The sequence below is a fragment of the Humulus lupulus genome, chromosome 7, assembly GCF_963169125.1.
Source record: "Humulus lupulus chromosome 7, drHumLupu1.1, whole genome shotgun sequence".
Taxonomy (NCBI): domain Eukaryota; kingdom Viridiplantae; phylum Streptophyta; class Magnoliopsida; order Rosales; family Cannabaceae; genus Humulus; species Humulus lupulus.
In genome coordinates, this window is record NC_084799.1 from 3,666,053 (window position 1) to 3,810,231 (window position 144,179).

Consider the following 144,179-nt stretch of genomic DNA (forward strand, 5'->3'; position numbering starts at 1 on the left):
TTAATGAAATGTACCCTTTCCTTTTTACTGGTTTTTCACCTTAACCTGATATTAACACTTAGATCACGTTTTTAACCAAAGGACTCGGGTAGCGGGTCAAATTTCCAGTTCACTGTTCACCGTAACTGTTCTGGGGTAACCAGGACGTTACAGTTTTAGCATGTTTAATGCCAACCAACAAAGATTAGATCTAATCGACATCTGCATTGAATGACTCAAATGAGCATTAATGCCGGACCGACCTCAAGTTCGATGAATATTAATAAGCACTTGTCTAGCCAAAGGCTAGTCATTTAGAGCCAGAGCCGGAAAGGCTAAGGTGACCCATAGGTCACATGGCTAGGAGGGTATGGGACCTCCAGAGCGTGGCTCATTAGTCACCTATCCTGAGCGTGGCTCATTAGTCACCTAGCCAGTGCGTGACTCATTAGTCACCTGTCCAAAGTGTGACTCATTAGTCACCTGTTCATTTGATGGCTAGAGACTTATCCAACAGTCACTCATCAGTTTAGAGCTATAAAGCTCTGTGTAATGTAATTACAGCATCTGATATTGTTCACATGCAATATTGTGTTTTCTTGCTGGGCTTTGGCTCATGGGTGCTATGTGGTGCAGGTAAAGGGAAAGAAAAGCTCACCCAGCCTTGAGTGGAGAGTTGAGGCGACGCTGTGTACATATGCGACCGCTTGACCACCACGGCCAAGGAGTTCTCAGAGGAACTAGGGGGTTTACCCTAATTTTTGCCGCTTAGGTCGACGGGTTGTAAATTTTAAATAGTAATGGCCATTTTGAGATGTAAATAACTTGTAAATGTTCTAGTGGGCCCATGAACAGTTTTTAATAAAATATATCATTTCCTTTTTATTGATTTTCACCTTAACCTATTAATGACACTAGAAACACGTTTTTTAACCAAAGGACTCAGGCAACGAGTCAAATTTCCGGTTCACCGATCTCCGTCGCGTGTCCCGGGGCAGCCGGGGCGTGACAGGTAGTACCCATCTGTAACGCCCTACTTCCTTAGAGCCGTTACTAAGTGAGTTTTAAAACGAAAAAGGTGCAATGAACTCGCTAACCGAGGTTTTTAAAACAAAAGTGTGGCTAAGCAAAAGTTAAGGCTGTAATCTTTGAAAATGTGTTGTTTCATTAAAAACTTCTAGTATTAAACATTTGGGATCCCAAAATAAGGTTTGAAAACCATTTACAACTTAAAATAAGTTTACAGTTGGTCCGTTATTAAAGTCACAGGTTATTATAGCCATTTCTCGAAAATACCCCCAACCAAAGCAGTCGGGCAGGCCAAACATGTATGCGTCGCTTCACGCTCTCCGTACTCATGGCTGGTTGACTTAATCTTTGCCCTTACCTGTAACACAGAGCACCCGTGATCCGAAGCCCAGCAAGAAAACTCATACAGTACATAACATATGCGATTTATACAGTTAACATATCAGATAATCCACAGATAACCAAGTATTCCATTAGACTAAACAAATACGGCCATGCCGTCCCAGAGGCCTTACCAAAGCCTGGGGTCTCGGTCTCCACCGAAAGGATATCACATGTATCCATGGGGTCCCACCCTGACTACAAGCACTTCATGTGCTAAGTGTTACTTCCGGCCCCACTGCCGTTCTCGGCCCTTGCCGTTCATTCTACTATAAATGCAAATAGTATAACTCAAGTAGCATTCAAACATATATCAATTCAATTAAGTCTGCACCCTAACATGTAATGCAATATAGGGTCGTGCCCTGCAATCATCTCAGCATGCAATGTAGGGCCGAGCCCTGCAATCACATCATGGGCCCATGCCCTGTCCTACGGGTGCTATAGTTTTCTTACCTATCAATTGATAGCTTTCAACACTTGACTCCTTGAGCACGATCCCACTCGAGCCTTAGCACACACCTAAACACAGCCATAGGTCAAAGTCAACACCGAACCCCAAGTCCAAAAACCTAGTCTCGGGGCCAATCCCGAGCCCCCCGGGAAGTCCTAGATCCACAAAACAAGATGGAGGAATCGAACCCCGAACCCTAGGTCAAAATCCCTAAAAAATAACCCAAAAACCCCTTTCTGGGAACAGGGTAGCGCTACAGCGCTGAAAAGGGGGCGCTATAGCGCTACAAGCAGAATCAGCATCCCCAGAAACAGGGCCTAGCGCTACAGCGCCCAAAGACTAGCGCTGTAGCGCTAGTTGCATGCAGGCAAAACCCAAATTCCTTTTCTGCGATTTCTTTGAGCCAATCTCAACCCAAACTTCCCCAAATCTTTACCAAACTCAAAATCAAGCTTATAAACACTCTCCACTCATCCCAAGCATCCCAAATCCTCAAAACCCAAGCACATTCAACCCAAATCTCAAAATTCACCATGATCAACCCTAAACCCAGAAATTCAGTCAAACAACAAAGTTAAAGGCTTAGAATTCATACCGTTGATGCAATTTCGACCTTGATTCATTTCCTAGAACTCCTTAGCTTGCTCTTCCTCAAAGCTTGCCCAGAAATTCCCTAAAATTCCCATCATCTCAGCCCAAAACACAGCTCAAACCAGCCAAACCCTTAAAACTGAAAACTCTAAGAACTTACCTCAAAAGTTGATGTGTTCTTGCTAATCCTTGCCAAATCTTCAAGTCTAACTCAAGATCCTTGATGCTCAGCCTATCATAGCTATCCACTGAGCTTTGCTCCAAGAAATTTGAAGAGAAATGGTGCTAGAACCCCAAACCGATCCTTTGAAACAAAACCCCTCTGTTTTTCTCTCTTTTCTTTTTCTTCCTTTTTCTTTCTTTTCCACAGCCATTCCCTCTCTCTACCAATCCCACTAAGTATATAAAGCCTCATAAATCAATCTCTAAAAGCCAATTGACCAAAATGCCCTCCCTATTAATTCTAAACCATTTTTGTCCAAGTAGGGCTATTTTAGTCATTTTACCCAATTCCCGCTAATCCTCAAGTGTCTCTAATATTTTCCCGTTGCTTTCCAACACCTGATAAATCACCAAATAAGTATTCCCCATCATCAAAATTAATCTCAATCTATTCTCTAAATTCCTGCTTATACCCCCAGGCTCGCCCTGAGCCGGGTATAAATTCCCACCATGACTTTTCCGCTAACCTGCTCTCTGGGATCGTCTCGAGTCACAAATCACTGATACACCCACATACCACTGTGGTCTCAACAATCATCACATATCAATACAATTATGCCCAAAATGGCCAAAATTACAAATATGCCCTTCTAACACAATCAGGGCCTACATGCATACTAATACACATAGTCATGCATCTCAAATAGTCAAATAGTCATATAACACGCTTTAAATCATAACCATGCATTTAACTCATAAAAATCACACATAAACCCCAACATGCCCTCCTGGCACACTAATCAAGGCCCTTAAGCCTTATTAGCGATTTTGGGTCGTTACACCATCAATCCATTTAAGCTATCTTCAACTGTGTAGTCCCATACCTACATAGTCTTAGAATCATCACACTTGACCTTTCCTAGGCGATGTGGGATTGCACAGCTTTACCCGGTCTTTCCCCTTATGGATCACAGGATTCTGACTGTTGCAGCGTTCATCGCCAGGGTTTGCCCTGGGCCTTGGCTAAGCATACTGAGCCCCTTGTCCAGCCCTTCTGGTGGTCGTGCTCCCTCGGGGACGTCCTCTGGGCCTTCGGGGTGGTGCCTAGACCTCAGTGGCCTGCTTGGTCAATTCTTCATTGCACTTTGTGGCCTCTGCCAATTATTGGCGTAGTTGGTGATTCTCCAGTTCAACAATGGGGATTTACCTCTCAGTATTATAATAGAGGTCCTCGTCAGGCCTGGGCACAGGCGGTCCCTGGGAGTCGGAGGGTCCCCTCATCTGGGTCGTGGTCTGTCATTGGTTGTTTCTAGGTCGCCTTGGGTAATCTTCAGTTCGAGGAGTTTGCTCCTCAGGTATTTGGGGCAATGGTCGCCCACCATTACCTGGGTTGTTTGCGGCGGCCATTGGTAATTTAGGAAGTTTCTGACTAAACAATCCAACGATTTGCTTAATGCTCTCAATGAAAACACCAAACTATTGACGCTATTTTTCGTCAACTTAAATATGAATAGCACTAAACAATAATTTAAGTAAACAAAGAAGAACAGTTGGATTTTTACGTTGTTCAACAGTTAAAATCTGCCTAGTCCACGAGTCAATATTATTGATTTGTGATATTCTCTTAGAGCTTTTACAAAGAAATTTAGCAGAGTGTTCTCCGTACCAAATTGTGCGTGCCCATAAATGAAATTCTCCAGGCTGTTTATAGACCTGGTTAACAAAATATCTTCCCCTTATTTCGGGAAGTTACAATTAAAATTTGAAATAAATATAATTAAATGCATTAATTACATAATATCTCATGATGATTGATATTTAATATCAACTAACAACAAATCCCTAAGGAATAGGGATCTCCTAACAGTTGTCGTGTACAAAGCGCGTTACTGACCTCGAACGCAAGGTTTGCACGTTTTTGAGATCGACCAACACTTCGAGCTCGTTATTATAGCCAGCCTCGTCCTTAGCCAATGATTTCATCAAGCTCAATCTTCGGAGACCAACACCTTCGAGCTCACACTAAGACTCGAATTACACACATGCCTCAGGGAAGATTCGTTCTTTCAAGCTTGATGCTTAAGCTCAAGCCTTCTGACCTTGTGCTCGATCACCAACATGAACAAGTCATGAATCACACACATTTATATAAGTGTTGAACCATTACTTGTCATTTTCGAACTTACGCTTTACGAGCCTACATTTCGAGACTCATTTATGACTGTGTCGAAATTTGGGTGTAACATATATGAGTATTATACATAATATAGGATACCAAATGTAACGCCCTACTACCTCAGAGCCATTACTAAGTGAGTATAAAATGTGCAATTAACTCGCTAAACGAGATTTTTATAACAAGAGTGTGATTTAACAAAAGTCAAGGCTATGATCTTTGAAAATACTCTATTTCATTGAAAATTTCAAGTGTTTTACATTTGGGATCCCAAAATATGGTTTATAGATAATTAACCATCAAAATCACAGTTTAACACAGCCATTTCTCAAAATGCCCCCAACCAAAGCAGTCGGGCAGGCCAAACATGTACGCGTCGCCTCACGCTCTCCATACTCATGGTTGGTTGACTTTTTCTTTGCCCTTACCTGCAACACAGAGCACCCGTGAGCCGAAGCCCAGCAAGAAAACTCAAACAGCACATAACATATGCATATTATATAATTAATGTATCAGATAATCCACAGATAAACAGATAGTCCATCAGACTAAACATATACGACCATGCCGTCCCAGAAACATTACCAAAGTCTAGGATCTCGGTCCTCACCGTAAGGATATCCCATGTATCCATTGGGGTCTCACCCTAACAATATGCACTCCGCGTGCTAAGTGTTACTCTCGGCCCCACTGTCGTTCTCAGCCCTTTGCCGATCTCGGCTCCTTACCGCTCCCGGCTCCTTGCCGTTCTCAACTCCCTTGCCGTTCATTCAACTAAAATCACATATAGCATAACTCAAACAACATTCAAGCATATAACTGTTCAGTCAAGGGCTACACCCTAACATGTAATTCAATCTAGGGTCGTGCCCTACAACAACACTATGGGCCCATGCCTTGCTCTACGGGTACTACAGTTTTCTTACCTGTATCCTGAGCTTCTCAATACACCAAAGTCACGAGCACGGTCCTCTAACTCGAGCCTCTTCGAAAACCTAGTCACAACACATATAAAACACTTTTTAATACTAACCAATCCAAAACCATTTCCTAGGACCAATCCCGTACTCTCGGGACCTCCAATTTCCCAAAGCAAGACAACGTGAACATCCCCCGAGCCCCCGGGGCAAATGCCCAAAAATGCAAAATTTCACTGTCCTGAAAATAGCCTAGCACCGCGGCACTATCCTTTGAGGGCCGCAGCATCCAGAATGGCCTCAACTCCTGATGCAGCCTTGCGCCACGGCACCAAAGAACAGGGTCGTGGCGCCCCTACGCGAACCCAGAATTCTGGGTTTTCCCCTGCATTTTCTCCTACTTAGACCCCAAAATCAATTTAAAACCTTAAATGAACCATCTAACAACCTGTAAACATCAACAACAAGCCCAACACACAATCACACTCAAAATCCACACTTTGGTTTCAGATTTCAGAAGTTTAAACCATAGCTTTTAAAACTTAAACCAAGGCTTGAGAAATTTAAACCATGCTTCCAAATTCTTAAACCACACCAGAAATGAAAATTCAAAGATGCTTAGAACTCTTACTCCAATCAATAATTCAGCTTGAACTCCCTCCAATCCCAGCTTTAAACCAATTCCTCTTGATTACCAAGCTGATTTCCATACAAAACCAGCCATAACTATCTTTAAATTTCCATACTTACTTTCTAGAAATCAAGCTTAAAACTTAAGCAAAACAGGGGATAAACTCTTACCTCTGAACAATCTTGGTTATGATAAACTTTAATTGCCTCAAACCACTTGATTCTCCTCCTAGGTCTCCTAATTTCAGCTCTCTTCTTCTTTTCCTTTCCTTCTAGTTTTTCCTCCAATTTTCAGCATAAACAAGATATGCCTAAGTGTTAACACGTAAATCATCTTTTTCCTCAGTTGAAGGTTTCTATATCCTGCCAAAAGACCATTTTACCCCTCCATATAATTCATTTCCTAACTAAACCTCAAGGGCATTTTTGCCATTTCACCTTTCCTACAATTCTACAATTTTTCTCATCTAAATTTGTTACTCTTAATGGTTACTAATGGTCACTCAAGTTACTCAATTACCACTAACCATTAACCATTAATTCTCAAACTCAATTTTGCAAAATTCCCGAAATACCCCTAGGCTTCTCCCGAGCCGGGTATTTAATCCCGTTGTGACTTTTAAACTAATTAGCTCCCTAGGACCGTCTCGGCACATGCATCACAATAATATCACCACTCACACGTGGTATTAATCATATTACACAACTTTTACATTTATGCCCTCAACGGGCTAAAATTGCCAATTTACCCCTAACAAACAAACGGGGCCCACATGCATATTTATTCCACCTAAACATGCATTCTAATCACATATTCATTTAAATTCATATATTGACATGTTAATTCATTTATTGCCCTCTAGGCACGCTAATCAAGGTCCTAAACCTTATTAGCAAATTGAGGATGTTACACCAAAACTCAATTTTCCAAAACTATAGGGTATCCAACATGTATATTCCCCTAAAAGAAAAGAATATAGTTAGTTAGTAGTGATGCCTACAAGGTGGAGAATTGGCGGGGAGTGCTCCCCCGTCCTCGTCCCTATTTTAATTTTAATCCCTGTCCTCGCCCCATCCCTGCTTATTCCCTGTCGAGGGTGGGTGGGTAATCCCAATGGAGAACCTATATATTTAAAAAATAAATTTTAAAATGAAAATTGTAAATTATTTGTAAATTAAAATATTGCACAATATGATTTAAAATACTAAATATTATCCCAAATAAAATTTAAAATATTAAAAAAATTACTAGTATACTACAATAACATATAAAAAATGATATAAAATACAAATAAATAGTACAAAAATATATAAATATTTACACAGGCCACCGGGGTAAGGAATCCACGCCCCCACTTTATTTAATATTTGAGAATTGAAAATTATCCCCATCCGAGTGCTCTTCCCCATTTAAGCGAGTATTCCCCAACGGTCCTAGTGACCCCGATTGAGAAAATGTGTATCCCTATCAATTGGGTTTATGATCGTGATGATACTTAGATCCAACGGTTTTGCGCGCACACCATGAATGGAGGGTTGAGATTTGATACAAATTTTGGCGGCAAACAAAAATTGGGGAGACTGATAAAGTACTAAATCTGAGCCGTTGGATAATCCATCCTCTTTTCTCTGGGGCGTTAGATTTATAGAAAAAAATAACTTCTTTAATTTCAACTTTTACCAAAAAAAAAATTCTCTAGTCTAATTGACTATCGTTCTCTCTGTAACTAGCCCTAGCTAGCAGCTTGAGCTTGCTCTGTACCTTTTTCTTTCTTCTTCTTCTTCGCATTTTTCTCTGTCGAGATTCGTAATGGAGAGCAGTGAAAGCCCTCCCGAGCCTAAGAAACCCAAATCCAAGACTCCGAAAAAGTCTAAGGAAACCCCCAGCACCCTCAAGCAGAGTTAGTCTCTCTTTCTCATATATAACGATATATATATATACGTATAATTAAGTAAATATGAATTTGTGAATTGTAATTGTTGATTGATTCGTTGTGAAACTCGCAGAATCTCCCGCTGAGTTTTTTGCGGAGAACAAGAACATTGCTGGATTTGATAATGTAATTTTCTTCCTTCTTTATTTGATATTTTACGAAATTCGATGATCTCTTGTTTATTCAGGTTGAGTTTGATTAAGTTTGTTTTATTTTCAGTAAAATTTCTAGAAATGAAGTTAATGAACTACTGATCCCCCAATGTTAGCTGTGTAATTTTGGGAGCTTGATTTTTTTTTTTCCTTTTGTTGAATTCTCAGCATGGGAAATCTCTTGAATTTGACTAAGTTTGATGTATTTTTAGTCAAATTTCTAGAAATGAACAAGTACTGATTACCCAATGTTAGCTGTGATATTTTTAGGAGCTTGATTGTTCCTTTTGTTGAACTCTCAGCCTGGGAAATCTTTTGAATTTGATTAACTTAGATGTATTTTCAGTCAAATTTCTAGAAATGAACAAGTGCTGATTACCCAATGTTAGCTGTGTAATTTTAGGAGCTTGATTTTTGTTCATTTTGTTGAATTCTCAGCCTGGGAAATCTTTGTACACCACTGTGAGGGAGCTTGTTGAAAATTCACTTGATTCTGCTGAGTCCATTTCAGAGCTTCCTGTTGTCGAAATAACCATGTGAGTGGGTTTTCTGATACCAAATTATGAGTAATTTGGAAATGTTTAATATGTAAGATTGGTTACTTATACTTGAACACATCATTTCATAAGATCACTGTGACTTGTAGTTGATACACAGGTCTTGAATTCTACTTCATTTTACCTCTAGCTCTGTATTGCTTGAATTTGGATATGTTTACTGTTGTTTTGATTGATATGTTTGCCTATTGCAGTGAGGAGATTGGTAGAAGCAAGTTTAACTCTATGATTGGTCTTGTTGATCGAGAACGTGTTGATGAGGCACTCTATGATGATTATGAGACAACTAAGGCTCGAGAGGTGTGCTCATTTCTAGTGTTTTTTTATTTTATTTTATTTATTTATGACTATTAAGTACTAGTGCAACTGCGAAGGTTATACGTCTGGCAGCTTAAGAAGTTGTGTGTTGAATTTATTTTATTTCCGCAAGTGGTTAATTTCTGCTGTATTAATCCTCGTGGATAATGTATATTTTCATTAATTTTTGGTGTTTATATTTTGTGGTGCGGAACAAAAAGTTGTAGTTGCACTATAAGTTAATATGTGGAATGTTTGAATTTGAGAGAATCCACCAGAAACAATATCTTTAGTATGAATTTTTGTAGATTTGATTACTTTTTACAAAGAGGACCTTCTTTCAAATTCTTTCTCATGTATTTTGCTTCCTGTATTGCAGAAAAGATTGGCAAAGGAGGCCCGTGCCCAAGAAATGCAAGCAAAGAATGTTTCGCTTGGAAAAAAAGTCAAAGAGTCCCAACCTTCAAAGGGAATGAAGGGTCGAGGTGAAGCTTCATTTTACCGGGTGACATGCAAGGTTGATTCAAATCTTATTTCACAGCCTTCTTCTAATATAACAACACTTATATTTTTTTCCTCATTGCTTTGTGTATTGCCTCATTCAGTGCAGGAGAAAACCTTATCTTTATAATTGGTTTTAAATGCAGGATAATGGAAAAGGAATGCCACATGATGACATACCAAATATGTTTGGACGAGGTTCAGAATTACTCTATTAACCAAGTTTCCATAATAGTTTGGTCCTACTCAAATTTGTCGATCCTTGATTTCTTCCTTATATATCCATGAGCTTATGTAAATGAACAAACCCATGCAGTTCTATCTGGGACAAAATATGGCCTGAAGCAGACACGAGGGAAATTTGGTCTTGGTGCAAAGATGGTAAGATTGGTTGGACATCATATTCCTCTACTCTAATGGGATTTGTTTGTTGAATGTAACTTGATAAGATATGTTAAAAATTTTCAGGCTTTAATTTGGTCCAAGATGAGTACAGGGCTTCCTATAGAGATATCATCATCGATGAAGGGCCAAAATTACAGTACATACTGCAGGCTGGATATAGATATTCATCGGTATGTCAAATTTAATGAAAGATTGATATTTTTTCCTTCTTTGTTTATTGTGCCAAGTTGCAAACCTGACTGTTTTATAGACTGATCTTCGCATATGTGTATGTGTTACTTGTATATGAAGTTTTTGCTTGAGTTGTCCTGGTTTAGATTTTTGTTCATAGTCATAATGGTGCTCTTTCCAAGTTGTCAGGAACATTCCTCATGTACATGCACATGAAAAACGAGATAATAAGGAGCATTGGCATGGAGCTGAAATACAAGTTGTAATTGAAGGAAATTGGACTACCTATCGTGTATGCAATTCATGACTGGCACATCTCTCTCTTATTTTTATTTTCCCCATAATATCTAATCTGAGAAAACTTCTTTCTTGGCACGTGCAGTCCAAGATATTGCACTACATGAGGCAAATGGCTGTTATCACCCCTTATGCCCAATTTTTGTTTAAATTTGTAACAGATTCAACTGAGTATGCTCTCTCTCTCTCTCTCTCTCTCACACACACACACACACACACACACACACTAAGAAACACATGTAATACTTCCTAGCAAATAGTTAAATAATAAGTTTACACTACTTGAATTCTCATTTTTTATGCAGTAAAAATGTAACTATAAGGTTTGCTCGAAGGACTGATGTAATGCCACCAATTCCTCTTGAGACAAAGCACCATCCATCATCAGTTGACTTACTGCTGATCAAACGTCTCATAACAGAAACTTCAAAGCAAAACCTTTTACAATTTCTTCAGCATGAATTTGTAAATATAGGAAAACCTTATGCTGAACGGTTAATAGGTAGGATCACTCGAGAACTGAATGTATCTGCTGGTTATGCAAGTTGAAGTCTTTCATTATCACCAGTATGTATAACCTAGAACAGAGCTCTGTAGCATATGATTTTGGAAGTCCAAGAGTCACAAACTCTGTTTTTCTTAGATTTCTTTTCATAAAAATGGTGTGGAAAATTGAGCACTCTACACTAAAACTGTACATGTAGGTGTACTTTTAAAATTAAATTTCAAGAATTTGGTAAATTGTTGTTATCTTAAGCTAGCGCAATTATTTGCCTCTCTGTCTCTTGTACATTATTAACATTAGAAAGTTGATCCCTAACTTGTTATGTTTTCTTTATTAAGGGGAAATGGGTCCCGACTTCAACCCCAAAACGCTTGTTAAGTCTCTAACTTCTCAGCAAATCGTCCGCATCCATCAGTTATTTCGTCAAGCTAAGTTTGATGATCCTAGTGGTGATGTAAGCTTTCACAGGCTCTTTATATTAATTTTTTATTCTCACTAATTAATATTTCTTAATCATTCTGATAATTACCCAGCTTTAATTACATGTTGTTGTCTATCTGATGTTAATGGGCTCATACTCTGAAACTGTTTCCAGTGTTTAAGTCCTGCAGGGGAATATAATCTTCGGCTTGGTATCATAAAAGAGCTGCATCCAGACATGGTTGCAACTTATTCAGGCAGGTTGTGTTTGAATCTTGTGTTTCTTTCTCCTTGTCACGAGTTTTGGGGAACTAACTTGTGTATCTTTGTGAGAATTTGTCTATTTAAACTTAATTTCAATAATGTACTCTGAGAAAATGTTTCTGAATATGTTTTTCTTGACTACGACAATATACAGTGCTCAAGTTTTTGAAGGCCACCCATTCATTGTGGAAGCTGGAGTCAGCATGGGTGGAAAAGATGTGAAGCAAGTAGGCTACTCCCAATTTTGAATATAAATTAGCTTTTGAGTCCCAAGTTTTTCACAGGCTTTGTTCTGTAACTGCTACAGTTCAGAACAAGCTAATCAAGATATACCTTATGTTCTCTGCAGTTCAACTCAACTAGTAAATGTACAACTAATGAAGCTTGAATGTTTGCTTGTAGGGTCTGAATATTTTCAGATTCGCAAACCGGATACCTCTTCTTTTTGAGCAGGGTGCTGATGTTGTAACCAGAACTGCCCTTAAGAGAATTAAGTAAGAAAGTGGGAAAGGGTCGTGTAGTTTTTTTTTTTTTTTTTAACGAAAAAAGTCTAGTAATGAAGACAAATTAAAGTTTAACCAGACTAACATCTTTTAAAACATAATTTTTCAGCTGGAATAGTTACAAGATCAACCAGACACAAGATAAAATTGGTGTTTTTGTGAGCATTGTAAGCACCAAAATTCCCTTCAAAGGGACTGGAAAGGAGTATATCGGAGATGATATTACCGAAATAGCTACAGCAGTGAAGGTATGAATTGCCCGCTTAAATTTTGGGATTTCCTTTATGAACATTTGTAAATTACAAAACTAACAAAATTTTATGTCTTTCAGTCTGCTATTCAGCAGTGTTGTATCCAGCTTAAATCGAAGATAGTGAAGAAAATACAGGCACGCGAGCAGCAGGAAAGAAAACGGAATCTGAGCAAGTAAATTTAACCAACACAGCTCTCAAACTAAGTTGTTCGAAATCGATCTCTGACATTCTCATTATCAATTGGCAGGTACATTGTGGATGCTACCAGTGCTGTATACGAGGTTTTGAAAGAAATGGCACATTCACATGCATCAAAGAAGAAACGGGTGGCTGATGATGACGATGACTCCGAATTACTCGATAAAGTTTCAGATCGGACGGTTACGAAAGAAACTCTCAGGGAAAAGCTTGCTCAACATGTTGAACACGTGAGTTCAGTTGTATTGCTTTCTAAATTGATAAAGAGTAATGATATGTGCACTTAAATATATACTCAAACATTACACATAGTGATCTGACAGGTTAGCCTAGCCAATCACATTTATTAAAACTGGGACTCACTATTTTAAAAAGCAGTGACACGTCACTATGTATAATGTTAATGTTTGGGTGCACATATTATTAATCATTGATAAAATGGCAATCTAAATTGGTGTGGTTGTTGTGCCTGTTTGCGTTTAATTTATCGAAGGTGGACTATGAGATGGCAATGGAGTACGCAACACAGAGTGGAGTGAGTGAGGAGCCAAGACAATCTATATATTTACAGTCACTTGAAGCTGAGGATAGCTTCATCGATTTACACAACCCCATATTTGTTTTCAGATTGTATAATTAGGAAAAAAGAAAACTAGGATTTATTGCCTATCCTTTAAATTGAAAAGGTGGTCATGTATTATTTTTCATTTGATATTTTTTCTTTTCATTATTCTTGTACTAATAAAAGAAGTGTCTTGTTATTTAATTTGCTTAATCTAATCATATCATACATCTGATTCTAACCATTTCACAAAACTTGGAAGATGTGATTGGTATGTTATAGTTATAGCTTAAAATCATGCTTTGTTAAATAATATGTATAAGTGGAAATAAAATAGCTAACAAACAAAAAAAGTGGATTTTGGTTAAATTAGATTAAGCATGGTGAGTTTTTGAAAATTCGTAAAATCTCTCCTGTATTCTGATTATCATTAAATTCATTATTAACTCAAAGTTTAGTCATAAACAAAACAATAGAAAAACAAAAAATACTAAAAATTTGCTAAATAAATTCACACAAGTTTTTGTATTTTTCATGGTCACTTAAAGTTTCATATTTCACTTCAAATTTGATTCATATAAGTTGTTTAAACTAAAATAAAATAATATTCACAATTTCACATATATGTACATACTATATACAATATTTTGTACTTGTTTGGATGTTTGGAAATAACTGTATAATTACTAATTATATATTATAATAATTACACTATTTTAAATTAAGGTAATAAGTTGTTTAGATGTCAAATTTTAATTATTTGTAAAATACTATTATTATGTTTGTTAAATCAATTAGTAATTACATATAAAAATAATATTATATAATAAATACTATTTAAAATTAAAATTATTTAGTAATTATACATTGAAATTACAACTAATTCTCATCAAAACTATAATAGTTAGAAATTTCTCAATTAGTTCTGATTACATAATTTTTATTTTTGTGTAATTACACAGACAAGACTCCATATAGATTAAATTAATAAAATTTCAATTATAGGTGAATTTCCAAACCACACCTAATTTTGTCAGAATCAAAATAAGCACATAAAGTGTTTTTAGAATAAAAAAATGGTACCCACGAGAGCAATAGTAGAGGGATTCGCCACCATTCTATTCCTAGGCAGCTTCTTCCTCTGTTCGGGCTCTGGTTTTTCAATTCAAATTCCATTAACGAAAAACAGTAAGAAAATTCAAAGGAGAATTGAATATGGCAAAGGCAGTAGTGCCCCAGATCGCCATTCTTGGAGCTGGTATCTTTGTTAGAACCCAGTACATTCCCAGGCTCAGTGAGATCTCCGACCTCGTCTCCCTCAAAGCCATTTGGAGTCGAACTGAGGTAATTACTCCCTCTTCTTTTTATTTTTTAAATACCCCTTTTTTTATTTTTCTTTAATTGACTATGTTCTGGTTCAGGAATCTGCCCGAGGTGCAGTTGAGATTGCTCAGAAATTTTTCCCAGGAGTAGAATGCAAATGGGGAGATAACGGTCTTGATGAGATTGCTCAAGACAATTCAATACTTGGTGTTGCTGTGGTTTTAGCTGGCCAAGCTCAGGTATCAACCGTATCCTATTCATTATAACCAAAAAAAAAAAAATCTTCTTTTTGATATATATATATATACATGCTTGAAGTTGAAAGACATACTTTTTTGTGGTTTTTGTTCATACAATCGGATTGACTAGAACTTCGTCAGTGTAAAATGTCTGTATATTTATGTCTAAAAGTAGAGTAAGTTCAATTGTTGAATCATATCAGGGTGGTAATGGTCAGGACTCGTAGGTAGACTATAGCATTTTATACTATGCAAGGAAGATGACTTTTTGAGCAAAGATGAAGGACGAGAAAAATGGAAAAATAGAAAGGAGGAATTAAAGAACTTGGTTTAGATTGACCACTGCTTGCTTAAGCAGTGTATTTTCCTAATTTTGTTTTCAAATGAATATGTAACATCAAAGTTGGTCCTGCAGAGTATTATAATCTGAGCACACCATTTAGCATAATCCTTTTGCTTAATTCAAAGGCTACATTATGTACCATTCCGTGCAGGTTGATTTCTCACTAAAGATGCTCAAGGCAGGAAAGCATGTCCTTCAGGGTAATCTCTGCTCCACAGAGGATATTAATATCAGAGAATTCTATTTATTACTGTAATTGTTCTTGATATTTCCATTTGTCAATAGTCTTCTCGGGCAATGTACTAAAATTTTCCTTTTGGATTCTGTTGCATGGTTGACTTGGTGGTTCTGAAGAGAAACCTGCAGCAGCTAGTAAGTAGTGTGTAGTTTTGGCTGAAGTAGTATGCATTGTCTTCAATGATTAGTTTTAACTAAAAGTTGCTAACAATTTGGTTTTAATACAGCTACAAGTGAGCTGGAAGCTGCTATTGCAGGCTATAACTCCATTTGTGCCAATATCCCAAGTAAACCCATTTGGGCTGTGGCAGAAAACTATCGATTTGAGCCTGCTTTTGTTGAGGTATGTATTACTATTGTAGTAGGACTAGTGGCATACAGCTACCCTCCTGTTTTTTCTAGCCTGGCAGGCACTCATTTTGGCTTTCACAGTGTAAGAAGCTAGTGGCGGATATTGGAGATATGATGAACGTCCAAGTTATTGTTGAAGGATCTATGAACAGTTCAAATCCTTACTTCTCAAGCTCTTGGAGGCGCGATTTTACTGTACGTGTTCATACATATTCTTGTTCTCTCTTGATCACGAGTCCTATTAGATATATAGCTTGTTGTTCGATGCCTACTTCCCACTTCAGTTGTATGGTCTCTATGAAAGATGCAATGTCTTTGAGGTGTGAATTACTACAATTTTCATTCCTCATAGAAGTGTAAGGGATTTCACTGTTTGCAACTTATTATTGAATATCTAACCAATTTCTTCTCACCTATATAGTATATTGTTTCTTAAGCTAACCAGTTAACATATTTTTTATGGCAGGGGGGTTTTATTCTAGATATGGGGGTGCATTTTATCGCCGGGTTGAGGATGGTAATGTTACCTTTTAAAATTTTATTTTTAGTAAACTATGTCTTGGGGCCATTGTATGAACCTTTTTCCTATCCATTGACACAGCTTGTTGGATCTGAGGTTGTCTCAGTGTCAGCTATAACATCTTATGTGGACAAGACTTTACCTCCACCAGATAACATAAACTCTCTTTTGTAAGTTATTGCTTTGTAAATTCAAAGATTTTTTCCCTCTTTTTCTCTGAAACAACTGAAGCTCTAAAGGTGAATATTTCAATTTCCTTGACTTAGCCAATTGGAGAATGGATGCTCTGGAGTTTTTGTAATGATTGTCTCCTCTAGCTCGCCCAAGGTATATGTCGTAAACCAAAACATTTCTTTTGTGAATGCATACAATTTCTCTGTAGTAATTTTATTTTTCTTGGTAGATTATCTGGAGAGTTGTTGGCTTGAAAGGAACATTACAAGTCGAGCGTGGAAAGCACGATGGTCAACATGGCTACCTGGTAACTTGAAAACCTAACAAAGCTTATGAATTTAAAGTTTTGAGCCCTAGATTATAATATTTTCTGGAATAGGAGTTGCCATTTAGGCTTAAGTTTTATTTTTCATTAAAAAAAAGTGTAGAATTTTTCAGCTTTGATATCTTGGATGCTGTTTCAGGTTACAATTTATAGTGCTGATGGGCAAAGCAAAAACACATTCTACAAATTCAGTGGAGTGACTGACGAGTTCAAAAGTTTTATATATGACATATCCCAAGCCAGCATAAAGGTAGTTTATGTTTCTTCTAATTAAACAAAAGTCATTTTCTGATTAATTTGTTTTCATTAGTCTACTCATGCAAGATTTTAGCATTTTATATCATCTTTCTCTATTGTTTTGACTTTTATGAGATCTTTCTTCTGTCATCGAAGGGAAATGACCACAAAGCTGAGCCTCGTATGTCTTTCGAGGAAGGTGCCAGAGATGTTGCCGTTCTAGAAGCAATGCTGGAATCCGGCGCAAAGCAAGGAGCACCAGTTCAAGTAAAGAAGTTTTGAACTTGATGATAACACTCTTGAAAATATGATTGACATTCTGGTTAAATGTTATCTTGATCCCTTTTTTTCTTTAACATCAAGGATAAGAAATGAAGTAAAAAGAAAGAGATTTGTAGAAGGATATATGTAACTGCTTATTTGAATAAAGCTACTGATTTGTTGTCACTGTCAAAACAACTAATTTAAGCTTAGTATTCACTTATTTATTTCACCTTATGTCTCCAAACCAGACAACATTGAAGACTAATTGAGGTACCAGGTTTTAGCAAATATTCTTGTACCAATAATATCAAAAGGCCATTAACATATACTAACAAAACTTCATGATTGTATAATATAGTATATGTATTTCACTTCCCAATGCTGCCAAAATCAAAAGCTAGTGAAAATGTGTAAAAAACAGATACCAATATTTGTTGAAGAGAAGTAGTTAAAGTGGAGAGCTTTATGGGGGTTTGGTGTCAATATTCTTCAACTTTGAAAATCTTTACCGAAATAATCATAACAAGACATTGCAGGAGATGGGGCCTAATTCTTCACATGTGAGCATTAAACCGTTTGAACTTGAAGGGCAAAATCTCATTCAAGGCAGTGGAGCAGCACCTTCACATGCTGCAACTTGCATATAACATTTAAACTGTTCCAAATCAAAACCTATCTTTTTCTGTAGTACTGTACCGATCACAGTTATGATAAATAGCCTACTCTCTCTCTCTCATTTCCCTTTATTGCAAGGAGAATGACATCATTTTTCACAGCAAGAAATCCATTATCTATTAGGCTAGTTTCATTGTTTTTTATCAATAATCACATCACCGACGGGTGCTGGAAAAGTAACATTCTTTTTATATAGTTACTTTGCATAATAGTCTCTTTTCGATAATTCTTTATAAAATAACATTTTAGTCATACTTGACACCTTGTATGACACTCGACCCTTTGTCGAAAATGCTCGATACCTTATTTGGAAATGTCATTTTGTCAAAAACTATCAAAACAATACCATTTTATAAAGTGGCATTAAAAAAGCTTATTTTTACTAATTACTCTATCAATAAATGGGTAGTATGCTTAGTTTTTCCACTTTGAACACTAGTGAACTTAGATGATTAATGGAGTACTTTAAATCAACAAAAATTGACATGAAATTATTGATTGGTCCTTGAACTATACTAGTTTCTATAGTTTCAATTTAAGCAATTAAATCTTCTAATTTTTTTAACAATCAAATCTTTTATACTACTAAAGTTAAAAAATTTACGGGAAAATATGTTCCCCTCATTAGTTATTATTTGAAAATGTAAAAATAATTATTCTTAATTCATAAAATTGACTTTGGTTGGTAGAAAAGATAATTATTGAGAATATACAAATTCAGAGACTTTATGTTAAAAGTGATTGTAATAAGTAGCATAATTCAAAGACTAATGGGTTCAAAATACCCAAAACTATTTTTATATATATATATTTATATATTACTCTCAAGCTAAACTGTTTACAGCTATGAGTGGATGAAATGAAAAGAAGAAAAAAGCAGGTTTGATTTTTAATTTTTTTGTGTGAGTTTAAATATGAAGCCCATCACACCTAACATCAATATTTTTCTCAACGCTAGGGAAAGCAACATTTGGCCTAAGTTTTTCTTGTAACTTTTCTTACCAAAAACCATGAATGATATATTTGTGAACATAAATATAATAGGGAATTTACTCATTTTTGTACCATTTGTTTTTACAAATTATCTTTTTGGTACCCTCTTTTTTCAATAATATTTATATGGTATCTTGTATTTTAAAATCACATATATTTGGTACCCTAAATTCAGATTTAATAATATAAAATTTTGTGAATATGACCAAAAATGTCATCAGTTATATATAATTAAGTAATTAAGTTTGAATTTAGAACTCATATAATTGAGAGCAATTTGACTAAATTGGTAAAAATTTATTAATTAAATTTGAGTTTATAGTACAAAATATGTACGATTTTAAAATACAGGGTACTAAATATGTACAATTTTAAAATACAGAGTATCAAATGTGCATTATTGTAAACACATGGTACCAAAATGATACTTTAAAAAAATATAAGAGTACAAAATAATTACCTACCCAATATAGTATCAAGTTGTTGTTTTCCATTTTGGCCCCAGGAAAACACCCCTTTTCTTTCATGCATGGAATTTATTTATTTGATTTTTGTGGTATGGGAAAAAGTAAAGTACTTGCTGACAAAAATGAATTCCATCGATTAATTCTAAAAAAAACTTTTACACTAGTCTTTGAGGCAATAATTTTGAAGCCAAATAGTAAGGGAGTAAAACTTATTACTAAGTACTTGTTGTAAGGTAACGTTTGCTTTTTGTTTAAATGTAAAAAATTTGAAACCTAAAAAAGTATATATGTTGAAATATGAAAAGCTAGATCCGACCAATTTAGAAAAATGCCAAAATTATATGGCTGAAAAATAGAAAGACAAATTAAGCAACATAATTACATTTGTTGATGGTTATTGTGTGTAATGATAATGTAACAATATAATCATTATCCATGTGCCTACAATTTTTAATTATACAATCCTATTAGGAATTTAAACACATTATGCTTCGTTTTTATTGCACAATAATGAAAAATTATATTATGATCAATTGAACTTTTTTTTTAAGCTTAAGAACATTGTAAAGTCCCAATTTTTCGAATAAGATTTAGTACCTTGATTAGAGGGTTAAGAATACAATAATTGATTTAATTATGTATTATGTGCATATTTGTGATTATATGCATGATTGTATGAATCATGTGAGTTATATTATAATATGACTATATGGGCATGGTTAGGTGTATTAAGCATGCATGTGGGCCCGTTTCTTATTAGAAGAATATTTTCGTAATTTTGGCCCATTGATGACATATTATATATATATATATATGTGTGCATATTGATTGAGACTACATTATTATGTGGATATATTTGAGTTATTCAGCACGAGACGATCTTAAGGAGGAAGTTAACGGTTTAGTCATGACGTGGTCAAATACTCGACTCAGGGTGAGCCTAAAGGTATTTTAGTAATTTAGTACATTACCGAAATTTATCGGATAATGAGAAATTATTTAGTGATTATTTGAGGACATTGGAGATATCGGGGATTATGAGGCGTTAATTATGATTAGCGGGAAAAGTGGCAAAAGATGAATTTTCTCTTGGGGGCATTAGATGAGTAAGGGTTTAGCAAGGGGTGGGTTAGTCTTTTACCAAGCTTGAGTGACTTAGTCACTTGGAACCTCTCAGAACAAAGAAACAGAACTCTTTCTCTCTCTCACTTACACTTGGGGGAACTTTTGGATTTCTAGGAAAAGAAGCTTGGAAATTGGAGGATTGAAGCTGGGATTGGAGTAGGAAACAGCTAAGGAGTCGTTATTCTTAGTTGAGGGTACCGCTAGGGTTCGGGACAGGATCGTGCTCGAAGGTCGTTGTTAATTAACTCATGCTTGGACTAGAGGTAAGAAAACTGCACCCAATACGTGATGTATGTGATTAGGGTTTGGCCCGGTTGTTAAATATAGACATAATTAAGGCTCGGACCCCTGTGAATGAGCATGATTATGATTATGCTTGTGATTTCTTGATTAAGTATGCTTGAATGCTCTGTATTTGGATAATTGTTAAATGATGCATGTTGTTTGCATTATCTGATTGAAAAACATTGACTTATAAGTCAAGAGCTGCAAGTGCGCACTGAGTGCTGGTCAATATGGTTAGGCCTAATCGGGAGCGTGATATACTGAGCGCTTGTCCGACCCAATGGTCATTGGAAAACTAACGCGCTAGGTATACTGGGCCAGGTTCAAGGCTGGTTATACAGATGATAGGGCAATAGGCCCCAGGGTGACTCATTAGTCTTATATCCTAGGGCACTGGGCCCCGACATGACTCATTAATAATTTATTTAGGGAAACGGGCCCCGGTGTGATGCTGCAATCACTTATCTGAATAGAATGCATGCACGAGTAGGGTTATCACTGCTTGGCATCCTTATTATGATTATATGATATGTTATTAACTGCTTATGAGCATGTTTAAGTTTTCTTGTTGAGCCTCGGCTCACGAGTGCTTTGTGGTGTAGGTAAGGGGAAAGGGAAGCTGGACCAACCATGAGTTGGAGAGCTTCGATGGCGACATGTACATATGCGACTACTCAACCACCACGATCGAGGTTTCTTAGAGGAACTAGGGTCAAACCCTATTTTTCCACTTAGGTCAGCTGGTTATAACTTCTGAGTTGTAATTCCCCTTTTTAAACGTTGTTTTGGCATCCCATGTATGAACGTAAACATTTTAATGAAATGGTTATTCCTTTTGACTAAATTTTTTAACCCTAAATCGTTAATCACATCTGGTTATACGTTTATGGCCAAGAGACTCGCTTAGAGAGTCTAATACTACTTAAAATACACAATGTAACGGTCTTATCTATCCAGAGTGTTACAACCATTGTCATTTTCGAGAGTACAAATGAGTAATTTGGAAATAGAAAGAAATGTTGAGAGTGCATAAAAGAGTAATTTGAAAGTCAACTTAACATAATTTCCTTCTGATTCTAAGTTATAATTAAGATTTGCAATTTTGAATTATTATGCTAATGATCAAAATAAAGTAAGAATATATATATAATAAAAGGTTATGGTTAACCACATAATCATGATTTTATGTCTTGTATTGTTAATTTTATTATAATTTATATGGTACTTTCGAAACTTAAATTGTAATTTTGCTATTTAAAATTGTTATACTCATTTTTTGAGTATCACAAACCATCAACCCAGAACTTACTTATAGCCTAGTTAATTGTAACTTTGTATAATTATTGGGCCAAGCTCAATAGCTTAAGCCCACACTCAAATGTAACCTTAGCTCTTCAATATAAATAAGAGGAAAGTGGAGAGGAAAAAATGGGCGGCAGTTTTTCACAGAGAGAGTTATCTCCATCTTCAATGGAGTCAAATAGCTGGCTAAATACAAATGTAATCTATTGCTGGCAAGATCAATGACAGTGACTAAGTGGATGTAGGCTATTTTTTTGGGGCTGAACCACTATAAAAATCTATCTATCCATTATTTATGGGCACTAGACACATTTCTTATACTTTATTTAGCTCTAAAAAATCTTCTCAATATTATTCTTTGGGTATTAGACGAGTTAACGAAAAAATGAGACAACAAAAACACACGTCAGTATGAGCAAAAGAAAATATAACAAAGTTAATCTACTGAGGCTAGCTCAGGGCGAGTTTGATATAACTTTTAGAAAAGTTATAAGTTGCTTTATGAAAAAATTGTGCAATAAAGGTGTTTGGTAAATAGTCAGAAAGCAACTTAATGAAGAATTTATGAAGAAGTTACAACTAAAAACTAAAGCTGACACAACCAAAATTTTACTATAAATATGTTTTTCATCTAAATATATCTACTTATTTATTATATATTAACTGAAATTAAAATATTTAAAATAAATTAATATGATAATAACATAAACAATATTTGAATCTTATATATTTTTAAACATTTTTTATTTTGTTAATTTTATATTAACAAACCACATTAATATACATATTTTTTTAAATGTTTAATATAGAAATTATTATATATTATAATATTATTTTTAAATTATAATTTATCAGAGACATTAATTTCATATTTTAGCAAAAAAAAAAAAAAAGAGAAATAATTAAAAACATAAAAAGTAAGAGTTTTGCATAACTTAATTTTTATATATTTGTGATTATATCATGATTAGATTATTCCACTGTGATCATTATAATTAGTTTTTTAGCTAGAGTGACTAGTTATAATATATACAATTATACGGGTGTATTAATAACATTTTTGTTGATGATTACTTTATTAGTGTCTTATCAAAAATGTATTTTAATTTTAACATGTTTAAATAGATACAATGTTAATATTAAAATTTATTTTGTATGCGTGAATTTATTTTAATAAAAAAAATATAACATTTATTTCGGTCTTTTAATATTTAACAACACTTCAATCATATAGTTTACCAAACACTCTGTTACAACTTTTCCAACTCACAATACTTTAATATCTATAATTTACCACTTCGTAATTTTTTCTCATAGCATTGACTGACCCTCAATGGTGAGAGAAGGGACCCTCAATGGTGAGAGAAGGGACATGAAAGGTTGAGTTGTCTTAGTTATTTAGATAGTAATAACACCATTTATCTAAAAGTTACAATAATAATAATAATATGATTGGTCATAGTATGTTAAATATAAAAGTTATATTATATATATATATATATATGGAGAAATCTACTTAACAATAATCTTAGCAAACTCTAGTTTTCAAGTGATATATAATTATGGAATTTTATTAGGTAAGGACGTTACTTTTGCTTTTATTATAGTGACATTTTTTTATTTTTGACACTTAGAAAATTATGATAATTTTTTTTTTATTTAATAACGTATATTATAGTTATAAATTATAACAGACTTCTCACTAATTTTTTGAAAATTTTGAATAATTTACAGTACCGAAATCAGAATTTAAATACTTAGTTGCACGTCTGTCTGATTTTTTTTTATACTTGTAAAAAACAGAGTATTTAAACTTTGATTTCGATACTGTAATAAATTATTCAAAATTTTTTAAAAATAAATAAAATATATATTATAACTATCAATAACACTGCTATATAAAAAAATTATTATAATAGCTATCGAAAATAGAAAATATCTATAAAAAGCAAAAGTAGTGTCCATAGCTAAAAAGCTCCCTATGAGTCTAATATAAGCAATAGATGATAGGTATATACGTAGGATTGTGAATAAGGATGATGAGTGGCAAATCTGTAAAATCACACGTTCGAGGAAGTAAGAATTGAATAGTCAAAACCTAAACTCCATGCAAATGGAAGCCTTTATATTATTGTCTTCTTCACTCTTTCTTTGCCACGCACTCTTTTACTTCTTCTTCTTTTTTTTTTTTAATTTAATAAATGAATAATAAATTATCTTAGTCAATGAAATTTATTATATCTCGACAATGTTTGGTCCATTCCAATAAACACAATGGTCCCCATAAAAAAAATTAAATAAATTGAATATTCTAGTAGCATGGAACTGCGAATTATTACTGAGAAATTTAATGTTAGGTATTATTGAGAAATTATTTTCAAGGGGTTTCAACATAAATAGTTCCTCCCCTCTTAAATAAATAAAAGTCCTCTTATAATTATTTATGAATTGGTTATGATTTTTTTTTACTGATATATTTTTAAACTATGTATTTTGTCTTATTATTTGTATGAATCTTATATTTTGTAGAATAAATAATATTTTTGCCTCCCAAATTATGATTACTGTATAATCGTGCCCCCTGAATGATTCGCGATGTTAAAAATTTTCCCCGAACTATGTACGTTACTGAAATATGAGATTTCTGTTAGATTTCGTCTTATATGGCTAACAAATTTATGATGTAGCATTTTATCTATTGATGTAGCAATATCATGGGTAAAATAATTATCAATTTTGCTCCCAAACTTTAACCACTACCAAATAATACCCCTTTTATAAATAAAGTATTTTCTTAAAAATAATAATTAAATCCTTAAATAATTAAAAATTTAATCATCAACAAATAACTCTTTTTTTACTTTTTCTTTTACAATATTAATTAAAATTATTTTGGAATGAACATTTAAAATAAATATTAAAACAAAGCAATATTTTTTAATTAAAAAGGAGAACGAATGACTTAAATAAATAAATAAATAAATAAAACTTTTAATTTAAGAGGAAGATGACAAAGGGGGAAAATTTTGTTTTAGCATTTATTTTTAATTTTTATTTTAAGAAATATTTATTTTATATTGTAAAAGAAAAGAAGTTATTTGCTATTAATTATATTTTTAATTTTTGAGTGTTTGAAATATTTAGTATTGTTTATTTTCTTAATCTTTTAAAATGATTTTTTAAAAAGAAAAAAATTAAAATAGTTTAAATAAAAATGACATAATTTGGTAATGGTCAAAGTTCGGGCGATAAAATTGCTAATTATTCTACACATGACACTGCTACATCAACAAACAAAATGCTACATCATCAATCTGTTAACCACCTAGGAAGAAATCTAACAAAAGTCTCATATTTCAATAACGTGCATAGTTCGGGAGAAATTTTTAACATCGTGAATCATTCAAGAGGCACAATCATACAGTGGTCATAGTTCGGGAGACAAAAATGCTATTTATTATATTTTGTAATATAGTTCAAATATAACCTTAAACTTGATTTTTGTCAAAGTTTGCTGAACTAAAGTCACAAATAATTCACCAAACTAATAATTAAGAATAAAAATAAAATTATTTTGCCTAACAATTGTGTTGTTCTATTCAATTTTTTCTTCATCAAAACTGAGTTTATAAATCTATTTGAACTATTTTATAAACATGGTCAAAATAAGTAATGAAACAAAATAGAGATTCAAAAAATGTATAAACTTTTTTTCTTATTTAAATGACAAATTAACAATCTAGCTACACTCTCAATTAATATTTACAAGTTCACAAAATTAATCCGACACAACCTCTTCTTAATATTTTTTATGATTAATTCAGGTTTACTGCTATTCTAGTAATAAAAACTTCCATAATTCAATATTACAACAATATCATTCTCTAAATAATGATTTATTTCAAATGAAAATATAATTTACTTTTAAAACTACTAAATTAAATGCTATTTGTTGTAACTAATAATGGAAAATTTAATATGTTATAATGACTAATGAAATAATCATTATTGTGTAATGATCTTTCCATTGTTTGAATAATTGAAAACATAAAATAAAAATTCCATTTTAATACTTATTTAAATGTTAATTCTTATGTTGAAACAAATAATCAAATATTATTTTTATTTCTATTATAATTCTATTTTTTTTCCACATAAGTATAAAATTTTGATACAACTCTATTCAATCAAGAAGATGGGTAATAAAACCTGACAAAAAAAGAAGAAGATGGGTAATAAATATAGGACAATTTTTTTTATAGGAGCTTCACTTTAAGCCTTACCAGTAGGACTTTCAGTGTTTCTCGACCCATGAACAGTTTTCAGTGCGACTTTTTTCTATGACCGTGTATATTGTAGCTATTTAGAGCATCCTGCAAATTTTTAGAAAATTTCGAATAGTTTACAGTATCAAAAACTAGGTTCAAACATGTTGTTTTCCACGTGCATAAAAAAAATTAGTCACGTGTGCAACAACATGTTTGAATCTAGTTTTCGGTACTGTAAACTATTCGGAATTTTCTGAAAATTTGCAGGATGCTTTAAATAGCTACAATACAATATACACGGTCATAAAAAAAATCGCGCCGAAAACTGTTCACGGGTTGTAAACACTGAGAGCTCTACCGGTAGGGCTTAAAGTGAAGCCCTTATAGGAGAATTCCTCAATAAATATATATGGAAATTTTATAGTAGGGAGCTAGTTTAACTCCTATGAGTGCCATGTAGATATATTATAATCTAAATATTTTTATATAATATTGTATACTGTAGTTATATCAGACATCCTACCAGTTTTTTTGAAAATTCCAAATAATTTACAATGCCCAAAATAATGTTCAAATAGTAAATTACACGTATGCAACTAACTAGTTTGATCTCTTATTTCCGACATGGTAAAGTGTTTAGAATCTTTCGAAAATTGATAAAATATCTACTATAGCTACGATATATACTGAAAATAGAGATACTCTTAGGGAGTGTTTGGTATAGGGTAAAGTAAATGTGGGAATGAGAATCTAAAACACATCCTATATTTGATTTAAATTTTTTGGAGGTAAAATTAATCATTTTTGTGGGCCTCACATGTATTTTTAGAGTAAAGTGAATCATTTTATACACTTGAATTTAATATTACCATCATTCTAAATTCTTTTACACTTTCCAAAGTTACTCAATTACTCAAAATAAATAGTCGGTGACAAGAACTAAAGAGACATTGCTACCTTAGAATTCCCTCATATATATATATATTTGAAAAAGAAAAATACTATCACATGTGACTCACGTGACTTAGGGAAGACAGACACAAACACATTCCTTCCACGCTCTGTTCGAGCGCGTGTTCATTGGCAGTTTGTGTGCCACAGAGAACGGGGAACTACAGGCATGAGTCCAACAAAATCTTTACTTGTCTACAACCAAAACTATTTTATAACTTTGCAACTGCTAAGATGTCTATCTATGAATACGTGGTACGGATACAAAGACTGGTATTTTGGATTATGGATGCCACGTAGGCGGTTTCAATGATTTTATGTGAAACTGATTTGAGTTAATATTTCCTCCAGTTTTGTCCATTATTAACTTCGAGAACAGCTAGTTTTCTACTCATTTATTCAACCCCGATATTTTCACGCGATATATTATATTCTCGAGATGATATTATGTTGACTCCTTTTGACCTCATCCATATACATAGTCAAAATATGTATGTATTTATTTATTTTTTTTAAAAAGAAGATAAATTAATATTTGTGGTGCTAAATAAATAAATAAAGACACTCAAGCACATTTTAAGCATTGGATTGGATATATAATTTATATTATCACTTTACATTATACATAAATTAATATTATAAAATTTTGAGATATTGGCGATATAAATACCTAAATTTATGCATTTGTTGTACTTAAATATTTAATTTTTTTATAAAATAAATATCTAATGTTTATTTTTTTATTGTAACGGTAACTTTTTCTCCTTCGGTGGAAAATACAAACTAATAACTAAGTTTACGTAAATATTGCACTTAAATAACTAATTTTTAATTTTTGTAGCATAAATAATAAAAAAAATTTAAATACTCAATTTAATTAATACAAAATTACAAATAATTTCTAATATCTAAGATTTTTTAAAAGATCTAAATATATAAAAAAAAATTAAAAAAGTTAGGTATTTAAATACAATAATTACATAAATTTAGTATTTATGCTGCCAATATCCCTATTTAAAAACTTTTGTATTTGTCACTTAACGGAAAAAAATAAGAGTTGTAACAAATAAAAAATAAACGTTAAATATTTAAGTCGTCAAAAAAATAAATTAAATATTTAAGTGCAATAAAAACATAAACTTAGTTATTTATGCTGCTAATATCCTTAAAACCTTCACTACTACATGAACAATTGTGAAGTAATAAATTATTACATAGAAACTAACTTAACAATTTTTAAATTACACATAATATTGTTGAAAATATATAATCAATTTTTAAATAAGTTGTAATTTTTGTTATATATGGAAGTGACTAAGTGTGAGTGTGACATATATATATTTAGATTTTCAGTAATTGGTGAAAATATATTATTTTATAAAATGATATTTTTCTTAATGATTTTTTTGTGAAATAACTTTTGTGTGGAATCCTAGTAGTCTGTCAAGAATTTTTTTATAGAGTGTCTAAAGTTTTCTATTAAATGTCAAAATAGTATCAAAATGTTTAAAATGTTATTTTGCATAAAATTATTAAAATATATTTTTTTTTACTAAACACTCTTTTATATATATAATAATATAAATAAACGAAACTTTGAATATCTCGTATGGAACAAGAAGAGTCCAAATCCAATAAGACTAACTAACCATCCACGCGTGTGCCAATACCCGACCACAATCCTCACACGTGTGTGTCTCGGGTTGATCCACATTTTATTTTGTAGTAAAATATTATTAAATAAAAAAACATATTTTATATAATAATAACAATGCAAGTTACAACACAACAAAAAGAAGTGAAAAACAAAAACAAGTATTTAAGGTTAAAAAGAGAGAAACCAAAAATAAAATAAAATAAATTCTTGTTCCTTTCTTTTATAGAGAGAGAGAGATTCAGTTCATTGCAGATCTCAGCCCCACTCTCTGTATCACACAGCTCACTCTTCAGTCTTCACTTTACACTCTTCAGCTCCCACTTCTTCTACAACATTTATATTTTTATTATTTTTTCAAATTAAAAAAAAAAAAAGATTTTCCATTGTTACACCTTCAAGAAAAGCAGCTTAGCTTAGCAGTGGCCAAGGTACTTCCTTTTTTCTCTCTTGGTGAAGTTTAAGCAACTGGGTGTTTCTTGATATGTTCAAAAAATGGTATTTTTTGTTTTTTTTAATGACTTTTTTTCTTCTCATATTAGTTCGAGTGGTTGTTGAAACTTGAAACTTGAAACTTGAAACAACTGCTGTTGATTTTATTGTAAATAGTTGTTGTAATTGATGTTAACGTTCAAGTTTTCCTTGTTGTTTTAGGCTACATTCAAGTTTTTCACTAGATCTGTTCTATGCATTGTGAGGAAAAAGTCACTCTAAAACTCTCTACTACTCCACCTATATTTTCTTTCTTCTCTCTTCTGTTTCTGTTTGGTTGCTGAGAAAGTGCGTGATCAGTAAGAAACTTATCAAATATACCATCTTTGATACGTTGATTATATTGTACAGCCTTGTTTTGAGACTTGACAACAAAAAGCCTTAACTTTACTCCTATTAAGAAAAAATCCATAACAATTTTAAACAACATACTTTTTTATTTTTTAATGATTATTATTAAAGTTTGATTGGGTTTTTTTTAACTATTTTCTTTTTGGATTAGGCAGGTTATCACACCCTGGATTAAAGCTTTCAGAGAATCGTTGTGTCACTCTCTTACAGTAAAATGTATTATAATTGATTTGGTTCTTTAGTATTTTTCTTCTTCTTCTTCTTCAGATTTTTGCTTTTTTTATTGTTTGAGTAAATACCTCTAAATTGTTAGAAGGGAAAATTCCAAAAAGTTGAGACTGCATATAGTGTCAAAAGTGAAACTTTTTATAGTCTGAAATTGATTTCTCTGTTTTCCACAGTTACTACTCTTCAGTAGCTTTCGTATAAGCCAGAAGAGAAAACATGCAGAAGCCTCCGCAGCAAGTAGAGTTTGCTCTAAAGGAGACCTCACCGAACATCGGTGCAGGCGCAATCTCAGGAGATAAGCTCTCATGCACCTATGACCTTGTTGAGCAAATGCAGTACCTCTATGTTCGAGTGGTCAAAGCCAAGGATTTGCCTGGAAAAGATGTAACAGGTAGCTGTGATCCGTTTGTTGAAGTGAAACTTGGGAACTACAAAGGTGTGACTAAGTTTTTCGAGAAGAAAACAAACCCGGTATGGAACCAGTGTTTTGCTTTCTCTAAAGAAAGAATTCAAGCTTCATCATTAGAAGTTGTAGTGAAAGATAAGGATGTTGTTATTGATGACATCATTGGTAGAGTTATGTTTGAGCTCAATGATATCCCGAAAAGGGTTCCTCCAGATAGTCCTTTGGCACCACAATGGTATAGGTTGGAGGATAGGAATAGTAGAAAGGCTAAAGGAGAGGTTATGTTGGCTGTGTGGATGGGAACCCAAGCAGATGAGGCCTTTCCTGATGCTTGGCATTCGGATGCTGCAGCGGTCGGTACTGATGGCGTTGCTAATATTCGATCCAAGGTTTACCTTTCTCCAAAGCTTTGGTATGTGAGAGTCAATGTGATTGAAGCTCAAGACTTGCAGCCTGGTGATAAGACTCGGTACCCGGAAGTTTTTGTCAAGGCTGTGCTTGGAAATCAGGCTTTGAGGACTAGAACATCTCCAAGTAAAAGTATTAATCCAATGTGGAATGAGGATTTGATGTTTGTTGCTGCTGAACCATTTGAGGAGCCATTGATTCTCAGTGTGGAAGATAGAGTTGGATCAAACAAAGATGAAGTCTTGGGAAAGTGTTTGATTCCATTGCAAAATGTGCAGAAGAGGCTTGATCATAAGCCTGTCAACACTAGGTGGTTTAATCTCGAGAGGTATATCATGGTAGATGGAGAGCAGAAGAAAGACACTAAATTTGCTAGCAGGATTCACTTGAGGATTTGTTTGGATGGAGGGTATCATGTTTTGGATGAATCAACACACTACAGTAGTGATCTCAGGCCAACAGCTAAGCAATTATGGAGGCCAAGCATTGGGATTTTCGAGTTAGGAGTCATAAGTGCCGTGGGACTTATGCCAATGAAAACCAAAGACGGTCGAGGAACCACAGACGCTTATTGTGTGGCCAAGTATGGGCAGAAATGGGTTCGAACTAGGACGATCGTTGACTGCTCCACTCCTAAGTGGAATGAGCAGTACACATGGGAGGTTTTTGACCCTTGTACTGTCATTACAATTGGAGTTTTTGACAATGGTCACATTCATGGAGAGAAAGGAGGAAGTGGGAAAGATGCCAGGATTGGAAAAGTGAGAATTCGGCTTTCTACGCTTGAAACTGATAGAGTTTACACGCATTCATACCCTCTTTTGGTGCTGCATTCTTCTGGGGTGAAGAAAATGGGAGAAGTTCAGCTAGCAGTGAGGTTCACATGCTCATCCTTAATCAACATGTTGCATATGTACTCACACCCTTTACTCCCCAAAATGCACTACATTCACCCCTTGTCTGTGATCCAGCTAGATAGTTTGAGACACCAGGCTATGCAGATTGTTTCAATGAGGCTAACCAGGGCTGAGCCAGCTCTGAGAAAAGAAGTTGTGGAGTACATGCTTGATGTGGATTCACACATGTGGAGTATGAGAAGAAGCAAGGCTAATTTCTTCAGAATCATGGGAGTTCTAGGTGGTTTGATTGCAGTTGGTAAATGGTTTGATCAGATTTGTCATTGGAGAAACCCCATTACAACTATACTAATTCACATCCTCTTTATCATTCTGGTTCTCTACCCTGAGCTAATACTCCCAACTGTTTTCCTCTACCTTTTCTTGATTGGGATTTGGAACTTCAGATGGAGATCAAGGCATCCTCCTCACATGGACACACGGCTATCACATGCTGATGCTGTTCACCCCGACGAGCTAGACGAAGAGTTCGACACCTTCCCAACAACCAGGCCTTCGGACATAGTTAGAATGAGATATGACAGGCTTAGAAGCATTGCAGGAAGAGTTCAGACAGTGGTTGGAGACTTGGCTACACAAGGAGAAAGGTTTCAGTCTCTTCTGAGCTGGAGAGACCCAAGAGCAAGCACTCTATTTGTGACATTTTGCTTGATTGCAGCCATTGTTTTGTATGTAACTCCATTCCAAGTTTTGGCACTTCTTACAGGCATTTACATGTTGAGGCATCCCAGGTTCCGCCTTAAGCTTCCTTCTGTTCCGCTCAACTTTTTTCGAAGGCTGCCTTCAAGATCAGACAGTATGTTGTAAAAGGACCAAGGACTAAGTAAGTACTAAGGAGGAAGACTAGTTAGTGTTCCATTTGATGTTTTTTACTTTATTTGAAATTATGTTTATTGTAATGAAAGCATGTTTATTTGTTTTTGAGCTCATTCCAAGTGGCAAAACTTGTTGAGTTGGTCTGTGTTTGATTTCAGTCCAATGCATGGCATGTGATGTAATGTAATAAATAAACATGAATAAAAATGAAATGATTGTTGATAAAGACCATCTTACAGAAAGGTTTACCTGGGATTTCAGTTTCCTCATCATTAAGTAAAAGGAGAAAGAGAGAGAGATAATGATGTTTGGTTTAGTTAATTTTTGTGTTAAAAAATCATGAAGTTGCAATGCATGGCAGCATTGGATTTGAAAAAAGTTTCAAACTTTGATGAATGAATTGGTCTTTTCAGAGAAAGTGACAGACATGCATGGGGACTCCAAGGGCCAAGGGGGTCCCTTTCCCTAATATATATATATATATATTTTTTCCAAAAGCTTGTCAATGATTTGAGAATTGTATAAAGATGACAATGGAATAGAGGGAATCTTTTTGTTATTAGGCTTTGTTTCACTTTTTTCTATACTGTTGTTGATGATGATGTTATTATGTTAATTATACCAAGATAGGATCACACAGTCCTGAAACACTTAGGGGTGTTTGGTACGGTGGTTTGGTGGGAATGAGAATGTGAAATCTAACCCATGTTTGGTAAATTTATTTTTAATGGCCTGAGGGTTTGTGTTTCTAAGTGAGTCTATTTTTTAGCTTGATTTGAGAGTAAACTTAACCCCTTTAAACACTTGAGTTTCACATTGCCTTAATCTAAACCCCCTCTAACTCTACTCCCCCAAACTTAAACCTCGTACCAAACACTCACTTAGATGGTGTTTGGTGTTTAGTATGGGGTAAAATAAAAGTGGGAATGAGAATTAAAATACTTCTAATGTTTGGTTCAAATCTTTAAAAGTATAGTTAATAATTTTTCGTGGACCCCATATATATTTTAAGGGTAAAAGTTTAATATTATCTTCATCTTAAGCTCCTCTACATTTTCTAAAGTCATTCAACTACTCAAAACAAATTAAAAAAAAAAAAACTCTATAGTCTATGATAAAGACATACAGCACTGACCGTGACAATTGGGGCCCAAGGAAAATTTTAGTATCTTTATAATATCTATATATAAAATGATATTTTTGTAAAATTACGGAACTTTTTTGTATAAAATAAAGGAAAAATTACATACATCACCGTATATCTCAAATTTTTTTTTAAATATACGGTGCATGTCAAATATACGGTTTTACTTTTGATATTGGATGTTTTAAGACATGTATCCATATAAATATGCATACGATAGTACTGCAAGTATAATATCATTTATATGACTATATACTTACCTATTTATGAGTGAATATATAGCTAGTTATAGCCTATAGGGATTAAAATTAAATTCTTTAAATAATACTAAAAGACAAATAATTATTGAAATAATAATAAGTTGTTACAAATTAGTAATATTGTTCCGGAATACTATTGGAATGATAAATAACTATTAAAATTATAAAACTAGTTTGGTAAATTTTTATTATAATTATGTTAAGTAAATTTAGAAATTATTTATGCAAGTATTAGTTACACAATTATATTTTTATTTGTAAATTAGTTATGTAAACTTTTGTTACAAAAATCATTTTTTATATGAATTAATTTGTAAATATTGTTTACAAATTTGTAAAAGTTGTTTACTTATTGTAATAGTTTTGTTACTACTTATTACAATTTCGTAACTGACTTTTTTACTTTTTAATGATTTTTAGTTACTGGTGGTAACAATTTTGTTATTGATTGTAATACTTTTGTCACTACTTGTTACAATCTTGTAACTTATATTTTTACTTTGTAACTATAGCATTTGTTAAAAAATTAGTTTTTCTATCATCTAGCATTTTTTTTTGTAAATTTTAGTTACAAAAATTGAATAATTTAGCTATAAAATTAATTATGTAAATCATTATTACAAACATGTCAACAAAAGAAAAGAGTGTGTTGCTATGTGAGCTTGAGTGACGTATTTAACAATAGATCATTCATTGGTATTATAATTGGGTGTCGTATATTTATAATTAGTTTCACTTGCCATATATTTAGACTTTTTTTGTTAACTTACCGTATATATGCAAATTTCCCTAAAAAAATAGTATTTTTTAAAAAATAATTGGGTCTTTTTGTTTGAAGGTACTAGGCACAGACCTGACCCGTTTATGCCTAGGGTTGTCCCTTAGACATGCTATGCTCCTTCCATGCCTAGAATACTAGACAAATGAACAAGTAAAAGACTTGTGTAAAGGCTAATAGTATGGGGAGGCAAGGTTCCTTGAAGCCCATTACTGAAGTTTTCAACCCAATGTCTAAAGCCCATAGTTTCAGGCCTAACTCTCAAAACTAAAATGGATTGAACTTTGGTCCCATTGGTTGTTTTATGCAACATATTAGGTCTTTAGACTAATAACATGTTTGGTTTAGAATGGGATTTTGAAATGGAAATGTCATTCTAGTGAAAGACTCTTTCTAATGTTAAAAATTCTATTAATCACGATTGAATTTCAATGCCGATTTGAGGTGTTAGTTCTGAAATAGTTGTTTTTTTTTTGACATCTTTGAGTTGACCGGTAGCCAATAAAAGAATGAAAATGTTGCTCACTTGACTCGTGATACTGCTCGTAATTGAGACGGGTTATAATACTCTTTAATGTTGCTTTGAATCTTAAATGAAATCTTAATTATTATGAGTTGAATTAGTTATCCCCTCCTCCATGTAAGAATTAGATTTTCATTCTTATATATTTATTTTTACACATTTTGTCTTTTGTAATTCTACCAATTTTTTTTTTCCCAAATAAAAAGTATCCTAATAATAGCTAGCCTTCTTCATCAACCACAAGATAAAAGCAAGGAAAAATAATATTTTCTTTGGGGGTAGTATCTTTATTTTGCAATTATTTATATTTAAATGTGTTTCAGGTATTTCTTAGAGGTTAATGTCACATCAGCAATCTCAAACACGTGGTCGGAGACCACCCACTTTTCGAGAGGTCCTCGGGGGTTGGTGCTACGTCATCCATTCCAAACATGTAGTTGGAGATTGCCCGAGTATCTATTTCTCCGAGAAGAGAGATTAGAGGGGCAAACCAATGCATGAGAGCTCTTACACGAGAATTTCTCGGGAAGACCCTCTCGAAAAAATATTCGGGAGCGAACACATATATTGACTTCTCGGAGGGCCCGAGAAGCTTCCTCAAGAAACAGATCAGCAGATTTTTCGAAAGAACGGGGACTACAAAAAGATATGCCCATTCATTGACATAATAACAGATGAACTTCATAAAAATCTTTATGATTTCTTTATTATTTTTTGCAAGCTCTTTTCTTGTTTTGTAGTTCTCAGAAATTTGGGTCTACATATAAGTGAATTTGTATTGGTTTGTGGGTATTTCAAGTCAGATCAAAAAATAGATGATGCTTAAATATATTCATTATAGCATTGAAAAGGAATTGAATTTTTAAACGTGTTGTATGTATTTTTTGTTGGAGAATATATATATTGAATGGAAATAGTAAAATCAAATATAAAACTCTATGCAAAAAGTTACAAAAGATAAGATGATAGATAAATAAGTGTTACAATTCTACTGCAAAAATACAAGTAAATAGAAATAAAAATGATAGATATATTGATAATATAACTCAAAGCATAACGATACAAATAAATATATAAGATAGAAACAAAAAGTAAAAGAGGTTGAAGAACAAAATAATAAGAAGAACAATAGATTTACTCTCACACTCACACAACCTAAGTGTAGAGTAGTGAGGATCACCAACTTGAACAAAGTTCAAGAATTTTGTCCAAAAACTTATTTCCTCTTATTCTCTAAGCACTAAGGGATCTCACAAGGAAATAACTCTCCGAAATTATCAAATCTCTATAGTGTATTTTCCAGCCAGTGTTTTGTAAATAAAAAATAGTGCGTCTTACAAGTCTTACAAGTGAGCAATATGCTCCTATATTTATAGAGTTTACCAACCCTCATGGTTGTTCCCAATGTTTTGATTGGATGTTTATGAAATTAAAAAGAAGTTTTGTGAGTTACATGAGATACTAGAACCGTTCAAGATGGAAAAAAAGAAGTTGGAGTTGACTGTCAGCATCCCTGGCTGCGGCCAGGGATAATCAGTGGTCGCAACCACATGCAATTTTAGCCTCCAAAAATTCAATTTTTCCAATATGTCCCAAAACCATTTCTCACATGATTTTGTAACTTCTATACACCTAATGAGAGTTAAAAACATGTCTCCAACAGCCAAATTACATAATGGCTCTTTAAAATTCAAACACAAATGTCTAACTCTCAATCTACACATTATTAAATAATATTTGGGAGTTACAAATTTGTAACTGATTTTATAACTCCAAAATATATTACATTTAAGCACACACATACGTCAAATTTTGTAACTCTCAATAATATATTACAAAGTATAACAAATCACATTTTGTTACATTATTTAATCTAACATTATTATATTATATGAAATAATATAACATTTTTTTTTCTTAGGAATAACTAAATAGTTTTGTTTATAAGAAGAACCCACGTGAGTACGTGCATATGTTTGTGGATCATGCCACACTTTTAGTGGGTTGTTGGAAGACAACTAAAAAATATTCAATAGAATTTAAGAATTAAAAAACGTGTTACTAATAGTTACTACTTGCAACTTAATTAAATAAGGAATACTTTTCCTTAATATGTAAGTAATATAGACAGAGTCAAGAACACGAGACCCATGCCATTTTTAAGCACGCGCCAGATCCATTTACATAGCCAGATTTACCTTCTTTCAATTAAATTTAATATTCTAAATATTTAACAGAATATACATTTAAAATTATATTAATATAAATTTAAAAATTAAAATATTATTATAATAATAATATATAATCCTATATTTTTTAATAATTATATTAATATAAATTTAAATATTTTTAAATTATAATAATAATAATAATATATAATACATAATTTTATTTTTTATTAAAAAATTATCATGTTTAATATATAAATCATAAACAATGTTTTAGTTTACTTTTTTATTTAATATGTTTATGTCATTCTTTTATATATAATATTGTTTATTTATTTAAAATTCATATGACAGTGATACAAATTTTATAATAACTAATAAATTCTATAAATAAAATTACACAAACGTGCATTGCATATTGATTGTATCTAGTATATATATATATCATAAAACAATTTATGACCCAAGACTCCAAGATTCACAGAGAGATTTTATACTGGTTCAACCTTAAAACTAAGACCTACATCTAGTCCGAGCACTTCTCCACTATAATGAATCAAGGTTACAAAACAAACAACCCTTCTTCCTCTACAAAGGTTCTTGAACACTCCGTACAACTCAAATTATAAGCACTTAGTTTACACCACAGTAAATTCTCACACACTCAACAATGTACAAAGAAAATTACTCTTGTTCTCTCAACTTTTTTTTCTTTTTTCAAAACCTCTTATTATTCTACTACCCAACTAATGAAACCCCTGGATGTATATAGCTGCAGCTCCAAATGCTTCACGTGCTGAATGGAAAACCAGATGATCTATTGTAACTGACTAAAATTATAGTCGTAAAAGAGTAATAGTAAAATCTGAAAAAACTTTTTTCCCGCTTTTTTTCTTCTTTTCTTCTCTCTCGGTGATTTCGCTGGAGCTATGGTTAAGGGGGCTCGGAATGGGGGAAAAACTAAGGGAAAGAGTAATGGCAAGAAGCGAGGACCATCTTCTTCGGATAGAATCATCAAAACAAGGTTCATGGATGAAATCCTAGGGGTACAGGAATTGGAAATTGCAGAAGATGCAGACCTGGAGAATATGCAATTGCAGTCGGATTCATCCCGAATGCCTGAATCCACGCCAAAACAAAATGCAATCTGCACGGATCTTGGGAGCTGGTTGACTGCATCTGAACAAGCTATGCAAGATGTGCTGTTAGGTAAGCAGGCCTCTACTCCGATTTTGAAATCTCCTATAATAGAACAATTTGTTGCCTGGTCTACTGGAGAATCGTCAAAAGGAGTTCAATCTACTCAAACTCAGGGGAGGAAAATTGGTGTCAAGATTGAACCCGAGGATATTGCTGATGAGATTAACTTCTGGCAGCCTTCTATTGTCTGCTATGTTGTGGGAGCTAATCCTCCGGTTAGTATCTTGGATGGTTTTGTCAGAAGGCTTTGGAAGGAAAATGTAGACAAAGTAGGAGTTCTTTCACGAGGAATTTTCATTATCCGATTCTGTAATTTGGAATTTCGGGATCGAGTACTCAATGGAGGATATCTGTTTCTGGGTAAGAAGCCACTGGTTATGAAGCCTTGGAACTCGGTAGATGATTTCACAAAGGAGGATATTACTGTTGTTCCTACTTGGATTCAGCTGGGAGGGCTAGATATTAAGTATTGGGGTGAGAAATCTCTTTTCAAGATTGTGGGGCAAATCGGGAGGCCAATTCAAGTAGATAATATCACTAAATACAGAGATAGGCTCTATTATCCCCGCATTCTTATTGAGATCAATATGGATCAACAATTTCCAGCAACAATCAGCTTTGTGAATGAGTTTGATCAGGAAATTGATTTACAAGTCGAGTATGAATGGATTCCAATCATCTGTAAAAACTGTTCTGGGATTGGGCATGATGCTCAAGTTTGTAGGAAAAAGACTCAAGGGACACAAGTATGGTTACCTAAGCAATTGAAGCCTGAGAAGAATCTGGAGCCAGTAGTAGATGAGGATGGGTTTCAACAACCAAACAAAGGAGTCACGGGGACAGTTGTTTCTGCACCAACAACAGCTATGGCAAACCAATTTGATATCTTGACTGAGGAGACAGAGGAAGGAAGAACAAGCAGGATGAATACTGAAGATGGGGGAGATCCCTCTACAGGACATGGATAAGATTTTATGTTGGAATGTAAGAGGGATTAACAACCAACTTAAACATCGTGAGATTAAGAATTTAATCATTTCCAAGAAAGTTGGGCTGGTTAGTCTCCTAGAAACAAAGGTCAAGAATAAGAATATGGGCAATATATATTCAAGTTTATTTTCTGGTTGGTGTTTCACTACTAATAATCCTTGGATAGACAAAGGACGCATAATAGTAGCATGGAATCCGAGTATGTATACTATTGATATTAGAGTCTGTACCAGTCAATTCATTCACTGTTTTGCTCGAGCCACTCACATGACAGGAAGTTTTTTTGTTACCTTTGTATATGGGTTTAATGATGGGAAATTGAGGGATCAATTATGGTTGGATATTCAGGAATTAGCCTTGAAGATTGATGAGCCTTGGATGATCTTGGGAGATTATAATGAAATCTTGCATCAGAATGAGAGAGTTGGCAAGAGAACTATTATGAAACCTTCCTTGAGCCTCCGCGATTGCATGAATACTTGTCAAATGGAAGATTTGAAATATTCAGGGTGTTTTTATACATGGACAAATAAACAAAGGCCTGAGGATCGTGTTTACTCTAAAATTGACAGGGCTATGGTTAACATCAAGTGGACAGATCAATATCCGAATTCTGAGGCTGTTTTTCTCCCTGAAGGTATCTTTGATCACAGTCCCATTCTTATTTCTTTTTATTTGGCTGTAGAAATTGGTAAGCAACCATTAAGGTATTTCAGAATGTGGAAGGAGGCTTCATCATATGCAACTAAAGTGAGCACTCACTGGAATCAAGCAGCATCCGGTACTGCAATGTATAAATTAGTCCTGAAGTTGAAAAGGCTTAAACAGGTATTCCGAGAAATCAATCGAGAAGGATATCATGATATTCACAAGGCTGAAGTTCAAGCTAAGCTCTACATGCTGGAAATTCAACAAAGCTTGCATCAGGATCCTCTCAATGAGTCCTTAATTCAACAGGAGGCGTTGGCTAGGGAAGAGTTTACCCGATTAAACAGAGCATACCTGATATTCTTAGCACAGAAAGCCAAAAATAGCTGGGTGATGAATGGGGATGAAAACACTGCTATTTTTCATGCCTCATTGAAAGCTAGAAGGATTCAAAATTGCATTTACTCTATACACACTGAGAAAGGCACCTGGGTGGATACAGCGGATGGTGTACAGAGAGCATTTTTAGAATATTATCAAAACTTATTGGGGACTCAATTGCAAAGTAGGAGGAAGGTATCACAGGTTATTGTTGATTTAGGTCTTGGAATTTCTGAGGAGCATTCTAGGCTGCTGACAGATTCTTTTACAACTCAGGAAGTTAAAGAGGCATTATTCTCCATTCCAGGTCTAAAGGCTCCTGGTCCTGATGGATATTGCAATTTTTTTTATTAGGATAACTGGGAATTAGTAGGTCCTGAGGTGTGTGCGGCTGTTTTAGATTTCCTAACCACAGGGAAATTACTTAAAGAAATTAATGCTACAACCATCACACTCATCCCAAAAATCAAATGCCCCGCCAAAGTGAGTGATTTCCGGCCAATCTCCTGTTGTAATGTACTTTATAAAATTGCATCTAAAATGATATGTGCAAGGTTGAGAAGGGTGCTTCCGGATTTGATTGCAGAAAACCAAGGAGGATTTGTTCATGGGAGGTACATAGCTCACAATATCATGATTTGTCAAGACCTAGTTCAGCATTATGGAAGGAAAAACAGTAAGCCAAGCTGTTTGACTAAAGTTGATTTGCAGAAGACATATGACACAATAGAGTGGGATTTCATAGAGGAAATGCTTGCTGCTTTTAAGTTTTCGAAGAAGTTTATCAAGCTAATCATGATTTGTGTTCGAACACCTAAATTTTCCTTAATGCTCAATGGTTCTTTATGTGGTTTTTTTGCAGCAAAAAGGGGATTAAGGCAATGAGATCCAATGTCTCCACTTTTATTTGTGTTAGGTATGGAATACCTTTCTCGAATCATGATTAAAGTGGGATCTATTTCTGAGTATAAGTATCATGCTAAGTGCAAATCTTTGAGATTGAATCATTTGTGCTTTGCGGATGACTTATTACTGTTTTGTCATGGAGATTTTATTTCGATTCTATGGATGCTTAGAGGGCTCAAACTGTTTTCGGGGACATCTGGCTTGGTACCGAATCAAAACAAGTCTGCACTATACTGTAGTGGTATGGTAGAGGCTGAGGTTAATAGAATCCTAGAAGCTTCAGGTTTTGCTAGAAGTCAGTTACCATTCAGATATCTTGGTATTCCAATTTGTTCTAAGAGAATTTCCTCGGTGGAATGTGGCATTATTCTAGAAAAAATGGTGCATCGAATTAGGCAATGGAGTTCTTGGAATTTATCCTATATGGGCAGAGTAACACTAATAAACTCAGTTCTCATGTCTATACATTCCTATTGGGCCCAAATCATGATATTGCCGAAGAGAATACTGAAGGAAATTGATGCCATTTGTAGAGCATTCCTTTGGAGAGGATTGAGTGACAATGCAGGGCCTGGACTTGTTGCTTGACATAACATATGCAATTCTAAAACAGGTGGAGGATTGGGTTTTAAGAGAGTTGTAGATTGGAATATTGCAGCTATAGGGAAATACATATGGGCAATTGCATCCAAAAAAGATAATCTATGGGTTAAATGGATTCACAACATCTACTTGAAGCAATTGGACTGGTGGGATTACAAAGCTCCCTTGGCTAGCAGCTGGTATTGGAGGAAAATGGTGGCTGTTAAGGATATGTTTAAAGCAAAAATCGATTTGGAATCCTTTGCAGCATTGAACTTCAGTATCAAAGTGAGTCATGATTTGTTGTTTGATTCTCCTCTCAAAGTGCATTGGGCAAAGTTTGTTTGGGAGAGATTTTTTGTACCAAAGCACAGATTTGTTCTTTGGTTAGCTATGCTTCAGAGATTACGCACCAGAATATTCTTCCACAATTATAATTCATCCATTGATCCATCTTGCCTTTTCTGTGGAGACTATAATAAAGATATTCAGCACTTATTTTTTCATTGTAAATATAGTAGACAATGTCTATTACAGGTGAAAAAGTGGCTGGGTTGGAAAGTCAAAACAGAGGACTATGAAAACTTGCTGCAATGGATTGGGAAGACTAGGAGATGGAGCAGGTTCCGGAAAAGCACCTTGATAGCTGTTATTGCATCATTGATTTATCACATTTGGAGAGTGAGGAATGACATACTATGGTCACAAAAGGTTTGGTCCATAGCTCATACAGTTCAAGCAATACATAGGGATATTAGATTGAGGATATATTCTCTAATTTCAAGCAAAACAAATTCCTTAGATAGAGATTGGCTTCATGCTATTTGTCAAAATAGTTAACTGGTATATACAAGATTACTGATGTATTAAAGATAGATAAAGTGAGGAGATATAATGGGGAATTGTAAAATGGGGATATATAGAATTATAACATACATGGTAGTTTGTACATGAGTGGTTTTGAGCAATACAATGATCTTATTCACAAAAAAAAAAAGAGTAATAGTAATGATCTCTTAACAACATGTCATATGCCAGTGATATTAGGACTACCCCAACAATATATATAGTATATTATAGTATGAGATTTGCTTATTGGAGTATAGTATCCTACATAGAACAAGTGTAAAAATATTGAGCCACTTGAGATCAAAATGACAAGCTAAGCCGCACGAAATCCGCATAGTAGAAAAATACACTACAAGGAAATGACATATTATTAGTTGTGCAATCTAATTTCTGTTTTCACATATTTTAATAATTTATTAAATATTATGAGATATTGCTAACAAACTATAGAGTGTCACTTTATGTGTTGGACACATTAAAAGTTCACAAAAGGTATAGTTCAAAAGGTATTTTTGACAAATAAAAAAGTTCGGAGGCAAAAGTCTACGAGTGCTATAATTAGGGGAAAAAATCATTTTGTAAAGATATACATTTTGGTGTACTACGTATCATTACTCTATTGATATTCCCACACGTACGTTTGGAATTTCATTAATTTGAGTTGCAATAGTGTTTTTTTGTTTGCTTGCATGATATATTGAGCACTTTCACTTTCAGTGTGGTGTGACTGATCAAACACAACCATATTAATTTGCTAGAAAATGTTAAAACAAAATTCCCTAATAACCCGAGCTTCCATAATTAATTTTATTCCTGGTAATTAATTGTATAAAATTCATTTACTATACTAACTCCAACCTCTAACTTTTCTTAATAATTACTTAAACTCTTTATAGTAATTTTCATTCAAAACTAACTGTTTTAACTTCTGATAATTACATTTTTTATCACAAAATTTATAATTTTACTTTGATCCTAAATAATTCAATTTTTATCGCACTTTGATTCTTAATACTTGAATAAACTAATGTGTGTGAATTGACTAATGGAAAACATAAAATAAATTAACATATACACCATAAATCATACATATCATAGTTTGTATAATTAAACACACAAGGAGAACGTGCAATTTACCATAATACCCTTACTCAAACCTGATTACCATAATACCACAAATAGAAGTAGATATTACACCTTATCACTATATAGCCATTCTTCTCATAATAGTGTGATCTATATATAAAGGGTAGAATCATTACATGGAATAATGGAAATGTGGGAATGTGGGGTGTGCTTATATATATATATAAAAATGTGTGTGTGGAATTAATACACAAGGCATCTCTCGCTCCAATGAGAAGAAATTATTACTTATATTTATGCGCATGGCATATGCGCACATGGTGAGATTCAAAAGATACTCTAACCATTCACGCCTTATCACTATATAGCCATTCATCAATGGAGACTATTCACACACTCAAGTTTTGGCTCTGATCGATCGAGCTTCAAAACATGACCAAACTAATAATGCTTTTCTTCTTCCTTGTACAAACTCATCAAGTGTTCTTTCTTCCAACTTTTTCTTATGGTTTCCAAACACAAGATGAGATCACGAGAAGTACTACTTATATTATCGAAATGGACAAGTCCAACAAGCCAGCAGTTTTCGAGAATCATATCAACTGGTACGACTCGTCTTTGAAATCGGTATCTGACTCGGCCAACATGCTCTACGCCTACAACAACGTCATTCATGGCTTCGCCACGAGTCTGACCGAGAATGAAGTAAAGCTGCTTAAACAACAACCTGGTGTGGTCTCTGTTATACCCCAGATCAGATACGACCTCCACACCACTCGTACCCCTCAGTTCCTTGGGTTGAGCAATACGGCGCCGTTTTATTACAAGGGGTATGGTAAGAAGGTCATGAGTGATTTGGTCATTGGGGTTTTGGACACTGGAGTTTGGCCTGAAAGCCCCAGCTACAGTGACAAAGGCCTTGGTCCGATACCAAAACAATGGAGAGGAGAGTGCGAGGTCGGCCATAACTTCAACTCCTCGAGCTGTAATAAGAAACTGGTTGGTGCAAGGTTCTTCTACAAAGGCTACGAACAAGAGATGGGTCATCCAGTGGACGAGAAATCTGAATCGAAATCGCCTAGAGACGACGATGGCCATGGAACTCACACCTCGACCACTGCCGCAGGCTCAGCTGTTCCGGGTGCTGATTTCTTGGGTTACGCTTCGGGAACGGCGAGGGGAATGGCTTTAACTGCCAGACTCGCCACCTACAAGGTATGCTGGTTCGGTGGTTGTTTCGGCGCTGACATAATCGCCGCCGTAGATAAAGCCATCGAAGATGGCGTCCACATTCTATCCATGTCTTTAGGGGGTGGCTCGCCTGAATACTTTGAGGACAACATCGCCATCGCTGCTTTCGGTGCCACCGCGCGTGGAATCTTGGTATCGATCTCGGCCGGAAACAATGGTCCCGGTAGGGGAAGCTTGTCGAACGTTGCACCGTGGATGATCACAGTCGGTGCAGGAACCATAGACCGTGATTTCCCGGCTTATATCAGACTCGGAAATGGGACAACTATCAGAGGCGTTTCAGCTCTCTATAACGGAAAGCTTAAAAATTATAAACAAGTTCCGATTGTTTATCATAGTAATAAGAACAACTTAGATGATGTGTTTTGTTTGCCAGGGACATTGATACCGAAAGACGTTTCTGGGAAAATAGTGGTATGCATTAGAGGAGAAAATTCAAGGATAGAAAAAAGTCTAGTGGTGAAAGAAGCTGGTGGAGTGGGAATGATTTACACTAGTGATGATGATTCATATGGTGATGAGTTAGTGGCCGATCCACATTTTGTTCCTACTGTTGCTCTTAGTTTAGAAAAGGGTATCCTTGTAAGGGATTATATCGACTCCGTAGCTAATCCAATGACCACTATTATACAAAAAGGCACAGAGTTGAATGTTCAACCTTCACCCATTGTTGCAGCTTTCAGCTCCCGTGGCCCAAATTCACGCACACCAGAGATACTCAAACCAGATGTTTTAGCCCCAGGAGTGAATATCCTAGTTGCATGGACTGGCGCAGTTGGGCCAAGCGGATTGGACCAAGACAAGAGACGAGTCAACTTCGCCATCAAATCAGGTACGTCCATGGCTTGTCCTCACGTAAGTGGAGTAGCGGCCATAGTTAAATCTGTGCACCCGAAATGGAGCCCGGCTGCTATCAGATCAGCTCTGATGACCACAGCCTATTCCACTTACAAAAACGGTAAGACCATACAAGATGTTGTGACTCGAACTCCGGCTACGCCGTTTGATTACGGAGCTGGACACGTGAATCCGGAAGCTGCCCTTGATCCGGGGCTAGTGTACGACATTGCAGCCGAAGACTACGTAAGGTTTCTCTGTGCTTCGAACTACACGAAGAAGCAGATTAAAACTGTGACTAAGAGAGACTTTAACTGCGGTAAGAAGAAGAAGTACAGTGTTGGAGATCTTAACTACCCCTCTTTTGCCGTGCCTTTGAAATCAGCATCAGATGAAGATGGTGGGAATAGTAAATCGACTACGGTCACGTACACTAGAACTTTGACGAATGTTGGTGGAAGCCCAGCAACCTATTATGTCAAAGTGTCGAAAGTGGATGCAGTGAAGGTCTTGGTCAAACCAAGAAGGTTGACTTTCAGAAAGTCATATGAGAAGTTGAGTTATAGGGTTACTTTTTCTACTAGGCCTATGCCATGGCTTACTAATCGATTTGCTCGGCTTGAGTGGTCTGATGACAATTCTATACGCTTTTTAAGCTTTATTGGTAGGACTTTCGGTGTTTCTCGACCCGTGAATAGTTTTCGGTGCGACTTTTTTTTATGACCGTGTATATTGTAGCTATTTAGAGCTTCCTGCAAATTTTCAGAAAATTCTGAATAGTTTACAGTACCAAAAACTAGGTTCAAACAGTTGTTTTCCATATGGTAGAAAAAAAATTAGTCGCACGTGCAACAAAATGTTTGAACCTAGTTTTTGATATTGTAAACTATTCGGAATTTTCTGAATATTTGCAGAATGTTCTAAATAGCTACAATATATATGGTCATAAAAAAAATTGCTCCAGAAATTATTCACGAGTTGTAAACACTGAAAGCCCTACCGATAAGACTTAAACTGTAAAGTGAAGCACTCCCTATATGTCATGAGATATACTCGTCGTATGAGTTTTAGTCCTATGATATTTTTGTTGTTAATACTTCTTAATTATTAAATGAGTTTTAGAAGTGATATCACCCTAATTAAGAGAGTAGAAATTAAACACAATTACTTATATAATATTGGGAAGATAGGTTTGATCATGACCTTAAAATTAATGAGGTCAGATAGATACAATACAACTCATTATTTTTCTTCTTTGAAGCTCTGGTCACAATACAAGATAGTGACAACATAACTACACAATAAAAATGAAGCCCATAAGAAATGAGAGAGAACTATATATACACTACAAAAATAAGAAAAAATGATTTAACTTTCGATCTTTCCTATTTACAAGTAGATAAAGAAATTTTTTGGTTTTGAAAGGAATATTCTAAAAATTTAATGGAATATATTTTTAGAACTAACTAAAAGTAAATATTTATTAATTATATCAATTATGTTAATATAAATTTAAATCTTATAAAATATCATTATTATATTAATATTTAATATAAGATCACATATATAATAATTATATTAATATAAATTTAAAGTTAAATTCAAATATTATAAAATATCATTATTATAATAATATATAATACAAGATAATTATATTAATATAAATTCGAATCTTATAAAATATCATTATTATATTAATATTTAATATAAGACTACATGTATAATAATTATATTAATATAAATTTAAATTTAAATTTAAATTCAAATTTATAAAATATCATTATTATAATAATATATAATACAAACTAGATATTTAATAATTATATTAATATAAATTTAAATGTTAATAAATATTATTATGATAATAATATATAATCCCAATTTTTCTTAATTATATTAATATAAATTCAAATATTATAAAATAATAATATTATTATAATAATATTTAATACAAAATTAGATATTTAATACTTATATCAATATAAATTTAAACATTATAAAATATCATTATAATAATATATAATACATAATCTTAATTTTTATTAAAAAATGATCAATTATGTTTAAAAATGTTATCATATTATATATATTTTTAAAAAATCATAAACAATGTTTTGGTTTAATTTTTTATTTAATATGTTTATGTCATCAACAAAATGCTCAATCCATATCCGGAAACAATTGTAATGGCCGGAGATGGATTGGTAAAAAATTAGAAAGAAAAAAAGTTCCTCGCTAGAGGGATTAGCTATCTTAAAGCACTTGTCATCTCTTACCAAAGATTCTTTTATATATAATATTGTTTATTTACTTGAAATTTATATGACAATGATACCAATTTAATAAATATAATTAATAAATTTTATAAAATTTATAAATAAAACTAAGTAAACGAACATTGTACGTTACTTGTATCTAGTATATATATATATATAAGAAAATTATTGGGTAATCACTACCTATAGGTGATTTTAGTATTTTCAATATACATGGATAAGTTGTTGTAACTTTATTTTTATAGATGACACTGTAAATAGTTACAGGGTAGTTTTTACAAATTTAGAAAATTTCGGATAATTTATTCAAATAACTTGTTGCATGCGTGTATAAATATCGAAACAAACATGCATGTAATAAATTATTTGAATCTTAATTTAAGTATTCTAAATTATTCAGAATTTTTTAAAAATTTATTAGAAATCTCCAATTAAAAATAATCACTGCTATCCTATTTTGGGACAGGAGGGAGTTTGTTGTCAGCAATATTGAATGATGTATCATTATGTTGGAAGATACATTTGGTGTCATTTGTTTCCCAAGTCAAAACTCCCAATCTTCTCTAAATTTCTTCAAACTAATTAATATGCATAGTCAAATGGTGAACAAAATAATAATAATATCATATATATATATATAAAAGTTCAATATGAATATTAATCATAATATATATATATATATATATTTACGTAATATCTATATCATTCATTACGATTGTTAGAGTAAGTATTGGTTTAAGTAAGTAACTTAATTAATGTGGATTTGCCATTTGTCAAGTTTTTAAACTAAGGAGAACTTTAACAAAAGACAAAAAAAAACCAAGTTGAAGAGGTAACAAAAGATTTTAAAACGAAAATATTTATATATATATATATTTATTACAATAAATCACTGTTTAACTGAGTCACATGCTATACATATTAAGATATATTTATATTCATGACCCATTCTTAGTTGATCAAGTTAAATTTTGCCTCCATATCTTCATGTTTAGTTGAAGCAAAATAATGCCAAGTCAATTTCAAAATTAATCCTAATTTTCCATGCCATGATGTGTTAACCAAAAAAAAAAGTTTAATGGAGACCCCCATACAGTGTTCTATAGCCTGTCGCTACAACAATTTTAACTTTTAATGACTCTTTATAATGACTTACACCAATGATGTAAGTCTTTAAAAGTATTCAGGGATATTTAAAGTCTAATGGTGTAAGTCATTAAAAGTTCTTGTTGATGACTACCAAGGTAAGTCATTAAAAGTGATGGGAGACGTTAATTTAAAATATGAATATAAAATTATTTATTTATAAAATATCAGACTTGTAAGAGCATCTGACGTCTCCCCTGGGAAGACGTGCCAGACATCTAACGTCTCCCCTGGGGAGACGTGCCACATGGGACGTCTCCCCAGGGGAGACGTTAGATGTCTGGCACGTCTTCCTAGGGGAGATGTTAAATGTTTGGCCTAATATATATATTCAGCCTTTCTTTCTTCTTCCCCGAGCGCACGAACCAGAGGCGGAGAAGGGCGATTTTCTGGGCGATTTCAGGGCCATTTTTTTACGATTTTGGCCGATTTTAGGCTATAAAATCTCATTTGAGGTAACTTTTTATTATTTATAAGTGTTGTATAATAGTTAGGATAATTTTCATGCTTATTGTCTCTAGTTATTAAGAAATTGATATTAGGGTTTATGAGTTGCGGTTTTGGGTGATTTTTGGCTCAACAAAGTGGATTTAAAGCAAATTTGAGGTAGGATTTCAAGATTAAACAATGTATTATAGTTAGAATAGTAGAAAAAATTATTTTTGTGCATTTTTTTAATATGATTTGTGGGTTTTATTAGAAATATTCGTTTAAAGTATGAAAAATAATTTTTATGTATATTTGAGATACTATATTGTTTAATTTTAAGATGATACCACATTATTTGCTATTTTTAATTTTTTATTACTATTTAATCCAAAAATTATATATTTTTTAATTAATTTTTAATATTTGTTAAGTATATATATGTAAATATGTTTTGCTAAAATGTATTTAATAATTGTCTAAAATAAGAAAAATAATTTAATTTGAATTTTACATACAAAATAGTAATTCAAGTTTATAATGTTTATAATTTTTTTTAATTTATATTATTATTTAATTAGAAAATTATATATATTTGTAATCTTTATTAAAATTTAAGTAGGTTATTTATGTATAGTTATGTTATTTTATTGATTTAGTAATCTTTTATTAATTAATTAATTTAAAATTTTAAGTTGTGGTTTTAACTGAGATTTTTGCCTCAAATTTTCTATTTCAAGCACACATTTGAGGTTTTTAAGTTTCTAAAATTTTAATAATAAATTATTGTTAATCTAATTATTTAATGAAGTTTGTTTATTAATATTTTATTAATTAATTAATTTAGTTTTGTAGGTTGTGAATTTAATAGCAAAGTGCGCTATTTGCAAAGTGAAGTAAATTTGTTAGCAATGACTATTAATTGCAAGTGGTACATACATTATCTTCTTTCTTGTTTTAATATTATTAAACTTTTGTTAGAGGGGTTTAAATATCATAAATATTCATCCATAGTGAAGTAGGTTCTGAGATTAAAATTGTGTGTTTCAGTGATAACAGAAGGTTGAGAACTGTGTGTTTTAGTGAAGTAGGTTATGGAAAATTTGTTTGTGTGCTGCGGAGCTATAAGGAAGAAACTTATTGTGTGTTATTTGAATTTTTGACTTGTTGTTCACAGATGTTTAGATCACTATTATAGGGGAAATGCTGCTCGATTTTGTCTAGAATTAAGTATTTTATTTTTCTATTATTATATTTGTATTGTGTTGTGTTTATTCGATTGGATTTGATTAGATTGACAGATGGTCAGGTTACTAATATAAGGGAAATGCTGCCCAATTTTTCGTATGCTTATTTAGTATTTTTTTTTAGTTTAATTTTTCATAGACATAGGAGATGATATGGATAGAAAATGGATGTCAACGAATAGGTTATCCGTGAAATATAAAAACGGGGTCAACCTTTTTCTGACTAGTCTACCAAAACATCCCGAGATTCCAAATAATATATAAATTGTGCAACCAAAAGTAACTAACTACAATTTCAATTATTTTGACAATCTATAGTTGAATTTTACAAATATTCTTTATATTAAGTATTTTTATTTAAATATTAGTGTCCACACCAACCAGACAAGTGACATTTGGATATTATGTGTGATGAGGATGTTAAAGGATTACATTGAACATCCACGACCTGGATATTACTTGAAGAAAGAGGTACGTATATATAAATTTATACAAAGTTAACAATTTATTTATTATTAAAGTATATATAATTAAATAATAATTAACTAATATATTTTACTTTGTATTTTTTTGTAGCTAAACACTACGCCATATACACCAGCACAGATTAATGAACTGCGACAACACTGGGCGAACCATATGTTACCGATAATTCAAAGTCATCGTCTCACATATTAGGTTTTTGTTTACATTTTATTTCTTACCATATGTCTAGCTAGCTAGAGTAATATTTGTTAATTTTGTATGTTTAACAACAAATATTACAATTTTGTATATTTAGCTAGCAAAAACATATTATATACACATTTCGGTTTTATTAATGAAAATTCACAATTTAAATTTGCATATAATTTATATTTTTTAATTAATATATTTAATTCTATTTCAAAAAACATTAATATATTTAATTCTATTAATTAATATACTGAAAATAATTATTTAATTATTTTTTTTTTTAAATTACAAAAACCAATGACGTCTCCCCCTGGGAGACGTCATAGGGCCACTTTAGATGGCTCCTGCAACGTCTCCCTAGGGGGAGACATTAAATGTCTACAATGTCTCCCCCATATAGCCATTAAATGCCTATTTTGTTGTAGTGTGTATTTATAGGCTTATGGGAACACCGGGTTTGGGCCGGGTACGACCAGGGCCCATCAGAGATACGGATACTCTTGGCCTTTCTAGTGGAAGCCCAATACAAAAGATACAACATACATGAATTCCAGACCAGCTAAGGCCCAATAAGTTGACTTGAGAGCTATATCTTGCCAGACAAAACGGTGCTTTTGGTCAGGACACTTCGAGTTACGAGGCAGATTTAGGAGACAAGACCAGTCAGAGTACTTGGCAGCGTAGACCTGAAACGACGGCGTGCAATCCCGAGGTGGCCTTTTCTGCAGGTGAAAAGTGGGGACAACGCCCACGCGGAGTGGGGCGGCTTCAGGATCCTGGACGCCTGACCCCTCTAACTGGGGATGAGGTGTTCCGGGTTCGTTTACATTTGTCCCTCTTCATTTACCACAGGCCCGGACCGTACCAGGGTCCGGGACCAGGACGCGTATGACGTGGGGGGTCCGAATGATCTGCACATCACCCGGACGACCGTCCCGGAGGACGGGACCCGGAGGGCCATGCCGGACCCCTCCAATGGGCCCAGACATGCACCCCCGACCCATACCCCACCTCTCGGACATCTCCGTACCAAGAGGACTTGGGCCGGGCCCGCATGCTTACGCAGCCCCTGACAATGGGCCTGGACGAAGGTTCCGAATCCATGTAGGAAATTGGGATAACAATACATATATACTATGTTTATATTTCGACTTAGAAAGAATTCCAACCTTAGTCAAATTTGAGTCCATATTAAGTTTTTTATATATATATATACACAAATATTTAGCCAAATTATCTAAATTTAAACATAAAATTTACAGTTTTCCATTTATGAGAAAATAAAAAATTCTTATTTTATAAATATAAGAATAACAAACCCATATATCCACACGATTCTTATTTTATTTTAATTTTATAACATTCAGTTCAATTTATATTTGATATATGTTTTGACTAGACTATTTTTGTTTTGTTTTATATTTTACTCTTTTTTTTACTATATTTTAACTTAGAGACTTTTTCCTTCCATTAAAAAAGAAAAGAAAGATTTTTACTTATAAATTGAAATTTGAATAGGAGGATTTTATTATTCTTTTAAAATTAGATGGTGAATATTTTTAGATTTAGCCAAAATATGGGGATGCATTTGTTATTAATTTGGGAAGGGAGATTCGAACTTAATTAGGACATAAGTGCCTATGATCACAATAAATCTATAAATGTTAGACATATTGTATTGATCGATGCATTTGTTTGAATAGTGAGTTGCAAACCTTAATTAAGTTAAAATGTAAATTTGGTTGGCATATATATTCTAATATCATCATTTATTCCGATTACCATTACAATTTGCTACATAATACATTTTATTTTGTTTTATCAATATAAAATTGATTATCATACTTCTAGTGCTAACCACCACAATAATACCAATGTAAATCTCATGTGATAATTTAATTAATATTGTAAAACATATATATATAGGAGCTTCTTAGGTAGAAGTATTACTTTTGCTTTTACTGTATTTTTTATTTTCAGTACTTGGAGAAATTATAACTGAATTTTTTGTATGGCGGCATACATGATAGTTATAGAAGGTATTCCGCCAATTTTAAAAAAAATCTAAATAATTTACAGTGCCGAAATTAGAGTTCATATAGTCTGTTTTCCATGCGTATAAAAAAAATCAAGCACGAGTTCAACTGACTGTTTGAACTCTGATTTTTGCACCACAAATTATTCATAATTTTTCAAAAATTGGCAGGAAGCCTGTTATAATTATAATGTATATCATCATGCAAAAAAAATTGGATTATAATTTCTCCAATTGTCGAAAATAAAAAACACCCCTACGGTAGAAACAAAATTGATGTCCTTACCTAAAAAAAATTCATATAAACTCTTAATGGTTACTACCCATGAATAATTACTTTAGTATTAGTCATTGGATTAAGATCAATGGTCAATATTTATAGTTGTAAATTAATATTTCTAAAAATAAATTTTTATTTTTTCAAAATTTTGGAAGGGCTACATGATGAAAAACGTGTATTTATTACAAAAATATAATATTGTAAATTTTTCATTTTTCAAATGTATGTCAATTTCTAAGTATAGCTAGTGTCTTTTATTGGTTGGAAACAACATCAATTATGACAAAAATAAAATAACTAAATTCAAAATTAATATAGAAAAAATATATATTTAGCTGTCCGTGACTTACTATACCAAGTCACTATATTGCCACATCATCATAATTGTTAGTACCTATCTATGGATAGTAGTCATTAAGAAATCTTCCATATATATATATTAGTGGTGATGAACACCAATAGTGTCCCATAACATTGCTTAATTGCTTTTTTGTAATAAAATGTATATATATAAATATAATTTTTTCCCTTTTGATTTTAATATAATAAAATGTGTATATTTATATAATATTTATTGAAATGTTTTTTTGGCCCCTAATGTTTATGTATCCTCCGTCATTGCCAACAAGACAACTAGTTTCCAACACACTTGGATGTGCCCAGCTAGCTAAGTGCCTAGTATACATATATATGTATCTTAGTTGTACATGAGATAGATATTTACAAGAGATTTTAACTTTCCCATAGTAAAAACATTTCAAAACCAACATGAGTTGGTTACTAAGGGATCTTATTATAAATATATATATATATATATTTATATAACTTTAGCTAATTATTAAAGGTCCATTGTTGAGTGAATGAAAATCTTCTCTCTATATATTACATGATTTTTTTTCTGTCACACCATTCATAATTTGATCTATTTACTTATATTCATAAATTTATATATTTATTTAAATATACATTTCTATGCATAGGTGATGATTTATCAAAATTTAAGTAGTGAAAAAGAGAGAAAACGTGTAATTTAGAGACAAAGAGACAGAAGATTTATATCCCAATTGAGTTATTAATTTTAGGATTAAGTTCTAGAGATCTCGACCTTGTCATATATGTAAGCTATTAATTAGTTTTTATTTTAGCCTTAAACAAATTTTGTTAGGGGTTGTAAGCTATTAATAAGAAAGCTATAGAGGTTTTGATTTTCAATTTAATTAATGATAGCAATTTGAAGAAGTGATTCGATTATTGAGTAATGAGATATATTCCAAACTAGTTTGATTGGATAGGAACCAAAAATATAATATAATTGAGATATAGGGAAAAAAGAGAGAGTAAATACATATAATAATATACAATATATGCATTGTGTTATTTGATAATATATTATTAATTATCTTACTAACTTCTTATATTTGCCGTATCATTGAAAATATCGATTTTTTTATTAATTAATAAACAGTTAAATAATAAGTTAGACACAGCTTATTTTATTTATTATAAATAAGTTATATGTAAACATGAACTTAATGTACTTTCGTCGACAAAAAAAATAATTTTGGTACTTAAGTGCTGCAAACTTAATAATTTAGGTACTTTTGCCGCATATATTTCTATTTTTTAAAATAATTTTTTCTATTTAATTATTTTTTGTTTGTTTGTTAATTTTTAGTATTTATACTTTTTTGGACCCTGTGTTTTGTTCCATTACTTGTTTGGACCCTGTGTTTTGACAAATTACTTTTTGGATCCTATATTTTGTAAAATAGTTCAAATAGAACTTTAAACCTGATTTTGGTCAAAGTTTTCTCAACTGAAATCACAAATAATTCACCAAACTAACACTTCAGAACAAAAATAAAATCATTTTGCTTAAAAACTGTATTGTTATATTCAATTTTGTCTTCATTAAAATTGAGTTTAGGGGTCTATTTGAACCATTTTACAAAATATAGGATCTAAAAATGAATTTTTTAAAACACAATGTCCAAATAGGTAATCAGAAAAAACACAGGGTCCAAAAATGTATAAATTATTTTTAGTATGTAATACCAAAAATGAAATAAGAACTTAACTAAAGGAAACTAAAACATATATATTTTAAATGAAAAGAACTTGAATTATTACGCCACAATCAATAATAATAAGGAAATTTCATGTTATATGCATGATAGCTCAGTGAAATTTTTTAAGGGTTTATACCTTTTTTGACCTTGTGTTTTGTCCCATTACCTGTTTGGACCCTGTGTTTTGACAAATTACTTTTTGGACCCTATGTTTTGTAAAATGGTTCAAATAGAACCACAAACCCGATTTTGATCAAAGTTTTCACAACTGAAATCACAAATAATTTACCAAACTAACAATTCAGAACAAAAATAAAATCATTCTACTTAAAAACTGTGTTGTTATATTCAATTTTTTCTTCGTCAAAATTGAATTTAAGAGTCTATTTGAACCATTTTACAAAATATAGGGTCCAAAAATGAATTTTTTAAAACAGATGGTTCAAACAGGTAATCGGAAAAAACACAGGGTCCAAAAAGGTATAAACTCATTTTTTAATATGTCAACATAAGTTGCTATCCCAAATATATGATCATTTTAATTTTTTGGACAAAAATATCCCCAACATTCAAACACTATTTTTCTCTCTCTCTCATTCTAATCTTGTAGATCTTGAAAAAAATACCAAAAATTAAAAAAAAATCATCTGAAATATACATTTGAGTGAAAAAATATGAACCTCCAAAATTTTCGTCAAATTTCAATGCAGAGCATTGAAATTACATCGAAAAAACATCGTTTTGGAAAAAAATCAAGTTTTCATGATTGCACCGCAAAGCATCGAAACACCATTAATTTTGCATCGAAAAAGCATCATTTTGGCAAAAAAAAAAAAAAGTTTTCATGATTGCATCGCAAAAGCATTGAAACACTATCGATTTTGCATCGAAAAAGCATAGTTTTGGCCAAAAATCAAGTTTCATGATTGCATCGCAAGAGCATCAAAATTGCATCGATTTTGCATCGAAAAAACATCATTTTGTCCAAAAATCAAGTTTCATAATTGCATCGCAAGAGCATCGAAATTGCATCAATTTTGCATCGAAAAAACATAGTTTTGGCAAAAAAACAAGTTTTCATGATTGCATCGCAAAAGCATCGATACACCATCGATTTTGCATCGAAACATCATCGATTTTGCATCAAAATTATATCGAAAAAGCATCGTTTTGGGCAAAAGTCAAGTTTTATGATTGCATTGCAAAAGCATCGAAACACTATCGATTTTGCATCGAAACATCATTGATTTTGCATCGAAATTGCATCGTTTTGACCAAAGATCAAGTTTTATGATTTGCATCGCAAGAGCATCGAAACACCATCTATTTTGCATCGAAAAAATATCGTTTTGGCCAAAAAAATCAAGTTTTCATGATTGCATCGCAAGAGCATCGAAACACCATCGATTTTTTTTATAAATATTTTCAAGTTTTTTATGGTGTTTCGATGCTCTTGCGATGCAATCATGAAAACTTGATTTTTTTTTACCAAAACGATGCTTTTTCGATGGTGTTTCGATGCTGTTTCAATGCTTTTGCAACGCAATCATAAAAACTTCTTTTTTTGGCCAAAACGATACTTTTTTGATGCAAAAACAATGATGATTCGATGCTTTTGCGAAGCAATCATGAAAACTTGATTTTTTTGCCAAAACGATGTTTTTTCGATGCTCTGCACTGGAATTTGACAAAAATCTTAGAGGTTCATATTTTTTCACTCAAATGTTCGTTTCAGATAATTTTTTTTTTAATTTTAGTATTTTTTCGAGATCTACAAGATTATAATGAGAGAGAGCGAGTGAGTAAGAGAGTGAGAGTAAGTGTTTGAATATTACATGTATTTTTGTCAAAAATATTGAAATTATCATATATTTAGGATAATAACTTATGTTGACTTATTAAAAAATTTCACATAGTTAAAACATCAAATTTCCCTAATCATAATACAAAAACTTCATATATATATAATTAGAAAAAGAAAATAAATAATGCTAAAGAAATACTCCGATTCACACATAAATATTCACACTAAGATATATCATTAGTTCTAACTATATAATTTAAAGTTATTATTATTAATGACACATTATAGTGTGCATATTTTGTGTGTGTAAATTAAGTATCTCTAACATTACTTGATTATAAAATAATAAAAAAAATCTTTGTTAAACAATATTATTATGGAGTACTATATGAAACCCATCAACACGTAATGCAAGATACAAGAAATAGTGATTTATATAATTTAATATTAAGTTCTACATAATCTATATATATATTTATATATATGGTGGATATTAAATTAAACAAATCATAATATAAGGTTTCATGTAACAACACTCTAACAATGTCAACCATATAAATCATAAATTAGATATTAAATAATTGGACATTTAACTAACTAATTTATGAATCTCAAAAGTCATTTTCACTAAAAAGGTCACCTATATATTTTTATTTATTCAATTTAAGGAGATTACGTTTCCCTTAATAAATAAAAATAAAAATAAAAAATGAATGGGATATTACTACTTACCTTATAGCGGGAATTAACGGTAATAAACGGTCAAAACAATAAACGAAGTTAACGAACCCGCCGTAATGAATGAGCTGAGTTTTGATACAAATAAAACTCAAACACAACAAAAGATCGAAAACCACAATTGGGTTTTTTGCTATATCCGCCATTGATGATGATGATGATAAGATGATCTGTTCCTTCCTACTTCATTGCCTCGCTCTTTTCGCCGCACCACGACGAACGTTACATATTCCTGTTACGGAAAGTATATCCTTTTCCTATATATATATATATATATATTAAATATATATATGTGTACTTAACAGTGTTTATAGTGAGATCGATAAGAGCATCATCATCTGTCTTACCGAGGCAAAGGAATAATATTAGAATATCTGGACCCATTCTCGGAGTCATCGAGGGAGGAGTGTTGTTGTGTTGGCTGGGAGTTAAGGAACAGTGGGCTTTGTCGTCTACTTCTTGGAAGGAAGAAGCTCCTTGGCCTTGTTAAATATGAGAAATAATCTCCGAACTGAGATCAGCATCTTATTTTATGCGTGGAAGAGCGGCTTTTCTTACTCATTTTTACCTCTCTTTTTGGCCATTTGGCACCCTGTTCTACAACCCCTTTTGCCCATTTCAGCTTTCCGAGGTTAGTTACTTGCTTTCTTTGGCTAGCTTCCTTTGTTTTCTTTTTACTGGTATTATGGTTTTGGAACATATTGAGAGGAAGTATATGTTTTGGTTTCAAGTTGGGCTGAGGTGGAAATTCATGTACTCAATATGTTTGGTGTTTTGTCTCAGTGAGAAAGGAACATGTATAAAATATACATATGTATATATAGTATGTGTTTAATGTGTGGCTATGTCAAATTGGTGGCCCAAAGCTGTAACTTTGTTTCTCATGTTTCCACGTTGCTTCTTCCTTTTTTCTCTAAACTGCATGTGGCCATGGCATTACAGGGACATTTTTCCGCAGAGGGCAGGCACTTAGTGACTGTGAATGAGATACCTTTGAAAGGTATGATCTTCCACCTTTAAATTTTCGTTCATGTAATGGTCCTCCTTGCGCCTTATATTTTTTTGCTTGGAAGGACGTAAATAAAGGAGTTAATAAAATGTATGTCTGATTCATTAGTATCCTATATCCTTAGAAGGACCTTCCAGTTAAGCGTTAGGAAACAATGCCAAATTATTCTAACGTGATGCTACTGCTATGGAAATTAATTGTTGTTGTGGGTGATCAGATTGGTTGATGTGTACCATACTGAAATATGCAGGGAATTTTTTAAAGGGGACAACTAACTCGGTTCTTGCATGGTGATGAAGCAGGAGTAAAGTAAATAATTGAAGACAGATATTGTCTGAGACCTCAGAACTACATATTCTGACCATGAAAACAAACAATTGAACTTATTTAAGGTGAGACACTGTTTTTATGTGGGATCTTCTACTAGTAAAAAAGTATCTACTTTTTCTTTCTGAAGACCAGCTAAAGACTTTTTCTAGGTTTCTTTTGTTTAGATTTTAGCACCTGTATATTTCAGTCTAATTTAGAGCCTTGAACTAGATGTGCACATGTAAATATCATGGACTGAACATTATTAATTGTTTGATCTCAATATGCAATATGTACTATTATCAGGATAAGCCAGAACATCTGATAACATGGACCCAGAAAAGCCAATAGACGATCAGTTTTCAAAGTTGCATCCATGTCTGCCTGTGAACACAAGAATTGGGATAGTAGGTGGTGGTCCAAGTGGCATATCAGCTTCTTATGCACTGGCAAAACTTGGTTACACTAATGTGACAGTATTAGAGAAGTATCATTCTGTTGGTGGCATGTGTGAGTCTGTCGAAATAAGAGGTACATAAAACATAATGGTTTCTTCTATTCCAACATTGTTATGCTTGGATATTTAGTACATGCATTCTACATTTTCAGGGAAGATATATGATCTGGGTGGTCAAGTTCTTGCCGCAAATAGTGCCCCTGTAATCTTTCACTTGGCAAGAGAGACTAGTTCTGAACTAGAAGAGATGGATTCCCACAAGCTTGCTCTCATTGACAGTGCCACAGGAGAGTATCAGGATATAAAAGTTGCAGATGATTATGTATCTGTGATATCACTGACCTTAGAGCTTCAGGTTATTTTCTACTTTTGTATGAATAACGTCACTTAAATGTTGATCTCACAGTTTGAAAAGTATTGAACGTGATGTTAGAGTTATTATCTTGAGGGTATTTTAGTTATTTTCTCTTTTATGTTATTTTACTATCATTTGTCTTTTATAAAGGTTTGGCTGATTATTTTTCTTGTAAAAAAACATTTGCTCTTCTTTGCAATACATCTAGCTCCTCTCTTTCTCTCTTCATCTCTTTGCGTTCTATAGATTGCTAATATTTGCATAATTATCACGTGAAACTCATTACCTGCAGGATAAGGCAAAAAATGCAAGTCGACTTGGCATGCATGCTGTGAGTGAATTAGCTTCAGACTTAACTCCTCAGTATCTTAATGACCGTGGATTCAAATCAGTTCCCAAGTCTGTGGCTTATGGATACACTGCTTCTGGGTATGGATTTGTCCAAGACATGCCTTATGCTTACATTCACGAGTTCACTCGCACATCCATGGCTGGAAAGATTCGGCGTTTTAAAGGTGGATACACTAGTCTTTGGCAAAAGATCAGTGGATCACTTCCAATAGAAGTCCACTGCAACACTGAAGTGTTGGCAATCAAACGTAATTCTGATGGTGTTAAAGTTGATGTGAAAGACTGCAATGGGGAAGTCAAGGTTATGGATTTTGATAAAATAATCATTTCTGGTTCTTTTCCATTCAAAAGTGGAAGAATTTACAGATCTCCGCATTCAAATTCTACAGGTTCCTTGTTCTACTTTCTTTTAGTTGTGCTATAATATCAATCATTTTCTTCTACATGTTCTTTTTTATTTTTAACTAACTTGAGTTTTTTTTTTCTGAGCAGAACATGAATCTGAAGCAATTGATTTTGGTGATCTCGAAAAAGAGTTGTTCAGTAAAGTACAGACAATTGATTACTACACCACTGCTTTGAAGATCAAAGGGCTAGATCATTTGCCAATTGGTTTTTATTACTTCGCTGAATATATGGAAGATCCTACAACAATAGGATATCCAGTTGCAATGCAGAGGTTTTATGCTGACTCTGATATTTTCTTATTTTGGTCATATGGCAATTCAGTCGACATTAAAGGACCAAAAGTCTCTCAGCTTGCAATGAGAACAGTAGAAAGTATGGGGGGACAAGTTGAGGAGATGGTGCTACAACGAAGATTCAAGTATTTTCCCCATGTTAGAAGCCAAGGTACATTACTAATTTGTCTCCACCACAAGTTTCTTCTAACGAGTTAGGTGGTGCTAATTTCTTATATTTTAATACAGATATGAAGGAAGGGTTCTATGACAAATTAGAATTTGAACTTCAAGGCTTGAGGAACACTTACTACATAGGTGGGCTTATGGCATTTGAGCTTACAGAGAGAAATTCATCATATGCCATGGCCTTAGTCTGCAAGCACTTTGCAAATAATGAGTCTGCACCAATTTTTCCTTATGTCAAGGTAATCCGATAGTCCTAAAATTATCTATTGATTGATGAGATAATTGTCAACTATTGCAATATCTATTGTTTTTTTTATGATTATCCACTTCATAAACGTAAAGCTTTTTATTTTGCAGAATTTATTTCCCTTGCAAAAAGATTGTTTGAATAAGAGTCTTAAAGGTTTAGATGAGCTTCCAGGAGTAAAATTTCCCGATCTACCTTCACTTGATGGTTATTTGAAACATTGGGGAACTCATAACATCACTCAAAACAAGACACTTTATACTTGGATAAACGAAGAAGGAGCAGTAGTTGGCCAAAGGACTTACAGAGAACTGCATGCCAATGCTTCTTGCATTGCTCAAAACCTCTTGACAAGCCAAAAGCCTGATATCAAGCCTGGTGATAGGGTTCTCCTAGTCTATGTCCCGGGTCTGGACTTCATTGATGCCTTCTTTGGATGCTTAAGAGCAAAAGTGTTACCGGTGCCAGTTCTTCCTCCTGATCCTATGCAAAGAGGTGGCCAAGCACTTCAAAAGATTGAGAATATTGCTAAATCGTGTCAGGCAGTGGCAATCTTATCGACAGTTGGTTATCACTCAGCAGTTCGAGCAGGTTTGGTGAAGAGTCTCATTTTGTTGACAGGAAAAAGTGGTAAATGCAAAGCACAGTGGCCCAATCTTCCATGGTTACACACAAATACTTGGGTCAAGAACACTAAGAATTTGCTTGTAGAAGGTAAAATTGATCAATTTGAACCGCAGCCAGATGATTTATGCTTTCTGCAATTCACATCAGGATCAACAGGCGATGCTAAAGGAGTCATGATAACTCATGGGGGTCTCATTCACAACGTAAAATTGATGCGAAAAAGATACAAGAGCACCTCCAAGACAGTTTTAGTAAGTTGGCTTCCACAATACCACGATATGGGGCTCATTGGAGGACTTTTTACAGCGCTAGTTAGTGGTGGTTGTGCAATTTTATTCTCCCCATTGGCATTCATCAAGAATCCACTCATGTGGCTCCAAATTCTAAGCAAGTATCGAGCTACTCACAGCGCTGGCCCCAACTTTGCTTTTGAGTTGGTTGTTCGAAGGCTAGAGTCTAGCAAGGATCAAATATATGACCTTTCTTCCATGATTTTTCTTATGGTTGCTGCTGAACCTGTGAGGCAAAAGACTTTGAAAAGATTTATTGAGCTCACGCGTTCTTATGGTCTATCTCAAGGCGTGATGGCACCTGGTTATGGCTTGGCAGAAAATTGTGTCTTTGTCAGTTGCGCATTCGGAGAAGGAAAAATCTTGGTGGACTGGGAAGGAAGAGTGTGTTGTGGTTATGTGGTTCCAAATGATGCAGATGTCGATATCAGAATTGTTAACCCAGAATTGAGTGAAGAGCTTGAAGATAATGGAAAGGAAGGTGAGATTTGGATTAGTAGTCCAAGTGCTGGAGTCGGGTATTGGGGTTGGGAAGAATTGAGTCAGAAAACTTTTAAAAATGAGCTCCAAGATCATCCTGGACGTATATACACTAGAACAGGGGACCTGGGACGAGTAATTGATGGGAAGTTATTCATCACTGGAAGAATTAAAGATCTTATCATTGTAGCTGGTAGAAACATTTACTCAGCTGATGTAGAGAAGACAGTTGAGAGTTCATCCGAACTTCTACGTCCAGGTTGTTGTGCTGTTATTGGCGTTCCTGAGGACACTTTATCAACAAAAGGGATTTCTGTTCCAGACAGCTCTGACCATGTTGGTTTGGTTATAATTGCTGAGGTTAAAGATGGAAAACCTGTTAGCAAGGATGTAGTTGATCATATTAAATTGCGTGTTGCAGAAGAACATGGAGTCAATGTTGCTTCTGTTAAGCTTATCAAGCCTAGAACCATAAGCAAAACGACGTCAGGAAAGATCAAGAGATTCGAATGCCTTAAACAGTTTACTGATGGGACATTGAATGCAGTACCAGATCCAATTATTTCTAAAAAGGTTTTGAAACGATCCTTCACTACAGGAACATGTAGAGATGGAAACACCCCCCGCGCTCAACTAGTGAGTTCTCCTATACCAAGTCTCATAATGAGCAACAGAGAAATTACGGAGTTTTTAAAAGGAGTAGTCTCTGAACAGACTGGTATACCCACTAAAGACATATCTGAAAATGAGAACCTAGTCTCCTATGGAATTGACTCAATTGGTGTTGTCAGAGCTGCTCAAAAACTTTCAGATTTCCTTGGTGTTTCAGTTGGAGCTGTAGATATTTTCACAGCCTCTTGCATTGCAGAGTTGGCAAGCTTTTCAGAGAATCTATTGCACAAGTCCCAACCTGAGCAATTGAGCACTCTATCTCATGTTACCGAACACGAGATTGATTTTGCTGAGCCTTTAATGGAAGTTTCTATGTCTCGCCAGTTACATATCTGGTTGCTCCAAAATCTAGCTCTTGTTTATGTTGCTTTCCTTCTTGTTTTCCCTGCCTATTTGTCATTTTCCCTTTTCATGTGGTCTATCTCAGCCATTGGTCCATTGACAGGAGGAATTCTCTGGTTAGACTATTTGATCCCTTTGGCTCTTGCTCCTCTTGCTTGGATTTTTTGTATCCTTTGTACTTGCCTTTGCATTTCTCTTTTTGGAAATTCTTTCTTAAGGCCAAATTATGCCTTGAGCCCTAAACTTTCCATTTGGTCAGTTGATTTTGTTAAGTGGTGGGCATTGTATAAGGCTCAAGAAGTTTCTTCCAAGATTCTGGCAGAACATCTTAGAGGTACAGTGTTCCTAACATACTGGTTTGAGATGTTTGGAGCTAGGATTGGATCTTCAGTTTTGCTCGACACAGTTGACATCACCGACCCATCCTTGGTTTCAATTGGAGATGGAGCTGTTATTGCAGAAGGTGCTTTGATTCAAAGTCATGAAGTAAAGAATGGAACTGTAAGCTTTCAACCTATTAGAATTGGCCGAAATTCGTCTATTGGACCTTATGCTGTTATCCAAAAAGATAGTGTTGTGGGGGACGAGTTTGATATCTTAGCTTTGCAAAAAAATGGAAGCAAGCATGTAGTCAAATCTGCCAAGAGTGGTAATCTTCACAAGGTAAGTTATTTTCAAATTCTAACCCAACCACACAAAAATTATAGTTCACTTGAAGATATTAAAACTGTCATTATTATAATTTTCACTTTTCTCATTTTGAAGCATTCTAACATAAATTTCAGGGAGCATTGCAGCCAAATGTCATATCTAAGACTCAAACTGATTCCATTTACCATTTGATGGGAATTTACTTAGTTGGCTTCATCAGCTCTTTCTCAGCAACCATTTTGTACTTCATCTACATTTGGCTGTCTAAGTCGTCTCCTTCCCCACAAGAATATGCATTTATGTGCAGCTTTGGAGCATTTCACTGGATACCTTATGCCATCACTGCATATGCCACCATGTTTACTAGTGTCTCATTCAACTTTTACGAATTTTCCTTCTACACAGCCATTTTTTACTTAGCTCATGGCCTTATACTCAGCTTGTTCACCTCTGCTTTGACTCATTTCTTATCTTCAACAAAAAACACAAAGGAACATCATTTCAGGTCATGGCTTTGTGGGAGAATCAGAATTGCATGTCACCTTAGATTTGCCAAGCTCTTATCAGGAACAGAAGCCTTCTGTATATACTTGCGCCTTTTAGGTGCAAAGGTTGGGAAATATTGCTCTATCAGGGCCATCAACCCAGTTTTTGAACCAAAAATGATTTCTATTGGTGATGGCGTTCATCTTGGTGACTTCAGCCGGATCATATCTGGATTTTACTCCTCCAGCGGGTTTACAAGCGGGAGAATTGACGTGCAGGATAATTCAGTGGTTGGGAGTCAAAGCGTAGTTCTTCCCGGTTCAATAATTCAGAATGATGTTATTCTTGGGGCACTTTCAGTTGCTCCCATGAACTCAGTGCTTCAAAGAGGTGGTGTTTATGTTGGTTCTCAGACTCCAGTCATGATTAAGAACACCATGCACTCTTTGGACGATCGCATTGAAGAGATGGACACAAAATACAAGAAAATAGTCGGAAATCTTGCTGCAAACTTGGCTGCCACAACTCTCAAAGTTAAATCAAGATATTTCCATCGAATTGGTGTTAGTGGGAAAGGGTACTTGAAGATTTATGAGAACATCAAAGATTGGCCTGACCACAAAATCTTCAGTCCGGGAAAAAGCTATCCTGTGATAATCAGACATAGTAATAGCTTGAGTGCAGATGATGATGCTAGGATTGATGCTCGTGGTGCAGCCATAAGACTACTTCCAGAAGAAACCAGTAGTGATCAGTCCTCACTCCTTGATCTCACACTGAAAACAGGCAATGCATTCTATGCCCGAACAATAGCAGATTTCGCGACATGGCTAGTATGTGGTCTTCCTGCAAGAGAAGAATATGTCAAGCGAGCCCCTCATGTTCGTGATGCAGTTTGGGCTTCCCTACGCCTTACAGAGTCGTATGCTCAGTTGCACTACTACTCAAATATTTGTAGGTTGTTTCGATTCTCAGATGGAAAGGAAATGTACGTAAAGTTCAAGTTGAGGCCTTATGATGATAGTATCAATGAAGATTCTGGTAGGGTCGAGCCTATTGGGATTTTACCACCCGACACAGGTGCAATTCCTAGAGACAAAAAAGACACTCGTCCATTACTTTTCCTTGCAGAAGATTTTCGCAACCGTGTGAATGAGACAAATGGGGTTCGCTATGTTTTCCAGTTACAATTCAGACCAGTTCCGAATGATGAAGCCACGCGTGATGTTGCACTTGATTGTACGAAGCCTTGGGATGAGACTGAATTCCCATACATTGATATTGGAGAGATTAACATCAGTGAGAATTTATCTGCAGAAGAATCAGAGAAGTTGGACTTTAATCCTTTTCAAAAATGCCCTGAGATAGATGTCATTCATGCCTCATCATCTTCCCAAAGTGCTTCAATTGATCACGGCCGTTCATTGATATATGAGATCTGTCAGCATTTACGAAATGGAGAACCAATCCCAGAAGCCTGGAAAATCTTCCTGGAGCAGTCTGATGTCAAAGTAGATCTTTCAGGTTGTCCCATGGCTGCAACACTAGCTAAGAAAGATGAAAAGGCAGTGACTCTTCAAAGAAGTTGGTATCAGACGCTCTGGGCAACTTTTGCCCAACCTCTACTCCAAACAGTCTTTCCTATTTTCCTCTTGGCATTAGTGATCTTTGCTCCATTGAAATGTGTTCTTCACTTGAAGAAAGCTCATGAACTCTCCCTGCAATGGCTGCTTCCTTTGTTTTGGGTATCTTCAGGTTATATGGCTGCATTATCTTGCGTGGCGGCCAAATGGGTTCTGGTGGGAAAGAAGAAAGAAGGTGAAACAGTACTCATTTGGGGCAAAGAGGTTTTCATGGATACAACATGGCAAGCCTTCAGAACACTTGTTGGAGATTATTTCATGGAGATGACAACTGGGTCTGTTATGTTCCTGATATGGATGAAGCTTATGGGCTCGGATATCGAGTTGGAAGAAGGTGCTTATGTGGACAGCATGGGAGCTATGTTGAATCCTGAAATGGTGGAGATTGAAAGAGGTGGCTGTGTGGGAAGAGAAGCTCTCTTGTTCGGACATATCTATGAAGGAGATGGAGGGAAAGTTAAGTTTGGAAAGATTAAGGTAGGAGAAGGTGGTTTTGTTGGGAGCAGAGCTGTGGTTATGCCTGGGGTGATAGTTGAGAGTGGAGGCAATCTAAGTGCTCTCTCGCTCGCCATGAAAGAAGAAGTGATTAAGTCAAGGTGAGTAAGTACTACGTATCTAAGTGCTTACTACTAAAGATTATATATACATACATATATAGTTACCAATATATAATAGAAATAAATAAGAAAGCTCATCAATTTGTACGTGCATTCCCATCCAAATGAGTGTATTTCGTTTTATATGGTTTTTTACCATATTTATAAAATAAAAGATGATGAGATATATTCATTATGATATGTTATACACACACACACACAAAATATATATATATATATTTATTCATTCATATGATATGTAATGATAGTTAGTACATGAAAAGTAACAGAAAAACCAGGTTGAAGAAAAAGATTGCAATTGAAAAGAAATGCCATTGAAAGAGCAAAGAATTTCAACTTGACCCATTGGAATTTTACTTGAAAGAGACTTTGTTTTGAATAAGGTTTTAGAAGAAAAACAAAAAACGAATTATGACAATGAAAGTACTAAGCTAAGTCAATATAAACAACAAAAAATGAATCTTATGAGACTCTAAAACCAAAACACAATGTACTTTCCAATTGTTGACTCTTCTTACTTTTGACTTTGTAGTTTTTGTGTTACTAATGTTTTCTTTCTTGAAGAACCATTCTTCTGTTATTGTCTAAAAAAGGAAAGAAACTATATGACAAAATTCAAGGAAATTCAGCATATGAGAGTTATGTCATAATTTAGTTTATTTATTTATTTTGGATGAAGATAACATAATGGAGTGTTTCCAACAAGTGATATTTTTTAGAGGGTATTTGCAATACAAAAAAAAAGTCTAGAGGCAAAAATGGAAATAATAATTCAAGGGAGCCTATCTATAATTAGTATCAAAGTTCTGGCCATTATTGTAATAAATTAAAATTAGAAAAAGGTACACATAATAATGAATGATACACAATCCTTCTTTCCTTAACAACATTGTTTTTTTTTTATTATTATTAATGATTGGTGTTAATGTGATTAATTGGAGAACCAATTAGTTTCCAATTGTAGCAATTTCGATGAAATAGATTGGAGGTTTGTGCGAATGTTTTAGGATAATAATTTTTTAAGAAAAACATTGCCATGTCAGATCACAATATGACCAAAAGTATTATGACAAGTCATTAATCCATATCATATCGTGATATAACAATAACAAATATATAAATTCGGGTTTTTCCTATTATTTGTTTGGATCATGTGTTTTGACAAATTATTTTTTGGACACTATGTTTTGTAAAATAGTTAAAATAGAACCCTAAACCTAATTTTGGTCAATATTTTCTCAACTAAAATCACATATAATTTACCAAACTAACAATTCAGAACAAAAATAAAATCATTCTGTTTAAAAACTGTGTTATTATATTCAATTTTTTCTTCATCAAAATTGAGTTTAAGGTTTTATTTTAATTATTTTACAAAATATAGGATCCAAAAAGTAATTTATCAAAATATAGAGTCCAAACAGATAATGGAAAAAAACAGAAGGTCCAAAAAAGTATAAACACCTTATAAGATGTAATTGCAAAGGTATAAAATAATTATAGACAAGAAATGGGAATTTTCAATTTTAAGAGGACCTGAAAAGAAAGTGATTGAAGAGGCACGTTGTACATTGAACTTATTCTGAGCACCAATTCCTCCCATAAAAGAAAACCAAGAATCTATCAATGTTTCAACATTTTTTATAATATAATAAAAAAACAAAAATAGCATATTGACAACAAAAAAAAAAGTTGTCATTATTCCAAAGCAGTACAATGGAAAGAGATTCTATGAACTTAGACATTTTTCATTTAAAATTAGTGAGGCTATAAATATATAATTTTTTAATTCTGCCACTGTATATGTTTTATATTTTTCCATTAAACAATAGGTATAGATAGATTGAATAGGGCCATAATTTGTATTTATAGTTATTCCAAATATTGAAGAAAATTAATTAGAAATGCAAAATTTTCAACTCAGGACATTAACTACCTATGAAATCATTTATGTATAAAATTTTCCTTTACCTCCTTAAAACATTCATTTAAGGAAATTATTGTGAATTTTATGTTGGATAATCTATGTCAATATTAAATATTTTGCAAACATTAATTTTATTTTATTATCTAGATACACTTCCAACTATTCAACCCTATTTTGTTTTGTCATATAGTCAACTATGAAAAACCTCAAAATTATAAAAATAAAACTGAAAAATCATAGCTAAAACATACGAGTTAGAAAAATGTTCAAAGGAGAAAAAAAAAGGGTTTATACTTTTTTGGACTCTGTATTTTGTCTCATTATCTGTTTGAATCATGTATTTTGACAAATTATTTTTTTGATCCTATATTTTGTAAAATTGTTAAAATAAAACTATAAACTCAATTTTGATGAAGAAAAAATTGAATATAACAACACAGTTTTTAAGCAGAATGATTTTATTTTTATTCTGGATTGTTAGTTTGGTACATTATTTGTAATTTTAGTTGAGAAAACATTGACTAAAATCGGGTTCAGGGTTTTATTTTAACCATTTTATAAAATATATGGTCCAAAAAGTAATTTATCAAAATATAGGATCCAAACAGGTAATGGTAAAAAACACAAGAAAAAAAAATTAAAGAAAGATATTTTTGGAAATGCAAAATTTATATTCACATAATTATACCACAAAATTAATGCATTGAATATTCTAATTAAGGTAAAAAAAAACTATTATTAGATTCAAACCATTTCAAAATATTATGGTATTAGTGTTAGGCCATGGCGGAGACTTATGATTTTTAATAAATAAAGATTCAGTGGTCCCTATTAACTCATGGTCAGTATTCCACATACAAAGGGGTCGAAATGGTAATAATTTTTAGAAAGGCTTTCCAAAAATGTAATTTAATATATTTATTTGGGCAATTTATTGATTATTAAACACTGAAGGGGCTTTTCTGCAATATCAGAAAGAGATTAGAGAAGGACTACAAAACAAATAAAGGAATTAAAAAGTGCGTCGCAGAGGAACAGGTCTCGGCGTTGGCGAAGTTCGAGTTGGTTTCGTACATTTCTATGACCTTTCTTCTGTTTTTTTTTTTTTTTTTGGCTTCTTTATCATCATCTCTCGTCTGGTTTTTACAATTTATTTTTTGTCTTTGTGAAAAAACTACTACCAATTAACCCCTTTTTGGATTTCAATTTTTATTGGGGGATTGGATTCGCCTATCCCAATCGTGTTGCCTCCTTTTTCAGGCCAATATTTTGAGAAAGAAAACAAACCCCAGAAACGAAGTTTTAATTTTTAGGGTTTTGGTCTTGTTGCCACCTTTTTCAGGCCAATATTTTGAGTAAGAAACAAACCCCAGAAAGAAAATTTGAATTTTTAGGGGTTTTTTTATTGTGTGAGGCAAATTTAGGATCGTTATTCAGTGAATGGGTGGATTTGAACAAGCTGCAGCTGATACTGGGTAAGTTTTTTTTTATTCTTATTATTTTAATTGATTCAACGTCCCCTTTCTGGCTGGTGAGGGTAGAATAGAATACACAATCCTTTGCGTTGTAATTTAGTATTACAGTAATCTGAATTTAGCAAATTTGTTTTGTTGCATCGTTTGATTTTTATTGTTATTTTTTTTTTCTGTATGTAATTCGAACGAGGCACCATTGAATTTTCACAAGAGTGCTCTGCTTAAGTGTTTATGATTCATGAATTCAATATTGGATTCCATGTCTCTTGTAGTTGAGTGTGTGTTTGATGTATTTGGTCATTTATTGTAAAAAAAACCATGTCTTTATAGTTAATGATTGTTATTATATTGTAAGAGAGATTAGTTTTGTTGAATTTGTTGACTCCCATGAATGTTCGTATTCTTAAAATGGATTGATGGTTTTGGTAGAGATTGCAATTTGTTCTAACGAGGAGAATGTTACTTCCTTTTGACTGAGAGCCTAATAAGAGTATTTTGGTTTGTTTAAGGTGACTGTTGTGTGCTTTGGAGTTAACAAGTCAAGTTCTATTAGAGTGTTATCGTGAATTGGAATAGAGACTTCCAATGGCTTATGAGGGTGACAGTTCGGACATAGAAGTTGAAGACTTAAGGTGTGATGATCTAGCAGACAAGGATGTCAGTGATGAAGAGATTGAACCGGAAGAATTGGAAAGACGAATGTGGAAGGATCGTATCAAGCTTAAAAGGCTCAAGGAAAGACAGAAGCTTGCAGCCCAGCAAGCTGCAGAGAAGCAAAAGCCCAAGCAGACCTCTGATCAGGCGCGGAGAAAGAAAATGTCCAGAGCACAGGATGGAATTCTCAAGTATATGTTGAAGCTGATGGAAGTGTGCAAAGCTCGTGGTTTTGTTTATGGCATCATTCCGGAGAAGGGAAAGCCAGTTAGTGGTGCTTCGGATAACATTAGAGCTTGGTGGAAAGAAAAAGTGAAGTTTGATAAAAATGGGCCGGCAGCCATAGCCAAGTATGAAGCTGAGTGTCTTGCCTTGTGTGAGGCAGACAATAATCGGAATGGAAATTCCCAGAGCATTCTCCAGGACCTGCAAGATGCAACTCTTGGATCTCTTCTGTCTTCGTTGATGCAACACTGTGAGCCTCCTCAAAGGAAGTTTCCATTAGAAAAGAAAGTCCCTCCTCCTTGGTGGCCAACTGGGAATGAAGATTGGTGGGTAAAGTTGGGGCTACCCCATGGTCAGACCCCGCCATATAAGAAGCCACACGACTTGAAGAAAATGTGGAAAGTTGGAGTTTTAACGGCTGTGATAAAGCACATGTCTCCAGACATTGCAAAGATAAGGAGACATGTTCGCCAGTCAAAGTGCTTACAGGATAAGATGACAGCGAAGGAGAGTGCAATCTGGTTAGGAGTTTTGAGCAGAGAGGAAGCCCTTGTTCGGCAGCCTAGTAGCGATAATGGGACATCTGGAGTAACAGAGATTCCACCAGGGCGTGGTGAAAAGCAAGCTGCTGCTAATAGTGACAGCAATTATGACGTTGACGGGGCTGATGATGGCTCAGGTTCTGTTTCATCTAGAGATGTGAGGAGAAGTCAATCTATGGGTGTAGAACGTTCAGGCAACCTGCAGAATAATACTTCTCAACCTGGCCAAGACAAAGAGCAATTGGATAAGCCACCCAAGAGACCCCGTTTAAATTCAAAACCTACTGATCAATTGCCTCGGCCATCTCAAAATGAGCTTCTACATATTGAACCAAGAAACAGTTTACCTGATATAAACCACACTGAAGAGGTACACTTAATTGGATACCATTCTGAACAAAATCAACAGGAAGATGAGACAGTAACAGGTTTACGGCCACCAGATAAGGATATCGATGTCGAATCTCAATTACCAGTTTCGGATTTCAACAGCTTATTTGCATTACCATCTGATAATGAAGTTTCCACTCACAGTAGGCATGAAGGTGGTGCAGCAATGAATTTCCATGAAATTCCAAACACTGGCATTCATCATGGAGATACATATAATTTCTATAATCCATCAGCTAATTATGGTCCTTCACATGACCGGCATCATTCGCCAGTTGCAATTAATGAAATTCATGTTAGGCCAGCAGATGGAGTTCATTTACCAACAGTACATAGAAACGGTAGCGAGATTAGTGGAGGAGACTTGCCATACTATGTAAATAATGAACAAGACAGACCTGTCGATAGTCACTTCGGTTCTCCACTTAATAGTTTGTCACTTGATTTTGGAGGATTCAACAGCCCCCTCAATTTTGGAATCAATGGCACAAGTGTGCTCGACGACCTTTTGCTCGACGATGATTTGATACAGTACTTTGGGGCATAACTTGTTCGAATATTGCGTAGAATCGTAAGTCATGTTTCTTACTTCCATGATGTTGTAATGTGTAATTGTGTTTACAGTTCTGGTGTTAAAACTGATGGTGTTGTTTCTATATATCTCTGTTCTGTCTATGCAGGGTTGTTAGATACAGATTAATTGTTGACTGGGGTAGTCTTCACCAATCTATTATTGAGCTAATTAGCAGCCCAAGTATCTGTGATTACGGGAGTATCAGGTCTGTAAGGCACAAGGTCAATTTCTCAGAACTCATGATTTTGTAAACAATTGATCATAGTCAGAGTTTTTGGGGTTTAATAGTTTGTCCCCACACTTAATCTTTTCTAGGAAAACCAATTCCATTGTGGGGATCATGTAAATAACTCAAATTCTTAAGTTGGGTTGATGGTAAAAGTCTTGATAATTGGACAGAATGGTTTCTAATAAAAATGTTCATTGCAGTTCTCTCTTTCCAGTTCCCAACTATTGTATATGTGTTCAATGCTCTAAACTTTTCTTAATCCATGAATGTGGCCAACCCAACACCCCACCAACTCTTTTGGACTTGTTGGTTAAAATCTATTTATGGGGAAGAACGGTGTTTTGTATTTTAAAATCCATGCCATTGGATGCCATTTCTGTACATTTGTGCTATCATTGGATGCGACTCATGTCATTTTAATCAAGTGAGCTCTAGGTGTCCAGCAGAAAAATGTTAATTGGTAGTTAATTCAAAAATATAATTTTAGAAAATTATTTTCAAATCAAAGGATTTGAAAATATTGAATTTAAAAATAAACTATAAATTTCTTAGATCTTGAATGGTTGGGTGTTTTTTAAATTTAAAATTTATGGAATAGAAAGAAAACAACAAATTATTGTTTTCTCTTTTGTTGAAGGATTTTAACTCAGTTTTAAAAATAAAAAATAAAAAAATTATTTTCTAAAACAAGTGTGCCAATCAAGTTTTCATTAAAAGTTTCCATTTTTTAAGTTCTGAAAATAATAAAACTATTTTTGAATCCACTACCAATCAATCCCTAAATATCCCAAGCGGGATTTATCACGAGTGTGATGTGGCATTCATCAATTCGCTATTCGTTTTGATTTGATATCTTTGAGTTGATAGTGTGCTTAGCTCATGATGTTGTTCGCCCTTATGATTAAGAGTGCTCAAGATTCAAATTAATCAAATTACTCTGAACCAATTACGTTACAATTAAAATAGATTGAATTTTTAGGTCAAATCAGATTGGATTAGATTGAATTGAATGATGATTTCTAATATTTAATTGGATTGGATTGAATTGGTTAGAAGTAAAAATATTGAATTGAATCGGATAAGCACTCCTACTTAGGGCAAACACAGCACCAGAAGTACACTTTGTTCCAAATAGAAACTCCCACAGGCCCAGCTCACCACAACATGCACATGCTGAGAATGCAATCAATCAATAAAGATTTGCCATTTCGTTCTTTGTTTTCCTTTTTAAAAATAAAAATCATATATATCTATGAAAAAAGAGTAATTTAAGAGTGAAAAATAACAAGTAAACTTTCCACTATTTTTTTTTTGAAACTTTAAAGGGTATATGTTTTCATGTGTGGTTATCTTATCAAATATAGTAAAGATGATTGGTTAATATATAAACCTATTTTTAGAAGAAACAACGATATGAATTGATTGTTTTCAAACATAAATATTAATTAGGCCATGTGAGGATATTATTGCCAATTTGACAACAAATGTAGAGAGAGAGAAGAAGAAGAAGAAGAATGATTGGTTTAAGAGGTGTCCTTTTAGAGTAGTTATCGATACGTCGTCGTCTACGGTCGGTCTGTTTGTCTGTCTTGTAGCTCCACCATAACTGAGACGTGGTGCTCTTTCTCACCTTGCATGCCTCTCTCTCTCTCCGTACAATAAAGGACAAAGGTTTTTCTTTTCTTTTCTTGCATAAATAAGTACATATTCCAATAATATCTATCTAGCTTCCAACAACATAAAAAAAAAGTAGCATATTATTATTGGTACAATCTAAAATCGGATCTCATAAATTTGAATTTAATAAATATTATAGAATACGGGTGAACATGTGATCCGCAAACCCGTTTGACTCGCAACTTGAAAACTCGATTTTTTGTAAAATCCATCGACTTCGGGTGAAATCCGACCCGAACACGACATGATTCGGGTCGGGTTCGGATTTTAAAATTGATGACACACGGGTTCGGGTGTAAACCTGAACCTGAACATAACTAAAAAAGATAAAAAAAATTAATGTTTTTTTTTAAAAAAATTACTAAGGTTCAATTTGTAAAAAAAATCAACATTACCAAACTAATAATAAAGTTAAAAAAACATGTGAAAAACAAAAACAAAAAATTAAAAAAGTGTCAAAAATATAGTATTTTTGAATTTTTTTACCAAGGCCCATTTTTGGCCCAAAACCCATATTTGGACCAATCCCACCCGAAACCCGACAAAACCCAACCCAAAACCCAAAATCACCCCAAAACTTGAAAATTTCAGACCGGATTCGTTACCACTTTTCTTCACCCGAAACCTGCAAAACTCGAACCCGATGCACCCAACTTGTGTGCACCCCTATTATGGAGTATCGCTAACCAATAATAGAGTAACATCTTATTTGGTATTGGACACTTAAAGTATCAAATAGCAATACTCTTATTAATTTTGTGTTTTGGCTTCTTATTCATTTATGATTTGCTTTGAAAATTTCTTATGGATATTTTTTTATATAAATATTTTTATATTTTAAATGGGAGAGTTGTAAAATAAAGTGAGAAAAAGAGAAAGTATAATTATTTAGTATTTCTTTGATATTATTTGAGTAGTTGTTTTTTTTTTTTAAAAACATGCATGTTATACTATTAACAATTAGTATATTCATACATTTTTGCCTAATCTCCTTGATAGTCTCTCTTTATTTATTTTTTTATAGTGATCAGATTTGCCTTTTTTATTAACATGCATGTTGTTGTTTTTCAAAAGCCTTTTAACATTTTTCTTTATTCTAATAATAGCTATTCGAAAATTAATTTTTTCAATCTCAACCAAAAACTACAGAATTGTTTTTTAACTAGTTGACAACTTGAAGTTAACTGATTGGAAAATGTCACATCATCCCGTGATAGCCCTAAAAATAAATTGTTGAGCATTTTTTTTTAAAATCACATTAATAATCTTATCTCATCTAAACCATTATTTTTTTTCTCTATTATTACCACGGGCCCTGATCGTCTTCACCATAACGACTACTCACCCACAAGACCTTATCATCATCATCATCAAGTAGGGTTTTGAGTTTTGTTCTAATTCAAGATATGTCTATAGTATATTATATATATATATATATAATAGGAATTTGTTTTATGATATTATATTATATTTCTTTTCTTATCTTTTTATGATATTAATTTTACTAGTTACTAACAAAAGAGAATATGTCTATATATATTGTCTTTCTTTGTACAATACTACGTGAAATAAAATTACGTTTTGAAAATATAAATCATTGTTTATAATAACTATGGTTGTGTTTGTTAAAATTTTTATTTTTTATTTTTTTATACATGAAAATAGAAATGTTGTTTTCATTTTTGTTTTTTGATTTTTTAAAAATAAAAATGTGTTTGGTAACTACTTTGTTTTTTATTTTTAAAAACAAAAACATAAAAAATGTATTTGGTAACTTATATATTTGGTAAATAGTTTTGGAAGCCATTGATGTCGGAGGAGGAAAGAAGCCCAAGGTTACCCGGGTGAAGAGAAAAAGAAATGAGAAACTGTTTAAAAAATAATTAAAAGTGAGAAAAATATGTTTTCAAAATTTGATAAAATTTAATAAAAATTTAAAAAAGTAAAAAATGAAAATAGACTTACTAAACAAACTTTCCAATTTTATTGTCAGATTTTTAATTAAATAAATAAAAAACTGTTTAAATAATGGTTACCGAACAAGCCCTACATTATTACACTAGGTGACCTTATTAATTCCTAACAATTTTTTTTTTTTGGCTATTGTTAATATCTAGCTTAATTGAGATATTTTCCTTGGTTTTTCTTTCTAATGAACCTAGTTTAAAAATAAGGGAAGGTGATGTATAAGAGGACATTAATACGACTCTCGTTGCACTTATCCCCAAAGTTCCAACTCCTTCTACTGCAGTTGATTTCAAACCAATTAGTGTATGCAACGTCATTTATAAAATCATTGTCAAAGCAATGACTAATCGCATGAGGGAGGTTCTTGGTGAGGTCATCTCTGAAGAACAAAGCGTTTTTCTTCCAGATCATCTCATCACTAATAATGCTATGATTGGGTTTGAGTGTGTCAATGCTCTTAAGCACCGGTCTCAGGGACAACATGGTGCTTTGGCTTTGAAATTGGATATGCCAAAGACCAATGATATAGCTGAATGGTCGTTTTGGTAGCAGTTATGGAAAAGCTGGGTTTTCATGATACATGGATTCGTAAAGTTTATGCTTGTATCTCCTCAGTTGACTACTCCATCATCTTGAATGGATCTATTGTGGGTAATATTACTCCACAACGTGGGCTTCGCTAGGGTGACCCCTTGTCCCCTTTTCGTTTTTTCTTGTGTTGAGGGCCTTTCGGCCCTTGTTCGGCGTGACTGTGAAGCTGGGCTTCTTTTTGGTATCAAGTGCAGTAGAGTTGGTCCTTCTATTTCTCATCTCTTTTTCACAGATGATAGCCTCTTCTTCCTCAAAGCCTCAGAGACAACATGTATTCAGTTCAAAGGAATCCTCACTTAGTACAGTATGGCTTCTGGTCAACTTGTTAATTTCTCTAAATCAGCGATTTGTTTCAGTCTGAAAATTGATGATAGTGATAAGGATAAAATGACTATCATTTTGGAGGTTAACATGGTAGCCTGCCATAAGAAGTATCTGAGTTTACCTTGTTTTGCAAGGAAGACTAAGAAGGGTTTATTTCAATCAGTTAGAGATTGAATATGGCAAAAGTTATTTAGTTGGAAAGCAAAAAAAAAAAAAAATCAACTGGAGTGAAAGAAACACTTTTGAAAGCAATCATCCAATCTATCCCTACTTATTCTATGAATTTGTTCAGATTTCCTGCTTCACTAATAAAACAAATTCATAAGCTTTGTGCTCGGTTCTGGTGGGGTGGTGATGATACAAAATTCACTAGTGCACTTGGGAAAAAATGTGTTGGCACAAACATTCAGGTGGCTTAGGTTTTCGCGAGCTTGCCCTTTTCAACCAAGCCCTCTTGGAAAAACAAGCTTGGTGCCTTTACTCGCATCCTACGTCGCTTGTGGCGCAGGTCATGAAGGGTCTTTATCATCCATCCACCCATTTCTTGTTTGCTTCGCTTTCCAACAAACCTTTCTACATTTGGAAAATCATACTGTGGGGTCGTGAATTATTTAAAAGTGGATCTAGATGGGCAGTGGGAAATGGTAAAGATATTTCCATTTACTATGATCGTTGGATGCCGAGAGGGTATAGTAACTGCTCTTTATCCCCTTGAGTCCTACCTTTGGCGTCGACTGTGGACACCCTCCTATTGGATTCAGGAAAGTGGAACATCCCTCTCATTTCACAATCTTTTGTAAAAGAAGAAGTTGTTGCCATCCTATCTACTCCTAAAGAAGTTTCTACTATTCAAGATTGCTTAGTCTGGCATCATGAGGAGTCTGGTCTCTGTTCGGTTCGTAGTGGCTATTGGCTAGCTGTCATAAATAAGGGGTTAGGCCAAGCAGAAACGTCCAATGGCCCATCTCCTTAGTGGAGAAAGATATGGTCTTTGAGGCTCCCTCTGAAAGTCAAACTCTTCATTTGGAAGGCATCAAACAATTGGCTACCTTCTATGGCCAACCTTAAGCACCATGGGATGCCAGTGCAAGATACTTGTATGCTGTGTTTGAAGAGTCCTGAGACTACTTTGCATGCTTTGTGGGGTTGTTCGTCGCTTAAGAATACCAAAAAAGCAATCCTCAATTTGGTGAGTTTTCCTCATGGCCATAATATCAATCTCTATGGCTTGCTTCTTAGTCTTTCCAATTCGGTCCCTAGTGACAAGCTTGAGGAAGTCTTGACCATTATGTGGAGAATTTGGTACGGGCGTAATTCTTTTGTCAGTAAAAATAATCTTGTTCATGACAAGTTGATTGTTCCTTAGGATCTTAACTATTACCAACGTTATGTCAGTGCTAATTTCTCTTAATCAAGTGCTGAACTGTAGTGCAGACCAACTGTCAACAGATGGTGCCACCCACTTGTCCCTTTTCTCAAAGTCAACAAGGCAAAGTGGGTCTTAGTATGGTTCTGCATGACTATCAGAACTCTCCAGTTGCCTCAACCACTTGGCCTTTTCTGGCTTCTTATAAACCTTTCATTGCAGAGGCAATGACGATTCTTCACAGTCTTCACCTATGTCGCAACCTGGGTTACCTATCTATAATTGTTGAATCTGGCTACCTTCCCATCATTAAAGCTATCCTCAACAAGAGATTTGACTCCTCTAATTTAGGTTGCATTGTTTGAGATATCATTGTAACAAGTAATGAGTTTGTTGATATTACTTTTAGACATTGTCCTAGATAAGCTAATGGAGTGACTCATTGTTTGGCAAAATTAGTTATCTATGGATTCTCATCATGTATGGTGGTCTGGCCACCCCAAATGTATTGATGTTATCATCCAGGGTGATGTTTATAATCAATGATATCTCATTGACACGTTTTTCCCTCCTAGAGCTTTTTCCCACTAGGTTTTGCTCTTATGAAGTTTTAACTAGGCCAAATTTTCTGTCAAAAAATACAGATTTATCCATTTTTATATTTTTCTTTAAAATGTCAAACAATTAATAAAATCCCTTAAATCATTAATTCCAACAATAAAAAAAGATATTTTAGTACACTATTGGTCAATTATGTTGATTTGTAAGAGCCCACACATGTTTCAAATTACTAAATCATTTTATAAGTCACGATCACACTATTTTTTTAATTCATAAATAATTAGTAAAAAATAGAGTAATATTCATGAATATTTCCAGTCTTTCGAGGAGGGGTACTCTTTACACTTTTTTTTTTCCAATCTTTTTCTTTAGAGTCTCGCTATAAGACATTTTAGGGTGTCCAAGAGTTATATTCATTTACACCAATAGCGATATAGGGCGCTGAATACTCTATGATAATCTTTAGCATTTCTATGTTCTTTAACCTTATTCCATGGATCATTGGATCCTATATTTACTTTTTCTCTAAGTTTACATTTTGATCATTTTTCATCACCCCAACGATAAAAATTATTTTTAAGAAATATCTAGAAGTGTGTGTTTAGATGTCAACTTATCAAAAGTTAACTAGCACTTTCATTTTTGTCAACTAGTGTCATATTTTGATGAGAAAATAGAATTAAAACATATAGGATCAAAATATTTAATTTACTTTAGCAACAAATATTTCCAAAAAAATGAGTACCAAATGTGCTAGTCACTCCCTTATCTTTGTTTGCTAGTAACTTGAAAACCAACTTCTCATTTCAATTGTAATACGTGGCCATATCTTTGGTGTCCACGTGTTGCCTCAATAATAAGCTAAACAGTTGAGTTGAGGGGTATAATAAAGGGACATCTTATGATGTTGTGTTGTGTTGTGATGTACAAATGTACTAACCCAATTGGCCAACATAGAGATATCAAGACAGTGCCTTTTTGATCATGAGTCACGTCTAATAAGTTCATTATTATTATTGTTAGTTTTGAAAGTCACGAGAAATATCGGTGAGATATTTTTGTTGAGTGGTCCTAGATTTTTAAGAAATATCTTCCTCATTGGTTATGATGCCTTAAAGGCTACCAAGTCTCTCAAAATTAGTCATTTGTGATTCCACTTTTGTTCCCATTTTTGGTTAAGTAATTTAGTTGTGAGACTTGAGATATAGAGACTCACCCTTCTATGGTGGTCCCCTTCTCAAATTGAAACTAAATAAAATGACCAATCACCCAATCATTCATTCATTCATTCATTCAATCAAACCCTTCTCATTCCAAAATCAATTATTGTGTGTTGCCTTACTTTATTTTCCTCTCAATTTGTTTTGTCCAAACTAAAACAAAACACTTGGCTATTTCCTCCAAACTACCTCTTGCCCTTCTAAAAAAAAGGTCTTTTGCTTATTCTTTGTTACTCATATTCCATTCTTGGTAAGTTATTTTCTAGTTGAGTTTGCTAGTTCTTCTATTTTGAGTTCACTTTTTAGTATCTTTTGATAGACTTTTGCACTTGTTTTTTTCTTTTTCTTCATAAAAATGATTCTTTTGAGAAATAAGAGCATAAGAGAATTCATTTGTCAAAAATTTGATTACTAATCATTTAATATATAGTGAATGATCTAGTTATTCATATAAAGATGCCATTTTTACCTTAAAAATCTCTCATTTATTTTAGTACTAATTCATAAATTAGTTTATTACAATTATGAATATAATATCATCTTAGCTAAATTTGTTTTTATAACTACATTACTTGTCCATCAATTAGTTTTTATTTTAAAAATAAAAAACTCTTTTTTAATATTAAAAAAAACTGATTTTTTTTCCTATTAATGTCAAAAGAATGTTATTTTATTGACACCATCGTCACCGGAGTCGACAATGTCGTCCGCCGCCGCTGAAGTTTCCGACCAATTCGATACCCCAACTCTCGACGCAGAGTCTTCGGTCCTTCTCCACACCATCTCCGAGCACGGCGGCTATGCTTTCGTCCGCATGGCGGCTCAAGCTGAAGCCGGCGACTTCCGCGCCGCTGAGGCGGCGCGCGAGATGGCTTGGGAGCAGCTCCACTCGGGCCCATGGCACTCCGTCCAGCCCGCCTGGCGCGACGCTTACTCCATGGCCTGCCTCCGCGTTGCCAAGCTTCATTTCGCTAGCGGCGAGTTCAAGGAGGCCCTTAGGGTTTTGGATATGGGGTTAATCATGGGTGGCACTCTTCTGAGGAAAGATTTGGACTCTGCTGTTCACAAAGTCTCCGCCAAGGCTAGGGATTCTGAAGGTCATGCAGTCAATAATGGCTCTTCTTCTTCATCATCATCATCAACCAAATCGGAGTGTCAACTGGTCCATGATGGCCTCGACAAGGCGCAGGTGAGGTTCGTCTTCCTTTTATTCTTGTTTATCTTCATAACCCAGATTATGCAAATTGAGATAACTACATGTACTTCGTCTAATATTTTGATTAAACTTTCCAAGTTTGGATTTTTATTTACATATTTGTATTGAATAATAAGGTTATTGATTTATGAGACATATGTAATAATGGTTTGGTTATATCATATTGTAGATCCTTCAAATGTTGCCCGAGAAGTCATTGACTGTTAAGACAGTGGTGAAAAGGTCTGGTCTGTCTTTGGAGGGATTTCTTCGTGAATATCTCTTGAATGGATTACCAGTGGTTATAAGCGATGCCATGGCTCATTGGCCAGCAAGGACAAAGTGGAAAGACTTGGATTACTTAAAGACCATTGCTGGGGGCCGTACTGTGCCTGTTGAGGTGATTAATCTTTCCTCATATTCATAACTTGTGATAAAACATGCCATTCACTATTGATGAAGTGATTGGTGATTTTTTGGCCATGTCATATGATCATTTGAAGAAATGTTATAACTAAGCAAGCAGAAATTTTGAGCTACAGCTGATGAATCCAATTTTTCGGTCTCGGGTTTGCCCTGGTGCTTGAAATTATGACAAAAAGTTCAGGGAAAAAGAAGATGAGCAACCCTTGATTAATTTTGTTTTTAAATAACTAAACGTTGGTAAAGTTTTACATGCTTTTTAGGTTGGGAAGAACTATCTGTGCTCTGAATGGAAGCAAGAGCTCATCACGTTTTCACAGTTTCTTGAGAGGATTCAAGCTGTTGGCTCTTCTTCCTCATCCCCTGCTGTCCCAACATATCTTGCTCAGCATCCATTATTCGATCAGGTTTGTGTAGCACCTCTATAAAATTGTATTGCATTTCTGTGTCATACTGTTGTATTGCAATGATCAAGTAGTAATTGATGTTACTTTTAAAGAGCAGATAAATGAGCTACGGAATGACATATGTGTTCCTGACTACTGTTTTGCTGGTGGGGGTGAGCTAAGATCTCTAAATGCTTGGTTCGGCCCGGCTGGTACAGTGACACCGTTACACCATGATCCACACCATAATTTACTTGCTCAGGTCTCCCCTCTGGCATACTTTGATTGCTCTATCTGCTGGTGACAAAGTACAAAAAAATATTTGAATTAGTCGATACTGTTGAACTGGATGCACTTCACATTGCTGAAACCATCGTGAGTTAATAATAAAATGTTATATATTTGACACTCTTAACCATATGCAATGTGTTGTGCATCATGGTTAATTTGTTAACTTGTAATAGGTTTATCAATTGTTCTGTGTTTGTGATGTTTGATTCAAGAGCAATTCAAATAAATGGTTGATCTATAAACTTTTGAAATTTATTTTTTTCCTCATTATCAGGTGGTTGGAAAAAAGTATGTGAGATTGTATCATTCTTCATTGTCAGAGGAGCTTCACCCATATACTGAAACTATGCTTTTCAATTCAAGCAAGGTAACTCAATCAACCAGTTTCGGTTTCACCCATATTTTCGGCTTCACACTACAAACCACCATCTCAACAAATTCTTATTCTTTTAACTTCCAAGACTATTTGTGTTTTGTGAGTGCTACTTAAATGAATTTGCATTTTTGATATATTGCCTTGGTTCTTTGGTGGTGCTAAAAAGAGTTGAAAACATGTTGAAACTGCTGGTTGCATTTAACTGTTGCTATAAAATTTTCAACTTGACAGATTGCCTTGGCTCTTTTGTGGTGCTAAAAGGAGTTAAACTATGTTATTGAAACCGCTGGATCCATTTATCTCTTGCTATAAAATTTTCAAACACTCAAATCTTGTAGATTTATCTCTGTTACTTACAGTGTGACCAATTTAGTTTTACTTTTAATGCCTTTCCATGCAGGCTCGTTCATGAACTCCCATGAGTTTTGTGTTTTGTTGAAAGCTCCATATTCTATATTGATGTATTTTATTTTGGTGGTAGGTTGATCTAGACAACATAGACGAGGAAGTATTTCCAAAGGTGCGGGACTTAGAATTCGCAGACTGCATTTTAGAGGAAGGCGAAATGCTTTATATCCCACCTAAATGGTGGCACTATGTGCGATCTCTAACAACAAGTTTTTCGGTTAGCTTTTGGTGGAGTGACTCTGAAAATTCAACTGATTCTTGATTTTTCATTGCTTCCATGCGGTTTTTGTTCCCTTCTTTTTGATAATGGTTGGGCACGGTCCTTAATTAGAACTTTAGCAGGTATGTGAGTACACAAACCAGAGCGTTTTGCTATTGGATCAATAGTTTATTCTTGTGTATATAGCATTTTTCAACGCTCAGGCTAGACTTGCATATTTTTGTTGATTAATGGAAATGTGTGAACTTCTTAAAGAAGAATGTTTTTGCTTTAATATTAAATTTTAGTGATTTGTTTCATCTTTATTAGTAGTTGCTAGTTAAGAGTGATTTGAAATAGTGAGCTTGCTAAATAATATATAAAATACTTAGACTAGGACGGTATTTGTTGAAATGTAAATAAACTCAATTGATATCATGGTTAATGGTTATAATAATAATAATACAACTTTGGGATTCAGAACATAAATAAATTAATTTAAAAGTAGTGAAATTTTACTGAGAGAGATGCTTTTACAGCATGTGAATGCTATAGTCTGTAATTGGTTTTTCCAGCAAAATGTTCTGATGATCAGAAGGTTATTCATTTTCTTAGCACTATATGAAACCTCTAGCCATTCTTATGCATTAGAGTTCTTCACAGCCATTGCAGCACTAAAAAATTCATCCAATGCTTGTGAAGAAGACCCTTTAAGACCATTAATCTCATCTTGCATACCATTCTTGATCATCTCCTGATCATCGCAACTTTTCCTTCTCATTTCATTCCCTTTCTCCGAGTCAAAACTCATCACCAACTCAATCTTCTCTGCTAAATCTTCACACCTAACCTCACACAGTCCCAATCTCCTTATCCGGTAACACAGCATTAAAAAACTACTCCGCCGCCATTGGCCAACCGAGCAGTGGCACTCCATTGCTGAGAGCTTCCAGCACCGAGTTCCAACCGCAGTGAGTCGAAAACACCCAGATAAATATCCACTTGGGGTGCCCATGTGTGTACCAGTAAACCTCTTTTTGAAATCTTTTCATCCAACCCTTTAGGCAGCCATTCATGGGGTCTGAATTCTGAGTTTATGTCGAAACCAATGGGTGGTCTAACCACCCAGATGAAATCTTTAGCGCTTCCCTCCAAAGCCATAGCTAACCGCATCATCTGTGAGGCTGAGATGGTGTTCATCGATCCAAAAGACACGAATAGAACTTAATTTAAAGGCTTTGAGTTGAGCCATTCTCCGCAAAGCTTTGATGTGAGGTCGTTTGGTTTTACTCTGCATTTCCCGATGGTAAAAGAACCGATCCGATTGGCCAAACCGGTCGGTTGAGTTTTCGCCTGAAATAAAGCAACCCCAGCTGGTCGAACTCTCCAATGGTGTTGAACAAAACACCATTAGAGTCAACCCAAGAAGAGAGATTTCCCATCTGGGATTTCGACCAAGGATCCTCACCATCGGCTTCAAAAATATTCAAAGGCAACTGGGAAACATGAACGGTCGAGGCTTTTTCAAAATCCGGTAACGAAAACTCGTCGGAGTCTACTTTCCGGTGAGGAAGGTTCAACCAGAGAGACTGCGTGGAAAATGCCCAGTTCTTTGGCGACGGAGGTGGTCCAGCCGAAGAAGATATCGGCGATGAAGCAGAGTGAAGATCGGAGCTTTTTGATGTTTAAAGGGTGTCGAGAAAAGTTATGGAGAAGCCTTTTTTGCGTTCTATGTGGAAAGCTAAGGCTGAGAAGGGTATGATATGGCCTTGAGCCATGAAGGGGAATACGTTTTCTTTGGTTTCCGCCATTGTTGTCTTTGAAAGTGATTGTAAGAAAATGACTACAGCTCATTATGATTGAGTTCAGTCTAGTAACTTTATCTATAGAGACAAAATGTACAAGAAAAGTTAGTTACAACAAACTTAACAAAGCCGAACAACTAACTAACTAACACAACTAATTTTCTTGAGTTTGGCTGGAAGAGTTTGAAATCTGGCTGAGAGTAAATGTTTGGTTGAAAATTGAAATATCTAGCTGATCTTCAGAGGGACACACTTGACAATAAGCTCAATTCTCATAACCATGTCTCTTATGAAATGGAAGTCAATCTCAATGTGTTTTATTCTTGCATGAAACATTGATTGACTTCCAAATGTGCTGCTGTACTCATGTTGTCGCACCAGACCACGGGGTAGCAGGTATGGAGATCTGAAGTTCATGAAATAAGGACCTCAACCAAGCAAGTTCTGATGCCACACTAGCTGATGTTTCTTGGCACTACTTTCTGCTTTGATGAAGACCATGAGATTAAGTTCTCTCCAAGAAAATGCAAGTTTTTCGGTTAGCTTTTGGTGGAGTGACTCTGAAAATTCAACTGATTCTTGAATTTTCATTGCTTTCATGCGGTTTTTGTTCCTTCTTTCATGCGGTTTATTCTTGTGTATAATATAGCATTTTTCAATGCTTAGGCTAGGCTTGGATGTTTTTATTGACTAATGGAAATGTGTGAACTTCATAAAGAAGTATGTTTTTGCTTTAATATTAAATTTGGGTGATTTGTTTTATTATCATCGGTAGTTGCTAGTTAAGAGTGTTTTGAAATAGTTAGCTTTCTGAATTTATATATATATATATATAAGATACTTGGAATATGATGGTATTTGCTGAAATGCAAGTAGACTCAATTTTAAAGGTTGAAAATAGAAATTGAGACATGGTTAATGGTTAATGGTTATTGTAATTAATAATACAGATATAAATAAACTAATTTAAAGTAGTGAAATTTTACTGAGAAAGATAATTTTTAGTGCATGAATAAACTTCATCAGATGGTATACATTAGTTTACAATTGTCTCTAAAGTACTTTTTTTTTATTGTTGTTAATTTGAGGGAAACCTAAGAAATACTTTACTGTGGAGTTTTCTAAGACTCACTCTAAAACTAAAAGGGTATAAGATCAAGCCAACACTGTATTCTTAAAACATCAATTCACAAAAACACTGTTTTTTTAAGCAGTATCCCAAGTTGTTTTTATGTCTTGATCCAAAAAAGACATTTTTAAGCACTATTCCGATTTGATTTATGTCTTGAACAAAATTTTGATACGTCAACAAAGGTCTATCATTAATAAAATTCACTTGTCTACAATAATATGAAAGAGTAAGCACTACTCGACTCAATATTATTCTATAAGTACAAGAGAAACTAAATTAGATCATTGAAATTTCTCGCCATTCTTATGCATTAGAGTTCTTCATAGCCATTGCAGCACTAAAAAACTCATCCAATGCTTGTGAAGAGGACCCTTTAAGACCGTTAATCTCATCTTTCATACCATTCTTGATCATCTCCTTAACCTCACAACTTTTCCTTCTCATCTCCTTCCCTTTCTCCGAGTCGAAACTCATCACCAACTCAATCTTCTCTGCTAAATCTTCACACCTAACCTCACACTTCTTCCCTCTAGCCACCTCCACACAGACCCCAATCTCCTTCTCCAATAGCACAGCATTGAAAAACTGCTCCGCCGCCATCGGCCAACCGAGCAGCGGCACTCCATTGCTGAGAGCCTCCAGCACTGAGTTCCAACCGCAATGAGTCAAAAACACAGAAACTGCTTTGTGGGAAAGAATCTCCACTTGGGGTGCCCATGTATGCACCAGCAGTCCTCTTTTTGAAACCTTTTCTTCGAACCCTTTAGGCAGCCATTCATGGGGTCTGAATTCTGAGTTTATGTCGAAACCGATGGGTGGTCTAACCACCCAGATGAAATCTTTACCGCATCTCTCCAAAGCCATAGCTAACTGCATCATCTGTGAGGCTGAGATGGTGTTCATCGATCCAAAAGACACGAATAGAACTGAATTTAAAGGCTTTGAATTGAGCCATTCTCTGCAAAGCTTTGATGTGAGGTCGTTTGGTTTTACTCTGCTTTCCGCTGGTAAAAGAACCGGTCCGATTGGCCAAACCGGTTGATTGAGTTTTCGCCTGAAATAAAGCAACCCCAGCTGGTCGAACTCTTCAATGGTGTTGAACAAAACCCCATCACATTCAACCCAAGATGAGAGATTTTCCATGTGGAATTTCGACCAAGGATCCTCACCATCGGCTTCAAAAATATTCAAAGGCAACTGGGAAACATGGATGGTCGAGGCTTCTTCAAAATCCGGTAACGAAAACTCGTCGGAGTCTACTTTCCGGTGAGGAAGGTTCAACCAGAGAGAGTAATAACAGGCCATGCCAAACCCGCTGCAGCCGCTGAAGACTGCGTGGAAAATGCCCAGTTCTTTGGCGACGGAGGTAGTCCAGCCGAAGAAGATATCGGCGATGAAACAGAGTGGCTTCCGGCCATGGCTTTCTTCGATGAGATCTCGGAGGATTTTCTTGACAGAAGGTCCGAGAGAAGTGGCGGCTTGAATAAGGCGGATGACATGGGTGTAGGGAAGAACGTCGGTGTTCTCGGAGTTGGGAGGTAGGCCATGATCGGAGCTGGAGAAAGGGATCTCGAGGAGGCGAATGGAGGAGTCCGGTGGGAGAGAAGATCGGAGCTTTTTGATGTTTAAAGGGGTGTTGAGAAAAGTTACGGAGAAGCCTTTTTTGCGTTCTATGTGGAGAGCTAAGGCCAAGAAGGGAATGATATGGCCTTGAGCCATGAAGGGGAACATGACTACGCTTTCTTTGGTTTCCACCATTGTTGTGATCTCAACCAAACACTGTGCTTTGCGAAGAAAAGGATGGAAATTTAGTGTTGAATGTTTATTTGACCTGTGTCAGCTTTGCTATTTCCTTAAATATATTAGAAAAGTTGTACAATGGCTTGTCTTTTCTTTATTGTATTTTTATGGGATTAAAATAAGGGGAATGTTTTTCTTGGAATCAAATTATATTTGTCTGAAATAAATTTTAGAATTAATATTATTTTATCATCCTAATTTTAGTATATAATTTACTAGCTTAAAATTGTATCTTCCTACTAATTTTAGTAAATAAATTGTAAACATAAAAACAATATTTTAATTAGAGAAATATATGTTTTAAACTTATTTAGAGCATCCGTAACCAGAGGGGGTTGGTGTGCTGAAATGCCTCCAACCAAATGAGATACTTAACAGCATTTAGTCGTGTATCAACAGTGACACGGCATATATGTTGTACACTGTTCACACGACAAAACTTTTTTTTGTTCTTTTAAATATAAATATATTTATATATATAAACATATGAGTATTATTTTGGTCTATATTTTATGTTGGGTTTTTTAAATTATAAATACACATATAATTTAATTTTTTAAATAAAATTTCAAATATTTCATAATTAATTTTTTATATAATTTATTTTAATTTGTGTGAAAATTCTTACTCTACACTATAAGAAAATAAAATTAACATTGAAATTGATTAAATATACAAAAGATAATTAAAATATTACAAACTTACATTCTAATATTAAAATCAAATATATATATTTTTTGGTGTAATTTTTGGTGTTGTGGTTGGAATGGAAAAAAAAATATGGTGCTAAGATTCCTTAGTTTTGATAGGGAAATTTCACTTTTTATCTCTAATAATACCTAATATTACCAAAAAATCCCAACATTAATAATATTTTCAAATTAATGCTAAACTTTCCTCCCATACCCAAAATACCCCTCCCATTATATCAAAAATTCACAAAACCTTCTCTTCCACTCTCCTCCCTCTCTCTCTCTAATTCTCACGAAATCTCCATAAAACCTACAATTTTGTATAATTTTCTTGTCAAAATCATTGTTAGTTATCTCCATTGTTTCTGTGAATTCGTTAATATCAAAGGCAACATCTATTTTGAGAGTTTTTGGAGGAGAAAAACCATGGGTAATGAGATTTTACATTTTGTGTTGGGTATTATTTGTTTACATTTTTTTTGGCTATTTTGAACAGATCTGAGCCTATATTGGTGTATTTTTCGGGATTTTTTTAGAGATTCCGCGATCTGTGTTTTTCTGGGTTTTCTGCAATTTTTTTGCTCGATAGAAGCTCGATAACGGTTCGATAACGGTTCGATGGTATGTAGAAGAAGGTCTTTGTAAGAGCTCGATGTTAGCTCGATAATAGCTCGATAGGTTCGGTTTAGTGCTCGATGGAAACTCGATAAGGGTTCGATAAGGGGTCGAATGGATCTATAATATGTGAGCTCGATAGTAGCTCGATATGAGCTCGATAGGGTTCGATTGAGGGTTTGGTTGTGTTTTATGGTCGGTTTTGAGAAATGATAGCTCGATGCTAACTCGATAATAGCTCGATATGGGTTCGATGGAGGGTTGGTTAGGTATATGTTCTGTTTTGAAAAATGGTAGCTCGATGATAACTCGATAATAGCTCGATAGGGGTTCGATGGAGGGTTTGGTTAGGTTTGTGTTCTGTTTTGAGAAATGGTAGCTCGATTCCAACTCGATAATAGCTCGATAAAGCTCGATAATGTTATTTTTTATTGCATTTCTGGAAAAATGACAGTTTTCCTGACAATGTTAATGTTTTTTTTTCCAACACAGGCTCTATTGTCTACGTTTTTGTATCCTACAATGGTGTTTGGGAATTACAAGGGAATAAGTGGATTTTCAAGGACCCTCAATGCACGGTGATACCGATGGAGGATACTGTAACGTACTTGCAACTTCTTGACATATTGCACAAGGAACTTAAAGTTGATAAACAGATGTATGAGTTGAAATTGGAGGTTCCTTACACTTGTGGCGACCAACCGTTTACACCCGTTCATGTTGAAAGTGATCTTGGTGTCCGTGCATTCATAGGAGTAACATCTAAAGAAAGGTTGGCCTTGTGTGTCACTCCTGTTAAAAAGATTGTCATTGCAGACCCATATTCCACTCCCGGACCTGAGGGAGCAGCCAGTACTTTAGGATTTCCTATTGGTGACCTGAGGGACAACCAGTATGAGTACAACCCCTATGTGAATGACGATCCGGTAGCCGAACACAATGAGGAATTAGGAGACAATTCGGTGGATGATGATCTATTAGCTGAACATTTGCAAGTAGAAGAAGCACAAGAACAACCAATACGTCATATTGCACGGACGAACCCACCAAGTCAAGGACGCCGAACACCTGGCACCAGCTCTAGTCGTCATGGTGGAACAGAATATAACTATACAGGGAACATTTCAATATGTTCAACAGAAGATCACAGAAAATGGAGTGCTCCCATGTTTACAAAAGAAGATATCATAGCTTGTAGTCGTTCTGAATCACCCTCATCCGGTATAGCGTTGGGGGAATTACATCTTGGGAAGACATTTGAGAACAAGATGGAATTGAAAACCAAAGCGGCTCTCTTTGCAATGAAGAATAATTTTGAGTTTATGGTTAAGAAGTCTGGTACTGATGTGTTGTATATCACCTGCAAGGATCCTGATTGTGGTTGGAGAATAAGAGGGAAAAAAGTAGCGCGATCAGAGATGTTTGAGATCACTGTTTATAATAGTGTACATACTTGCTCACTAGAATTGCGACAAAAAGACCACCGTCAAGCAGCACCTTCTGTCATTGGGCACCTTATCAAGAACAAATATGCTACTGATGGCACTAGCTATCCACCAAACAGCATAAAGGAGGATATGAAGAATAATTTTGGGATCGATATGAGTTATATTAAGGCTTGGAGATGCAGAGAGAAGGCACTCGGTTATGTTAGGGGGACACCTGAAGAATCGTACTCCAAGTTACCTTCTTACCTGTACATGCTGCAGCAAAAGAATCCAGGTACAATTACTGATTTTGTCACAGATGACGGTCGCTTTCTTTACTGTTTCTTCTCACTCGGAGTTTGTAGAAGGGGATTTACATCATGTCGTCCTGTTATATGTGTGGACGGCACTTTCTTAAAGTCAAGGTACGGTGGCCACATGTTGTGTGCTGTCGCATTGGATGCGAATAACCACATTTATCCAATTGCATTCGCGATTGTTGACAGTGAGAATCATGCTTCTTGGAAGTATTTCATGATGAAATTGAAGGAAGCCATTGGAGTTGTTGATAATCTGTCTTTTGTTTCAGACAGGCATGCTAGCATTATTCATGCTCTTGAGTTGGTCTTCCCCGATGCCTACCACGGCGCATGCTACCATCACATAAGTATGAATGTAATCGCTAAGTTCAAGACCGATCACTGTCACAAGGAGATGTATAATGCGGCATATGCATTTCGGAAGTCAAAATTTCACAGGTTCTTCAATAATATAAAGCAAATGGATCCTGCCATAGCTCAATATCTCGAGGGTATTGGCTTCGATAAGTGGACTCGTGTATACTTTCCTGGGAATCGATACAATGTAATGACAAGCAACTACGCTGAAAGTTTCAACAACAAAACCAGAGACGCAAGAACCTTCCCAGTCACTACTTTTGTGGAATTCATTCGTTTCACAATTCAGTCATGGTTTGCCGCGCGTCGTGAGGAGGTAGAGAAGTGCACATCGAAATTAGCAACAACATATGAGAAAGATGTCTCAGGCATTGCGGATGATGCAAGGTACTTGAAAGTCCATCCTCTTGGACAGTTTGAATTTCATGTGGTAGACCCAGAAGGTGATGGTGAGGTGAATTTGATGACCAAATCATGCTCTTGTGGTCAGTTTCAAATAATGGGTTACCCTTGTGTTCATGGTGTGGCTGCGGCCATGTTGCGCAATGTCAACATTTACTCACTGTGTTCACCATATTACACTACTGAGATGTGGAGGGAGTCTTACAAAGAAACAATTTACCCAACTGGCAATGAGGATGATTGGGAAGTTCCCGAGAACATAGAGAAAATGCAAGTTGGGGTTCCCGTTGAAAAACAACCAGTTGGTCGACCGAAGAAGAATAAGGTGGGAAGAAGGAAGACAAACCGCACTCCATCGAATGGAGAAATCATTCCCAGTCATCGCAAGTGTAGCATGTGTGGTGGTCTTGGCCACAACAGGGCTACATGCAAAGCTAGGCTTTAAACTTTTTTTTCCCATTTGAACTTGTTGTATTAATAAACTCTTTTTATTTGATTTTTCTGAAAAGTTATGTTTATGGCAAAGCTAGGCTTTAAACTCTTTTTTCCCATTTGAACTTGTTGTATTAATAAACTCTTTTTATGAAGGTAACAAATTTTGATAATTCAATAACAGTTCGATATAGCTTGATATTAGCTCGATAACAGCCCATGAAAATTATAAAAAAATGTGAACAACAAACTGTACATGTAAAGACCCTGTATATATACAATCATCAAGGTAACAAATTTTGATACCACAAGTCTGTGGTCCACTTGTTCCTGAACACCTCCATATTTTCATCGCAGATAGCTTCCAATGGAAGACCGACCATTAGATGCTCAATATACTTGATAGCATACACACCACAATCCCCACTGTAAAAAAAAAAATATATTAAGTGCACATTACTATAAATTTAGTTAGAAACAAAATTAGTATGAAGATGATGTTTGTTACCTTCTCTTTGACTGAGGGAGCTCGTGTTTCTGTTTGCGACGCAATGTGAACTGATGCGGCCTATTTCCTGCTGATGGAATCTTCAACATCAAGCTATCAGTAAACAGTTTACTCTGCATTAACAGAGAAGGTAGCATAAAGCACCATGGACTCATAATATCCTCAAGCTTTGCGTCACTAATCACCGAGTTGTCTGAATCGTAAACAGTCAGAGTCCAACTAGAAATGGAAGCCTCAATGGCAAACCAATGTTGTTGTCCATAGTTCTGGCACCAATATACATCCTCAACTCCTCCCCAAGATGCCAGAAACTGCTGCTCGATGCCGGTCAACATGGACATAATGTCAGCATCCCAATAATACTTTGTTTTGTCGGCTGTTTTCTTGAACTGATCATATCGGGCAGGTATCACTTGTGAGAAATAACTGTTCATCACAACTGCATTCTGTCGATATATATTGGGAAAATACTTGCGACGCATACGAAGCATGTGTTCTGCCGCATCAATATGCTGCAAAAGAGAGTACGATAAAAAAATTAGCAAAAACCATCATAAAATGCTGATGTCGAGCTCCATCGAGCTCACATCGAACTCATATCGAGCTCATATCGAGCCAGTATGAAACAGTAAAAAAACAAACTACTTTAACATCCCTATCGAGCTACCATCGAACTACTATCGAGCTCACATCGAGCCAGTCTGAAACAGTAAAAATAACCTACTTTAACATCCCTATCGAACTACCTATCGAGCCATCATGAAATAGTAAAGACAACCTATTTTAACATCCCTATCGAACTCCCTATCGAGCTCAATCGAGCTCATATCGAACTCACATCGAGCTTTTAACATCCCTATCGAACTACTATCGAACTAATATCGAGCTCACATCGAGCCACTCTAAAACAGTAAAAAAAACAATCTATTTTAACATCCCTATCAAACTACCTATCGAGCTCCATCGAGCTCACATCGAGCCACTCTGAAACAGTAAAGAACAACCCCTATTTTAACATCCATGTCGAACTACTATCGAACTCCTATCGAGCTCACATCGAGCCAGTATGAAACAGTAAAAATAACCTACTTTAACATCCCTATCGAACTACCTATCGAGCGCACATCGAGCCATCATGAAATAGTAAAGACAACCTATTTTAACATCCCTATCGAACTCCCTATCGAGCTCCATCGAGCTCACATCGAGCCACTTTGTTAAGGGAATTTTCACTATCGAACTCATATCGAACTCACATCGAGCTTTTAACATCCCTATCGAACTAATATCGAGCTCACATCGAGCCACTCTAAAACAGTAAAAAAACAATCTATTTTAACATCCCTATCGAACTACCTATCGAGCTCCATCGAGCTCACATCGAGCCACTCTGAAATAGTAAAGAACAACCCCTATTTTAACATCCATGTCGAACTACTATCGAACTCCTATCGAGCTCACATCGAGTCAGTAAAAATAAAACATGTAAAATTGAAAATAGTCCATAATTAGGTATAAATTGCTTACCCCATCATTGAGCCACGACTGGGGTGTCTTCAACGTCAGAAACCATGCTGGACCGTGACTCCCAGTCTTTACATCCCGCGGGGTCTTGTTGGGCATGTCTCCAAGAAGCCACTTGCACATTGTCCTATACTGTTTGGGATCTGGCTTCTTGAGAGGGTCCAGCACATGTGTAGCCTCTTGTGTAGCCTCGTCTGCTGGTGCAGCTGCAGCAGTGCGAGGTCTTTTCCTCGTGGGATCCGTATAGTCCTCAAACCAATCTGGCTTGCGTCTTTGGCGTCTAGCCCTCTGAAACTGAACCCCAGCAACATCCTCAGGGTTGACAATAATGACTCCCGGAGTCTCAGCATCTGGTGTCACAATGATGGTAGGGGGCGTCGTTGGATCATCAACATAGTCTAGCGGAAGATCCAATGACTCTGACTCTGAATCTTCATTGGACCCCCTCGGTTTCTCCTTAACAAATGTCAGGATCTGACTGAGTACGTCCAAGATCACTGACTGGTTCTTCAAGAGGGTCTCCTGTCGACCCTCGACTCTGTCCAACCGCTCAATCAAGTCGGCCAGCTCAGGGGCTGAGGCTGAGGCTGGTGGTGGGGTTGGTGTTGGGGCTGACACTGAGGCTGGGGCTGATGTTGGGGCACAGGTTGATGCTGGGGCTGAGGCTGGGGCTGATGTTGGGGCACAGGTTGAGGCTGGGGCTGAGGCTGAGGCTGGGGGAATAGGAGGGGTGGGACCTGCAACCTCCTCCCCCGGGGCAGCATCAATAAATATCTTGGCTGCCTCGGCAGCCTGAGAAACTTTCTCTGCCATTTTCTCAAAAGTCGCATCCTCCTCCTCATCAGTCTCCGAGGGATCCTGGCCAAGCCCAGGATAAAGGGGAAGATCTCCCTCAGTCAAAGACAAGTAATAGTCTTTTTCTGCTGGCCGAGGCTTCAACATCGGAAGAACAATTAACTGCAAACAACATAAAACATTTGGTTAACTCAAATAATGATAAAATATAAGCATATAGATAAAAAAAAACAACATAACTTACATTCTTCTTCAATAATATCGGTGCGATGACGGACTTGGTGAAATCCTTGTTCTTCCGATGCGACCAGCTAAGCATCCTCGGGAACATGTTTCCCGAGCTCACAACAAGCTCCACCGCAAGCTGTTGGATAGCCTCATATGCCCAGTACTGTAAGGCGGGGGCATAACCATACATACTGTATTTGGACTCTTGCTGCACCTTGGCATCCTTCTTGGCATCATAGTTGGCCTTTTGCTTCACCATGTCCTTCTTACAAGAATGCAATAGCCTCCTATAAGAGTACTTCCCCCATGGATAGCTGAAGAAGTACTCTACATTCTCAACAATTTTTAGAATATCTCGCCAAATGTGCAGTTTTCCCTCAATGGCATTCAGAACCCCCTCAACAAACAGACATAGACCAAGCTTGTACACATCTTCCACAACCGTACAAGTCTTGAAAGCATGGTCCACCTGTGACAGCTTTACTTTCTCAGCATCGTTGAAATACTCCTTTATCAACCGATCACTGAGATTACGCCCTTCCAACTCTTCTGGTGACGGGAAGGCACTGAAATCCAACCCCGTCACCAGGGCAAACTCTCCCATGCCGAATCTACAAGACTTCGACCCCAAGAAAAAATGCACCTCATCTTCGTTGTTGCTGGCGATTTTCCTCAGCAACAGTTGATGCACCAAGACTCCGGAGAAATTAAACTCCGAAGCCAAAAAGAATTGCTTAAAAGGGGATTCCTTAGCCCTTTCAAGCAGCCCGAGCTCCAAAAACCTGGTCTTGATGTGATTTAAAGTACTACTACCCCGATATGTCACTCGACCAGGAAAGTGATCACTGAACGGAACAAGCAACTTAGGCATCTGTAACAACACATGAAATTTTTTTTGTAAGAAAACAGAATAAAAAAAATTTCAAAAAAACACTGAAATAAGTTGTCATCGAGCTCTATCGATCTCTATCGAGCTATCATCGAGCTGAAACATACCCTATCGAGCACTATCGAAAAACTATCGAGTTCCATCGAGAAATATCAACAACCTAAATTTATCGAGCCTATCGAGCCAGCATCGAGCCTATCGAGCTAAGAAAAATCTGTCTGTCTAGATAAATAACCATCGAGCTACAGTCTAGTCTCATATCGAACCATTATCGAACCTATCGAGCTATGAAAAATCTGTCTGTCTAGATAAATAACCATCGAGCTACAGTCTAGTCTCATATCGAACCATTATCGAACCTATCGAGCCCTTGTAATATAATACAACATATCCTACCGAGCTCTTATCGAGCTCATGTCGAGCTCATATCGAGCCATAATCGATCCATCATCGAACTGTTCAAACTACCTTATCGAGCCTACTATCGAACCATAATCGAACCTATCGAGCCACTGGTTCAAACCCAGAAAAATTTCCCACAAAATCGGACAACCCATTCCACAAATCACAGATTCAACAACGATATAAAGCAAATATGGACTTGGGTTCAAGATTTTACCTTAGTTTTTTAAACTTTGAAGGAAATATGCTCCGTGGGTCTCGGGTTTGACAGAAAAATGGGAGTTTGCAGTGGGCTCGAGATCGCCGGAGAAATGGGAGAAGGTGGGGGCTCGACGGAGAAGGTGGGAGCTCGACGGAGATGCGGGCTCGACGGCTCGACGGAGATGGCGGCTCGACGGCTCGACGGAGGTGGGGGTTCGATGGTTTTTGGGGGATTTTTGTGAGACTGAAAGAGAGAGAAACCGAGACTGAGAGAGAGAAGGCTGAGATTGAATGGGAAGGGTATTTTCGGTAGGAGGGAAAAGCTTAGCATTAATTTGAAAATATTATTAATGTTGGGATTTTTTGGTAATATTAGGTATTATTAGAGATAAAAAGTGAAATTTCCCTTTTGATATTGGTGTAACACCATATATATAGAGTAATGGATTAGAGATGCTCTTACCATAGTCAAAATACTAAAATGACATTAGTTAAACTTTAGAGTACTACTAAGAAATCTTATTTGTAAGATCCAAATATTAATACTCTAAACTATAGGATAGTAAGTTTTTTTTCTTTCGAAAACTATAGGATAGTAAGTTGGTTCTAGTATAAATAATAAAATATTAAAATAATTTTTTTGGGGTTTATATATTTTTGTACTGATTGTTTTGATAAAGTATTTTATGAATTATGTATTTTGTAAAATAATTCAGACACAGACTTATATTTAATTTAAATGAAGAAAAAATTAATCATAACAATCAATTTATTTTAGAGAAAAAATTCAAGACACTACAACAAATTTGATATACAATGACTCCTTACAATGTCTTACACCAATGGTGTAAGACATTAAAACTTATCAGGGGTTTTAAATGTCTAATGATGTAAGACATTGAAAGTGTATATTAATTGCTATAATTGGAAGACATTAAAAATGATAAAAGACGTTGGAAATAGGCTGGGGTAGTGTTTATGGGTACATCCAACGTCTCTCATTGGGAGACGTGGGACACGTGGCACGTCTCCCAATGGGAGACGTTGGATGTGCATGAGACTACATCCAACGTCTCCCACTGGGAGACGTGCCACGTGTCCCACGTCTCCCAGTGGGAGACGTTGGATGTGCATGGGACTACATCCAACGTCTCCCACTGGGAGACGTGGGACACGTGGCACGTCTCCCAGTGGGAGACGTTGGATGTGCTCCCTTCATATATCACCAAAATCTTTGTCTTCCTCACATTACACCAACCCGAGAGCATGCAAAACTAGAGGAGAGAAAATTGGGGCTGCGTTTTTTAGGGTTCTAAGGTAAGTTTTTTTTTATTTTATTGATTTTTAGTTAATTATTTTGCAAATAAATCAAAGGTTTTGCATTAGGATGAGTAATATACATGCTTTTGTGTTAGTTTTACATTTTTATGCATTTTTTTATATACATTGTAGGATTTTGTGGTTTTTCCATGGAAGTTTTTAGGGATTTATGATTTTTTAGTTTTTTTTTAATTTAACCTATCACATTGTATAGATTTCATTAGAGTATATATGTTCATGATTTTTTTAAATTTTTATCATTTTTTATTTCGAAATTTAGATATATTTTTGTATATTTGAATTTTTTTTAAATTGTAACTATTTTGTTATATATATAGTTATGTTAAAATAAATTTATTAAATCATTTATAAAATATAAATATATGAAAATTTTTATGTTTTTGTTAATTATTAAGTTTATAGGTTATGAAATTTTATATTGATTTTTTTTTTAGGTTATAATTTGTGGCACATTGGGATTTTTTTTATTTGTTTACCAATATCATTTTCTATTATTAGATATGTAGTGATATTTGTTTAATAATATTTAACATATTAATTAATTTAATTTCATAGGTTGTGATTTTTGTGGTGATATTTTAGAGAGTATTTTGCATCAAAATTCCTATATCAATCACACATTTGAGGTAATTAAGTTTCTAAAATTACAATAATACGTTATATATTGCTAGATATTTAGTGATGTTTTATTTATTATTTATTAATTTTATTTTATTTGTTTGTGGATTTAATGGCGAATTTGATTACTATGTGAAGTAATTTTGCTAGCTTTTGGATTAAAGATTGCAAGAGGTACATATATATTATTTTACTTCTACTTTTAATATTATTAAACAAATGTTAGAGGAGTTTGAATATCTTAAATATTCATCCATAGTGAAGTAGGTTCTGAGATTAAATTGTGTGCTGCGGTGATAACGGAAGGTTGAAAACTTGTGTGTATTAGTGAAGTTGGTTCTGAGAAATTTGACTGTGTGCTGCGGAGCTATAAGGAAGAAACTTATTGTATGTTGTTTGAATTGTTTGTTTTGCTATTCACATGCAGATGGTTAGGTCACTATTATAGGGGAAATGCTGCCTGATTTTATCTAGGATAATAAAAAATTAGTTTTATATAGACATACAATTTTATCACGTGCTTATTTAGTGCTGTTTCTTTTCTTTTCCATAGACATAGGAGAATATATGGATAAACAGTGGATGTCAGCGAATAGGTTATCTGCGGAATATAGGAATGAGGTCGATTTGTTCTTAAGGTTTTGTTCGGAAAATGTGAAAGACCCAAATTTTACTTATTGTCCATGTCTTAAGTGTGGAACTATAAATGTAATCAAATAATTAATTAATATATTACTTTATATTTCTTGCACCTAACAAGCACATCATATACAGAGGCACAAATTGATGAGTTGCGACAAGAATGAGCGACATATATGTTGCCGATAATCCAAAGTTACCGACCTCGTTGATAGGTTTTTTTTTTTATTTTTTAACTCTTTCTTCATACACAATGCAATATTTGTTCATTTTGAATATGTCTAACAAATATTGTATTTCTTATATATGTCTAACAAATATATTTTTTTCTTTCAATTTAATTGATTATTAAATCAATTTAAATTTAGATTAAAATCATTTCAATTTAAATTAAAATAATTTCAATTTAAATTAATATTATTTCAATTTAATTAATTATTAAATTAAATTAAAATAATATTAATTATATGTCTAACAAATATATTTTTTTCTTTCAATTTAATTGATTATTAAATCAATTTAAATTTAGATTAAAATAATTTCAATTTAAATTAATATTATTTCAATTTAATTAATTATTAAATCAAATTCAAATAATATTAATTATAAATTTATTTAATTTATTTTTTTTAAATGGATGAGACTTTCAATGTCTCCCACTGGGAGAGGTGGGAGACGTGGGAAGTGACTCACCTCTCCCAATGGAAGACGTTGGATGTCTCCTAGGGACTTCCCACGTCTCCCATTGGGAGAGGTGAGTCACTTCCCACATCTCCCATTGGGAGACGTGGGAAATATACCTACAATGACCCTAGCAGCAACGTCTCCCCAATTGGGAGACATTGTAGACTTCCAATGTCTCCCAATTAAAGTCATAAAACCTCTATTTTATTGTAGTGAGAGGTCTTTTGTGACGGCAGTATAGAGAAATTTTTGAGTACTGCTATGTTTGTGAGTTTGGACAAAAGAATTTGAGTTTGGAACAATTAATGATTGCACTCGAGTGTGTTGACCATTTATGAATAGCAAGTATAGTATCACTTTATGTGTATTATAGAGTGTTGCTCAGCTCAATACCACTTGTTTTATAATTAGTTAGTAATATATTATAATAATTATTAAATTTAAATATATGAAATTTAATATTGGATTGGATTAATAACATTATATAAAATTTTTTATAGTGTTAGGCACCAATAATACAACTGCCCTTTAGCATTTCTTTCTTATTGAATAAATTCTTGCACTTGCTAAAAGTTTATGTGTGAAGCTAGCTTTATATCACTATAGTTTTAGTGACATTTTTATTCACTAAATGTTATCAATAACTTTAATGTGTGAACTTTATTTTATTATAATTCTATAATACATATAAATATTTATATATTGAAGAAGAGCTTAGAGTTCTATTCGAATGAAGAGGCAAGACAACAGCTCCGCACTCATATTTTAGATATTGGTATGAAAGAAGGAGAAAGAAATGAAAAATTGAAATTAGAAAAATTGACATGTGGCCCAATCAATTGAAGTCTTTTGAATTCCCTTGATTCATTAATTTTTCTATAAATAGTAGATAAGGGAGCTTATTTCGGAGACTTTGGATTAATTGTTACACTACTACAAAAAAGGGCAATTGTGTCAGTCAAACGCGTCAGTCAACGCAGTTGACTGACGCTGTTGACCAAGAATTAGCATTTGTGGCAGTTGGACACTGCCACAAATGAGGGCTCAATTGCGTCATAACGTACACTGACGCTGTTTAATGGAACCGTTTGTGTCAGTGGGGCACTGACGCAAACGGGCTGTTAACGGCGTCAATGGCCCACTGACGGTAACGGGGCGTTTGCATCAGTGGGGCATTGACGCAAACGGCAAAGTAAAACGCGCGTTTTACTTTTCCGTTTGCGTCAGTGCCCCACTGACGCAAACGCCCGTTACCGTCAGTGGGCCACTGACGCAACTGGGTCTCCCATAATAAAACCCTCATCGTCCCAGCCGAGCCCCATTTCACTCCTACCATAATTTCAGACCGTTTTCCTCCCAAACCAGCGGCGCCCAACCGAGGTTCTCCCCATTTAGGTACGTTTTCAACCATTTTTTTTCAATTTTAATGTTAAAATAATGATTTATATATGTTTATGAAACTTATATATAGTTTTTTTTGGATTTTTTTGTTAGATTTTGTTTTTTGAAGATATAATTTGAAAACCCATAATCTTCATTGGATTTTTGGGGTTTTCTACATCAAGAACCCACATTGCACAATTACCACAAGTAAGTGTAATTTTATTAATTTTTATGATTTAAATATAATTTTTGTGAATTTTTTTTTTATAAATTGACTATATTTCGGATTTTTAATTTTTAGATAGTTTTATTAACTTATTTTTTTAAATTTAATTAAATTTCGAATTTACTATGTAAATGAGTTTATATATAGATTAATGTATATATTTTGTATAAGTTTCATTTTATTAAATGTTTAGTTTGATTATTATTAGTAAATTTTTGTTTATATTTTGTTAACTTTTTAAAATTATTTTTAAATTTTGGGTTTAATTGGTTAAATAGGTATATATTAAAATTGTTTGTTTTTTTTAAGTTATATTTTATTATTGATTTAGTTAGGATATTTATAGTCGATTTTTATTTATGTGAGTTGTTAACTTTTAAAAAAAAAAAAATTTATTTCGGGTTTAAGTAAACAAATGTGTACATATAACAAATTATTTGTTTTCTTTAAGCATTTTATTGTTTATTTAGTTACAATATAGCTTTATGATATTTTTCTTTATATTTTGTTAACTTTTTTATTATTTTTTGGTATATTGTTATATTTGAGTAGGTATTTTGTTGACAACTTTGTTGGTGAGATCAAGCTTTGGAGGATTTTATATTGGAGGTAATATTTTAAACCTTAATGTATAATTAATATATTGAACTTAGTAGCATGTACGAATTATAAATGTAATGGCCCACTAATCTAGACTATTTGGACCATTAACGAAACTATACATAAAATCCTTAAAAGAACTTACATTTGCGAAAATACCATAATTTATTGAATAACTTGCAAAATAAGAGTTATTTACAAGGTAAATACCAAAACGGATATGGGATCCCATTGTCTTTAAAACAAAAACATAATTTAAAATAATAAAACATTACATAATTAGTGCGGAAAATACATATAAAAAGATATAAAACCGAAACTACATCCTCGAATCGATTAACGCTCGGCCCCTTGACTCCATTCATCATCGATACACATCCTCCAAGCGCCACGAATCTTACCGCCTCTAAGCTTATTTTCCTGCACATAAAACAGAAAGGAATGAGCCTAATGCCCAGTAAGGAAAATCTAACACAACGTCATATACGTAATTTCATAAAAACATAAAGACTTAACATAATACATATAACATACACTTATTATAATGGCCATTATTACTTGGGGTCCCATAGACTAAACAAGCATATGCCCATGGGATTAGTGGGGTCCTACTAGCTAAGTAGGTCATATGCTCATAACCCATTTGGGGTCTTGTTAGTCATATGGGTCATATGCCCAAGCCTACAAACATACACATATACATATCATAATACTTTTAATAACATAAAACATATAGATAACATAAACACATAACATGTTGATTCTAGCCTATTTTCCTTACCAAAGTTACCGGGATTATGGACTGAGTTGGGACTTTTGGAACACTCCTAAAACCATAAGAAAGAGTGAGTCTAAGAAAGGAGATGAAATGAAAGAGATGGAAAGACTAAACCATAAAAAAAACATACTTACCGACTTATATGCTTAAGAGCTTGGATTCCCTAACCAAAATAAGAATAAGGTTAGGGGACTGAGTAGAAGGTTTTGAGAAAGGAAAATAACATAAAATACAGAAAGGAACTAGAGTTTTGGGTTTACCTCAAAGATTGCAAGATCAATCTAACCTTCACCGAAATACTATAGAACTCACTTCCCAAAGTGTTTGATAAGCTTATGATGTTTAAGCTTATAGTTTTTCCCCCAAACCAAGTGTTTACACTCTCACACTCACTTAACACTAGCAGCTTCTGAACTTAGAGCAAATGGTGAATAATGGCTGGGTACTAGGTCCTATTTATAGAGTTTGGGAATGAAAATATCTTGATTTTACTTGAATAAAAATAATGGCTTTTTAGGTGAAAATCATTTGAATAATCGTTCAGCAGAGGCTGAAGACTCGTTCAGAAGATGCTGGACTGCTGAAGGAGTTTGAATGGCTGAAAGGAAAAGAATTCAAAAGTATTTGAAAACATGCTGGTGGAGGCGATATATCGCCCCCTATAGGCGATATATCGCCTGGACCTTTGTTCCCGAGGCGACCGTGCATCAATTCGTGTTTTCCGTATCTACGTGTTGCGATATATCGCCCCCTATAGCTGCGATATATCGGCATACGCTGAATATTTAAACACGAATTTACACATTTTTAGCTAAGTTTGAATGGAGTAAACAGCCTTGACTAAGCCCTCAACGTACTCAAAGCTGCTGACTGACCCTATAACATTCAAACTTTACCCTTATTTAATTTAATCCTCAAAAATACTTAATCCTTAATTACCATTCATAACATGTGCTTAAAATCCTATTGGTTGATGTCTAAACCTTATAATATAATAATATAATCCTTAATATCAGTCACATTAATCAAACCTTAGGTTATACTTAATATTCTTAAACTATAGGTTAAACTTAGAAAATCTATAAGTACTACTATGAGTGTCCAAATAACTCCTGGTCTGAACCAAAAATCCAAAGTAACAAGGATAACACTAAATATACTATAATTCTACTAAACAATTAGCTAAGTAAAGTTCTTGGACTCTACAATTCTCCCCTACTAAAAAGAATTTCGTCCTCGAAATTTACTTACCAAATAACTCCGGATACCGGCTCTGCATGTCCTCTTCCAACTCCCACGTTGCCTCGCGTTCAGAACTATTGCTCCATAGGACTTTAACTATAGGAAAGCTCTTGGACCGTAACTGCTTCATCCCCCTATCTAGGATGCTAACCGGTCGTTCCTCGTAACTTAAGTCTTTCTGGAGCGCTATGGTATCGTACTTGAGGACGTGAGATGGGTCTGACACATATTTGCGTAGCATCGAAATGTGGAAGACGTTGTGACTATCGGCTAGTGCTGGCGGTAGGGCTAGTCTATACGCAACTGGTCCCACTTTGTCCAATATCTCAAAAGGACCTATGAATCGGGGACTGAGCTTGCCTTTCTTCCCGAACCGCTTGACACCCTTCATAGGAGATATCTTCAGGAAGACTTGATCTCCAACTTGGAACTCCACATCGCGTCGCTTGGTATCCGCATAGCTTTTCTGACGGCTTTAAGCAGCAAGCATACGCTGTCTAATAAGCGTTACTGCTTCTTGAGCTTGCCTAACAGCTTCGGGCCCTAGAAGCTGCCATTCTCCTACCTCGTCCCAGTGCAACGGTGATCGGCACCTTCTTCCATATAGCAACTCATAAGGTGCCATCTCGATCGTCGACTGGTAGCTGTTGTTGTACGAGAACTCGATCAGCGGTAAGTACTTGTTCCACGATCCTCCAAAGTCAAGTACACATGCGCGTAGCATATCCTCTAAGATCTGAATCGTACGCTCTGACTGCCCATCTGTCTGAGGATGGAAAGCTGTACTAAGACTTAACTTAGTACCCATGGCTTGCTGTAAGCTTCTCCAAAATCTTGACGTAAACACTGATCCTCTATCTGATACTATCGTCTTGGGGATTCCATGCAATCGTACAATCTCTTGGATGTAGATGTCTGCATATTGGTCTGCCGTATAAGAAGTCTTAACAGGCAGAAAATGAGCCGACTTGGTTAGTCTATCAATGACTATCCAAGCAGAATCATGCTGCTTATTTGTCTTTGGCAGACCCGTCACGAAGTCCATGGCTATATCGTCCCACTTCCATTCCGGTATGCTAAGCGGTTGCAATAATCCAGCAGGCCGTTGATGCTCTGCTTTCACTTGCTGGCATACCAGACACTTGGATACATACTCCGCTATGTCTTTCTTCATCCCAGGCCACCAATAGACTGCCTTGATGTCATGAGTCATCTTGGTAGACCCTGGATGAACTGAGTATGGGGTGCTGTGCGCTTCTTTTAGGATCGTCTTCTTAATTCTTTGATCGTCTGGCACGCATACCCGATCCTTATACCTCAATAAACCTTGACTGGATATTGAGAAATCTGTAGTCTTGTCGTCTCTGACTGCATCCATGTGTGTTGCTAGTGTGCCATCATGTCTCTGACCATTCCGTATGTCTTCTAGCAGATTTGATTGGATAGACAAGTTAGCCAGCTTGCCTACAACCATTTCGATTCCGGCACTGATCAGCTCCCGCTGAAGCGGCTTTTCTATTCCGGATAAGGCTGCTAAGTTCCCATAACTTTTTCGGCTAAGTGCATCGGCAACTACGTTTGCCTTCCCCGGGTGGTATAGGATTTCGCAGTCGTAATCCTTTACTAATTCCAACCACCGGCGCTGCCTCATGTTAAGCTCCTTCTGAGTAAAGAAGTATTTTAAACTTTTGTGGTCCGTATAAATCTCGCACCGTTCTCCGTAAAGATAATGGCGCCAGATTTTTAACGCAAAGACCACCGCTGCCAACTCCATATCGTGAGTTGGATAGCGTTGTTCATACTCCTTTAACTGACGTGAGGCGTAAGCTATCACCTTGTCATTTTGCATCAGTACGCATCCCAATCCTAACTTTGATGCATCACAGTAGACAACGAACTTGTCGTTGGGTGTTGGGACACTAAGTACTGGTGTTGAGCAAAGCTTATCCTTAAGCAACTGGAAGCTTTCCTCACACTTATCACTCCAGTTAAACTTTTGTTGCTTCCGGGTCAGGTTGGTGAGTGGAGTGGCTATCTTAGAAAAGCCCTCTACAAACTTTCTATAGTAACCTGCTAGCCCTAAGAAGCTTCTTACTTCCGACGCGTTCTTTGGTCTAGGCCAATCCTTCACGGCCTCTACCTTCGATGGATCTACTGCAACTCCGTCTTTTGATATGATGTGCCCGAGGAACGCCACTTGTGAAAGCCAAAACTCGCATTTCTTGAACTTCGCGTAGAGTTGGTGCTCCTTCAATCGCGTCAAAATCATCCTCAAGTGTTCCTCGTGCTCCACTTCATCCTTGGAGTAAATTAAAATGTCGTCGATGAACACAACGACGAATTTATCCAAGTAGTCTTTGAAGACCCTATTCATTAAGTCCATAAACGCGGCTGGCGCGTTAGTAAGACCAAAAGACATAACCAAGAACTCGTAATGTCCATAACGAGTCCTAAAGGCTGTCTTAGGGATATCTTCTCCCTTTACCTTGAGCTGATGATACCCAGACCGTAAATCGATCTTAGAAAATACAGTCGCGCCTCGGAGTTGATCAAACAAATCATCAATCCGAGGTAACGGGTATTTGTTCTTAATTGTTACTTTATTCAGCTCACGGTAGTCTATGCACATGCGCATACTTCCGTCCTTCTTCTTCACGAATAGTACCGGAGCTCCCCATGGTGAATGGCTTGGCCTAATGAAACCCAAGTCTAGGAGTTCTTGTAGCTGTGTCTTTAACTCCTTGAGTTCCGTAGGTGCCATCCGGTATGGTGCCTTAGAGATAGGCTCGGTGCCCGGTACTAATTCTATCGTGAAGTCTATTTCTCTAGTTGGCGGCAATCCTGGCAAGTCATCGGGAAATACTTCTGGAAATTCTTGTATGACTCGAACATCTCCAACTTTGAGTGATGTCTCCTTCTCCACATTCGTGATGTTGGCTAAGAATGCTTGGCATCCTTTCTCCATCATTCTCTGAGCTTTGAGAGATGACACTAACGGTGTGCGTAGTCCTGAAGCTTGTCCCATGAAGCACAGTTTCTGGCCGTCAGGAGTATCGAATGTCACCTTCTTGCGTCTGCAGTCGATCGTTGCGCCATGCCGTGCTAGCCAATCCATGCCTAGTATGACGTCGAAGTCTTTGATCATCAGCTCTATCAGGTCTCCTTCTAGTTCCTTGTCCTCAATCTTGATTGGTACGCCTCGTACAATTCGCGATGATAGAACTACTTTGCCCGAAGGCAACTCGGTTGCAAACCTAGTTCTAAATCTTTCACTAGGTTTGTCTAGTTTATCTATCATTCCTAACGAAATATACGAATGAGTGGCTCCCGAATCAAATAATACATGATATAATTTATTGAGGATGGAAACCTGACCTGTGACCACCTTGTTGCTAGCATCCCCCTCTCCTTGGGTTAAAGCAAAAACCCGAGCAGGAACTATCTTTTCGTCCTTCTTCCCTTCTGGCTTTTGCTGAGGACAGTCTCTTTTACGATGCCCTTCTTGACCACAGTTGAAACACTCCTTGGTGTTGGCGCGACATTCTCCAGGATGCTTCTTCTGACATTTGGCACATGGCGGATATTCCACGTAGCTCGACCTATTTCCCCCATTATTTGGTCGTGCCCTTTTATTGTTGTCGGCTTGCTTGTTGTCAGGATGCCTTCTCTTCTGTCCGTTACCATTATTGTTGGACTGACTGTTGCCACTATTGCCAGGCTGATTGTTGTTCCGACTGGCCTGAGGTTGGCTCTGCTGTCTGGGTTCAGGCTTGCTAGCTTCTTCTTTGCTCACGTTGGCCTGCAACCTTTCTACTTCAATTGTCGTCTCGAGAACGTCGACATATGAAGTGTTTCCCGGGTTTGCTAGCTTCACCCCCATCTCGATCTTTGGTTGGAGTCCTCTAACAAACTTGTTCACCCTTAGATAGTCGGTTGGAACCAACTCTGCTGCGAACTTTGCTAAGCGGTCGAACTGACGAGCATATTCTGCCACTGTTAAATTCCCTTGCTTCAGATTGGTGAACTCCTCAATTCTCGTAGCAAGCACTGCTGAATTGTAGTACTTCTTGTGGAAGAGCTCCACAAATCGGGTCCACGTCATGGTGGCAGCATCGTGGGATTGCTGGACCAAATCCCACCATATCCTGGCATCTTTCTTGAGTAAAGACGAGACGCAGGATATGCGGTCAGCATTATTGAGGTTCATGTGGGCTAGGATCGGCTCCACATTCCTTAGCCATTCTTCTGCTTCAAAGGGGTCCGTAGTCCCTTCGAAGTTCGGAGCGTGCTGCTTGCGGAACCTTTCGTACACTGGCTCCATGTGCTGTACAGGATATGGAGCGTAATTCGTCATAGGCCATCCCCCATATGGACCAACTTGTTGGGGTGCTGGGGCCATTGGCTGCGGCTACGGCTGTGGTGGAGGCTGAGGCTGAGATTGAGCCTGTTGGCGTTGTTGTTGCAGAAGTTCCTCGACTTGCTGTCGCAGTCTGGCAATCTCTGCAGTGTTGTCAGCTGGCTGTGCCGGCGCGTTGCGGCGAGCAGTAGCACGCACTCCCCTTCGGCGAACGGTAGGGACCGCATTGGTCGCTGGAACATCGTTGGAAGCGTTCCCGTTGGTGCGAGCAGATCTTCGGAGAGACATTGTAGCAGAGTTCTAACAGTTAAAAGAAACATGTTAGAACTTTTCCTAATAGGCTCTAAGGCAAAAACTTATTCTAAACAAACATATCTCGGACCTATTTATTATGACTTCTTATGAAAAAATTATATAGGTCTTTATTTATTATTAGAGCGGGTTTCTATACTTAGAAAAACAAGTCATCTTTATTTTCTAAGTGTGTTTCTAATCATCCTATATGACTTAATTCTCAGGCTCGAAACTTATCTTTGTTCCAAAGTTAACCATATTGAGGGAGAGCTGGGATCAGTAAAATCGTTCCCACTACTAAGGCCCCCTAACTCTCAATAAGGAAACCAGGTTCATTGATTTGTATCCACCCTCACCGAACTTAGTCATTATTCATTTTATTTAGTATTTATTATGATTGCGAAAATAGAATCAAACTCACACATGATATTCAAATAACATGTTATTCATTTGGAAAAAAAAATTTCACTTATTACAATCAAAAGTAAATAAAACAAACATTAAAAACTTCTAATCTAAAAAATCGGGATCTTCTACATCCGATCCGTCATCTAACATATCATCATCTATTGCCTCATAGTCATCATTATCATGAGCATCGAATCGTCCTATAGGTAGGTTGGTGAGAATCCTATTCTTTTGCTCATTGGTGAATTGAAACTCAGATTTCGCGGTAAACCTAACTAAGAGAAAATAATATCTCATTGCTAAAGGTAATTCATCCTCCTCATGCATTTCTTCCCATATTTCTTCTAAGGCTGCTATTACAGAATGAAAATCCTTAAACAACCTAATTACTAATACATATTGTTCCGTTGATCTTAACATTATTTGTTTAGCCTCTTGAAGGCCACCTATTGCTTGGTGAAACAAAAGCAACCTTCGAGTAATCCTTTCTAGGGCTCCTACGGTGTTTCTTGGCTCCCTTATTCTTTTTAAGGCCTTAATGGCTCGGATATCTTGGTAGATTAAGGCTCCGTTCATTCTTAACTGAAACACAAACACTAAAGTTGTTAGCTATACACATAGACAAAGTAACTTGTAACTTGTAACTTAAACACTTACTTGGCGGTCCGATTCGGAGCTTTGAGCATGTGTATCGAGGAGAACTTCATGCGAAGGAACCTTTTTGCTCTGATACCAACTGTAATGGCCCACTAATCTAGACTATTTGGACCATTAACGAAACTATACATAAAATCCTTAAAAGAACTTACATTTGCGAAAATACCATAATTTATTGAATAACTTGCAAAATAAGAGTTATTTACAAGGTAAATACCAAAACGGATATGGGATCCCATTGTCTTTAAAACAAAAACATAATTTAAAATAATAAAACATTACATAATTAGTGCGGAAAATACATATAAAAAGATATAAAACCGAAACTACATCCTCGAATCGATTAACGCTCGGCCCCTTGACTCCATTCATCATCGATACACATCCTCCAAGCGCCACGAATCTTACCGCCTCTAAGCTTATTTTCCTGCACATAAAACAGAAAGGAATGAGCCTAATGCCCAGTAAGGAAAATCTAACACAACGTCATATACGTAATTTCATAAAAACATAAAGACTTAACATAATACATATAACATACACTTATTATAATGGCCATTATTACTTGGGGTCCCATAGACTAAACAAGCATATGCCCATGGGATTAGTGGGGTCCTACTAGCTAAGTAGGTCATATGCTCATAACCCATTTGGGGTCTTGTTAGTCATATGGGTCATATGCCCAAGCCTACAAACATACACATATACATATCATAACACTTTTAATAACATAAAACATATAGATAACATAAACACATAACATGTTGATTCTAGCCTATTTTCCTTACCAAAGTTACCGGGATTATGGACTGAGTTGGGACTTTTGGAACACTCCTAAAACCATAAGAAAGAGTGAGTCTAAGAAAGGAGATGAAATGAAAGAGATGGAAAGACTAAACCATAAAAAAAACATACTTACCGACTTATATGCTTAAGAGCTTGGATTCCCTAACCAAAATAAGAATAAGGTTAGGGGACTGAGTAGAAGGTTTTGAGAAAGGAAAATAACATAAAATACAGAAAGGAACTAGAGTTTTGGGTTTACCTCAAAGATTGCAAGATCAATCTAACCTTCACCGAAATACTATAGAACTCACTTCCCAAAGTGTTTGATAAGCTTATGATGTTTAAGCTTATAGTTTTTCCCCCAAACCAAGTGTTTACACTCTCACACTCACTTAACACTAGCAGCTTCTGAACTTAGAGCAAATGGTGAATAATGGCTGGGTACTAGGTCCTATTTATAGAGTTTGGGAATGAAAATATCTTGATTTTACTTGAATAAAAATAATGGCTTTTTAGGTGAAAATCATTTGAATAATCGTTCAGCAGAGGCTGAAGACTCGTTCAGAAGATGCTGGACTGCTGAAGGAGTTTGAATGGCTGAAAGGAAAAGAATTCAAAAGTATTTGAAAACATGCTGGTGGAGGCGATATATCGCCCCCTATAGGCGATATATCGCCTGGACCTTTGTTCACGAGGCGACCGTGCATCGATTCGTGTTTTCCGTATCTACGTGCTGCGATATATCGCCCCCTATAGCTGCGATATATCGGCATACGCTGAATATTTAAACACGAATTTACACATTTTTAGCTAAGTTTGAATGGAGTAAACAGCCTTGACTAAGCCCTCAACGTACTCAAAGCTGCTGACTGACCCTATAACATTCAAACTTTACCCTTATTTAATTTAATCCTAAAAAATACTTCATCCTTAATTACCATTCATAACATGTGCTTAAAATCCTATTGGTTGATGTCTAAACCTTATAATATAAAAATATAATCATTAATATCAGTCACATTAATCAAACCTTAGGTTATACTTAATATTCTTAAACTATAGGTTAAACTTAGAAAATCTATAAGTACTACTATGAGTGTCCAAATAACTCCCGGTCTGAACCAAAAATCCAAAGTAACAAGGATAACACTAAATATACTATAATTCTACTAAACAATTAGCTAAGTAAAGTTCTTGGACTCTACAATAAAATAGTGGAGATAGGATCTGGGACTGTGTGCTGCGGTGATATAAGGTTGTAATTGTGCATGTTTGATTGATTACTTGATTTGTTGTATTTATGTGATGAATATATGTTTATTTAAATTTTGGGAAATATGATAGAAATAGGAGAAATGCTGTACAATTTTTTTTTAAGATTTAGTAATTTGGGAATTATGCATGTTTGATTGATTAATTGGTTTGTTGTGTTTATGTGATGAAATATATTTATTTAAATTTTGGGAAATATGATAGAAATAGGAGAAATGCTGGTCAATTTTTTTTAGGATTTAGTAATTTTAGAATTATGCATGTTTGATTGATTAGTTGAATATTTTTGTGTATACCATGTGCTGTATAAATGCACATTTTAAATTTGGGATCCTGTAAACTCACATTTCCGTCCGGAAATCAAGGAAATAATTATCATGTAAGTTTTTCATTTTACTTAATTAATTTATGATTTTATTTCAAACTCATATATGGGTAAATATTAATATTGTGTGCAGGGCGTTGGATCAATATGATACACACCGAAGACTAAAAGAGTCAATCAATCTAAAAGTTTGTGTTCCTAAGGTAAGTAAATTATATTACTTATCGTATTCAACTTTTTGACATATTTCTATTATAATAACTTACTAAATATAATTCTTAACTTTGGATAACTATGTTGTAATAGTGTCGAAACCAGATTGGGCCAACCGAGTGTGGCTTTTACGTTATGAAATTTGCTAGAGACTTGATTTCACAGCCTAGACCGAAGGCCTACTTGAAAAATGAGGTATTGTTTTGCTTTTTAATTTTCATTTAAACTATCGTTCATGATTTTATTTGGATGATTATTTGTAACTTATTATTTTAAATAATTTCTAATTAGTTTACGAATACGAGTCCATATTCGGCTGACGAAATCAACGAGATACGGGATGAGTGGACTGAATCAATTATGGCGTATCTCAATTAGCAAATGAGCAAGTGGGTGAGGAAATTTTAGTTTAAGTAGGTTTGACACTTAGAAATTTAGAACACAAGAGTACATATATTAACTTTGATATTTGAATTACTTTTATAGTTTTGATCACAAATGTTAACTCTAGATAAATGTTTATAAAAACTTATATTGTTGTTTTTCTGATCATACTGCTGTTTTTCTGTTTCTGCTGCTGTTTTTTCTGTTTCTGCTGCTGATTATTTTTATCAAAACAGGCCAGGGAAATTGGCATAAACATTTGCAACTTCCCTGGTTAATACTTTATGTGACAGTGCCCAACTGACGCAAAAAATACTCGTTTTTAACATTTGTGGCAGTGCCCCACTGACGCAAATGACACTCTGGTTTGCGTCATGGGCAATTACGTCACATAGTACACTGACGCAAAAACTCAACTGTGGCAGTGCTAAACTGACGCAAATGGCCTTTTTTGTTGCAATGTTATTTGCTTGATTTGAATAGAGAAAATTATTGACCTAATACAATATGAAAGATCTGAGGTGTACATCAAATAACAACAAAAGACTAAGATATTTCTCAATTTAGAAAGCTATTGTGTTGGAATGATTTTGATCCAAACAATATTTTGGTCAGCAATTTAATTCGATTTAATCCACTTATAGAGTGTTCAACCAAAGTGATCATCCAATTAGAAATCCTGCTAATTAGATTCGTTTCTATCAATTTTGAACTTTAATTTTGGATCAATATATTTTACAACTTAAAAAAAAGTAATCATCATCTTGTTATTACGATGTTCATACCAATTCTCAAACACTTGAATTAAAATTTATATTAGACTTTATATAAAAGATTACTTATAAGTATTGTTTTTTTATAAAAGAAAATTACTACAAATATATAGTCTCAAATTAATAGTAGATTTCATTTGTAGAATGACCAACTTTTATTCTCATTCATGTTTTTTTAACTTAATTATCATATAATACATATGATATACTCAGTTCAATATTTTTTTTTTCAACTTTCTATATTTAGGTTCACATATAATTATAGAATAAATTGCTGTTAAAATACATAATGTTATTGAACTTTTATAACTAATATTTTTTTTCGGGCGTAATATACTCATGATATATTTGGTATGAGGTAAAGTAAATGTGGGAATGAGAATCTGAAACCATTCATATGTTTTGTTCAAATTTTAAGGGTGTAAAGTTAATAATTTGTGTGAGCCCCACATGTATTTTAAGGGTAAAGTGAACCATTTTGTACATTAGAGTTTAATATTCCATCCATCTTAATCTCATCTACACTTTCCAAAGCAACTCAACTACTAAAACAAATACTAGGGGTGCACACGGGTCGGATTTTCGGGTTTCGGGTTCATCGGGTTCGGGTTTTGCGGGTTTCGGGTTACGAAAAATGGTACCGAAACCGATCCGAAATTTTCGGATTTTTTCGGGTTCGGGTTCGGGTTCAGTCAGGTTCGGGTGTAATTTCGAGTTTGATGGGCCGAAAAGCTTGAATTTTTCAGATACCATGCCCCCTGAACTCCCTGCCTATCCTAACATATATATATATTATATATACATATATTTATATATATATTAATCGAACCCCCGAACCCCCTGCCTATCCTAACATATATATATTATATATATACTAAATGTAAATCTGTATTATGTAATGTATAGCTGTGCTTACCGGACCGAGGCGTGTTGCGCCGCTGGTGGTGGCCGGTGGTGCTGCCGCGTGAGAGCTGAGGGTGAGGGAGGCTCCGGGCTCATCTCGAAGGGTTGGGTCGGCGGCAGCAGGCAAGGCAGTGGCACTCGGCTCAGCTTCTCTTCTTCTCTGCTCCTTGCTGTTGCTGCCGTGCTGAAGCTTGAACCAAGAGGGAGGCTCAGCTCAGGCCTCAGGCTGCCGTGCTTGATGATGGTGGCTTGAACCGAAGGAGGGACGAGGGAGAGGCTGGGGCTGGACTGCCGCTTGACTGAAAACGAAGGAGAAGAACAAAAAAAAAAGGGGGTCGGGTATAAAGTTTAGGGTTAAATTCTTTCAGATTTTGATTTTATTTTTTATTTTTTAAAAAAATTCAGTCGGGTTTCGGGTTACACCCGAACCTGACAGTACATATATTGCAAACCCGAATCCGACCCGATTTTTTCGGGTTCGGGTCGGGTTAAACCCGATTTTGTCAGTTTTTTCGAAAAAAAACGGGTTTTCCGGGTTCGGGTTTTCCGGGTTAAATGTGCACCCCTAACAAATACCCCCTCAATATTTTTAAAATATTACACTTTTATACTCATTTTTTTTGCATTGAATATATTTAAAATGTTGCCCTTTACACCTATTTTTTTTATTATTTTGATAAATAATAAGAAAGTTATGGAAAAATATAAGTTTTAAATTATTTTCCCTTTTTTATTATTCCTCAAATATCTATTTTAAATTAAAAATTAATAAGTGTTTTATTAAAATTAATAAAAAATGATTTAAAATAATTAAAATATATTTTTTCATCAATTTAAAATATAATTTAAAAAATGTAGGAAAAATATAAGTTTTAATTATTTTAATTAATTTTAAAATCTTAAATACTTTTTTATTATTTTGAGAAAAAATAAAGAAATGAAAATTATTTAAAATATAATTAAAGCCCTTTATTTTTCTTTTCACTTTCTTATTATTTATCAAAATAATAAAAAAAACAAAATATAAAAGTGAAACATTTTATTAAAACATTGAGTATATTTACCGTAAAAAAAATTTACACATGAAAGTGCAACATTTTAAAAATATTATGTATTCTAGTCGTAATTTACTCATAATTATACTTATTATTTTCTAAATTTATAGCCTAAATTATTTTTTACAATTGATATATGTTTGCTTAATCGTACACACGCACATTGATATAATAATTTCAAAATCACATTTTTATATAGTACTTATATTTTTTTTCTAATTATAACAAAAAATAAATTTAATAATATTTGTCTTTAGCTACTAATTTTTTTTATTACTTTAACCGAATTAAAACAAAGCAACAAATTTTATTTTAGATAGTGTTTGGTTTTTGGGAAATAAATGGAATGAAATGTCTTTTTATTTTGTTCTATTATTTGATTGGTAAATTCAAAGAAGAAAGAGTTTTTCAATAGAATTATTATTACACTCAAAATTGGCTGGAAAAAGCATTCCATAATCCCATTATTTATATTATTATATTATTTTTATATTATTAAAAAATGTGATTCTTATGTTAATTTCATTATGACCTTTTATTTATTTTTATTATATTTGAAATAAGTCATTCTTTCATATATATATATATATTATATAATTGTTTTTTTAATCAAATGTGATAATAAATTTATATATACATTAAACATGAAATTGTATTATATCTTTTTTTTTCTAAAAATTTGTGTGTATGTATATATTTTAAACAAGAAAAATAGTATATATATATATACACATGTATTATATGCTTAAATTATATATGTGTATGTAATATAAATATATATATTTTTAAGAAATACGATTAAAATTTTAAATTATTTAAAATATAACATCAATTTCAAATTATTAAAATTGATATATATATATCATACTAATATTTAAAATAAAATTAGATTTCATGAAATTTTTAATAAAATAAAAACTATCAAAAGTATAATTTTTAAGTATAAATTTTATTTCATTCTATTATAGTCTATTTCATACTATACCAAACATAATAATTATTATTTTATTATTAATTTCAAAGTCTCAACCAAATAAAATAATTAAAATTTTATTTCTTTCCATTACAGTCCACTCCATACTATACCAAACATAATAATTATTATTCTATTATTATTTCAAAGTCTCAACCAAATAAAATAATTAAAATTTTATTTCTTTCCATTCCTATTATCATTAACATTCTATTTTTATTTCGAAATCAAACACTACCAAAGGTATATCACTCTTATCCCTAGTATTAAAAAAAATCCACCAATATAAATTAAAATTATATATATTCTTAGTAATTTAATGCACTAAAGCCTCGTAGTACCAAATATGCTCAGTGCATATATATAATCCACCCTTTGACTTGTTGACTAATAATCAAGTCATATAGATTCACTTGATTTTTTTTTTTATAATTCTCATTCATTCATAGATTTATTTATTCATTTTTTTGGGAAAAGGGATTCATGGACAGATTACATACTATAAATATTTATATATATTACTATAATAAAAAACGTAACTCCCATTCATTAAAAAAAAAAATTAAAGCCGTCTTTAACATTATCAAAATGGTCCAAATACAGTGTTTTTCGAGTATATACTATATATATACTGAGTCGTCATCTCAAAGAGTTTATACACTGAATGACTTGTCTTCTCAAGTTTTAATTCAAACCAAGGTTTTCTGATCAGTAACAATGTCTGAAACGGAGAACAGAAACATAGTCCTGTTCCCGTTCATGGCACAAGGACACATCATTCCCTTCCTAGCCTTAGCCCATCGACTTTCTCAAGCCAGAAATAACTATTACACCGTAACTTTGGTCACAACCCAACTCAATATCCCACAACTCAGACTCTCTCTGCCTCCCAACTCCTCCATTCATGTCGTCGGAATACCTTTCTCCGGCGATGGCTATGGCATCCCTTCCGGCGTTGAGAACACCGACTCACTTCCCTACCATCTCATGCCCAACTTCTTCGAAGCTTCTCTTTCTCTCAAACCCCACTTCAGAAAACTCATCTCCGACCTCTGCTCCAACCCAAATGGCCGCCACCGTCCCTTGTGCATAATCACCGACATGTTCTTCTCGTGGACAGAAGAGGTTGCCAGCGAGTTCGGAGTTTTCAACGCTATTTTTTGCGGATGTGGAGGGTTTGGGCTCGCGTGTTTTTACTCGCTATGGATGAACCTGCCTCACCGGAGTGATGGAGCTGCCATGTCCGGCGACGAAATCAGCTTGCCGGACTTCCCCGAAGCTGGAAAGATTCACGTAACTCAGATGTCCGAATCCTTACAGGTGGCAGATGGAACTGATAAGTTTTACAATGTGTTACGGAAACTGCTTCTGTCATGGTCGAAAGCTGATGCTATTGTTTTCAACACCGTTGAGCAGCTCGAGCAAAGAAATGGTTTAGCATATTTCCGACGAATGATGGGAAAGGATATGGTTTTATCCATTGGACCTATCTTTTCTCCGATAACTAGGTCCGAAAAAACAACTGGAATCACATCAGAGAAGTGCATCAAATGGCTTGACTCCAAACCAAAAAAGTCAGTCCTATACATTTCGTTTGGGTCACAGAATACTATATCAGCATCTCAAATGATGAAGTTAGCCATGGTTTTAGAAGCCAGCGGCAAAAACTTCATCTGGGTTGTTAGGCCGCCGATTGGGTTCGACATAAATGGCGAGTTCAGAAGCGAGGAGTGGCTGCCAAAGGGGTTCGAGGAGCGAATAAGTGAGTCGAACAGGGGGTTGTTGGTGCGTAACTGGGCTCCCCAAGTGACCATCTTGGCTCATGAAGCCGTGTCTGCTTTTCTGAGCCACTGTGGATGGAACTCGGTGCTGGAATCACTTAGCCATGGGGTGCCCATCATAGGGTGGCCTCTTGCGGCAGAGCAGTTTTACAATGCTAAGTATTTGGAAGAAGATTTGGGAGTTGGTGTGGAGGTGGGGAGGGGAAAGAGCTGCTGCGTTGGACACGAGGAAATGGTAGAGAAGATTGATTTGGTGATGAATGCAGGGACAGACAAGGGAGGAGAAATTAGAAGGAAAGCTTATGAGGTGAGGGAAATGATTAAGAATGCTGTGAAAGATGAGGATGGCTTCAAGGGGTCTTCTGTAATAGCCATGGAGAAACTTTTGAACACTGCTATGCTTGTGAGTGAGCAAAGAAAATCTATCTGAGTTTTGAGCGACATTAGAGTACTGTTGTGAAGCAGTATTGGGCTGGATTTCAGTTACAAAAAGCTTGCCCTATACTGCTCATGTAGTGGGCTGTTATGGTAGAAAGATGTAGTGTTTTCATGCTGAATAAATTCTGCTAAATATCAGTTTTGAAGCTTTAGTGTTATCAGTTATCAATGTTTATTAGTGATATATATTAGACTATTGTTTCCACATTCAAATTCAATAATAAGTATAAAAATATTAAACCATTAATAAGAATAAGTGTAACTTCACTAATCACCAGTTGATTTTTAGATGGAGTCTCGTGATTATTGTCATGGTATCAAGAGCCAGGTTGCCTAGCGGGCATTCGATCCACACCGATCCAAAAGAGTGAGTCAAGCCGCACAAGATCCGTATAGTACAAAAAGACACTTGAGATCTGAGATCCACATAGTGTGAAAAGACACTTGAGATCCAAAAAGATAAGCGAGCTGAAAAAAAATAGGCCACTTGTGATCAGGTGATTCAAGATTGGTGAGGAAAAAATCGTCACCATCTTAAGGGGATATTAGACTATTGTGTACCACATGGAATAAGTAAAAGAATATTGAATCATTAATAAGAATTATTAGACTATTGTGTCGCACGTGAAATAAATGTAAGAATATTGAATTATTAATAAGAATATCTGTAACTCGACTAATACCAATTAATTTTTAGACGAAGTCTTGAAGCCCAATATCTGATGACCACAAAACTTAATGAATTGGCGTACAGGTTGGAGAAGCTCTTAGGCCTCGTAGCACTAAATGTGCTTAGATTGTGGCAATGTTGCTAATCCTTTCCTTGACTTGTAATTGAACATTATATAGATATATTATTTATGTTGAAAACACCTGTATCTAAATCTATTACTTATCCAAGTCATCCATTGAAGTAAGAGCCCATTTTTATATAAGCCAAAATGAAAGACAAAGCAACCGAAGAAATTAAGTCTTTATCGTACTGTCTAAGCAATTAATATGCTATATTTGTCTGTGTTAATTACAGAAAAAAAAAAAGGGTGAGACACGTACAGAGTGATGATGTCTGAGATTGAGAACAGGAACATATAGTCTTAGCTCATCAACTTTTTTCCCTTCCTATCCTAGTAGTCTTAGCTCATCAACTATATATATCAGACCATAACTTCACAACCCAACTCGATCAATATCCCAAAATTAATTCAGACTTTGCCTCTGCTGCCTCCAAACTCCTCCATTCATGTCGTCGGAATCCCTTTTTCCGGCGAAAGCTATGGCACATAAGGTGATGTTGGGCACCACATGAGTTTCCTATATATATATATATATATATAAATGCACTCAAAATATACTCTCAAAACATAGGTCAGTGTAGCCAATCACATTTATAGAAACAGGAAACTATTATTTTAAAAAGTAGTGATACGTCACTGTGTGTAATATTTTGGTGTATATTTTGGATGCACATATCATTACTCATAATTATGCACTAAAACTATATGTTTTCAAGCTTATTTATATATCCCTCCCTAGTTTTAGCCTATTTAGAATTGTCTTCACACTACAAGAATAACTAATATCACTAACGGCACTATTACTGACGGCAAAATGTTGTTAGTAAAAGTCATAGTATCACCAACGACATTTCACTGTCGTCAGTAATACTTTTTTCTTTTGGTTAAATAAAATATCACCAACGAAAATTACAACAATGAGGACAATGTCGTCATTGATAAATTTATCAATGACGACATTGTCGTCATTGATGTTTTCTACTGTTTTTGAAAATGAACCGTTAAAGAGGCGGGCTTTTTCCCTCTAAAAAGTATTGCCAACGACATTGTCGTCAGTAATACTCTGCCACGTCGTCAGTGATGTCCAATCACCAACGACTTTGTCCTCATTGATAGTCGTTGGTGAAAATCATTAAAAACATCTTCTTCAACCCCGAGCCCCCATTTCCCCTTAACCCATTTTCTCAGTTTTTTTTCAGATCGAAGCTCTCTCCTCCCCTCCCGTCGAGCCCCCATTTCCCCTTAACCCATTTTCTCAGTTTTTTTTCAGATCGAAGCTCTCTCCTCCCCTCCCGTCGAACGCCGTCCCCTCCCCTCCCGTCCCCTCCCTCTGCCGTCTCCTCCCTCTTTGCCTCACTCTCGCCTCTCTCCTCAACGAAACAGTAGCCGCTCCTCTCCATCGCTCCATCGGACCCTCGCCGCTCCTCTCCAACCACTGTGAACCCCTCACAGTCGCTCCTCCACTCGGCGCTCATCTCCGACCACCGCGAAACCCCCACAGTCGCTCCTCCACTAGCCGCTCGTCTCCGACCACCGCGAACCCCCCACAGTCGCTCCTCCAAAGAGAGCTCCGGTATATATTTTTGCCTCTGATCTTTGGTGGTTCTCAGCATATATAATATATAATATATAAATGTGTAGACCCAGATGCCTCATGCTTATATATATAACCCAGATGCCTACTGCTGTGTATTGTAGTTTACTAGTTTGGTAATCAAATTTCCAATTTGGACCTTAAACTTCTTCTTTCTCCCTTAATAAAGGAAATGCTGCTAGTTTTTACTCTATTGGTGACTTGTAATTCTGGCTTATATTCTATCATTGTTACAGGAGTTGGCTCATTAACAGCAGAGGAGTTGCAAAAAAAGTAAAGAAGGCTTCTGCTTGTCAAATAAGAGACTGCTGGTAATTATTTCACAATCAAAACCACAACTGTAATTAGACCCTCTTATATATATTTTTAGTCCAGTTATATACTATTCCAGTGTGATTGTCCATAATATTAATGGGATATGATTTTTTTTTTCTTTGAAAGGGAATGGGATAAAATTGTGAAAAGTAATTTTTTTTCGAGTCCCCTATAATTGAATTTCCATCTTTTTATTGAAAAGTTTAATTTTAAAAAAGATTATTATTTAAATAATTAACAATTTAAAAAATTTGATAAAATTAATTTCAGAATTAGTAATTTAAGTAAGAAAATATTATTTCATATTTTCTATAAAAAATAATATTTAATAAAAATAAATAATTAGACAATTAATTTAATAAATCATAAATAATAATTTAAATGATTTAATATTTAATTTTAACATAATAAAATTTTGTGCTAAAAAAAGATTAATATTATTTTTTAAAATCAATAAATATATTATAAGTTTAATTATTTGAATGTTTCTTTTAGAATTATCTAAATAATATTTAAAATAAAAGTTAAAAAAAATTCATAAAATAACATAAAACACATTTTGTTCAACTTGTACATTAATCATAAAATTTGTACCTCACAAACCAATTTGATTAAAATTAATTTATTTTAAATTTTTGGTAGATGACAATCGATAAGACTTGGGTGACCATGAGAAATCGTAAGGATCCTGCTTACTGGGAAGGTCTCCAAGTCTTTATGGCACTCGCGTCTAAACACAAAGATTGTGACGGAAGAATTTTCTGTCCTTGTGTTAGATGCAAGAATACCAGACTGCATCCTTTAGATACTGTGGAGGCACATATTTTTACCAAGGGTTTTGAAAGCAGTTATGAGAGGTGGACTTACCATGGGGAGCCAGATGAACCAATCGAGGCTAACAATGCCGATGCCGATGAGATGGTTGATGTCATTGAAGATTTCTTTCCTCCTATAAATGACGATGGAAGAGCAACCGATGATGGAATTCAGAGGGGTCAATATTATGATGAGATGTTTGAGGAGATCAAGGCAGAGTTGTACCCCGGTTGCGATTGGATATCCTCCCTCAACTTTGTAGCAAAGTTGATGCACTTAAAAAATTTGGGAAAAATACCAAATTATATCTTTGATGAATTGTTGAAATTGTTGAAGTTTGCATTTCCGAAGGAAAACAAAATCCCTCCAACATTCTATGAGGCGAAGAAGGAACTAAGTAAATTAGGCCTAGGGTATGAATCAATTCATGTGTGCAAGAACAATTGTTGTTTATTTTACAATGACCATGCATCGAAATATTTTTGCCCGGTATGTGGGACCAGTAGATGGATTAATGAGAACACAAGTGGAAAAAAGATAGCGCATAAGGTGATGCGTTACTTTCCATTAACTCCAAGATTGAAAAGATTATACAGTTCAAGAATTACAGCCAAAGAGATGGTATGGCATCGTACTGGGCGTGTGAAAGAAAATGGTGTTATGCGTCATCCTGTTGATTCCGCCGCGTGGAAAAACTTTGATAGCAGACATCCGGACTTTGCAAGAGATCCACGGAATGTGCGCTTAGGCTTGGCTGCCGATGGATTTAATCCTTTTGGCAACATGAGCTTATCGTATAGTATGTGGCCTGTAGTTTTGGCGAATTATAATTTGCCACCATGGATGTGTATGAAGGATAACATTTTCTTGTTGACTCTCCTTATTCCCGGACCTAAATCACCTGGTAAAAACATGGACGTATTCTTGAGGCCTTTGGTGGACGAGCTGAAGGAATTGTGGACTAACGGGATTGAGACAAGAGATGCGACAAGAAATTCAATGTTCAAGATGCGTGCAGCTCTTCTTTGGACAATTAATGATTTTCCCGCTCGCAGTAGCTTGTCTGGATGGAGTGGCCAAGGATATAAAGCTTGTCCCACATGCAATGAGGATACTAGTTCTATTCGAGTGATTGGTAAGACCTCTTATGTTGGCCATAGACGTTTCTTGCCATCCAATCATCGTATGAGAAAGGACCGTGAATTTGATGGAAAAGTTGAAAAGAGGCTTCCTCCAAGACGATTTACTTGTTTAGAGATATTAGAACAAGTGAATGCTATATCAGAACGAGCTCCGGGGAAACGAAAAAGAGGTGAGACTGAAAGTAATTGGAGGAAAAAAAGCATCTTTTATGAACTAGAGTATTGGAGTACCAATGAGCTGAAACACAACATAGACGTTATGCATGTGGAGAAGAATGTTTGTGATAGTATCCTTGGCACCCTCTTGGATAATGACAAGTCTAAAGACACCACCAATGCAAGACAAGATTTGAAAAATATGGGAGTTCGTCAATCCTTATGGATTTACGAAGATGCTCACAAAAGGTTGCTAAAACCCCATGCCCCTTATGTGTTGACTGCTGAAGATAAGCAATTATTTTGTAGATTTTTGAAAGGAGTTAAATTGCCAGATGGGTTTTGTTCGAACTTGAAGAAGAAAGTAACTGACAACAATATTGTTGGATTGAAATCCCATGACTGTCATGTTATCATGCAACGATTACTTCCTGTTTGTATTGGCAAGTTTTTATCGAAGGAAATATCAACCACCATAATAGAATTGTGTAATTTTTTCAGAATTTTATGTTCTAGGACATTGAATGTAAAAGACATGGAGAAGGCACAAGGAGACCTCATTCAAATTTTATGCAAAATGGAGAGGATTTATCCTCCAGCATTTTTTGATATCATGATACATTTGGTACTACATTTGCCTGAGGAAGCCATATTGGGTGGGCCAGTTTTTATGAGATGGATGTACCCATTTGAAAGGTACATGAAAAAGTTGAAAAATTATGTTAGGAATAAAGCACGCCCAGAAGGATCTATTGCTGAAGGATATGTTATAGACGAGGCTTTGACATTTTGCTCCATGTACTTCAAAGGTGTGCATACAAAATTCAATTGTCTTGAGCGCAATGAAGATGCTCCTCTTCTATCTCGGTACCTAACAGTTTTCAAATCTCAATGTCGTCCACTCGGAAAACAAACAATAATACCTCTCGACGAGAAGACTCGCAAAAGAGCTGAGTGGTACATACTAGAGAATTGTACTGAGATCGATTTTTATATGAAGTAAGTTAATCAAATGATTACATGTTGCTTAATGAATAACATTGTATAATTCTTTTTAATTAAAATTATAATAATTTTTTATTTAATAGAGAGCATCTCGAAGGAATCAGACGGAGGGACCCGAACGCTAACCATAACCTTTTACATAAAAAAGAATTTCAGTCGTGGTTTCATGAGAAGGTATACAAGTGTTCCTTATCCTAATATATACTTATTCCTGATCTTCAAATCTCTCAAATCCTGATTGTTTTTTTTTCTTCAGATTTTCAATTTGTATAAGCTCGGGTCATTAGAACATAGTGATGAATTGCTAGCTTTAGCATCTGGGTCTGATTTCGTTGTGTATTCATATCCGGCATGTATAGTTAATGGGGTACGATTTGTTGTAAACAGTCGAGACAAAGATCGCAATACTCAAAACAGTGGGGTGTCTGCTGTAGGGATAGAAGGTTTTGACTATTATAGGGAGCTTGAAGAAATATTGCATTTGACTTTTAGTGGTGCCTATTCGGTAGTATTATTTCGGTGTAAATGGTTCAATGCAGATCCGAGAAAGAAGAAATTAATTACTGAAAATAATATCACTAGCATAAATGTTAGTGGTATATGGTACAAAGATGACCCGTACATTCTTGCTAATCAAGCTAAGCAAGTTTTTTTTGTGGATGATCTTGTTAGAGGTCGAAACTGGAGAGTTGTTCATAATGTGCATCATCGCCAAATTTGGGAAAATATTGATGCTTCTGATGAGACTAATGATGTTGATGTTGTACATGACACAAACTCATCTAATTTTACATTGTTTGTGGATTTGGGGGAATTGATTGTGCAACGAACTAATCAACCACCAAGGATTTTAGATGTCTCTCAAAGTTCCGAGATGGTGCTAGATGTTGATAATATTAGAGACGACGAAGATGAAGACATTGTAAAAGATGTGGATGATGACTTGCTAGTTGATCATCTTGAAGATGAAATTCAAGATTCGTCCCCAACAAATTTACTTTTGATTAGTGATGATGATTGTGATTAATGTATTTAGTACTATTTGTATTGATGACTATTTGTATTTAGTACATTTAATACTAATTGTTCTTATTTTATTTTGATTCGATGAACGAATATTGTATTATTACTATTATTTAATCTAAGTTGACTAAATTAAGGGTAGATATTGCTAGGATAAGGAATTGTTGTTATTTTTTTAAAATAAGGGCTCATATGATTTTATTATTCTTTTTTAGTATAAAATGTCTGCAGATGTTGCTAGTTATCATGGTGGAGATGGTGGTGGTGATGACCCGCTAGATCCTACTAGGGAACCTGCTTCGTGCGAGTCTTCTGGTATTTTTTTTTTTTTTTAAGTAAAGTGTTTCATTTATTAACTTAAATACACTTATTTATATATTTTCGATGACAATATAGGTAGTGAATCGAAGAAAGGTCGCGGGAGGAATGTTTTAGCAAATTTGGAAGATAGAAGAAAAAAAGCTGGGGCCCCGTTGCCATTATTAGTGGATAACACCTCCAACAGAATAGTAGGGTTGGAGAGTAAAGCTTTCCCTCGTTTGGTAGGGAGGGAGATTACATTGCATGTTCCTGGACATTTTGAGAGTTGGGCAAATGTTCTGGAGCAATACGAACACCTTATCTTAACCAAACTTTGAGTAAATTTTTAAAAATTTATATCTAAATTAATAAATGTTATTATTAGTATGTTATTAACATATTTTTTTTGTCAAATGCAGTATTATTATCAGATTGACGACAATGCAACATTAATAGCATTAGCTGAGATGGCCGAAAAATACAAGACGAGAAAGAATATTAGGCTTGGCACATTTCAAGGAATATTACACAAAACCAGAAGACTTCGAAAACGCTGTCAAAAACCCCCCCAATGAACTCAATGAAGAACAATGGCGACTAATATGTCAGTTGTTCACATCTCCTCAGTTTATTGCTCGTTCTAAGCAAAATTCTCTCAATCGGCAGAAGATAAAATACTCTTCAACACAAGGGTCGATAACAATGGCCGAAACCCTTCATGAAAATGTAAGTTAATGTATATATAATATATATTTAATGAAGTTTAATTTAATTATAATTTTCTTACAATTTATATTTATCAGCAAAGCAAGGGTTACATTGAGAATTGGAAGGATTGTCATACAAAGAAATGCACAAACACCTTTGTCAACGACTATGCCAAAAATGAATGGGTAAGATTATATAAATTAATTACTTTTAAATATATTCAAATAATTATAATTTGATTTTACTTTCTGACTTATTCTTAAAATAGGAACGGATGAAGAATACTTATGACAGCCGATCTAGTACTTCTGACTCTACAGAAGTTTCTGAGATTGAGATACTCCATGAGACTCTTGGAGAGAGGCGTGGCCATAACCGAGGAGTGGGTCGCAAATTGAAAGGACAATCATCAAAACGGCGTACACAACCAACAACTACTAACCAGCCCGACTTACAGCAGACAGTAGCTCAATTGCAAAGACAAGTTCAGATATTGTCTCAAAAACTGTCTCCTGAGGAACGTGCTGAAATGGATCTTGAGATGAATAATGCAGCTCCAACGCAACCAACGCATCCACGACCATCTCATTCTCATATGCCTAGAGATGGATCTGGTCCATCTTTTCAGCCAATGGGTTTTCAACATCAGCAATCGCAACAGACTCCTCTTTCCTTTTCAGCAACTACTACAACAACCTCCTATTCATTCGTCTGCATCTTTAACCCCTGAACACATGATTCAATTTCAACAATATCAGATGTTCCAGTCATTCTTCCAGATGATGTCACAGTCGCCAAACAGTTCACAAGTAATGATGCAGATGATGACACAATCGCCTCAGACGTCTCAAGTTTCTCAGTCACGGACGCCACAAATGATGCCGACACAACAAATGTCTCAGATGCCGCATACTTTTCAGATGATGCCGATACCACAAGGGCAGCAATATGGGCAGCAAACATCATCGATGATGCCTACATCACATGGCCAGCAAACATCGCCAATGATGCCTACACCACATGGGCAGCAAACATCGCCGATGATGCCAAGTTCGCAGGTGCTGCCCTACTACCCACAGATGCCAAATGTTCCTCAACAACAAATTCCGAGAAATGCTAGTGATGATGACGATGACGATGCTACTACAAATTTCTTTTAGTATTTATATATACGTTTTATGGACTATTGATTATGTATTTATTTATGTTTTATGAACACTTTAGTATTTTATATTTCCATGTATGACTTTTTAAAATTTAATATGAACATTTTTAGTTTGTTATATGTTTTATTTTTAATTAAATTATTTTTTATATTAATTAGTTATAAAAAAATGAAATAATTAATTATTTTTATATTAATTAATAATTTAAAAATAAATAAATAACACTAACGACATAGTCGTCATTGATAATATTATCAATGACGACTAAGTCGTCATTAATAGTTAAAAGCATTAAAAAAAAAAAAAAGGTTAAATTATCACTAACGACATTGTCATCAGTGATACTTTTTTTTACCAACGACTTGTAAAGTCGTCATTGATATTGACTTTCACCGACGAGGTATCACCAACGACCAATCACTAACGACATGTCGCCATTGATAGCTATTACTGACGAAAGAAGCACCCTTCACTGACGAAATTTGTCCTCGTTGAAGCCTATTTTTCTTGTAGTGTCACATATTAAGTTCATTAGCTCATTTTAACGAGGGTTGCTATTTTGCACTTTAAGCTGTCTAATGCTTATATGAGTTGGCACCCTATGATTGGTTAGCAGTATCCCATAATATTTATTAAGTTCAAATATATGAGATCTGATATTGGATTACACTAATAGCGGCATGCCTTAGCAATTCTCAATTTTAATGTGTGTAGTTAATTTATTTTATGTGCTCAAAAATAGGGGGAAAAATCAAATCATGACATGCACATATGCTTCTTCTTGATACGTTCTTATATTACTACATAGATTTCGTTTGTGTTGTTTTGTTTAACATAAGATTGTACCAGGAGATTATCTTTATCTTCAATGTAATTTTTTGTAGTATCACTAATTAAATAAGGTAATAAAAGTTAATAAATACTATGATAGCTGGGGTGGTGATTTGATTCATGAATGTTCATTTCATCATAATGATATACTATTATTATATGATAGGACCTTCAGCCATGTATGAACTGGAATATCACTACCTTTCGTTTAGTTTCTGTCATTTTGAATTGATTAATGTGTATTTCAAATAAAAATTATAATTATTTTTTGTTTCTTTAATTACCATTGAGATTTTGGCAAGGAAGTTAATTTATGAATTCAATTTTATTAAAAAGGAAATGTATACAATATTGAATAATAAGTGCCTTGAATAAGATTAAAAAAAAGAGAGAATAATTACATTTAAGAAAGAATATATTTTTTTAATACTTTTTTTTTATCTGCATGCATGGTGTCAAACGTACGTCTTACTTGTTTAACCCAATGATTTAAAGAAAGGCTGTCCTAAGCATTACGCAACTAATGATTATTCATAAGTGTAGTTTTATGTTAAATATTAAAATGGTTATTTAGCATTTTTGACCAAGAATTATAATTAATACATTATCGTATCTCTGATTTATTTTAGGCCGTTAAAAATCCTCCCGAAGTATTCACAATGTTATAAAATGTGACTTCCATCAAATTTTGTCTAATATAGTTAACGACATGCTAATGTCTCTTTGCTTATTGATGTGTCTTGGCCACATCAGCATCACATGTGTAATTTAAAAATATTAAAAAATTCTTAAAATTATATTTTAGTGTAATGATTTATTTTTAATTTAAATTAATTTTTTAAAAAAATACACATTTGATGCTGATATGGTCAAGACACATCAGTAAGTAAAAGCTACGTCAATATATGATTAGCCACATTGGACTAAATTTGACGGAATTGGGAATGATTCGAGAGAATTTTTAACAACCTAAAAAAAATCAGGGACACAATAATGTATAGACCATAAATTAGGGGACAAAAATCCTAAATATCCATATTAATATTATCCCCAAAAAGATGATGTATATTTTTCTTTCAAGTTGAATAAAAAATACAGATCAAGACATGCATGTATGTTTCCGGTAGAGATTGATAAAAATCTTATAGACTAATTATACTAGGTATGAAAATAAGAATAATGATATGTGCACGTGTCACTTTAAAATAAATTAAATGAAATTATTATGTGAGCTGGTATAATGTTTTTGTTCACATATCATTCAATAGATACTTACTATATATAATATATACCAAGAGTCCAAGACCGTACCCAACTAGAGCTATAAATATGGGCCGGGCCAGTCCACTTTTCTTATTTGGATCTAAATTCAGGTGTATTTTATTATTGTCAAAAAAATATGAGGATGAAGAATTAAATTATCCACCTCCTTTTTACAATTAATGTACTCACCATTAATCTAAATATATTTTTTTGTTTAAATTATAATTTGAGATATTTTTATATATTTTTCAACAATACTTTACATAAAATTATATTAACTAATAAATACAAATTTTATCTTACAAATCTTAATATAAATTAATATAATTATAAAATTATAAATATTGAGAAAAATAATAGACTTTTATTATTATTTTAATTTATAAATAATTGACGTTATCATTATTAATATTAAAATATCAAGTTTTTTATAGTGTCGTGCCTTCACGCTTGTCGTGTCATGCCGTGTTCAGACCAATATCGTGTCATGACAATTTTCAATTCATGTTTTGTTTGGCCCAAACCCATATTTTTTCGTGTCGTGTCGTACTCATGCCTCCCGAGCTCGTAGAAAGGCCGACCATTATTTACAGCTCATCCCATCTATGGTGGTTGGCATATATCTTATCTTAGTTGGTGAGGTTCGTCGTCGGTGACTAAGTAATTTAATGCACTTAAGCCTCTTAGCACCAAACATGCTTAATTAGTGAATATAATTAATCCACCCTTAGACTTATTAACGACTATTCAAGCCATACATTCTATTGGTTTTTTATAATTCTCATTCATCCATAGATTTTTTATTTTTATATATGGGAAGGGATACATAATTGATAGATTACGTATTATAAATATATGAAAAATGCTAATGGGCATTACAGGTGCCTAACATCACAAGAATATCACATATTGTTATTGGTGTACTCTTATATCGAGTCTCACACATTTGAATTTAATAAGTATTGAGATATCGCTAACCAATCATAGGGTGACAACTCATATAGTGTTGGGCTCCTTAAGGTGTCAAATAACAACACTCCGGTTATAAAGCATGTTTCCAAAAACACAATCTTTGGACCATTTTCATAAGAATGTTACTATTTAGCACCTTAAGGTGTCCATCATCACATGAGTTGATACCCCATAATTAGTTAGCGATACTCATAATAATTATTAAATTCAAATAAACGGGAGCTAATGATAGCTAACTAATCGTGGTTGTGCTCCCCTTAGCAATTCTCTTATAACCGATAGTGTAAATATACTAATCGAGTCGTCATCTCAAAGAGTTTATGCACTGAAAAACTTGTCGATCTTCTCAACCTTAAATCAAGGTTTTTTGATCAGTAGTAGTAATAATGTCTGAGACAGAGAACAGAAACATAGTCCTGTTCCCGTTCATGGCACAAGGACACATTATTCCCTTCCTAGCCTTAGCCCATCAACTCTCCCAAACCAGAAATAACTACTACTCCGTAACTTTGGTCACCACCCAACTCAATATCCCACAGGTCAGACTCTCTCTGCCTCCCAACTCCTCCATTCACGTCGTCGGAATACCTTTTTCCGGTGATGGCTATGGCATCCCTTCCGGTGTTGAGAACACTGACTCCCTTCCTCATTACCATCTCCTCACCAACTTTTTTGAAGCTTCTCTTTCTCTCAAACCCCAGTTCAGAAAAATCATCTCCGACCTCTGCTCCCACGCAAATGGCCGCCACCGCCCCCTCTGCATAATCACTGACATGTTCTTCGGATGGACAGAAGAGGTTGCTCGCGAGTTCGGAGTTTTCAACGCCATTTTTTGCGGGTGTGGGGGGTTCGGGCTCGCGTGTTTTTACTCTCTGTGGATGAACCTTTCTCACCGGGGTAACGGAGCTTCCATGTCTGACGAAATCAGTTTGCCGGACTTCCCCGAAGCTGGGAAGATTCACGTAACGCAGATGTCGGAATTCTTACGTGTGGCAGATGGAACTGATAAGTTTTCTACTGTGTTCCGGAAACTGCTTCTGTCATGGCCGAAAGCTGATGCTATTGTTTTCAACACAGTTGAACAGCTCGAACAAAGTAATGGTTTAGCATATTTCCGACGAATACTGGGAAAGGATGTCGTTTTCTCCATTGGACCTATCTTTTCTCCGGTAGCTAGGTCCGAAAAAACAACTGGAATCACATCAGAGAAGTGCATCCAATGGCTTGACTCCAGGCCAAAAAAGTCAGTCCTTTACATTTCGTTTGGGTCACAGAACACTATATCAGCATCTCAAATGATGAAGTTAGCCATGGTTTTAGAGGCCAGCGGCAAAAACTTCATCTGGGTTGTTAGGCCGCCGATTGGGTTCGACATAAATGGCGAGTTCAGAAGCGAGGAGTGGCTGCCAAAGGGGTTCGAGGAGCGAATAAGTGAGTCGAGCAGGGGGTTGTTGGTGCGTAACTGGGCTCCCCAAGTGACCATCTTGGCTCATGAAGCCGTGTCTGCTTTTCTGAGCCACTGTGGATGGAACTCAGTGATGGAATCACTTAGCCATGGGGTGCCCATTATTGGGTGGCCTCTTGAGGCAGAGCAGTTTTACAATGCTAAGTTTTTGGAAGAAGAGTTGGGAGTTGGTGTGGAGGTGGCAAGAGGGGTAAGCTCCAGAGTCGGACACAAAGAAATGGTAGAGAAGATTGATTTGGTGATGAATATAGGGACAAACAAAGGAGGAGAAATAAGAAGGAAAGCTTTGAAGGTGAGGAAAATGATTAAGAATGCTGTGAAAGATGAGGATGGCTTCAAGGGGTCTTCTGTGATAGCCATGGAGAAACTTTTGAACACTGCTATGCTTGTGAGTGAGCAAAGAAACTCTATCTGAGTTTGGAGCAACATTGGGCTGGATTTCAGTTACTAAAGATTGTCCTATACTGCTATATATATGATGATTATAAGTGTGGTTTTATGTTGAATATTATTATCCTCCTAAAAGATGTAGTGTTTTCATGCTGAATAAATTCTGCTAAAAATCTGTTTTGAAGCTTTGTCACTTATCAAGTTCATAAGTGATATATTGAATGCTATCTATAATAAATTTAATATGAGAGAGTTAATTATCTTTATTTCTAGCTGTGCTCGATTTAATTAAGTGTTGAAATGATTCTGTCAATAAAATTGTGCCTGGAAATTATCTTCAATATAATTATGCATAAGCACTGATCATATGATTCATATCATAAGTCACGGTGTTTAGTTTTTAAGGATATTATAATTTTCTACTCAGAACTCATCAGTAAGAGACTATGTTTTGTCTTTCACAGTGCATTATTGTGACAGTCAGTCTCTTGTGATCCGTAGAGAGAAAAATTGGATAAAGTTGTACAATGTGTAATCCCACATCGCCTGAGGAAGATCAAGTGTGATGATTCTAATACTGTGTAGGTATGGGACTACACAGTTGAAGAGGGCTTAAATGGATTAATAGATACTACCTATACTAACAAGATGCATCTTCTTTTCGGTAGTTCATCACTTAAGAACTCCAAAGTTACTTGACTTGGAGCAATCTTGCGAGTGAAGACAAAGTACGCTGGAAAGACTCGTGTTGGTTTGCAGGACCAATCGTCATTCCAAGAAGCAGTCACAGTGACATGAGGCATTACAATTATGCCTTCCAAGCTTCAGCCTTAGTCTCAATGAAATACATAAAAGTTAACACAAGATTCCATCTTTCTGATGGAGAAATAAAGTTTAAAGACCAGCAGTGAGTGTAGCTATACATGTTTTTCTCACTCTCTACTCATTTTCTAATGAGCAATTCAACTGAGCATTTTAAGTAACATATATATAAACACTTTAAAAATCAAATGGAACCTTAAGAAAAGGCAATCAAAATGCATTTGGCTGCCACACAAAAAAATGGTTGAATTCAGTATTTTATTGGAGAAGCTCTTAGGCCTCGTAGCACTAAAGTAACCTTCCTCGACTTGTTGAAGTAAGAGCCCGTTTTTATGTAAGCTAAAATGAAAGACAAATTAAGCAACCAAAGAAAACGTACTGTCTAAGCAACTAATGTTATATTTGTTTGTGTAAGCAGAAAATGGGTGAGGCACGTAGTGTTTTTTAAACAATCAATTAAGACTCCAAAATAGCATTATAAGTAAAGAATCAACACCACCAAATTTTAGTGAAAAAGTTAAAAGTCTGTGGTGAATCTTGGATCCTCATAATGTACTCCAAACTGGCACTACTACAAAAACACATTTTTAGGACACTCACATAAATGCGAGTCCTAAAAAAATCTCCTGGACATTTTTAGGACTCGCGTTGCGAGTCCTTAAAGAATTTGTCGCGAGTCCTAAAAACTATGTGTGTCCTAAAAGTTTGAGTTTTTTTTTTTAAACAAACACCTCCTGGACATTAAGAGTCCTAAAAACTTATGGGTATCATAAAATTTTGAATTTTAAAATACTGGAGTTTTTTAGGACTCGCATTGCAAGTCCTAAAAACTATGTATGCCTTAAAAGTTCGAGTTTTTTTTAAACAAAACACCTCCTGGACTTTTTAGGACTCGCGAATAATGTTTTTAGGACTCGTAAAAACTTATATGTATCATAAAATTTTGAATTTTAAAAAATTTCTAATTTCCTCCAATTTTTTTAACAAAAGTTTTATTATTATATATTTAAAAAAAAGCAAAAAAATCACACAGCCCATTTTCACTCTCTCTCCTCATTTCCCTCTCTCCCCAAAGTTCCTTCTCTCTCTCCCTCTCTCCTGAACTGCCAACGCCGCCGTCCCTTCTCCGACCACCACCACGCGCCGGACCAGTAGAAGCGTCGCCCCCCGAAACCCCCGACCCCCGGAGATGGCGACCTCACGCGCGGCCTAAGGCCCTCAACGGAGTACTTGAAGTTCGGTCGTTCATGGGTTTCTCCCAAACTTTCCGAGCATATTCTGGCCACCTCGAGCCACCACGAGCTGAACCACCACCACCACCATACTCCTTGCTTCTTGGGCTTTAAAACCCAATAGTTTGTTTTCCGAACCACCACATTTTAATGGTGGCGCCGCCACCGTCGCCAGAGCCCCGCCGCCGGATTCAAAACCCACCAATCAATTTTTTAAAAATAAAACTTTTCAGGATTCACATTGTTTTTTAAAGGCTCTCAAATAGAGGACTTGCGTCCCGCGAGTCCTAAAAAGCATTTTTTGTAGTAGTGTGAGCCCCAAGCTATCAATCTACCAAAAGATCATATCTATTATTTCATAATGAAAATGACTGAAACACATCGACTCACCAAATTTTCGACATCTGATTTATTAGCTTCCATATTTGCTTCTTGTAATACAACTTTTGCTGTAAAGAATGAATAAAAGTTAAAAAAAAAGTATGGAAGATCATGTTCCCATGTATATATACATAGGGGAATTCTCCTATAGGGCTTCACTTTAAGCCTTACCGGTGAGACTCTCAGTGTTCTCGACCTTTGAACAGTTTTCGGCGCGAATTTTTTTTATGACCGTGTATATTGTAGCTATTTAGAGCATCAGCGCGATTTTCAAAAAATTCTGAATAGTTTACGGTACCGAAAACTTGGTTCAAACATGTTGTTACACTCGTAACTAATTTTTTTTATGCGCGTGGAAATCAACATGTTTGAACCTAGATTTCGGTACTATAGACTATTCGGAATTTTCTGAAAATTTGCAGGATGCTCTAAATAGTTATAATATACTCGGTCATAAAAAAAAATTGTGCCAAAAAATATTCATAGATCGAGAAACACTGAAAGCCCTATCGGTAGGGCTTAGAGTGAAGCCCCTATAAAAGAATTGCCCTACGTTAACATATATGAGTATATAATATAATTATAGTCGTCCTAGTCCTCCTCTCAAGTAGTTTCTGCACTCTATAATACTTCTTCTCAACTTTAAACCCAATTTGATCAGTTAAGATGTCTGAGAAAGAGAACAGAAACATAATCTTGTTCCTGTTCATGGCACAAGGACACGTTATTCCCTTCCTAGCCTTAGCTCATCAACTTTCTCAAACCAGAAAAAACTATTACACCGTCACTTTGGTCACAAGAACAGACTCTCTCTGCCTGCCAACTCCTCCATTCATCTCGTTGGAATACCTTTTTTCCGGGGATATGGCTATGGCCTCCCTTCCGGCATCGAGAACACTAACTCTCTTCCCTACCATCTCTTTATCAACTTCTTCGAAGCTTCTCTTTCTCTCAAACCCCAGTTCAGAAAACTCATATCCGACCTCTTCTCCAGCCAAAATACCTGCCAACGGCCGTTCTGCATAATCACTGACATGTTCTTCGGATGGACTGAAGAGGTTGCTCTCGAGTTTGTGATATTCAACGCTATTTTTTTGCGGAAGTCGGGGGTTCGGGATCGCTTATTTTTACTCTCCGTTGATGAACTTACCTCATCGGAGTAATGGAACTCCAGTGTTCGACGAAATCAGTTTGTCGGACTTTCCCGAAGCTGGGAAAATCCAAGTAATTCAGATGTTGGAATTTTTCGATAAGTTTTGTACGATACTGCGGAAACTGCTTCAGTTATGGTCCAAAGTTGATGTTGTTCTTTTCAACACAGTTGAGCAGCTCGAAAGTATTGGCTTAGCATATTTGAGACGAATAATGGGAAAGCATGTAGTTTTTCCCGTTGGACCTGTCATTTCTCCGATAACAAGGTCAGGTAAAGCAGCTGGAATTTCATTAGAGATGTGCACCCAATGGCTTGATCAAAACCAGAAAAGTCAGAGTTCTATTAGGCACATTGTATATGATGAGCTAGACAACATTTGACCATTTAGTGTAAATCTGTTTTTTAGCAGAATCAGTTGTATAGTTGTACTAACAGCTTGTTTAACTATATTGTAACAACTTCTTTACACTACCAATGATATATATATATATATATATATCAAGAGTCTCAATGCGTTTAGGTTTAGGTTGAGCTCTTCCTTTTTTACAAATCTTTTTTCACATTCTTCTTTGGTTTCAATTTTCTTTTCTCTTAAGTGTTCAAACCCTTGCATGGTGTCACAGTTCTTCTTGCCATGGCTGACGAAGGATATCAATCTGTGTAGTCAACTTCTGTTCATCCTCATGACAATGCCCCCACGCTGCCTCCACCACAACCTCAAGCTCCGGCCGTTGCTCCAACTCAGGTCATTGCTCTAGCTCCAGCAATTGATCCTACTGGTCTTCCCAACAACAATCTTCTTCTGCTGAATCTACGGTTAGATCACTTAAATTATTCATACCGAAGAGTGTCCATTATCAAGTGTGTTTAAAATCAGCGTTGGACTTGCTAAACAAGTCATTTAGACTAAACATGTGATTAAGCCACTAAAGGTTTAGGTATTAAAATTTTTGGTCAAGTTATAAATATTTTCATTAAACCAAAAGCCTTGTGTTATCCCCATTTCCTGTCGTGGGCCCGGGACGATGGTCCAGGCCCATGGTCTGGTCGATTGGATAGAGGCCCAGCCCAAGCCCGCGTAGCACGGGAGTAACCAAGGACGATGGCCCAAGCGTGATTCCGGACCACCAGATGGTGTCCAGGAAGATCGTCCGTGACAGTTGCCCGAGAGGCGCATGGCCAGTTAGGGATACGGTCGAGGAGTGCGCAAAATGATCTCGGAGCCTGGTAAACGGTACGGGCCTGTGGTAAACGAAGAGGGACTGAGGTAAACGAACCCGGGCCATGCCCTCCAGGTTGGCAGGAAAAGGGATCTGTGACCCTGAAGCCACCCCATGACATGTGGGGGTTGTCACTTTTCACCTACTGACAATTTCGCCTCGGGGTCGTACGCCGCCGTTTCAGACCTGTGCTGTCACTACTCCGACTGGTCTTGTCCTCTGGGTCTGCCTCTTAACTCGAAATGTGCAGATCGAAAGCCCCCAATTTTTCGGGTGATAGATAGGCTTTGGGCTGCCCCCGTGGGCTCTGGTTAATATTCGTCTTTTATGTTTTTACCCTTGGTATTGGGCATCCTATAAAGAGGCCAATAATATTTGTATCTTTATTGGGCCCGGGTCAGCCCGGCCCAAGCCCAGTGTTCCTGTGAGCCTATAAATACATGTGACAGAGCACTGGGGGGGGGGTCTTTGGCTTGTGCATAGTTATTCTGCAAAAACTGGTAGAAAACTCCATTGTAAAAAGCTCTCTAAGCTCTAATACAACTGACTCGTGGACTAAGGCTCATTAACGCCCCAACCACGTAAAATCCTGTTTGCATTTTCAAAATCCTTTCTTTTTAAGCTCTCTTATCTTTCATAATTATAGTTGCCGAAAATCTCGGTAAACACTTTGGTGATTTCATTGAGAGTTTGAGAAAGCTAGTGTTGACACCAAACCTCTGCAACAATGGTGGAAACAAGGCACCATAACTGAGGTAACAAGTTCTGGATCAGGAAGTCAAGATCGTTGAGCAGGTAGAGGCATCTCAATGGATGCAGGAGTCCCTTCAAGCCCCGCAGGCACTCATCGCGGCGCAGGGTCCGGCGACCAATCTCCCAGTTGGCCCGCCTCCAATGGCGCAGCAGCCCGCTCCGCAGGCCAGAACCGGAGCCCCTGAAGATGTGAGGTCGACCCCTCCCCCGGAGCAGTTTCCTGAGCTGGGCCCAGGAAACCCGGACTAGAAAAAAAAAAAGGTCACTAGAACGTGAGTTTAAGGTCGCTGTCAAGTTTGCATCTAAGCCTAACCTACGTCACCAGAACGTGAGTTTAAGGTCGCGGTCAGGTTCGCATCTAAGCCCGACCTACGTCACTTGCGACAGCTTTTGCAGAGCAGGTAGCTTGATGCTCTTCAAGAGACAATTCAAGCATTGGTTGTCACTTTCAGAGGAGCTCCATCGAAACCGTACGTGTCCGGGACATGCCGTTTAAACCAGCTCGATGACACAGAAGTCCCAAGAGCCTGGAACGCGGAACATCTCCGTAAACACTATCAGTAGTCGAGAGAACATGTTTTAATTTTGTATTTTCATTGTAAGTAATGTACGCCTCAGGGCGATTCTGTGAATAATAAAAGTGATGTTATCAGACAATGAAAATTACACACAAGTGACCCCAGACCAGTCTCCGCTCACTTGTGGGGGTATCCCCGGTATGAACAAATACCAGGCGGGGCACAAGGCTCAGGCCTAGTCCCGGCCCAGACCGACAAGGTCTGGGGGGTACAAACCCCTTTGGACCATGCCTAAGGTTGGTCCCACCCCGGACGAACGATGTCCGGGGGTATAAATTAAAAGAGGACCATGCCTAAGGCTAGTCCCACCCCGGAAGAACGATGTTTGGGGGTATAAATTAAAAGAGGACCATGCCTAAGGCTGGTCCCACCTCGGACGAACGATGTCCGGGGGTATAAATTAAGAGGACCACGCCCCTGGCTGGTCCCACCCTGGACGAACGATGTCCGGGGGTATAAATTAAAAGAGGACCATGCCTAAGGTTGGTCCCACCCCGGATGAACGATGTCCGGGGGTATAAATTATAAGAGGACCACGCCTCTGGCTGGTCCTACCCCGGACGAACGATGTCTGGGGGTATAAATTAAAAGAGGACCATGCCTAAGGCTGGTCCCACCCCAGACGAATGATGTCCGGGGGTATAAATTAAAAGAGGACCACGCCCCTGGCTGGTCCCACCCCAGACGAACGATGTCTGGGGGTATAAATTAAAAGAGGACCATGCCTAAGGCTGGTCCCACCCCGGACGAACGATGTCTGGGGGTATAAATTAAAAGAGGACCATGCCCCAGGCTGGTCCCACCCTGGACGAACGATGTCCGGAGGTATAAATTAAAAGAGGACCACACCCCTGGCTGGTCCCACCTCGAACGAACGATGTCCGGGGGTATAAATTAAAAGAGGACACGCCTAAGGCTGGTCCCACCCCGGACGAACGATGTCCGGAGGTATAAATTAAAAGGCCATGCCTCTGGCTGGTCCCGCCCCGGACTAAAGATGTCCGGGGGTACAAATTAAAAGGGGACCGAGCCCAAAGCCGGTCCCACCCCGGACGAACGATGTCCGGGAGAGAAAAGCATCCGGTATGCCCCAGGGCAAAGCCGTGGCCCGCGATTGGTAGAGTGGGAGGACTTGGTGACACAATAAACTATTTAAACCTCGTTGGCCCAGGCTGTTGGAACTAGGACCAAGAATGAGGCGGGTAGAACCGAGAGCTTGACAAGCTAGTCAGAGTTGGTCTAGTCCAAGCCGTTGGAACCGGGACCAAACCCACAGAGTCATTTGTGCACGGTGATAAAAGAAAATTTCTAAAAGGAATAACAATAATAAGATAAACCGGAGAAAGCAATACAAATTGTCTTGGACGCGTTCGCGTCCGGAAAAGTTATTACAAAATTAAAAGAAAAAAGAGACAAGGCGAGAGTCCTGGCCTAGGCTTCATCCTTCAGCAGCTCCGCATCTTCCTTTTCCTTGGCCTCGAATTCAGTCCTCTTCGTTTCCGGATCGGGAAAGACTAGGAGGTTCATGCTTTTGTCCTTGCGCCAAGCCATGTAAATGGCCTCCTCAAAAATGACCTCCAGCATGCCGTCCGCCTCCTCCTTTTCGCGGCAGGTCTCCTCGTGCACCGTCTTCTCCTCACGAAGAGAGCTGTCCGTTTCGGCCACCAGAGCCGTCAAGTTCTGGATATCCTCCCTGTCCTGGGCAGACTTTGTCGTGGCCGCCTCCAGAAGGCCTTAAAAATTAAAAATAAAGCTTAATAATTATTTATATTTTTCTAAGAACTAAGAATAATTTCAATCATAATTCTTATCATTAGAAAATGAACATCACCAATATATTTTTTTTTCAAATAAAACAAATAAAATATATATATTTTTTACATTATATAACAAATGAAAATCACATAAAAACAAATAAAGAAAATGATTTTTTTTTTTTTTGAATTTTACAACAAGTGAAAAACATGCATAAACACATAAACACCAAGAAAAATCATACACATTACCCCCAACCTTAAATGAAACATTGTCCTCAACGTTTAATAAAATATAAAAGATTAAGAACTACTCCCTTTGAGGTATGCTTCCTTGATTTGGCTACTTTTGGTTTCTTCTCTTCTTTTCTTTTTGGGCAAGAAGTTTCCTTCAAGCTTTTTGGAATTTGAAAAACATGAAACAAAAACACACAATAAAAAGTGAAATATAAAATGAAACATTAAAGTATGGGTTGCCTCCCACAAAGCGCTTTAGTTTATAGTCTTTAGCTCGACTATAATTTTTTTTTTAACCTACACCCAATCGATGGTGTAAAATTTCATTAGTAGGGTGAGTTATGACTTTGATGCAAATGTCATAAATAATAATTGATAACATCACACCTACAAAAAAGTTAGAAATATGCAATTTTAATGGAATATCAATAAAATACGAAAATTGCATATCTATAATAGACTCCTTTTCATTTTGAGTAAATATACAAATTTGTTCAATTATGGGCTCTTGAAATATAATTATATCTTTTTCATAGGGGGTTGGATGCAAATTACAAGTTCTTCAACAACTTCATTCTCCTTTTCATTTTCAATTTGACTATTTGGATTGGGAATGGGTTGGTTGGGATGAACTTGTTTTTCCGACTCTATAACAGTTGCAATGTGTCCTACTATTGTCTCAATTTTTGAGATTGACTGAGATTGGGCTAGTAAGATTTGGTAGGTTGATTGCATAAACTGTTGTAGGGTATCCTCTAAAGATGGACTCGTTTCTTATTCAATGGGATATGATAGGTCGGATTGGGCATGACTTGGATTAGGCATGTAGAATTCATGCCCTTGATTCATTTGAGATTGGCTATGACTCCATGAAAAATTTGGATTATAGGTAGGGGCAAATGAGATATCAAATGATTCATGCATATCATACATATTATTAGTTTCTCCATAATTTAAATTTGAGTGCTCATAATAGTTGTACTCAGAATTCCAACTATAATTAAAATGATCCATATGGAAAAAACTAGATGACAAACTATTTTTTATTTTTTATT

General features: G+C 35.2%; 12 protein-coding genes and 1 pseudogene across 17 annotated transcripts; 11 read left to right on the forward strand and 2 right to left on the reverse strand.

The window, feature by feature from the left end:
• Window positions 1-8,008: 8,008 nt before the first annotated feature.
• On the forward strand, window positions 8,009-13,543 carry LOC133790361 (DNA topoisomerase 6 subunit B). The gene is made up of 19 exons (XM_062227969.1): window positions 8,009-8,220; window positions 8,327-8,379; window positions 8,844-8,941; window positions 9,157-9,262; window positions 9,639-9,776; window positions 9,907-9,958; window positions 10,077-10,141; window positions 10,229-10,335; window positions 10,526-10,628; window positions 10,719-10,804; window positions 10,939-11,135; window positions 11,477-11,592; window positions 11,734-11,819; window positions 11,977-12,049; window positions 12,225-12,316; window positions 12,435-12,573; window positions 12,657-12,751; window positions 12,827-13,007; window positions 13,271-13,543. The coding sequence occupies exons 1-19, from the start codon at window positions 8,130-8,132 to the stop codon at window positions 13,415-13,417; spliced, it is 2,025 nt and encodes a 674-aa protein (XP_062083953.1). The 5' UTR covers window positions 8,009-8,129; the 3' UTR covers window positions 13,418-13,543.
• Window positions 13,544-14,421: 878 nt separating this feature from the next.
• LOC133790362 (dehydrogenase FPY6) lies at window positions 14,422-17,535 on the forward strand. Its single transcript, XM_062227971.1, has 12 exons — window positions 14,422-14,683; window positions 14,761-14,901; window positions 15,396-15,444; window positions 15,599-15,616; window positions 15,709-15,824; window positions 15,914-16,027; window positions 16,299-16,349; window positions 16,434-16,522; window positions 16,619-16,679; window positions 16,756-16,833; window positions 16,991-17,101; window positions 17,245-17,535. The coding sequence occupies exons 1-12, from the start codon at window positions 14,555-14,557 to the stop codon at window positions 17,368-17,370; spliced, it is 1,083 nt and encodes a 360-aa protein (XP_062083955.1). The 5' UTR covers window positions 14,422-14,554; the 3' UTR covers window positions 17,371-17,535.
• An 11,754-nt stretch (window positions 17,536-29,289) lies between these two features.
• On the forward strand, window positions 29,290-32,916 carry LOC133790364 (multiple C2 domain and transmembrane region protein 5). Of its 4 annotated transcripts, XM_062227974.1 has the most exons (4): window positions 29,290-29,503; window positions 29,727-29,863; window positions 30,067-30,131; window positions 30,317-32,916. In XM_062227974.1, exon 4 carries the CDS (start codon window positions 30,360-30,362, stop codon window positions 32,679-32,681), a length of 2,322 nt encoding a protein of 773 aa, XP_062083958.1. In that variant the 5' UTR covers window positions 29,290-29,503; window positions 29,727-29,863; window positions 30,067-30,131; window positions 30,317-30,359; the 3' UTR covers window positions 32,682-32,916. The 4 variants fall into 4 exon arrangements, with proteins under 4 accessions (XP_062083958.1, XP_062083956.1, XP_062083957.1 ...); XM_062227972.1 differs by lacking the exon at window positions 29,727-29,863; XM_062227973.1 differs by lacking the exon at window positions 29,727-29,863 and having other exon boundaries at window positions 30,071-30,131.
• A 7,104-nt stretch (window positions 32,917-40,020) lies between these two features.
• Window positions 40,021-41,136, forward strand: LOC133789709 (uncharacterized). Its single transcript, XM_062227479.1, has one exon. The coding sequence runs from the start codon at window positions 40,021-40,023 to the stop codon at window positions 41,134-41,136; it is 1,116 nt and encodes a 371-aa protein (XP_062083463.1).
• A 3,365-nt stretch (window positions 41,137-44,501) lies between these two features.
• Window positions 44,502-47,495, forward strand: LOC133790365 (subtilisin-like protease SBT1.7). The gene has a single exon (XM_062227976.1). It carries the CDS (start codon window positions 44,638-44,640, stop codon window positions 47,014-47,016), a length of 2,379 nt encoding a protein of 792 aa, XP_062083960.1. The 5' UTR covers window positions 44,502-44,637; the 3' UTR covers window positions 47,017-47,495.
• Window positions 47,496-59,095: 11,600 nt separating this feature from the next.
• Window positions 59,096-68,569, forward strand: LOC133790366 (uncharacterized). The gene is made up of 10 exons (XM_062227977.1): window positions 59,096-59,620; window positions 59,932-59,989; window positions 60,249-60,390; window positions 60,614-60,838; window positions 60,917-61,119; window positions 61,412-61,859; window positions 61,963-62,322; window positions 62,400-62,578; window positions 62,697-65,660; window positions 65,783-68,569. The coding sequence occupies exons 4-10, from the start codon at window positions 60,637-60,639 to the stop codon at window positions 68,375-68,377; spliced, it is 6,951 nt and encodes a 2,316-aa protein (XP_062083961.1). The 5' UTR covers window positions 59,096-59,620; window positions 59,932-59,989; window positions 60,249-60,390; window positions 60,614-60,636; the 3' UTR covers window positions 68,378-68,569.
• A 2,791-nt stretch (window positions 68,570-71,360) lies between these two features.
• On the forward strand, window positions 71,361-74,623 carry LOC133790367 (ETHYLENE INSENSITIVE 3-like 3 protein). The gene is made up of 3 exons (XM_062227978.1): window positions 71,361-71,796; window positions 72,306-74,178; window positions 74,288-74,623. Exon 2 carries the CDS (start codon window positions 72,382-72,384, stop codon window positions 74,152-74,154), a length of 1,773 nt encoding a protein of 590 aa, XP_062083962.1. The 5' UTR covers window positions 71,361-71,796; window positions 72,306-72,381; the 3' UTR covers window positions 74,155-74,178; window positions 74,288-74,623.
• A 7,544-nt stretch (window positions 74,624-82,167) lies between these two features.
• Window positions 82,168-85,721, forward strand: LOC133790369 (lysine-specific demethylase JMJ30). Of its 3 annotated transcripts, none has more exons than XR_009874002.1 (7): window positions 82,168-82,367; window positions 82,779-83,306; window positions 83,503-83,712; window positions 83,999-84,142; window positions 84,240-84,496; window positions 84,687-84,779; window positions 85,270-85,314. XR_009874002.1 is itself a non-coding variant. In XM_062227982.1 (7 exons), the coding sequence occupies exons 2-7, from the start codon at window positions 82,818-82,820 to the stop codon at window positions 85,456-85,458; spliced, it is 1,269 nt and encodes a 422-aa protein (XP_062083966.1). In that variant the 5' UTR covers window positions 82,174-82,328; window positions 82,779-82,817; the 3' UTR covers window positions 85,459-85,721. The 3 variants fall into 3 exon arrangements, 2 of the variants coding, with proteins under 2 accessions (XP_062083966.1, XP_062083965.1); XM_062227982.1 differs by having other exon boundaries at window positions 82,174-82,328; window positions 84,240-84,383; window positions 85,270-85,721; XM_062227981.1 differs by having other exon boundaries at window positions 82,175-82,367; window positions 84,240-84,383; window positions 85,270-85,721.
• Window position 85,722: 1 nt separating this feature from the next.
• Window positions 85,723-87,698, reverse strand: LOC133790370 (UDP-glycosyltransferase 92A1-like; annotated as a pseudogene).
• Window positions 87,699-88,495: 797 nt separating this feature from the next.
• Window positions 88,496-90,231, reverse strand: LOC133790368 (UDP-glycosyltransferase 92A1-like). Its single transcript, XM_062227980.1, has one exon. The coding sequence runs from the start codon at window positions 90,088-90,090 to the stop codon at window positions 88,636-88,638; it is 1,455 nt and encodes a 484-aa protein (XP_062083964.1). The 5' UTR covers window positions 90,091-90,231; the 3' UTR covers window positions 88,496-88,635.
• A 29,231-nt stretch (window positions 90,232-119,462) lies between these two features.
• LOC133789364 (UDP-glycosyltransferase 92A1-like) lies at window positions 119,463-121,141 on the forward strand. The gene has a single exon (XM_062227215.1). The coding sequence runs from the start codon at window positions 119,553-119,555 to the stop codon at window positions 121,044-121,046; it is 1,494 nt and encodes a 497-aa protein (XP_062083199.1). The 5' UTR covers window positions 119,463-119,552; the 3' UTR covers window positions 121,047-121,141.
• A 7,587-nt stretch (window positions 121,142-128,728) lies between these two features.
• On the forward strand, window positions 128,729-130,027 carry LOC133789712 (uncharacterized). Its single transcript, XM_062227481.1, has 4 exons — window positions 128,729-128,925; window positions 129,003-129,092; window positions 129,176-129,620; window positions 129,666-130,027. The coding sequence occupies exons 1-4, from the start codon at window positions 128,902-128,904 to the stop codon at window positions 130,025-130,027; spliced, it is 921 nt and encodes a 306-aa protein (XP_062083465.1). The 5' UTR covers window positions 128,729-128,901.
• A 3,498-nt stretch (window positions 130,028-133,525) lies between these two features.
• LOC133789365 (UDP-glycosyltransferase 92A1-like) lies at window positions 133,526-135,069 on the forward strand. The gene has a single exon (XM_062227216.1). The coding sequence runs from the start codon at window positions 133,526-133,528 to the stop codon at window positions 135,017-135,019; it is 1,494 nt and encodes a 497-aa protein (XP_062083200.1). The 3' UTR covers window positions 135,020-135,069.
• Window positions 135,070-144,179: the final 9,110 nt, after the last annotated feature.

Bases quoted from the DNA above. Each gene is read 5' to 3' on its own strand.
- LOC133790361 (XM_062227969.1), top strand. From the start codon at position 8,130: ATGGAGAGCAGTGAAAGCCCTCCCGAGCCTAAGAAACCCAAATCCAAG. The intron at 8,221-8,326 runs GTTAGTCTCTCT...TGAAACTCGCAG, and splicing joins CCCCAGCACCCTCAAGCAGA to AATCTCCCGCTGAGTTTTTT. The intron at 12,317-12,434 runs GTAAGAAAGTGG...ATAATTTTTCAG, and splicing joins ACTGCCCTTAAGAGAATTAA to CTGGAATAGTTACAAGATCA.
- LOC133790362 (XM_062227971.1), top strand. From the start codon at position 14,555: ATGGCAAAGGCAGTAGTGCCCCAGATCGCCATTCTTGGAGCTGGTATC. The intron at 16,350-16,433 runs GTAATGTTACCT...CCATTGACACAG, and splicing joins TTATCGCCGGGTTGAGGATG to CTTGTTGGATCTGAGGTTGT. The intron at 16,680-16,755 runs GTATATGTCGTA...TTTTCTTGGTAG, and splicing joins TCTCCTCTAGCTCGCCCAAG to ATTATCTGGAGAGTTGTTGG.
- LOC133790364 (XM_062227974.1), top strand. From the start codon at position 30,360: ATGCAGAAGCCTCCGCAGCAAGTAGAGTTTGCTCTAAAGGAGACCTCA.
- LOC133789709 (XM_062227479.1), top strand. From the start codon at position 40,021: ATGACAGGAAGTTTTTTTGTTACCTTTGTATATGGGTTTAATGATGGG.
- LOC133790365 (XM_062227976.1), top strand. From the start codon at position 44,638: ATGACCAAACTAATAATGCTTTTCTTCTTCCTTGTACAAACTCATCAA.
- LOC133790366 (XM_062227977.1), top strand. From the start codon at position 60,637: ATGGACCCAGAAAAGCCAATAGACGATCAGTTTTCAAAGTTGCATCCA. The intron at 60,839-60,916 runs GTACATAAAACA...CTACATTTTCAG, and splicing joins TGAGTCTGTCGAAATAAGAG to GGAAGATATATGATCTGGGT. The intron at 62,579-62,696 runs GTAATCCGATAG...TTTATTTTGCAG, and splicing joins CAATTTTTCCTTATGTCAAG to AATTTATTTCCCTTGCAAAA.
- LOC133790367 (XM_062227978.1), top strand. From the start codon at position 72,382: ATGGCTTATGAGGGTGACAGTTCGGACATAGAAGTTGAAGACTTAAGG.
- LOC133790369 (XM_062227982.1), top strand. From the start codon at position 82,818: ATGTCGTCCGCCGCCGCTGAAGTTTCCGACCAATTCGATACCCCAACT. The intron at 83,307-83,502 runs GTGAGGTTCGTC...ATCATATTGTAG, and splicing joins ATGGCCTCGACAAGGCGCAG to ATCCTTCAAATGTTGCCCGA. The intron at 83,713-83,998 runs GTGATTAATCTT...CATGCTTTTTAG, and splicing joins GCCGTACTGTGCCTGTTGAG to GTTGGGAAGAACTATCTGTG.
- LOC133790368 (XM_062227980.1), bottom strand. From the start codon at position 90,090: ATGGTGGAAACCAAAGAAAGCGTAGTCATGTTCCCCTTCATGGCTCAA.
- LOC133789364 (XM_062227215.1), top strand. From the start codon at position 119,553: ATGTCTGAAACGGAGAACAGAAACATAGTCCTGTTCCCGTTCATGGCA.
- LOC133789712 (XM_062227481.1), top strand. From the start codon at position 128,902: ATGGCCGAAACCCTTCATGAAAAT. The intron at 128,926-129,002 runs GTAAGTTAATGT...TATATTTATCAG, and splicing joins CCGAAACCCTTCATGAAAAT to CAAAGCAAGGGTTACATTGA. The intron at 129,621-129,665 runs GCATCTTTAACC...CAACAATATCAG, and splicing joins AACCTCCTATTCATTCGTCT to ATGTTCCAGTCATTCTTCCA.
- LOC133789365 (XM_062227216.1), top strand. From the start codon at position 133,526: ATGTCTGAGACAGAGAACAGAAACATAGTCCTGTTCCCGTTCATGGCA.